The sequence below is a fragment of the Podarcis liolepis genome, assembly GCF_965112155.1.
Source record: "Podarcis liolepis genome assembly, chromosome: 7".
Classification (NCBI taxonomy): Eukaryota; Metazoa; Chordata; class Lepidosauria; order Squamata; family Lacertidae; genus Podarcis; species Podarcis liolepis.
In genome coordinates this window covers 43,028,444-43,145,293 of record NC_139561.1, presented here as the reverse complement: position 1 = coordinate 43,145,293, position 116,850 = coordinate 43,028,444, and the positions used below count along the sequence as shown (strand labels likewise).

The 116,850-nt window shown below is 46.2% G+C and overlaps 1 protein-coding gene and 1 long non-coding RNA gene across 6 annotated transcripts; one reads left to right on the top strand and one right to left on the bottom strand.

Moving 5' to 3' along the window:
• Positions 1-54,010: 54,010 nt before the first annotated feature.
• ACSF3 (acyl-CoA synthetase family member 3) lies at positions 54,011-115,754 on the top strand. 5 transcript variants are annotated; one of them, XM_083513674.1, is made up of 10 exons: positions 54,203-54,415; positions 57,855-58,583; positions 59,776-59,931; positions 70,766-70,920; positions 73,027-73,172; positions 78,333-78,445; positions 90,358-90,484; positions 110,249-110,383; positions 111,134-111,245; positions 115,394-115,754. In XM_083513674.1, exons 2-10 carry the CDS (start codon positions 57,885-57,887, stop codon positions 115,509-115,511), a joined length of 1,761 nt encoding a protein of 586 aa, XP_083369800.1. In that variant the 5' UTR covers positions 54,203-54,415; positions 57,855-57,884; the 3' UTR covers positions 115,512-115,754. The 5 variants fall into 5 exon arrangements, 4 of the variants coding, with proteins under 4 accessions (XP_083369803.1, XP_083369802.1, XP_083369800.1 ...); XM_083513675.1 differs by having other exon boundaries at positions 54,410-54,642; XM_083513676.1 differs by lacking the exon at positions 57,855-58,583 and having other exon boundaries at positions 54,017-54,415.
• Positions 115,755-115,762: 8 nt separating this feature from the next.
• On the bottom strand, positions 115,763-115,977 carry LOC310711705. The gene is made up of 2 exons (XR_014528606.1): positions 115,920-115,977; positions 115,763-115,884 (listed from the first exon to the last, which is right to left on the bottom strand). It is a non-coding gene; the product is annotated as an uncharacterized lncRNA (long non-coding RNA).
• Positions 115,978-116,850: the final 873 nt, after the last annotated feature.

The window sequence follows — 116,850 nt, the reverse complement described above, 5'->3', positions numbered from 1 at the left end:
TTGTGGCACAAGCTTTCATGGACAACCTGATGGAGTAGATTCCAGTCTGCAAAAACTTATGCTGCAATGAATGCTCATTTTTAGGGTGCAACTTGTTTGTTTTGTTATTTTTCTTTATCAGGAGTCCCTCGGTGGGCAGAGAGTTGAATGCCTGTGGTTTCAAATATGAAAGCTGCCCCTGTTCCCTAAACAGCACTCTTAGAGATGCACCCAATTTCTCCATGCTGCAAATTTGCTGGCACAAAAGCTCAAATCTTCTGATATTCAGCAGCAATTTTTTTTTGGGGGGGGTATTTCCTGATCCCTCTGACTGCGCAGCTCTTCCGCAACCCACCTCTGCTCAGAAGAGCCTCCTCAGGCCTATGCCTGCTTCTCCCACCAGCCATTAACAACCCTAATGATTTCCCTCCGCTGAACTGAGCTGCTTAAATAGCAGCTTTAATTGCCCCCTTTGATGTATCTCTCCCATCCAGGCTTTACTTTATAAGAAAGACGTACAGTCATTAAGAGAAGCTCTTAGCAGAATCAACTATTAATGAACCAACCAGGCCAAGGCGTGACGATTCCCCAATTCTCTCGCCTGCTGGAATAACGTGAGACTCCCTAAGGATGCTGCCTTGCCATATCCAAGGGAGCTGCTGCCTCTCCCACCAGAGAAACTGCAGAGAATGGCACCAGATTGATTACAGGCTGGCAGCCTTGAATGCCATCAGCAGCCTATGTGCTAACTCCAGTGTCATGGGGCAGCAATGGCTCTGAATGCCAGTTTCTGGGAATTGCAAGTGGGGAGAGCACTCTTGTGCTTTTGATGCTCCTTATGGGCATCCTAGAGGCGTCTGGCTGACCACTGTCAGAACAGGAGGCTGGGCCATATGCCCTGCCGGATTGGCCCACTGTGGGTCCATTGGATCTAGCATCTTGTTTCCCAAATCACTGTGGATAAAGCTATGGTCTATCTCTGAATGCCAGCTGCTGGGAATGACAGCTGGGGAGGCTAGTGTTGCATTTAGGTCCTGCTTGTGGTCTCCCTCATTCCCTGAAGCATCCAAAAGAACCCTATCTAGATACCGGAGGCTGGCAGGAAATCCCACAACTGTGTCTCTCTTGTCGTGGTGGTAAAAAGACAGTAATGATGAATTAAATCAGGGATGATGTCAGGGAGTCAGCCCGCAATAAATCACATGGAGTACATGACATTAGCAGAAACCAGGCCAGCTCAATGGAGTTAGGTGTAATGAGCACAGCAACTCTTCTTGGTAGGTCTTGCCCCTATGAGGCAGTTGTGGAGGCTGAAGATCCCTGCCTTCCTACAGCTGCCTAAATCTCATCCTCCCCCAAGTCTTTGCCAAGCAATCTGAGATTCCTGCCTCTGCTTCCCCCTCTTCATACCTCTTCTGGTCCTCAGAGACTAGGGGTCAGAGGAGCTTGTCGCAGTAGGATAAGTTTGTCTTCACCAGCCTGACTCATCTCTGCCTCTTGGCCTGCCTCCTCTTGCTTCAGTTTCTGACTCTGATTCTGGACTTTCCTCTTCCACAGACTCTCCCTGCTCACTAAACCCTGTTACCTCTTCAGCTTCTGACACCTCCTCCTCCCAGGCTTCTCCCTCTGACCACTCATTGTCATCCCACCACCAATCGCCAGATTGTGAGCCTTCTTCCCTTAGGGGTTCCCCAGCTGGTGCCTCCCACCATTCCTCTGTGTCCAGCCAGTCCATGACTAGGGTTGCCATATTTCAAAAAGTAAAAACCAGGACACTCCAAAAGTGTTTTTTTTTTTTTTAGGAAGAGCCCAAAATTGTTGAGCTTTTTAAAAGAAAACCACCAAAATTGATTCGATTGACTTGCCTAAGATCCAGGTCAAAGTGCCGTCTTTCAGAAATTCCTCCTGGACATCACGTCAATTCTGCCTTTGAAATTCCAGTGATGTCTGGGAAAATCTGGATGTATGGCAACCCTATCCATGACAAATGAGAAACATTAGGACCTACAAGGCTCTCTTTGGCCCCAGGCCAACCACCTCCCCAGACTCATGTACCTTCCTTAATTGTTTTTGCCTGGCTGGAAAGCGTCCTTGATCTCTGATAACGCCTCTTGTTTCCCTGGGTGGAGGAAAGAAAAGGATGAGGGTGTGTGTAGGAACTAACTTACTGTACAAAAGAAAAATTTACATTTATTGCTCCACCCACTTTTGCTTCAGGCCCCGCCCATCACTGGCCTATGCCTCCTTCCAAAGGGAACGTGGTCCTCAGGCCACAAAAGGTTCTTCACACCTGAATGAAATCGTGCCCTTTCATGATACACAGAAACTGCTACCTGAGATGGCCAACTTGTTTTGCCCAATAGCAGGGCCCGCCCTAGCTAGGCTCAATGAGCAGGAGAGAATGGTGAGCTTTGGGGCCAGTGAGGGAGAAGAGGTCTGTGTGAGCGAGGCAGGCAAGGGGAACCCCAGAAATGGGGGAGAAAGCCCTCTTGGGAGCTCCAAGGAGTGAGGGAAGGTACCAACAAAATGTATGGAGGACAGAGGGGGAGGGTGCATGAGCGAGCAGAAAAAGGTGAGGATCTGAATGAGCTGTTCTCATTAGACATCTATTACTCATCACAAGCTTCTGTTACCTGCCATCTGCTCCTCACTGCAAAGGCAGGCAGGCATCACCAGCAGAATATTGAGGCTCAGAGTCGCCCTGCTCTTGCCAGCATATGTGGGTTGCTCTGGAGTGAGCAGTGGTGAAAGCTCTGGGCCTTTTCCAGCCCAGGGTCACATTCCCTTCTGGGCAGACATCCAAGGCCCACATGCCAGTGGTGGGTGGGGCCAGAGGCAAAAATGGACAGAGCAGAGTTTCCCGTCATTAGAGCAAGGTTCGCTGGAATGGAGAAATGAGCTGGTCAGGGCTTGGATTTGCTGGCCAGCCCTGTGGTGTCTTTAGGATAAGGTCATGCAAAGTTCACCCCGAGAACACCCAGCCAGCACTGAGCCTTTAAAACTCAGCCTATTCTAGTGACCAGGAGCCCATTCCCTTTCCCCCATCACTGATAAGAAGACACTTCTCACAATATACCTTACAAGTACAGACATAAGATGAGACTGCTGGATCAGACTATTGGGTCAAGGTAGACAGCCCTTGAACATGGAGGAGGTCCCATATAGCTGGCATGACAGATAGCTATCGATGCTTGTAATATCCCTTTTTTCCAGCACAGGAAGCCCCATTGCTGATGACCTTTTGCAACAGCTGGGTGATCTTAATGATACCCCACAATGTGTAATTCTACCTGGAAAGGAATTAAAAACCACAGGAAATATAAAAGGGCAGCACATTAGCTGGGGATGCTCAATTCCTGTTTGAACCAAACAGGTGAGCCCATGGATCTCAGTAATAGGCTTGGATCCACACATCAATGGGCCGGGGGTGAGCCCATCTCTTTCCTTGCACTGCACTGGTGTGGGCCAATTCACAGGTTGCCGAAGAGAAACTTGTTTCCACTTGGGGCAGATGGCAGGAAAGTAACTTCTGACTTCTGATGAGGCTACCTGCTGTGAATTCAGAGAGCCGTCCTCTTGGACGAGAGAGAGTGAATTGGATGGTCTCAGCCTAGTCCCTAGTGGAGATCTGGCCAAATGACAGGATGGACACGTTTCACAGGCACCTGTGGTGAGTAGCGAGGGAGGAGGAATTTAATTCAGTTTTCTTTTAACCTAATTCACGCTTTCTGAAACAAGAAGTAAACTGAAGCACAGCCAAGATTCAAAATTCACACTTCTCTGAATTTTGCAATGTAGTTCTCCAGTCAAGTAAATGCACAGAGGAGAGTAAAATATGCATATATTTGTGTAAGTGGCATACAAAAATGCATTGTATTAGGGGAATTTGCTTTGCAAAAAATGTGTATATAGAGGATAATATAAATGGGTTTATTAGGAGAAATTCATACTCCAATACTGATGAATCTTCATGACATTTTTTTTAAAAAAGAAACTAAAAATAAATGAAACACAAACTGATGTGGATATGCAGATAACTGAACTTAAGACCACTAATAATGAAACATGTTGTAGATATTTTCCCACATTTATTATGCTATTTTTGTGATATACAAATGACATGAAAAAACTTGGTATACTTGTTTGTATAACATTATTCTTGTTTATAAAACCCAATAAAAAATTAAAATTATCAGAAAGTGAGAGCACCTGAACTTGAGTGATTCACCTATCCACAGTGAAGAGACAAGCCTATAGTTGGGGATATGGGCTGGGTAGGAAGGGAAATGAGTCATAGTGATGTGAAGAAGGATGGGGCAGTTGTAGCTGCTGGTCAGTTGTGTCAGCTGTTCATGCTGGGGATGGGATAGTGGGAGGCCCATGAACCAAATTATTAGGGACATCACACAAAAGCCACCTTTCTTATGTGTTTGAAATGTCCCAGGCTACTCTCTCCCAAGGGCAAACTGGGTTAGGGCGTCACAGTCACTACAAGTGGGACTTGCAAATAAATAAATAATAATAATTGTGGGGTGCTCCTATTCACTGTTCTTAGCGGACATAAGGCAGACCTCAAGGTGAATGGGCAGGGGTATACAAAGCAAGGCATTCCCAGAGGTAACAATAGCCCCAAGTTTGAGGAAGGGCCATAGCTTAGTGGTAGAGCATCTGCTTTTCCTGGAAGGCCTATGGTATCTCCAAGAAGGCTTAGAGATGACCCCTGTCTACAAACCTTGTTAGCCAATGCCAGTCAGTGTAAACCAGGGGTCAGCAACCTTTTTCAGCAGGGGGCCGGTCCACCATCCCTCAGACCATGTGGTGGGCTGGGCTATATTTGGGGGGGGGGGTGAACGAATTCCTATGCCCCACAAATAACCCAGAGTTGCATTTTAAATAAAAGGACACATTCTACTCATGTAAAAACACACTGATTCCCGGACCATCTGTGGGCCAGATTGAGAAGGCGATTGGGCCACATCCGGCCCATGGGCCTTAGGTTGCCTACCCCTGGTGTAGATAATACTGGGCCAGGTGGCCCAATAGTCTGACTCAGTACAAGGCAGCTTCCCTTGTTCCCACAAGCAAGGCTTTATGTGCCTCTTACTAGACCTGAAACCTGGCCTGTCTTATTTCACCACAGGTGTCAAAGCACTGTCAAAAGGACACCCCCTTCAATTGCTTTGCTGCAGCATTCTGCACTAGCTGCAACATCTGGATTAAATTTATGGGAAGGCCCATATACAATGCATTGCAGTCATCCAATATGAAGATTACCAATACCTGGGTAATCTGTTCAGGAACAGCTGTAGCTGCCATCCCAAAGTGGCAGAAAGTGTTTCTAAGTGACTCAAGGCACTTGGGCCTCCAGTGAGAAAGATGGATCCAGGAGCTCCTCCAGGCTATGTACCTGCTCCTTCAGAGGGAGTGCAACCCCATCCAGGGCAGGCAACTGACTGTTATACCTCCCCAGGCATGCCATCTCTTGGACCACTAATGCCACAGAAAAGCCTTGCTGGCAGGAAGACCATCCAGCTCAAGTCATCATGTATCTTTGGTAATGTGGACTCTGGAATTGGCCCTTAGAAAAGGAGTTAAGGCAAAAAAAAAAAAAGGAAATAAAAGCAACACAGTGCAGCAGGCCTTTCATGGAAGGAGCTTAGGCACAATCGCCCCACACTTGCTCTCCTAGATATACAGTGGTAACTCTGGTTGTGAACGGGATCCATTCCAGAGGCCTGTTTGCAACATGAAAAGCCCGCAACCTGAAGCGCCGTATCTGCGCAGGTGCACGACACAATTTGGTGCTTGTGCGCATGCGCGAAGCACGATTTAGCGCTGCTGCGCATGCGCGAGTGGCGAAACCTGGAAGTAACCATTTGGGTACTTCTGGGTTGCTGCGGAACGCAACCTGAAAAAAACGTACTATGAAGCAAACATAACATGAGGTATGACTGTATTACCCAAAGCCTTCAAACCCGCTATGGACTTTCCATAGCAGACCATAACCATACACAGGCCCCATTGTTGTCTGCTGCCCATTAGGACTGGTGGGGCAGAATGTAGGGAGTCCAACAGGAGCTAGATCCAGAGCCAAAGACAGGCAGAGCCAACTCATTTTAGTTTTGTCCCCCAACTCCTCCCTCCTGAGTCCTGCAAGGGCAAAACTAAGACTAAGGAGGAGGAACCTGACAGCCAGTGTCTCTCCCCCCCAACCGACTGGTTGTATAAGTAAGAAGGCAGGAAGGTGGGGTTTTTTTGGGGGGGTAGTGCTGACTGACAGCAGACTGAGGCTGGTGCATCTGTACCCCACTGTACCCTAATGGGCCAACTACCACTAAGCAGGCCCATTCATCTCTGGGCAGAATAAGGTTTGCTTATTTGGGTCTCTCTCTCTCTCTCTCTCTCTCTCTCTCTCTCTCTCTCTCTCTCTCTCTGTGTGTGTGTGTGTGTGTGTGTTTCTAAAAGAGAAAGCTCTTCTCTTGGTGATAATTATTGGAAAGTTCAGAGCAGAGAGAAAGAGAAGGGGGGAGGGAGGGAGGGAGAGAGGGAGAGAGGGAGGGGGAGAGAGAAGGAACCCAGGGAAAGCGAGTTATTAAAATGCATGCACACAGCTTGCCTTTGCAGCAGATGTTGGCATAATTAGAGAGGAAAAAATTATGAAATTAATTTGTGGTTCAATGTAAATTTCAGCAATGGGGGGAAAAGCGTGGCTCCAATCACCTCTTGCGCATAGATAGCAGCATGTGCCCACACTCACACACGCACACACAAAACAGCACACACCAGCTGCCGGGGAAGTGGTAATTGTCAGAAGGTATCCAGGGGGAGAGACGGGCATGAAAAACAAGGAGAGGAGAGGAAATGGGAGAAATAATTCATCCTCTTAAAGGTGCAGGGACTCTTTTTGGAGGGTGGGGGGTAGAGAGAAAGTAAAGCTGGATTGCCAAAACAAAGGGGGAGGAACTGAAAGTGGACTCAGTTCTCTCTATGAGAGGAAGAAGAGGAGTATAGGAGGTAGGAGTTTCAGAAATGTGTGTGTTGAGGAACATAACAATTTTGGTTGAGATGGTCAAATAGAACTGGAAAAATCCAAACAACTGTCTACTACAACACATACTGAGCAAGAACAAGTCAAGACAACCTCATTAACAAGGCAATTTTAAAATAAATTGGCCGGTTCCTTCACCCTCCCTTCCTCTCATACCATTATCAACCCATGGGGAACGACAGTGATGGGGAAGTGGTGGAGATTTGACCACTCTGCCACCTAAAATGGCATACAGCAGCATAAGAACATAAGGAGAGCCTGCTGGATCCGGCCAAAGGCCCATCTATCCCAGCATCCTGTTATCACAGTGGCCAACCAGATGGCTCTGGGCACAAGAGCACTCTCCCTTCCTGCGGGTTCTGACGACTGATATTCAGAATCATTGCTGCCTCTGACCATCCATAGAGGCAGAGCAAAGGTATCATGGTTAGTAGCCATGGGTAGCCTAATCCTCCACGAATTCGCCTAATCGTCTTTTAAAGCCATATAAGCTGGTGGCTGCCACTGCTTCCCGTGGGAGTCAGCCCCATAATTTAACTATGTGCTACATGGAGAAGAGCTTTCTTTTATTTCCCCCAGAATATTCCAACATTCATCTCTGTTGGGTGTCCCCAAGGTCTAGTGTTAGGGGAAAGGGAGAAACTTTTTCTCTCTAGCTACTTTCTGCATGCCATGCACAAATTTCTAAACGTCCACTGTGTTGCCTCTTACTTACCTTTTATTTAAACTAAAAAGTCCCAAATGCTGCAACCTTTCCTCATAGGGCAGTCACTCCATCCCCTCAGTCATTTTGGTTTTCCTTTTCTTAGCAGTGCAGTGTTGGGGAATTCAGACTTCTCCCTCAACTTCTGTGGAGAGCAGTCACATGGTTTGGGATGGCTCTTAGACATCCACCCCCAAAGCCTTGCTTTAACATGTGCATGGATTCCAGCCCATATCCAGCACCTTTGCCCCCTCTTGCTGCCTCCACTTGTCCCCTTGAGCCCATTTCAATCAGCAGTGATGGAAAGCATGGTCACTTAAATATGTTTATGTGTTAAAAAATGCCCTGTGGTGTGAATGCAAAACCTGCATTGGATAGAAAAGGACATTTGATCCGAGAGTGGTGATCTTTCCACATTCCATCCCACATTCAATTCATTTCCACATTCCATCCCTCAGTTTAATAGCAGGTGAAAATTTTATGTTTAAAAACTGCAAGTTCCTGGAGGGACTCTGAGAAGCTGTAAGATGAGGAGCTGTCCATAGAGCCCTGGTGCTGAACTCCAGAGGGAAAGCTATAAACTGACATTATAATCAGCTGTAGCAGCTGTCTAAAGATGCCAGAACTTTGATTTTTTGTTGTTATTGAAATTGATTAAATCAGTATTAAAGACAAGGAAGCCATGGGCTTGGGACATTGGTTGTTAATCATGTGGATGTTTTTATTATAAAAATGCAGCTCTTAGATTTAGGCACACTGAGCAGAGCTAGTCCACTTTTGTAAAATGATGGCGCTTGAATTATTTTATTTATTTACTTTATATTCTACATGTCCTTCTGAAGGCTGGGAAACAGATAAACCATTTAAACAAAGGCAAAAACATTCAAACCAGTGCAAACATTCTAAAAACAAGCATTACAGTTAAAAACACTCAAGAACCATTACTTTTGAAAACAAACTTCAGACACAAACATGCACAAGCATCACCTCGTAATCCTGCTGTACTTGTGCCGGGCTGTCATTTTTGTGTCAGCACCACAGAAGAGAGCTGTTACAGGCTGCCATTTTTTCCTGCTACACCTATTCGGGCATCACTCACTCGGAGATTGAAGATGTCTACCTTGGTTCACCTGCTTGAACGTAATGTTTGGGGCAAGTTGGTGTTCTGCCTATGCTTCTGCATCAGGTTGAAGGCAGGAATAATGTTGATAGAAGAGGTAATAAAATGAAGTACCCTCAGCACCATTTTTCAGGACCTTGAATTTGGTCTTCTAGTGCACAATCTGGCATGTGGCAACAAAATCATCTCTATGCCTAGAGATCTTATTTCCCTGCTATTGTAGTAGCTCTAGAACTTATTGCAGAATCAAAGTTGGGCCATCTGAAAGTCATTCTTTAATGGATTACTAAAAAGGGCTGTGTGTCTTCCTTGGAAGAATGGAAGGGGCTGCCTGACCTCAGATTTGTTGAAGATCACAAGGAGTTTTTTCTTTGAGGCAGCCATTATGTTGAAGGTTTTCTTCTTAGTTACACTGAATTAAGGCTGTGTTTCCAAATAAATGATCACACTTGCCTTTCTTTGTTAGCCTTTTGGGGGCCCTTTTGATACCTAGATAATTTTCAAATGTTGAATGGTGACTCCCAAACTATCCTTTTCCTTTATATTTCCCATTCCCTCCCTTTATTCTGATGTTTAAGAGGTGTAGTAGACTCTTTCTTTAGTCCCATATTCCCAGGAGGTTTCTCTGAGACTTTGAACAGATATCCACGTTAATGGGGTCTCTCGTGTCCATGGTGACTGCCTGTATCCTTTGATTAAATTTGCTTCTTACCTGTGATGCACAATGATTTTTTTTTAAAAAAAAACCACAAAAACCCTAACCATCATTTCCTCACTTCTCAGTTTGCTAACTAATGTGTCCAATCCTTTTGCCCAGACACTGAATGAAATTATCTTAAGAGTTAGGAGAAGTGCTGGTTTGCATGGGGCAATGTGTAGTTGCTCTGCAAATTCCAGGAGGTGGAAAAGCTCCCCAACATCTGAACCACAATTGCACCGGTGGGAATTGTCTGCAGATGCCAAACCTTAAATTACCCCTTCTCTGAGCAGACTTTCTATTTGCTTGTGACTATCCAGAGCAATTTTCCCATCTTGATTAATAAAGTGAACATGAGGAGATAGAGTCTTATTACTTGATGGATCAACATCGTCAGTATTTAACAGTGCCGCAATGTGTATAATTAAAACAGAGCTATATGTTGCCCTGAAGGCTTATTGCACCCTCACCGTGACCTCATCGTGGTTTGCATTTGAGGCTGCCAGACTAGAGCTGAATTGAACATGTAAAGCACAGTCAGACTTTGACAGATATTATGCATCGACCCCACATCAGGCTAAAACCTCTGTACTATTATATTTGAGGACCTTCCACAATGCTTAGAGCTCTTAGTTTGATGTCTATCAGCTCTTGGGAACCTTAATTCTGTGAGTACCTTGTTTTAGTTTTTTCATCTTCCACATCTGAGAAGCTGATTCTATGTTGCTGTAGGGCAGGAGTGGGGAACCACTGACCTGGAGGTGGCCCTCAGGCCCTCTCTATCCAGACTTCAAGGCTTTCTGCAGGCCACACCCACTTTCCCTAAGGCCACACCTACCAGTGCCCTGCTCTGCAGCCTCTGCAATTGCTTTTGCTTTGCTAGAATGTATCTTTGAATGATGATTATGGTTCCTGTTTGCACAGATAAGGATAGGGTTTGGGTGATTCACCTCATCCAGGTGTGGGTGGGTGTGGGTGGGTGTAAGGTAAGCCTCTGTTTTGTGTGTGGCTGGAATGCAGCCTAGTGTACAAAGGTAAGAGTCACATCCGTTGCCTCATTGCATCTGGCCCCACTCACTTTTCCCATGGCCCCCATATGTTTGTGACCAGAGCAGTGACCAGGGGAGGAATGGCTGCTAGGAGGAGCACAGAGAGAAGAAATGCCGTAGTGCACCTGCAGCACCACAACCAGACGCCTTCATCTGCCCCAGCTGCAGCAAAACATGTCTCTTCCATATTGGTCCCTACAGCCACAGCAGGCACTATAACCTTCCAACAGTTTGACTTCACCCTCAAAGGCACCCCTCCATTGTCTCCCGAGACAGATGGATACCAACCATCAACCACACGTTTGTCCAGAAGGGAATGAGGCCCTTGGACTGAACACAGTTTCCCCACTCTGCTCTGGAACATGTGGCAAGCAAAGGGTTTCTTGCAGGGCAAACATACTGTATGCTTTCCCAATTGTATCAGAGCTGACAATTTGCCCATCCATTTCAAATGGGGGCAAGCATAGACAAAGCTTCTCCTACATAGGACTGCCCTTGAAGACTGCTCAGAAACTTCAATTGCTCCATATAAGCTCTGTTTTAAAACAGCTGCACTGGCTACCAGTTCATTTCCAGACCCCCTTTTAGGTACTCATGCTGCTGTTTAAAGCCCTAAATGACCTAGGCCCCAAATATCTGAAAGACCACCTCATGCCCTTCATATCCTCTTGGGTATTAAGATCAGCAGAGGGGAACCCTCTTAGTAGCCCTGAGAAGCTAGGGGTGGTGGTTACCCAGGAGGGGCTATTCTCTCTCCCTAAGTTGTGAAACTTTCTCCTTACAGAGGTGCATTTGGCACCTTCATTAGGCAGTTTTCCTGTTGAAGACACACCCCTTTGCCCTTGAGATATGTATTCTTAGGAGCCACCCTATTTCTCTAATTTTAAGTTGTTTTAAACTGGTTTGAATGCTGCATTTTAAATTGTTGTAACCCGACCTGGGACCTCAGGGTGAAGGGCAGAAAATGAAGGAGGAGGAGGAGGAATGCAATTGCATGCCAACTAGTAATTTTAACAAGCACCGGCAGACATTCCAACCAGGGTTTACATTGCACTCCTAATGTGTAAAAAGCTTTGCTGTCTTAATCATTTTTCCTCTTGACACTTCTGATTTGAACTTGACTCTTCCTTGTCAACATGCAGCTTCCTACTCAGTGCATCACCCTGCTTCTTAGAGACATTCTCCAAGTAGTCACGCCATGCATGTTAAGAGCATCATGTGGCTTGATGTCATCAAAGAATGCCATTTTGATGGCCTCGGCTTGATAAGCTTTCATCTTCCCACCAGCAGGCCTCATATTTATATTCAAATGTGTGTCAGAAGAATTGCTGGTGTTATAGACCACCTGATCTGGGCCCTGCAGCGTCACTAAACCTTCTCCGTGGCTTCAGAACGGCTCTTCTCTCCACAGGACAGGATTACCCAGCTGTTATCGGAGGTAGCACAAGGGCCTCCTTAGTTTGGAAAGGTTCCCTTCCAGAGGATTATGGATAATGCATCTGGAATACCATTCACTCATCCTGCCGTGCGATTTATCTGGAAATCAAATTCCAGTAATCTTGCCTGCCATCTGGTTTCGTGTCTGCGGCACTCAGACAGGAGCACACTTGCATACAGAAGGGCATGGGCACAAGCAGGCGTGAGCACACACTCGCATGCATGTGCGTGCACACACACGCACACAAACACAGAAAGACAGATACAGTTGTTTCAGTGGGAATGTCATGGGACATTTTCTGCCTAGTGAATAGCAAAAGTGGCTGAGAGTCCCCAGAAAAGTGACGGCATTTGGGGCTTTCAGGTTTGGGGAAAAGGGTAATAAGGGAAGCAGGAGAGGTGTATAAAATTATGCATGTGTGGTGAAAGTAGACCAAGAGAATGTTTTCTTCTTTTTTATTTATTGAATACCAGAACCTGATGGGGTCATTCAATGAAGTGGTGGAAGATTCTGGACAGTCAAAAAGAGGCACTTCTTCACACAGTACGTAGTTAAACTATGATATTTGGTCCCACAAGATGTTTGATTAAAAGAGCAATAGACAAATTCAGGGGAAGATACCAATGGCTATGACCTGGACCTCCCCTTTCAGAGGCAGTATGCCTCTGACACCAGTGAGTAATAACACTCAAGAGTCAATGGAAGCTTCTGCCTTAATATGTGTGTTCATGGTGCTGTAAAAAGCAAAAACAAAAGCTTATTTTGTTATTCATTCCAGTTATATCACATGTTCTTGCCCTTTGGGGAAATCTGAGAATGCCTTATAAGACTGAGAGAAGTTACAACTAAAGCCTACAACTAAACTATCAGCAACTAAAGGGCAGTTGTGCATAAAAGGCAAAGCAACAGGCCCCCACTAGCAGCTGAAGGCATCCCTCTCTGCGACAGATTCAGTCTTCCAGTCTGAACAGGGAGGTGAGGAGAATGAGGTGGCCACAGCCCTCAACCCACTCTCTGCTCTCTGCTTCTTCACAGGCCGCGCTTATTTATACTCCACCTTTTCATTCTTACAGGGACTCAATGTCTGTGTTGGTAACGAAAGCATGTTTAATAAATAAATACATTGAATGTATTACTTGTGTATTTAATTATATATATTCAATTAAATCTATATTAACCGTGTGTGTTAAGTAATATTAGCTATATTGGGAACACTTTAATTTGTGATATGGAAGTTTTGTTCAGTGCAGCTCGTGGGTTCCTCTTGTGGCCCACTTGGTCTGAAATGTTGGACCGCTCTGGTGTAGAGACAATACTGAGCTTGATGGACCAAGGCAGGTCCCCGTGTTCCTGTTGCAGCTTCCTGTGACTACCTTCTTCTGTTGCTGCCAGAGGATGGTACAGTGGAAAGGGATTGTTCTTGTTTTCACTGGCCTTCCAGTGAAGGCTGAAGGAGTCCCCAGTGGAAAGGTCTAGTAGCCAGCTGCCTCTCGATGTCTCTGCCTTCCCCTGCCTCCCCTTACCTCCCTGGAACCATTCCTTCAAATCAGCGGGGAGATTTTCTGTGGGTGAGCAGAGAGACATGTGCTGAAATTATGCTCAGAGCTTGGGGATAAATTCCTGCAGGAGGCAGGCACATATGTTCGTGTAATAACACTTCTTCTTTCGCTGCCCTGCAGAAGATTCCTATAAAACCCCACGACAGCAGAATGCAAGAGAAGAAAGTTACTAGGCTGGCTGCACACAACCCCTCCACCCCCTGCTACACTCAGCTGTTCCCCAACTTTACAATGTGGGGATTAAAAAAAATGGGGGGAGAGGTAGGGAGATTACCTCCCACCCCCTTAAAAACAGCTTGTATCCCTGCCTCCTTCTGCTTCCCAAACTCATCACGGCTCCCCCATTATTCTGACATTTGTGCGCGTCACGTACCGGGAAGAAGTAATTTACTTAGAAGAAATTAAAAGTTCATTTTAATTGAGCGCACACTGCAGTATGCAAATGAGCAGTGCATTATGTACACTGATGCAGAGACAAAGGCAGTAATCACTGGTTAACCCTTGGTAGGCCAAGGCCCTCTAAACAGGGCGGGCAGCCGGGACGCTTTTGCCGGCATAGAAGAAGCCGTGGGTGGTGTCTGGCAGGCAAGCCTGCGATGGAGCAAAGGGCCACTGAGAAAGGGGCTAATGAAGCCACGGAAGGGCTTGTTGCTTGTCAGCTGCAATGGTAGGATGGACTGATGCAACAATGTCTCCTTAGCAACAGCGGACAGCTGTATCCTTAGCAACAGGGTAGAAGAGGGGATTCTGGTAGGTGCAGCTTGCTGTGTCGTAGCGCTGCGGTTGTGGGAAAAGCTGCACCTTCCAAAATTCACTCTCCTGATCAGCTCTTGAAGGACTAGGAGCCTGGTCTTCTACTGTGCTGGGTTAATTTCTGTAGAAGTTATGTGGTGCCTCAGGGTGGGCCTGTGGCTCAGTGGCAGCCCACCTGCTTTGCAGGCAGGAAGGCCTGGGTTCAGATCCTGTCCCCTCTAGTGAAAAGGATCAGATGGCAGGTGGTGGCAGTGGTTTTATCTATATAGCACACTCACCTAGGGATGGGTAAATCTGTCCATTTCAGTTTTTCTCCATTTCTCATTTCCCCAACCTTAAGTTTGGTCCTCTGCATTTCCACATCAGTTTGCAATTGGGGGGAAAAAACCTCTTGAAAATTCACCAGCATTTTAATGCAAATTTCTCCAGATAGACACATCTTTGTGTGCAATTTTCCCCTATGCAAAGCAGTTTCCCTTTTGTCTGTGATTTTCACTAATGCATGCATTATTATGCACACATTACCCTGTTAAACGCATTTTTGTACATGTTTTTGGTAGGACAGCTGCATTGCAAAATCTGAAAAAGTGAAAAATTTGAACTGTGTTTCAGTTCACACATTGCTTTAGAACATGCAGATTAAGTGGGTTTGCCTTAAAATGCGAGAAGCTGCTACTGATTGATTGCCCCTCCCTAGTTGCATCAAAAGTGAGAGCAGCCCCTTCCCAAACACGGTGGTCGCCCCCTATGCCCTATGTCAGGTGCTTTCCATAGCCAGTTTGTATCCACCATGCTTTTTATGTGACAAGATGGTGTGCGCCTTATGCACCACCCCAGCTATGCTTGACTTTCTGTTGGGACTCAGCTCCTGTGGGAGGACTGAATTCCCAGAGCAGCCTTGTGCCTGCAGAACCATCCCAGGGAAATCAAGAGCAGCCTGGGTAAAGCTGCTCTCCTCCTCCCTGCATATGTTTGGTGATTAATATTATTTGTATTTTCTGCTTTCTGGCCAAAAGCATCCCCTGCAAAGCGACACTGTAAAAATAGAAGCTTATATGACAACTCTGTTTAAGCCAAACAATTAAACAAAACAGGAGAAAACAACACTAAACTGGAGCAGCTGTCAGTTTTTAAAGCAGTGTGGCACAAATATCCAAACCAGGGGTTTTAAGTCAGCAGGGTGGTGCAGAAGGAGAGTCTTCCTCGTTTAAGGATGTCCTTGGAAGGAACAAGGAGACCCTCCCTTGCAGCTTCCCCCAACCTGATGCCTTCCATATGCTGTTGGACTACAATATGCCATCATGGACTACAACTGACCATGTTGGATGGGACTGATGGGAGTTGTACTCCAATTTTGCAGCAGCAGCAGCAGCAGCAGCAGCAGCAGCAGCAGCAGCAGCAGCATATGAAGAGCCTTCTGGATCAGGCCATGAGCCCATCTAGGCCAGCATCCTGTTCTCTAGGAAGAAGACCCAAGCGCAAGTGCACTCTCCCTTCCTGTAGTTCCTAGCAAACTGATTCCCGGTGAGTGCCCCCCCCTCCCACTCAAGCAACATCTGGAAGGCCACAGGTTACCCACCCCTGGCCTATATCTTTGAAGGACAGCTACCTGAACCACCTCCTCCATTGCTAAAGGCTCTCCTAACTGCATCCATTTATTCTGCAGCACTCTGTCCTACAATGGTTCCACTGCTGAGTCCCAAGACTTATTCCCAAGAAAGCATAGGATCTCTGCCTGATTTGTGCCTACATCGTCCAGAGAGGTCCTGAATCTCTGCTGCTCTCTAGTGGCAGCTCCTGCCCCTCTTTTCTTCTCTTTTCCATGTTTCTGGTTTGCCCATGCCTGCTCAGTACCTGTCAAAGTCTCCAGCATCCCCATGAGCGGAACCTGCCTCAGTTTCTGGTCCCTCTGCCATCTAGGCCTGCTCTGAAGCCCTGTCAACCAACGCTCCTCAATCCTTGCCTTGAGATCTCTCCTGGCTCTTCCTTTGCTTCGCTTGGGAAGTGGAGGAAGCTGAAGCTTTTTCTTTTTCTTTCTTTTTTTAAACTACCTGTCAAACCTGGCGTACGTATTGCTGGGTGGTGGGTTTTCTTTTTTTCTTTTTCTTTTTTAATGACGGTGCAAATGAAACCGGTTCACAGATGTGAAATGACAGCCAGCTGCAGGAGACAGACAAATTATTGCCAAGCCCAGTTTGAGACGCCCACAGATTCCAAACAAAGGGAGCCATCTCGGCTCACTCGGATGAGCAAGAGACAGCGGGGAGCCTGGGAGACAAGCTGCTGTGCTCCCTCCCTGCTTGCAGCTCCCTCAAACCAGCTCCATGCTGTGTAGCAGGCTCTGCTCTCTCTCTCCCCCTCCCTACCCTCTCCATCACATGCAGCTCAAAACAGCCCCAGACTGTAAGCAGTGCCTTATCTTCTGCAATGAGCCACGGGGCCTTTTCTGCACCACCACCCCTCTAACAGAAAGTGCCTGGCCAAATGCACAGTGAGCATTTGCACAGGAAGCTGCCTTATACTGAGTCAGACCTCTGGTTCATCTAGCTCTGTATTTTCTATATTGACTGGCAGGAGCTCTCTGGGATTTTTCAGACAGAGGATGCTGGGACCTTAACCTGGGCCTCCTGCACACAAATCAGATGCTATGTCATTGAGCTATGGCCCTTTCCCCAAATCATTTGTTCTGCTTTGGTCAGACTGCATATGGTGTCCTGTGTTCCATTCTGGGCACCACAGTTAAAGGAGGATATGGACAAGTTGGAAGGTGTGGAAAGGAGGGTGACCAAGATGATAAAGAGAGTGGAAATTAAGCCTTATGATGGGAGCCGGTATGTTTGGTATGGAGAAGAGAAGAAATGGCAAGTGTGGTTCAATGTAAATGCAATGTGATACAATCTGGGGCAATAATAATAATAATAATAATAATAATAATAACAACAACAACAACAACAACAACAACAACAACAACAACAACAACTTCACAGGCATGCTGAACGGTGGTGGTTAATCTGGCAAGAGATTTGGGGGCAAAAATGAAAATGTCGACCCAATGTGCAGCAGTGGTGAAAGGCAAATAACATGCTCGTGATAGCTAGGAAATAGGTTAAAAGTAAAACAACCCATATCATAATGCTTTTCTGCAAATCCATGGTGCAACCAGATTTGTCATGCTGTGTCTGGGTGTGGTTACCATACCACAGGGCAAACAAAGGATATTGTAGAGCTGCAAGAGTTTTTGAAAAAAACAACCAAAATTATCAAAGGTTAAAACACCTTCTGTATGAGGAACGTTTGAGATTTGTTTCATCTGCGGTGAGGGAAAATGAAAGGAGAAGCAGAAGGAAGTCATTCACACAAAACAATCAATTTTGGAAATTTGCTGCCTCAAGATGTGAAGATTGCCATTAGTGCTTCTGACAGTAGCTGAAATCCCTTAATCCAAAGATCACCTAGCAAAACATACATACATACATACATACATACATACATACATACACCAAAGTTTTTGTTAGCCAAAATATCTAAAATACAGACATCAGCTTCATTCTGCAGGTAAAAAAAATAAAATAAAGGAAAAAATAAGAACTTTTCCAGACATTTTTGGGTTGGCATCATAGTTAAGAATCTCTGCATTATTATTTTTTTGTGATGCCATGCTTTACCTGGGACTTCCACCCTGAAAAAAGTATATTTGCTAGTCTGGTTTGCTTTCCTCTATTTCCCTTTTTTAGCCAGCACATGAACATCCGAAGCTGCCTTATACTGAGTCAGATCATTGGTCCATCTATCTCAGTATTGCTGACACTCACTAGTAGTGGCTTTCCAAGGATTCAGGCAGAAGTCCTTCCTAGTGTACCTGGAGATGCTGGGGATTTAGCCTGGCACTTTTTGTATACAAAGGATGTGCCCTTTATCAATGAGTCATGGCCCATCACCAAGACGGCATACAATCTTGATGTCCACAGACTAATAGAATCAGAAAATTGTGGTGTTGGAAGATACCTCAAGCATCTTCTAGTGCAACCTCCTGCAATGCAGGAACCACAGCTAAAGAATCCCTGATTATATTATCCCATATTAAATACCTCCAATGAAGGAGAGTCCACCACCTTCCAAGGTAGTCCATTCCACTGATGTACCGTTCTTACCACTAGAATGTTCTTCCTAATGTTAAGTTGGAGTCTTCCTTCTGGTCATTTAAATCCATTGGTTCGGGTCCTACTCTCCAGAGCAGCAGAAAACAAGTTTGCTCTATCTTCCATGTGACAGCCCTTCAGTTATTTGAATATAGCTATCATATCACCTCTGGTTCCTAAAATTTGTTTAACTCTGTTATATCCTTTTGGAGAGGAAGCCATTAGAATTGTGACTAGATTAGAAGTCTGGGTGGTGATTGATCTGTGTCGCTTGTGCCTGAAACTAGGTAGTCTTCCTTGTTATTTGGATACTGACATGTGAATCCTTTTGGTTCATTGGGTGGACCCAAGTCTCTGAACTGCAATATGAATAAATCCAAATTAATTCATTTTGCTCTTCAAAGGTAAGTTGTAGTGCAGAAGCTACTGGATGTCCATCTGTTTTATTCTGATACTGTTTCACTGCTTCTGTAGAAAAAGTGTTTCCCCAGTATTGGTATAACAACATCCAAGCAAAAGTCAGGCATCTCCACTAAATGAAGCTATTTGGTGAAATTCAGGACCCTGGAAAGCACTGGCAGTCTCAGAGCTTTTCAGAACCATTTTAGAGACGCAAAAGTTATCACTACAGAGGACTGAGCAAGTGTCTGTCCAGGTTAACAAGGGGTGTTTTTGTTGTTATTTAACTTTGCTAACCATGCTTCCCTCTAAGATCCCAGGAAGGGTTGCAACAGTTGAAAATGTAATTAAAACAGCATGAAACAAACCACATTCACAAGAAACATACACCTCAAAGGCATCAAAGGACAAGGTAAAGAGTTGTGTCTCCAGCATGCGATGGAAGCAACACAATGACAGTGCCAGATGCATCTCTGGGGGGAGGTGAATTCCACAGCTGAGGGGCTGCCACAGAGAATGTCCTCTCCTGTGCCACCATCCCCTGAACTTTCGAGGGTGATGGAACGATTCTATCTCCTCTGGGCTGTGAGAATTCCAGAAAACATGTGAACGGAGTCCAAGAGCTCCATTAAGAACAAGATGTTAACAGCACAGCATTTTTAGCTGGGTGTGAAAAGGTTTCTCTCCCTGTGGAAAGTAAAGTAATGAGCTGTTTGTAAGGCCTGTTTGTAAGGCTTGATGATAGAGCATAGTTATTGTCATTGTTTTGCTGTTTTGTTTTAATCATTTACTTGTTTTTAATCCTGTATTTTATTCTGTGAACTGCCCTGAGATCTTATAATGAAGGGCAGTATATAAATCTAATTTGAAAATAACAATAATAAATAGTGATGGCCACTTCCTTGGATGGCTTTAAAAGTGGATGAGACAGATGCACAGAGGAGGAGGAGGAGGGTGTCAATGAATAGGGATAACTTTTTCTCCCACTCTCTTAACACTAGAACTCAGGGACATCCATTGAATCTGAATGCCAGAAGATTCAGGGCAGTCAAAGGAAAGTACTTCCTGCCACAGCACATAATTGCAATTAGGAAATGTGCCCCCACAAGAGGTAGTGAAGGCCACCAACTTAGAAGGCTTTAATAGAGGATTAGACCTATTCATGGAAGATAAATCAGGCTTTCCAGTGGCTACTAGCCACAAGGGCTGTGTGATGCCTCCAATGTCAGAGGCGCCATGCTGCTGAATGCCAGTGGCTTCAAATCGCAAATGGGGAGAGCACTGTTGTACTGAGATCCTGCTTGCAGACTTCCTGCAGGCATCTGGTTGGCCACACTGAGCAACTGCATGCTGGTCTACAGGGGCCCTGATCCAGCTGGGCTATTCTTACATTATGCAGGCAGAAGGTCCAAGTTCACTCTGCAGCATCACCTGTCAAAAGGATCAGCTAGTAGGTTGAGGCAGAAAGTTTTTCTCTTCCTGAAACCCTGGAGAGCCACTGATGGGCAAAGCAGGCCATGCTGAGCTAGACGGACAAAAAATGATCTAACTCTGTATATAACATATTCATGTGTTGGTAACTTGCCTTTATTCAGATTCCCTGGAAGTCTGGGCTTGCAGCTGGGAGAGCTAACTTTGCTTCCAGAGGTGTACAGGCCGCGTCATAAATATAATGGGTGCTTAGGGTGCTTCCAGACTCACTATTTTCAGGTGGGATTTATTCAAATTCAGAGGTGGTACAGTTATAGTTGATTGATAGATCTTGCACTACCAACTGGCTGCCTCCAAAGATCGGGCTTTTTGCAATAAGTGATGGGGAAATGCAATGGGAAGTGTGGGATAACATTTACTTTGATGCGACATTATCTTCCTGCAAACAGACCAGAGTGAGTGCTCATTAAATAACCAATGTCATCTAGCTTCCCTGCAAGCTCAATAAAACCAGTTGTTAGGAAGTGCCCTTAGTGTCTGGCTTGTCTGGATCCCCAATCCCTGCTTCAGTCTCCTATCCTTTCCCCCATGAAACTCCCCAAATGGTCCCTCATATCTGCTTCTTCAGATCACATTATACTACCATTCACTGTGCATCTTTTTCAGCCCACCAGACTCATGCTCCCTGTGCATCTGGTGTTCTAAAGAGGTTCGGTCCCCCTGCACTGCACCCCCTTGAAGTCTTGCTTTACTAGATTGCCTTAAACACTTCAAAGCAGAAGAGCTTTAATGCTCTTTGTTTTCAGAGAAGACAAATCATGTAGCAAACGCCTTTGTCTGCAGCATTAACTGTTCCTGACCTGGATTCCCTGGTGTGCACGGGAATGAAGCATTCCCTCCCTTCATTCCCCCCACCACCACCATCCACACCCAGTTTTCCTCCTATGTGCCATCAATTATACTTTCTCTGCAGGCTGCATTTGCATGGGCTCCTGGCAGCTTGGAATTGGTCTCTTCCCTGGGAAGTCCATAAGGTAAAACTGGGCTCTGGAGAGGAGCAAAAGCCTGAGGGTCAGCAGTGTGAGGGACAGATCCCACATGGAGCACACAGATTCCTCACTGTGGGCTTCTCTGTTCCACCTCCAGCATGCTATGCAACGGATTTTTTAAAAAAACCCTATTGTGTTGGTTACTACATTTTAAAGCTGCTGTTCTCTTTTCCCTCCATAAGTTCCTGGCTGGGCTTGCATGAAATATTTTGAAATCCCAGATAACCCCTGAGCCTCGCTGCACGGGCTGTTTCCAGGCAGCACCCAGCGCGACAGCTCCAGATGGCGCCCGTGAAAGAGTTAAGTCCTCTGTGATCAACACCGAGAAGCAAGTGGTAAACAATTTTTTTCCTCCCTCTGCTAAATTAATATGCAAATTCCAAGGCCCATTCCCCCCCCTCCTGCTTCCACTCTCCTCCTGCTTCAAAATTAGCGAGGTAGAAGACTTGGGCTAATTATGCACTCAAACGAGCAGGCTTCGTTAATGTGGCACTAAGAGGAGGCTGGAGCTGATTGTGAGGCGATGAAATTGAAATTCAAGCATGGTGCTCTCTGTGCATCTGGAATCGCTCTTGCATGTCCCAGTACATGGAACCAGACAGGGACTGCCAGGAAGCACACTTTGCGCACACCCACATCCGCACACAAGCACACACACACACCCCTTTGGCCTATGGCATATCCAGGCAGCCACAGAAATGCCCTTTGCACTTTTGTGTACAATAGCACACCTGCACACATAGCACCAACCTACCTCTTCAGGAACAAGGTATAAGGACATTTGATTCCATGACTATCTGTGTGTCTCTGAGGAATTTTCTTTTTTTTATTATTCACTTACTGGTGAAGTATATTTTACATCATCTGTTGTTGTGTGAGGCTTGAGCACTGTACTTTCTACTGTACTTACTAATGTACTCCATTATCGACACTTCTATGGAGAGAATCCCTTTTCAACATTCTGTTGTGGACTGAAACCCCTGATACACTTATGACAACACTCTTTAAATAACCGTCATTGTGAGCACTTTTCTTGTTTCAAGATGGGGGGGAAATGGCATCTTAGCTACACCTTTGTCCCAAGGCAAGGTTTCCCAAAATTGCCAGAAGAAACTTTAAGAACAGCCAAATTCACTGGTGTTGAAAAACCACCAGCAGATGCTTTTCTTAGGATGGTAGTGCCTCCGTTTCCATGAGCTCTGAGCACTCAAATTTTGCTCGAGTGACCATGACATTCAACCATAGCAAAACAAAGGGGGAAGGTAGGCAAGAAGGAGTCTCTCTCTCTCTCTCTCTCTCTCTCTCTCTCTCTCTCTCTCTCTCGGTAAGAGAGAGATTGTTGTTCCCACATTGTCTAATAATAGAATTCAGATATAACATGCTTTCTCTACTTCCAGCTGGTAAGATCCAAGATAATTCTAATCCTCCAAAGGTCGTTGAGAGGCCTTGGACTCTCCTTAGTAAAGTTTCACTTGCAGGGTCTGCCACCCAGTCACCCACTCCTCCTGCTTGAACAACCCATTCTGTTTCTTAATTTCAATTATTGTTAAAACATCCACATGGAAGTCCTGAATGGCATCTATAAGAAGTACACCTAATGTATGCTTAAGAGCCCATGGTGTGTGGATATAGGGTATGCTCAGCTGAAGACATTTGCAACAATGCCTCTGATCCAATAAGGTTGTGGTTAATTAGCAACTGGATGACACACTCTCAGAGCATTGTCAAGAGCACTCTGTTGCTTCTGGTTCAAAGGATGCGTTTCTGATACAGAAACCAAAACACAAAAACCATTGGATTACTGGCTCAATCTTGAGTGGTCATTGGCTTCCCAAATCCACATTTTTGCTCATGTTCTTAGAATAAGATACGGTGTTGTACAGCAAACATTTGAGCTGCTTTGAACTGCATGTTCACTACTGAGGTCATTTATGTTGGACCTGGAAGGTGTGGGTTGCATGTATTATAGAAAGCTAGCTCCCACAGCATTATACCAGGGCACTGATTATTAAAATGAAATTCCATAACTCCTGCCCACTTTTATGACTGGGCCAAGCTCTCTAGTGCTGTCCAGCCCTCTTGATGTCCTCATATTCCAAGCAACATAGATCTTCCAGTGTGGTGTAGTGGTTAGGAGCGGTAGTCTCGTAATCTGGGGAACTGGGTTCGCGTCTCCGCTCCTCCACATGCAGCTGCTGGGTGACCTTGGGCCAGTCACACTTCTTTGAAGTCTCTCAGCCCCACTCACCTCACAGAGTGTTTGTTGTGGGGGAGGAAGGGAAAGGAGAATGTTAGCCGCTTTGAGACTCCTTAAAGGGAGTGAAAGGCGGGATATCAAATCGAAACTCTTCTTCTTTGATCACCATGCATTGCTGCTTGTTTCCTCCCCACAAATCCTCCCCCACCAAGTTCTCAAAAGGGTTCCTTCATCCCTTTCTTCTTTAGAGGGTGCCAAGAACTAGTGAACTTTATTTTGCTTTTATGGACCAAACGTTGAGCCTGTTTGTAACAGTTCCTTCTCAGAGCTCTACTCTTTGCCTGATTTTCCCTTCTGTGTGCCTTTGGGAATGCAAGCACTACTTAGGAAACCCAAGCTTTGGAAGTAGTTCGGGATCATGCAAGCCACACAGCGATAGCTGAAGATGCTCGTTAGATATCTCATTTGTAAGAAATTGCCATCTTCATGGAAGAGGTAGAAGTGGACAAACAAGAGGTGGTGTGCCCTGCGGCTGGGGTTTTGGAAACATCTTGCGAATCCTTGAAATGAGGGCCAAATGAGTCTTTGGTTTGAAACACCAAAGCAGTTCTGAAGTTCCTCCTTAGGTAGCTTGGACACAACTCCAGTCATGAATGACAAGAAGTCTTCTGGGATCCAATGGAAGAGGAGTACCTGCAGGGGATATCAAAACAATGGCATTTAGATATGAGCAATATAGACTTAAGGCGGGTCCACGTATTGCATGGGCACAGTCCATCCCTTGATGACTGCAGTGTCATCAAGTGATGACTTCTCATGCATGAATGGGCCTCAGATGAGGTTCCTATCATATCAGACACTCTGCTTTGGGGTGGAGAGAGAGTGCACATTTGGCTGCAAATCAAGGGCTGAGCAATCAAGTAAAGGGCACAAACCAGTCCTATGATACCTTGACATAGAATCCTAGAGTTCCAAAGGACCCCAAATGCCACCTAGTCTAACCCACTCCCATTGCAAGAAGCCCCACACTACAACATCGCTGATAAATCTCTAATGAAAGAGAGTCTACTGCCTTCTGAGGCAGCCTGTTCTACTGTTGAAGAGCTCATACCATGAAGAAATTCTTCCTAACGTTTCATTCTAAACTCCCCCCTGCCCCACAGTCCAAATGACAATTGCTGAGGATCTCGGGAGCCCACTTAATGATTTTTCCTGCCTCTTGTAGCAATTGCAGTGCGCTGTGCTAGATGCTGCAGAATTCAAATTGTCATACAATGAAAGTATTTTAAAAAAGCCATAACAACAGAATTAAAAGTTCATATGAATATTTGATGCCTCTTGTCTTCAACCACATATCTGCAGACACACTGCAGACCACAGTTTGGGAACTCCAGGTCTAAATCCCTTTACTTGTAATTTGAACCCATTGGTTGAATTCCTGCCTTCTGGAGCAAGAGAAAACAAAGTTGCTGCACTATCTATAGAGTAGCCCTTCAGATATTTGAAGATGGCTCTCCTATATCATCACTCAATCACTTGCCCATCTTTTTTAACCTGTTGAGGCCTTCCCTTCTCCACCTTCCTTGGGTCTGCTTTAGACCTATATGCCCAGAGGGAGGGTAGAAGCCAGGAAGTCCAAGCCAGGGAGCACAGACCTTCAGCACCTGGGAATATTTTGTACCATTGGTTTGGGTTAAGACTTTAAATTTATAAACTGCCTTGGGTGCCAGGGCAGAAAAGGAAGTGTGTGAATGCATAAATAAACAGGCAACGTTTTCCTCCTAGGACCTGCTCCCCAGGCCATGATCCAGGACAGAAGCATCCTCTTGTGTTTCCAGTACCCAGGATCCACAAAACTAAGGCTACATGTACACATTAGCGGCTTAAAACACAGCAAGGTCGTCATTCTCCCTTGCCCCCTTTTCCAAGTCAGATTTGCACACTGCTGTACACAACAGAGAGTGGGCGGGGAGGGGGGGATGTCTTCACCTGATGTACACTACCTGTTTTACTTCCTACCCTTGCAAACCCTCCAAACTCTTATTCAGTGAAGCTGTCCTCTGCGCATGCTCAATGGCTGTTTTCAAATGTACACACCTCATCTTCACTGTTAAGTGCATGTGGCTTAAGCGTTCCTTCTGGGTTGAAGCTGGTTTGAGGGGAAATGCATCAAAGCAGCCGTGTTCCTCAGGAACCTAGAGGATGGCTGTGCATCGTGTGTAATGTCATGCGTGCACAGATTCAAAAGCAGGTTGGGGGGGGGGGTGCATTGAAGCCAGAGTCCATGGTTGATGTGTGCCCAGCCTAAGGCATCCCAGACAGGACTGCTGTACAAATGCGTATCTGGTGCCTGTGGAAAGACAACCCATGTGCCTTTGCTCTCTTTAAATAGTGTAATATCTTGTTCATTTCAGTGCGGCTTGCACAGGAGAACTTCCTGGAGGATCGTGCTCCCGCTCCCGCTCCCGCTCCCCTCCCTCCTTCAGCTGGTATTTCTCCCTCTGACTATGATGCATGGTAGAGCTAATTTGGCGTACTGCCATTAATTCCAGCACAGCTGCTGCGCCCTCCCTCCTTCCCTCCCTCAAGGCACCTTGCTAATACGCGGCTTCGGAGCCTCTCAGCAAATTAACATCATTTGTTCTCCAGAACATGTTTTTATTTCTACACGACATGCATAGCTGATTACCATCCGGCCGGCTTGGGGGAGCCTGGCCGTTGGGGTGCCTATTCCAGGGCTTGGCTATCAAATCCATCTCGCCCGCCCACCTTCTTTGTCCCTTCCTCAATCTGGCCTGTGGAGAAAGGACAGGCGAGCAAACGTCGGCCTCCTCCATCACTACCATTGCCATCCCTGTATGGCAGCCTTTGCGCTCAGGGCCTTTTGCAAATCAGAACTTCAGCCATTTTCTCTCCCTGTGTGATCCTGTCTGTTTGAAAATGGAAGGAGGGGAGTTGGTGGCTGCTGGTATAGAAGCTGCAGGGCTGTCAATATTCAGAGGTTGCCGTTCCCCAAGAGTTACTCTCTGGTAACACACACACCCTTCACAGAAGAAAGAATTGCAAGGCTCTGGCCCTAAATGGGCTGCAGTCACACATAGACTAATTGCCATCTTGCCATTAGAGGGTATGCATATGAGTGGGGGGAGAGATGTGTATTCAATTTCAGATGCGCTATAAAATTTGCATCTCATCCGGAGAAAAAGCAGAAGAGAGAAAAAGAACACCCTTATTTAGATTAGGAAGGACTTTTGTCACACAGCACGTGGCTAAAGGATGGAATCTGCAGCCACACCATGCAGTGAGGACCATGAACTTGGATGGTTTTAAAATGGGATTTGACAAATTTGTGGAGGGTAAGGCTATCAATAGCTACTAGCTGCAACAGCCATGCTCTACCTCCACTAGGATGGGACAGCTGTCCTAGGAGGAAAGGTTCCTGCATTTGGGGCGTTTTAGCTTAGAAAAAAGGTAAGCAGTGACATGTTAGAAGTTTATTAAAATAAGCAGTGCAAAGAGAAAGCAGATAAAGGAAGTCTCTCTCTCTCTCTCTCTCTCTCACACACACACACACACACACACACACACACACACTATAAATTGTAGATAATTCAGTAAAGCTTAATGTTGGAAGGTTCAGGACAGAAAACAAAGTTAAACTATCACCTCCCACAGGAGGCAGTGATGGCCACCAATTTGGATGGTGGACTGGAAAAATTCATGGAGGTGGAGAAGGCTATCAATAGCTACTAGCCATGTTGGCTATGCTCTGTCTCCACGTCAGAGACATCCTTCTGCCTACCAGTTGCTGGAAGCCGCAGGAGAGAAGACTGCTCTTTTGCTCAGCTCCTGCTTACCTGAGTCCCACAGGCACCTGGCTGATCGCTGTGAGAACAGCATACTAGACTGGATGGGCCTTTGGCCTGATCGAGCAGGCCCTTGTTATGTTCCCTTGCAGAGACAGTGAGCTACTTGCTGGGATTTACAAGTGTGGAGAACGCTACTGTTGCATTCAGGTCACACTTGTGGGCTCCCCAGAGGCACCTGGTTGGCCACTGTGAAAACAGGGTGCTGGGCTAGATGGCCCTTTTGGTGCTGGGGGCACATGTGGAGTCTAGGAAATTGTTACAGACCCCACTTCAGTGACAAAACTCTCACAGATACCCATTTCACAGAAGGAAACTGATGATACACAGATCTCTCTGCTTAAAAAAAGAGCCGGGCAAAACACACACACACACACACACACACACACACACACACACACACTAAAACAAACAAAACATAGACAAAATGCAGGCCACCCCTCTCCCCACAATCAGGCAACCCTCCCACCAAAGAAAAAGACACAACACCCCTTTGCTTCTACAATTAAAAACTGAGAGGGACATGGAGCCTAGGTGGGCACCAAGGGCACCATGATGGAGACCCCGGATTTAGCTCAGTCGTGGACCTTCCGTTCTCTTGGCTTAGCTTTGTGACCCTCTAGGCCAGCACTCTATATGAAGCAGGCACCAGCCAGTGGATTGCCTTGATCCTGGCTGGGCAGCTTGCCTTGGCATCCACGCTGGGGCTCTTCACAGGCCTGCTGCTATGCTAATTTCCCTTTCACACCGCCAGCAAGTTGCGGAGCCTCTCCCAGCAATATGGCATATGCTTTGATTAGCCAGCCACTCCTCAGAGCCAGCCAATTCCCTCAGGTCTGGCTCTGGTTTTTTTGTTTGTTTCAGGGGTGATGGTGGGAGGAATATTATTTTGAGGAGGTGGGTTCAAAACAGCCCCTGCTTATAAGATGGTTAGTGGGTCCCTGGAGGCTGACCTGGCATGCATCCTCATGGACTCAGTGCAGGAATCCAACCGGCAGGCCCCCCCCCCCCGCCTTGGATGGAGTGGCAGGCAGGAATTCAGCTGGTTGTCTGGGGCAAAGATCTACTTTTTAAAAGGAAAACTAGGAAACCTAGAGAAAGCAGGAAAGACTGAAAAGCAATGGGCTAGATTGGGCAATGAGACAAAAGGGGTTTGGGGTGTGGTGTAAGGAGGAAGGATTGCAGCTCCTGTCTTTGCATGCATAAAGTCTCACAATCAGTTTGCACATCTCCAGTTAAAAGGGGTCAGGGAGCAGCAGGCAAAAGAGAAAGGACCTCTCTCTTTCCGAGAGCTGCCTGATGCAAGGTCACAGCAGACAACACTGGGCTACCAGTGCAGTCTGTGGTTTGGAGCAAAGGAAACTTCCTTATACTGAGTGGTCCATCTTGCTTGGCATTCATTTTTATTTTTATTGCATTTATACCCCACCTTCTTCTCCAAGGAGCTCAAGGTGGCACCGACAGCAGCTGCTGCGCACTCCTTGGAGGCCAGATCTGGCACTCCTTGGCAGCCCCTGCCCCAATGCTGCCTTTGCAGTGGGCTTTTGGTGACTAGGAGGCCCTGCTGGTCTCCTCCCACCCCCTGCTCCCAATGTTGACCATTATTCCCTCCTGTTGTTCCTGATGTAGCTCTTCACTCTCCTCCTCTTCCCTGGCAAGAGGGTGGTTCACCTGAGGTGCCAAAATGTCTTGGGGCAGCCCTGCCTGTTGAAATTAATGGACCTAAATTAGCCATTTCAAGAGGCCTGACTGGAACTTAGGTGATACAGTCAACAGTGACTGGCAGTGGCTCTCCAAGGTTTCAAATGAGCGTCTCTCCTGCTTGGAGATGCCAAGGACTGGACCTTCTGTGTACAAAGCAGCTGCTATATGTACCACTGAGCTATGAACCTTGCCTGTGAACTATCGACCTCTTCTCAGAAGGCAGCCCAACTGAGTTCGGTGGGATTTATTACCAGGTAAGTAGGTAAAGGAAGGACAGTCTCGATGGAGCAATAATCTCACCTGATATAAAAGTGGAGGAGAAAAAAGCTTGAGGAACTGTCACCACCAAGTGGTCCTTCCCTCCCCGCAATTGTAATCACAGGCATGTCTGGAGGCCCATCTTGGGCTGAGGGGGGGGGGCTCAGAAGAAGGAGTAATCGCTTTTTTCTAAACATATCACTTGCATTTCCCATTATTTTGCAACTTTCGTTTAAAATGATGTGTGTTGGTGTAATAATATTATGCTTCATGAGATCCACCTGAAAAGTGGCATATAAAGAACGTAAATAGATAAACAAGATAGCTTTCTCTTCCCCTCCTTGCTTCTTCTTAGCATGCCTTCAAGACAGAGGCTATGACCTGAAGCCTGCAAGAAATGCCACATGTTACAGAGGGTGATGGTGGTTAACTCTCTCTCCCCCCCCCCCGGCACCATTTTCTTGATCTATATTATCCCTTGAAGTGACTACTAGCATGGTGGATGGGAAATTGGTATTTTCACACACGCCTTGAGTGAGACTTGTAGTTGCTTTGCTGGGGGGTGGGCAATTTGGATCAGGAAAATAGTGAAAAGGAGAAAGGATTTAAAATGCACGTGCACGTGCACACACACACACAAACACACACACACACACACACTGCTTCTGCACTGGAGCCCATCAAGGCATCTTTTAAGTAAGCAATCCCATATTGGATCTTCTATGTCAACACAGAGCTTAGTCTGTAACACAGTTACTATCAGCTCATGTTGGTCAAGGCTTTGAGTTGCCCAAGGGGAGAAAACAAGTTGAAAAACAGAAGTTGCCTGCTACTGTAATAAAATCAGGGATAGCTCGTAAGTGGGCATTATTATCTTGGAAGGTGTTTAGTAGGGCCAGTTCTGGATTATTTGCTTTTTCTGAACCTTTCCCAGCTCTGATCATAGAATTGTATGATCCCAAGGATCACCCAGTCCAACTCCCTGCAATGAAGGAATATGCAGCAGGCCTGTACCGGGATTGGACCTGCAACCTTGCTGTTACCAGCATCATGCTCTAACCAACTGAGCGACTAGAAGCCTATCCAAGTCTCCTTTTTTGAGTTGAGGTGACTAGAATGGCACACAGTATTTTAAGCAAGGTCTAGCCACAGATTTGCAGAATAGCAATATGATATTGACAATTTTATTATCAGTCCCTTTCCTAACGATCCTTAACGTGGCATTTGCTGGGTCGACATCTTCATCAAGCAATCGACTACCAGGAGCCAGTACTGATGTCTCACTTGCTCTTCGTTTTGTGGCTAGGGATGAGTGAATAAGTCAATTTAGGTTTCTCCCAGTTTCTCATTTTTTCCAGACTTAATTTCAGTTCCCCAACATTTCCACATCAGTTTGCAGGGAGGGAGAAAATATCAAATTCTCATGGAAATTCATCCTACAATATGCATTTGTATGTGCAATTTTGCCCAATACACTAATTTTTGGAAAGCACCCCCCCCTAATATAATGTATATTTGTAGGTCCAACCCCCCCCCCATATGCACTACTATTCACACTTTATCCTAGCATATGTATTTTTGTACACATTACTTAGCTGGAGAACTATACTGCAAAATTCAAGTAAATGCGAATTTCAAAGGTTGGCTACGTTCCAATCTGCACATTGTTTCACAATGTGCAAATTAGGTAAGTTCGCCTTTTGATGTGAACTGAATCTAATGTTTCCCCTGCTGTTCCTTTTCATGGGCCAGACACAACCTATAAGAACTTGGATTGATACATCTGCCCGTTAGCAAAGCACAAAACGTCTAACCAGGCCACCAAACCCAAAGTTAGCAGCCTATCTGCATGTGCCAAGTGCCACAGGGCAAGCTGGTATATGGTAGAACTGACTGACAAGCTGTTCACCCAGAGGTAATGGCTGCCTGCCCTGGGATGGTGTGTGGCTGGCTGGTGCCAAGGTCAGAACGGGGGGAGGCAGTGGAGGGAAGGAGGCCCTCCGTGCCAAAGCAGTCGGCAGCACCAGCCTGCATGGGCTTGTGGTCTGCTCCCTGCTAAAAAACCAGGAGCTGGTGGCAGCAGCATTGGAAGAAGCATTTGGGACCTGCACCTTTATCGGAATGCAGCCTGCGCAGGGCCGGTCTCCATCGTTTGGGAAGCTGCAGAAGGCTTTCATGTCAAAAGGCAGCAAGGCTCTATGAATATTTCATTAGCGAAGCAATGTGCTGCTCTGCAGAGAACATCTGGCTGGGGTCTCTGGAGACCTCCAGGCTTTATGCAGGAAGCAGGGACTGTGAAATATGGAAAGGGAAGGGAGAGAGAGGGGGGGGTTAGAAAAGAAGAGGAAGGAGAAATGGGGCAGGGGGAGAGAACCCAGCCTGCATAGCTCTACACGCCTGTCCTGATGTCCTTGCTTCCCCACAGTAGGGACCACGCCATGGGGATTGGGACTGGGCTGGCTGCATGGTTGAATTCCCCCATTTGCATTTTCAATAGACACACAGAGAGAGATAATGCTGGAAGGGCGAGAGTTGCCACAATGCCACAGTCTTCTCGCCAGCCTGGTTTTCTGAATTTCACTGTATTTGTGATCATTGCACCATCCAAGTCTTTCGCTCCAGTGGACCTTCTGTGACATGGCAAAAGGTTAATACCTTGTCTCATTTGTGGCTCCTGAAAGTATTGTGTACGCCACTCCCAAGAAACCACTTTAGATGGCTTCTACCCAGTTGGACCAGCCAGGGAGGAGCTGCTTCAGAGCACAGGATGTGTTTCGAGTAGCACAGAAGGGATCTGGTGGGCCATTCTATGCACTGAGACAGGGCTGAGCTCTACCAATAAAGCATCAGCTTTATACTCATGTAACAGACATGATTTCCCTCAAAGAATCCAGGGAAATGTAGGTTTGCTGGGGGTACAAATACTTTTTTGTTCCTACAAGCCTAACCCAATACCCCTCTCAGAAATACAGTTCTCAAGGTGCCCTGGGGAAAGACAACTGTTAGATTATGAAATCCATGTATAAGGGGAAAGTGCATATAAAATGCATATATAATGAAAATAACATACAAAAATGCATGATACTATGAGAAATGATTTGCAAAAAAAAAAATGTGTATATTAGGAGAAATTCAAACTAAAATACTGGTGATTTTTTTTATGAGGGCTTCTTTTTTTATTGCAAACTGATAGAAAAACGTAGATAAATAAGAAACTGAGAGGGCTGAACGTGACAAATTTGCCCATCCCTATCAGCTGCCTTGCTTTTCCTTGGAAACCTCCAAGGGTTGCAATTCTGTAACAACTCATAGGTTTGTAAAACAAATACCCAGTATGTGTAAGGGAGTCCATTAAAAACCAGCTCTCTCACTCCTTCTCTTTCCCCCTGTGTATCCATTATCTTTCAGCTTGGTTATGTGCTCTAAGGTCAATGCTGCTGAACTCAAGCTAATTTTCACACAAAGCCACCCATTCACTACCAGACACCTTGGTTAATCACTGCTGATAATTCAATTTGGGTGCATGGGTGGGAGCTGTTTATGACAACACACAACTGCAGCTGCCTCCTGATCTCAGAGATATCTCAAGATCCTCTATATTCTCCCAAAAACACACACACACACACACACACACACTCACTTCATCAAGGTATAATACTGATAAGTATTAAATACCAGGAAATTGTGAGCAAGGAAAAGAGAGACCATGTTGAAATGCAAAGCCATGGAGCATGGAAAAAGAGGTAGCTCCTTCTCTCTAGAGCTGGCAAGCTGGAACTGGGTACAAAGATTAGCTGTGAATTTATTCTGATTTTAGGTGATTTTTTTGCTGCCTTTTTCAGAGATCCCCCACCCTCCCACCTCAGCTTTTTAAAGATGATGCAACCGATCCTGAGTTCTAGGAAATACTAGAGATCGATCCAAATACATTACGAAATGACACCAGTTCTGCAACTCACTGGTTTTCAAGCAAAAGTCCATAAGGAAATTGCATGACCCATTCTTAGGTCATTAGGCCAATCAAAAGTTCACTAGAACTCCTCATCAGCTGGCTTTTGGGATTCCACAGGTGGGAAATCCACAATTCTTATGTCTTCTTCTTCTTAGAATCATAGAATCATAGAGTTGGAAGAGACCACAAGGGCCATCGAGTCCAACCCCCTGCCGCCTTCTTCTTCTTCTTCTTCTTCTTCTTCTTCTTCTTCTTCTTCTTCTTCTTCTTCACAGTAGGCCTTTCTGCAACATAACCTCATACCTGCACAGACATCTAAAACAGCCTCATTGTACAGTAATGTGCATTTCCTCCTCTCACAGCCTGCCTTGAAGACTTTCAGCAGATGCAGACCACCAGCCAAATCTCTCCCCACCCATTCCTCCTGCTCTGTCCTCCACCTAGCCTGATTCTGGATAATCTTTGGGTTGACCTACCAAATAAAGATATTGCCCTAATATGGTGCTTAGAACCAGTCAGAGAGAAACTGGTGGTCCTTAGAGATATCAGTGGTTGCTGTGCTACACCCAATTCTCACCCAGCGCCAGTGCACTGGTTATTCTTTTGGCATCTCTCCAGCATGTGATCAGCATGTGGGATGGGGGGAAAGGCAGCTCTACAACTTTATAATAGTCTGGGTTCATTCCAGAGCTGGGTTACCCAATAGGCAAATTAATAATGTGTTTAGGACACCAGCAAAGCAGAGACATAAAATAATAATAATGAGATTATTGTTATTTTTGAAATAATTTGACATTGAATTTTTTTTAAAGCATTGAAGCAGTCATCATGGGAAGAACCAGAACTTTACACTCCACTATACAGTCTTTCTTCATTTTTCTGTTTTTTAAAAAATTCTCTTCCTTACCTAATCCAAGAGGCATCCTGCTAACCTAGATGAAAATAACGCAAGGGAATCAGATCCTGTCATGTGTTGCAATAAATGTTTTGTTTGTTTTAAATTTCTATTGTGCCATTCATTATTGTTTTTATCTTGTATTACCTATGGTGGGCATCAAAACCTTTTTGGTGCCTGGGGCCTCTAAAGGTCTTAATCCAGCCCTGTTTCCTCCCACTGTTCCCTGCTGAGCCTGAAGTGCCAGAGATAAGTCTTTCCCCAAAGTCAGACCCCAAAGTCAGTCTTCTGTGGGCCATTTCCACCTGGCCTGATCTGCAACATCACGGCAGACTTGAGACGACTAACACAGAGCTAGGCCAAGCCAGGATAATCCATTAGGCAGGGATTTTATTGTTATTATTTTTTACAATTGCTGAACCTGCATTGAAGCAACCCTGTTTCAGTGCCCTCTCTCTCACAGTGAGAAAATCTCAGGGAAAGCAGTTATTTTTTTCCTAATAGGCCTATGCCTACCATAGCTGCCCCGATTTCAATTGCTTCGCTGTCCTACGTTATTTGAGGGCATTTCCCTGATATGTGTGGGAAGAAAAGCTGGAATGTGTGTGTGTGTGTGTGTGTGTGTGTGTGTGAGAGAGAGAGAGAGAGAGAGAGAGAGAGAGAGAGAGAATTCTCAAGCAAAATTCAACCATCTCAAATTTGCCTGCAAATTTGACATTTCTGTTACCCTGAGCTGAAATGGCTTTCGGCATCCCCAGCTACAAATTCTGTAGCAATTAGGCATTTTAGGCAAAACAAATATTGAGTTTGGCCAACGAATGTTGTTTCTGTAATCCGCCAGGTTTCAGAGGTTGGGGTTGCTGGGGAAGTATCAATGTTGAATTTCCAAAGTGAAATTTCAATGTTTGGAATTTTGTCCCATCTTTGCACTTGTACAGCATTGCATTTTGGCTGAAGGCAGGAAGCAAATTCTTACACCTTTGGCTGTGAGTGCTGTTGGGATTTCCATGGGATGCCACATTTGCATAATCTATTGTGGAAGGCCCAGAGTGGATACAGGAGGTCCCAGGTTCAATCCCTGGTGCCTCATGCTTGAAATCTTGAGCTGTTGCCAGTTATAGTATACAATACTGAGATAGATGGACCAAGGCAGATTCTTATGTTCCTCTGCTCAACATGCAAGGCTTTCAGTCACTGGTGTGTCCCACCTTTACCTTATCTTTATGGATGCCAGCCCCCAATTCCACCCCACACTGAGCAGGCCAGTCCAACTCCATACACTGCTGGAGAGTGGATTAGTCCACCTCCATTCACTGAGCTTGTTCCAAGAGCAAGACTAATGGACTGGATTTGGGGCTGCGCCATCAAAAGGTCTGTTCAGCCTTGCTGAGGCCCAAACTGGGGTGGGGGGGACCACAAAATCCAGCCCCCTTCCCAGACTGAGACAAAGGCTTCCACTGCCAGGGGAAATGGATGGGCGCTGAAGACAAACCTAGGCAAGGTTAGACTTGTAGGCACAGACAACACAAGCAAGAGAGGTAGAAAGCCCAGGCAATATCACAGGCTGCAAGATGTGGCTTCTTCCATGGGAGCAATGCCCAGCAGCCCAAGCTCTCTTCTGCTAGAAAGGCATAACCATGCACAAAGGCACACCGGTGTGTCACTGCACACTCGCACACTGCTGGCAGGCAAACAGCCATGCACACAGATGGACACACAAACACAGGCACACAAACGGTCTTTTTTTTCCTTGGGATAAAAAAAGAAGAAGGAAGGCAAATACCTTTTTCTCGTTCCTCCTCCGGATTCACTGCCTGCTCGCTACCTGCCATGCCTTTCCAGATTCCCTGCTTCTTCCTTCCTTCCTTTCTTCCTTTCTCTCTCTCTTTTCCTTCTCTTTCGCCTGGGCTGCCGCGTCTCGGCAACCCATCCTCCATGGCACCTCTGCCAACTCAGCTGCCACCTGCTTCGCAGTGGGCTGCCAGCTTCTCAGCCTCGTATGTTCCTTTTGGCCCCATGCTGCCTTCTGGCATCCTGGCAGAGAACACCGCTCTGTCGATGGCATGGGTCCATTTTTTTTCTCCCCCTCCTTTTGCGATCCAGCCTCCCCGGCTTCTTCCTTTGGTTGCCACCGGAGCTGCCTGCAGTGCCAGCTTGAGCTCTTAGAGAAATTGGCAGGGAACAAACCCAGAGTACTGTGATCCTTTCAGCAGCTGATTGTGTAGCCACATATTTTTGGAGGAGGGGGAAGAAAGAAGGAGAAGGAGAGGAAGAAGAAGAAGAGGAGCCCACGAACATCCCTTCTGTTTGGAGCAAATGCCGAATCCAAGCTGGCTGGGGGGCACAGGGGGCTGTGGTGGGCTTGGCAGACGTATTCCAGGAAGAAGCACACCAGCTCCGCTTTTCCCTGCTCATGCCAAAAACGAAAGGCGGGGAGGGAGAAAAAAAAGGAATGTTGATCAATTTCGCATCCCAGATTTTCAACAAAAGGCCGGCGTCCTTCTTGGCACGTTCCAGCAAATCCTACCCTCCTATCCTTCTCTTGGTATGGAGGTCACCAGAGACCTGTCGGGCTTCTGAGCAGAATATTTGCCCCCATTGCTTTAATCTCCATCCCTCTCTTGCTGCGCAGAAAGAGGTGTGTATGTAGGGGAAAATTAGGCTCCAGTAACACAGCAGCCCAATCCCTGGCTACTTTCACAAACAAACATCAGTCCTCCTGATGCATTGCAACAGGAACTGCCGAAGACACACCCCTTACCCATCGTTCCTCTGTGCCTCAGGTTTGCAGAGACCTTGGCGCTGAGAAGAGTCTTTGCACTGAAGGTTTGGGGAGGCAGCTAGTTTTAGCCCAGGCCAGGGCACAGGAATGTCCCCCAGGGAGGCTGGACACATGACCCACTGGAAGGGATCAGCTGATGTGCCTCTGGCAGCCAATCCCTGTGAATATTAAGAGACACACTCACACTTCCACAATGCCACTAGAAGCAAGTCTGAGTTTGTAGACAAGAGGTGGCAATACATTTCTTACCTCAGGGACAAGGTTGCCAACTGCACAAGAACCCCAAACAAGGCCTCCTGTATGTTTAGGACATTGCAGGGTGGTGGGCAGGCAACAGGTGTTATCAAGTCAGCAACAAGGGCCCATCCACCCCTCTGTTAACTCAGTTTGAGATTTCAGTCAACCATCTGAAGACTGGGTAGACCAGCAAACTAAGTTGGTCCCTCAAATTGGCAAAGGCTGCACTCTGCCATGAAGCTGCAGTGCCTGCAATGCAGGAGCATATGAGAAGGGATCTTTCGATAAAGACTTGAACATGTACAAAAAGCTATTTGTATCTGCGTTCTTGGGGATGTGCATCATGGCAACAGCCCAGTTTTTGCAGACAAGGATCGTGAATGAATCAATGAGCAGTAGACGGCTATTCAGTTAAGCCATACATCCTAAGCATCCTTCCCAACCTGGTGCCTTTCGGATGTTAGATAGATAGGAAGCTGCCTTGTGCCAAGTCAGACTATTGGTCCATCTAGCTCAGTTGTGTCTATGCTTACTAGCCGCAGCTTTCCAGGGTTTCAGGCAGTTAACATCCCCAGACCTACTTTGGAATGCCTGGGACCTTTTGCACGCAGGGCAGACGCTGCTGCACTGAGCTACTCACCTGCCCCATGCAGCCAGGGGGTGATGGAAGGGCAAGAGGTTAAAGAAGGCTGTCCTAAATGGAGCCGGGGGCAGGGGCCTGCTCCATACTTCCAAGTCCATTTTAATGTTGCCTTTGAAATTAAATGAGTTGCAACTGGCTTTGAGGGTTTGGTTCGCTGCTTTCCCAACAGTCTTTCGCTTAATGGTTGTGTGCCTTTTATCGTATTATAATTGTAAACTTCATTTATATTTTTTCATGAAATTGCAGCATACAGATATTATGAAACTTTATGAAATCTGTAAATAAATAAGTATAAGCCAGGGTGGCAGGAGATCCAGCAGCAGCAATAGCCAGAACAATAAATAAATGCATGCACACACGCCCCCGGAGTTGTTCTTCACTTGCTATGGCTTTGACACCTCTTGATGACAGTTCTGGACACCTTGGGTTGTTTGGCTGCTTAGCCCTCTGAATCTCAGACATATTCCCAGGGAGAAAAGTCTTCCTCTGGGCTTCTCTCCCTGACCAAGTCCTGCATCAAGAAGCTCCTTGATGGCTTGATGGCATCTTACATGTGGCTGCAGTTCGCAGCTGAGATCCAAGCATCACCAAAAGTATTCGCCTAATTTCTGTGAACAAGGAACTAATCTCCATCCATCATCATTTGATACAATTATGGTAATGGGGCAATTTTGCACTTCTTCCTCCTTCTAAGTGATGTGGCAGCCACTTGGTGCAAGCACTTTACACTGAGGTGCTCTGGTCTCCCAGGACTTCATGCTGATAGCTACATCTCTCCAGTCTTCGGGAGGGGACTGGCATTTACAAGGACTGGTAGAAGATAAGGTTGTGTCTCATCATGGCCCAGGACTCAGATTCCCTGCTCTCAAAGGAAGGGCTTGATGACACAGACAATGGGGAAGATTGGGGGCAACAACCTTAGAAGTAACTCCCACTCCTAAAAACAACAACCTCTTAATGGGGAGGGAGAACCGGGTAAGTTCTGACTTCACTTGCACGGCTTGTGGAGGTCAACCTGCCTCTTCCTTGGATTGTTAAGAGCATAAGAAAAGCCAGATTCCCATCTAGTCCAGCATTCTGTTTTCACAACAGGCAACAAGATGCCCCAATGGGAAACTTGAATTCAGCAGCACTGTCCTCACTCCTGATTCCTGGCAACTGTTATTCAGGAGCACACTGCCTTTGACAGTGGAGGAAGAATGTATCCATCAGAGTTAGTTGCCACCGATACCTTTATCCTCAATGGATTTGCCTAATCTTCTTTGAAAGCCTTCCAAGTTGGTGGCCATCAGTACCTCTTGGGGAAGCTTTCTTTTGCCTTCCCTGAATCTTATGACATTCGGCTTCATTGGATGTCCCCAAGCGGTAGTGTTATGAGAGTGGGAAAAGAACTCCTGTCCACTTGCTCCATGCCATGTATACTTTTATACACATGTCGCAGCTTACTTGCCTTTTCTGAAAACTAAGCAAACCCAAATGTTGTAACCTCTTCTCATAGGGAAGTTGCTCCAGTCCCTTGTTTATTCTTTTTCTGCCCTTTTCTGAACCTTTGCCAACACAGAAAGGGGCAACCAGAGTAATGATGAGGATCACCTTCCCCAGAACTCTCTCCATCTCCCTCGGAGGCAGGGCTTGAGGAATAGGGCATAGCACCTTTAATACCCCCACTGACCAAAATGGCTAGCGTTTGGGACACCAACCTGACAGCAGGACTACTCAATTGGGACCAGGCCTTTGCTGGAGCAGCATTCCAAGCCTGATGCTTATGAATGTCTTGTGTCCAGCCTGAGGCAAAGAGCTGACCATGGTCCTGAAACTTCTAGGAACTAAGCTGAACGCTTGCCAGAGTTTACCTCCTGGAGGTCCCAGACTAGAACAGGATGCCACCATCACCATTTTGGTATTCCTTCAAGGAGTGCAGAGGGACACATGGGTTTTCCTTACTCTATTTTCTCCTAAGAACAACTCTGTGAGGCTTAGGAATAGGGGACTACCTCAGTGCCACCAAATCAGCTTCATGAGGATTTAAAATTGGTTCTGCATTGCTCCTAGTCCAGCACTCTAACCTCTGCACCATACTGGTTCTTAATATTAGGGGACCTTCCTCATCTGCATTCTCAAATGTATAAGAGAACGGAAACAGCTTTTACTTCTAATGCAAGCCCTGAGTTGGATTCACCATCTCTGAAAAACCCATGAAATGGGTGGCTCCTCCATATAAACAAATCTTAGAAGATTAGCCATGTTCATCAGTTGTGCAAAAACAACCCAAAGTCCTGTGATGTGTGAAATCTAACAGATTTAATTGTGGTATAAGCTTTTGTGGGCTAGAGCTGATGCCAAAAATGCATAATTTGACTGGGAAATGTATTTGCAGAGGTCTAGCTATGCATTATGTTAATAAAATGACTGGCTGGGAGTTAGTTTGTGATTTCCCTGCAATGTCTTAAAAAGAGAGAGCCCTAAGTGTAGGGGAAGGTAACAAACCTTCCAACCATAGGGAGGAGGCAGGTGTGTCTGTGTGTGTGTGTGTGTGCAGGAAACCAGGGTGGAATTCTAACTCAAGAAGAAGGCAACGCCCCACCCCCGATTACATGTGGTGCCCGACACATTGTGCCAAATTGTCCTGGCACTCACTGCCAGATAAAGAACTAGAATTCACAGTCCAGTTTCTGTCAAAGCCTTTAATGGATAAATCAGACCAGTGCATAGGCAAGGCATAGATTACAAGGTGCAGCAGGTAAATAAGAGGTACAGATGTACGGCTAAGCATGAGCTAAGACTTTGATACAACAAGCAAAACACCCCCTGCATCTTCCTTTTGAAGAGCAGGGCAGGCACAGCCTTAGCACAGCCAGAGTCCCGGGAGTGGGCAAGCAAATGGGTACTCCTGAGGTGGGGGTGTTTTCAAAGTCTGTGTTACCATCCTATCCTTAGAGATGGAGTTAGTGTTGGCACTGGGCTCAGCATCCATTTTACTCTCAGCTGCCTCTCAAAAGGGAGTGGCTTCGCAGCAGGAAGTATTGGCATGGAGGTCACAAGGGCTGAACACTCCTTTGCCAACCCTCTTGGTTGCTCCCCTGGACCCAACTTTTCTCCCACTTGGCTACTGGCCCCCTTCCCAGGCTTAGACACTTCTTGAGGCCCCAATTTTACCTCTCCCATCTTTCTAGGACCCTCCCTAGGGTCCAGTGGCGTCGCAAGGTGGGGGCAGGGGGGCAGTTCACCCTGGGTTCCATGTCTGGGGGGGTGACAAGAAGGAACCCCACGGGGTGCTTGCCTTGCTGCCTCGGCCCGGACGCAGCCTCTATAACACAAATTGTGAGTCCTGGGCCATGATTCTGCTTTAAGCTCCGGGGCCAAACAGCAAGAGCTGAGCATACACAGAACAGGCATATCTTCCACTCCTATCCATCGCCATTGTGCCTCATCAGCCAAGCCGTTTAAGCTTGGGAGGGATTGCAAAGCGGGAGAGTCTTGATCTTCCTTGTAAAGCTGACAGGCATCCTGTGCATTCCTGCCCAGGCTTCAAAGCAGAAGCCGTTTCCCTTAGCAGGACTCACATTGTTATGGCTTCAGCTAATAATTAGAGATGAACTCAAACAATCCCAGGGAGCCAGGCTGCCTTCAGATTTAACTCATTCAAATTGAGCTATAAAATTTCCTCCTAGTTGTTGTCCACCCCACCCCCCATGCATTGCAACAAGCCAAGTTTCCGAAAGGGGCATTCCCTAAACAAACCAACCTGGGCTTTCTTGGCACCTGTGCCTCAGCACCGAGCTTTGCTTTTTCTGCACCAGCCCCTTGCTTATTTCACAGGCTCTTCCCAAGCCGATTCATCTTCCTCTTATACTAGCGACTTTTGCTCGTCTCCTCTCTAGTCTGCAACACTTTACAATTATCCTTGCTGAATTTCATTTTACAGCTATCAGTCTCTCAGCCCTGCAGTTTATTCATTTTGAATTTCTAGCTTTTTCCTCCCGGGTCGGGCTCTGTTTAATATCTTTGATAAAGCAGCAAACGGTACACTTATCAATTTCACAGATGATGCTATGCCAGGAGGGATTTCAAAGCCTGCATTTATTTGTTTACCTTTTGTATCCCATCCAAGCACAATTGCTTTCTGGAAGGGGAAGCAGCAGCATCAGGCCCTCAGACTGGAAACACTGGTCCTAATCCCCAGTGGGTGGCAGCTGGCTGTTGTTTCCCAGGGCTCCGTGTGTGCCAGGGGTTGTGTCCCAAGCACCTTTCATGCAAAACCAGAGGGCCAACCCTATCGTTAGGCAATTGTCAAGACCCACAGCGATGCCCAACACCAAGGCTGTGCCTCTTGCTTGTCTGGATGGGGGATAGAGATGGGTGTGTGAGTGTGTGCAGAAACTAGCCTACTTTACAAAGGTAAAATGTGCATTTGTTGCTCTGCCTACCTTCGCCTTTTGCCCCACCTGCCTCTGGCATATGGCCCTGGAAGTGGCGCTTGGGCCAAAAGAAGGTTTTCCATAGGGATTCATATCCACACAATGTTATCTAGCTTAGATCCTACCATGGAGAGAAACAGAGCAAGGCTCACTCCCCACACAGGCCAAAGGGTTAAATCCCACTTGCTTGAGCTCTGGAAGATATGAGGAAGGCAGGCTCTGCAATGGTAAATTAATGAATTGGGTTTCTCCTGACTCAGAGCATATGGCTGCCTGACCCTCCTGCCCAGCCACCCCCCAGCTGCAGCCTGACACTGACTTTTGCCCTTTTCCTCGGCCCTCCACCTACTCTGATTAAATCACTACTGTGCGCCCAGGGGAAAAGGGAGGGTGGGGGAGGAGACAGCTCTTTGGACCCCAGATATCAACTGGGTGGGGGTCCCTTCTGTGGAACAGATTAGGACAGGATTAAAGATTAGAACCCCTGGCAGATGGAGGCAGGGAGGAGGGAGACAGGGAATATTTTACACTGCGGTGTTTATTGCAAACACCATAAGGAATTCAGCTGTCGGAGCTGTTGGACATAGGAAAACGTCTTTGTGTTTGTGTTTGGGGCGTGGGATGGGGGGGGGGGAGAGAAGAAATGACCCTGCTTGCTATAGTGTTCTTCTGTTGCAGCGACAGAGTATTTAATGGTTAGAGTTGCGGACGATGTGGTGTAACATTACACCAGTGTGGTGTCATGGTTAAAGTGTCGGACTATGACTGGACAGACCAGGGTTCAAATCCCCAATCAGCCACGAGGCTCACTGGGTGACCTTGTCACTGTCTCTTAGACTAAAGGGGGAGGGGAGAATTATGTACCTTTGGAGGAAAAGGTGGCATATATATATGAATATAAATAAATAAATATCCACACTTCCCAAATAGATGAATGGCATTATTAGTAATAATATCACGCTTCCCTTCAAAGGAGCTCCTGGAGGCATACATGGTCCCTCTCTTCCCTGTTATCCTCACAGAAACCCCGTGTGGTAGGTCAGGTTGAGAGCTGGTGATTGGCAAGTTTCATGGCTGAGTGGGAATCTGAACCCAGGTCTGCCCTGCTCTAGTCCAAAACTCCAACCCAGCCTTCCCCAACCTGGAGCTCTCCAAATCCACTTCCCATCAGTCCCAGCTAGCATGGGCAATTGTCAAGGATGATGGGAATTGTAGTCCAGCAATATGTGGCAGGCAAGAAACTGGCCACCCCTGGCCTAGACTGGGTCTGGAGTGCAAGTTTTAAAGTGAGGAGTTGAGGCTCATTGGCTGCCAGCTGGTCATCATCTCCTTCCAGGGCTCCGGCATTAGAAACCCACCTTGGTTCTGCTTCCAGGGCAACTGGAATGGTCTGCTTCACAGAATCTCAGTACGGTATCTCTGTCAAAGCTCAGTGGCAGAGCATCTGCTTTGCAGCCAGAAGGTCCTGGGTTCAATCCCCAGCAGCATCTCCAGATAGAGCTGGGGAAAAGACTCCCTGCCTGAAACCCTTGAAAGCCACTGCTGGTCAGTGCAGACACTTCTGAGCTAGATGGACCGATGGTCTGATTTGGGATATAGCAACTTCCTGTATCCCTGCAGAGCCCAAGACATTTTCCTACTGTAGGCAAAATGCCCTGGCGACATCCCTGCCTCTCTAGCAATACCCCCTCGGATCCAGACTCACTCCCTCCCCCCCCATCACACCTGTGCTGCCACCAGCCTCATCACCACCACCACTGCACTTTGCCTGAGCCTCTACTGCCACCAAAACCCAGCAGCAGTGAGGGCACAGTGGGTGCAGTGGCAAGGGTGCAGTGGCAGTTGCGAGGATGTTGGTGCTGCAGCAGTGGCAAGGCGAAGTCCCTGCAGGGCTGGCAGCAGTGCAGCGGCAGGAGCAGTGGTCAGATCTGCCACCCGAAGCCAATGGCTTCGCCTTGCTTCATGGAAGGGCCACCCCTGGCAATTACAGGAGGCACGGGGGACCTTTGGCCTGCCAAATGTCAATGTACTGCAACTCCCACCATCCCTGCTCATTGGCCATACTTGCTGGGGCTGATGGGAGTTGTAGTTCAGCAGAATCTGGAGGTCTAAAGGTTCCCTGTTCCTAGTTTAGAGGAGAAAGGAGGAGCCTTGTGCCTCGGAGGTGGGAGAGGCACACTGTTCTGATGGCAGGAGGCATTCTGGGCTGACCCCCGGGTCTCAGAGCAGGACATCAGAGCAGACAGGCCAGTTTCTTGGCACAATAAGAACCAACATTCTCTGATTAATTGGATTAAACTGCCCTCCATCTGTCTCTTAGGAGCTGGCCTCTATGGTTGTTCAGGGTGGTGATAGACCCCAGGCTGTGTTATTAAAGGGACAGATTGTATCCCTTGGCCCATGGATAGTTGGTTGCCAGACAGAGAGACATTTGTGCAGCCTGGAAAATCCCATCCACCCCACCCATGCACCTGTTGCATGAGCTTGGTCCATCTGGAGTCCCCTGTATGTTCCTCCAGATGGGTCTGTTCCCCATCTTTTCCCCACTCCATGCAGCCAGAAGGAGTAGATTGCTGACAGGGCCTGGAAAAGGGGCCTTTCTGTCTATCTCTGAAAGAAAGAGGGGTGCACTCAAGACTCCCTAAGTGCTTTCTCTTAATTGCTTGTTTCTGGATGTGCCTATGACTTGCCAAATCTATTAGGAGCAGAGATAGGGGAGAAATTCAGTTCAGGTCACATTTAAAAGGAAAAGCTCCCTAATGTGCACTTTCCAGAACGATACAGCAACTGAAACAAAACCATCCTCCAGAATTCACACCTCTCTGAATTTTGCAATGCAGTTCTGCCCAGTTCCTTGGGGAATTATGGTGTTCTGGATAAATTCCAGAAAAGGAGGCCAGTGTACTAGGAAGGAAGTCTGGCTGGTGGCTGAAACTTTAAAACTAAGTAATGAAATGAAATGAAAGCAGGAGTTTCTTTCATTAGGCTACAGCCTAATGCATGACAATGTGATGTGAAAAGCAGGTCACAGGTCCTGAAGAGGGAGACTCCTGCCTATGAAAGCTCATGTCACAAAAGAATTACCATATTTTTTGCTCTATAAGACTCAATTTTTCCCTCCTAAAAAGTAAGGGGAAGTGTGTGTGCATCTTATGGAGCGAATGCAGGCTGCGCAGCTATCCCAGAAGCCAGAACAGCAAGAGGGATCGCTGCTTTCGCTGCGCAGTGATCCCTCTTGCTGTTCTGGCTTCTGGGATTCAGAATATTTTTTTTCTTGCTTTCCTCCTCCAAAAACTAGGTGCGTCTTATAAAGTGAAAAATACGGTATTTGTTGCAAGACCATCCTCTATATTATTGCTTTGACAGTGCCTTGTTTTAGGAGCAAGCAATTATGTGGTATGGGTGAGGAAGGTGTGATGTGTGACTAGTGGGGTGCCACAGGGTTCTGTCTTGGGCCCGGTCTTATTCAACATCTTTATCAACGACTTGGATGATGGACTCAAGGGCATCCTGATCAAATTTGCAGATGACACCAAACTGGGGGGTGGGGGTGGCTAACACCCCAGAGGACAGGATCACACTTCAAAACGACCTTGACAGATTAGAGAACTGAGCCAAAACAAACAAGATGAACTTTAACAGGGAGAAATGTAAAGTATTGCACTTGGGCAAAAAAAATGAGAGGCACAAATACAAGATGGGGGACACCTGGCTTGAGAGCAGTACATGTGAAAAGGATCTAGGAGTCTTGGTTGACCACAAACTTGACATGAGCCAACAGTGTGACGTGGCAGCTAAAAAAGCCAATGCAATTCTGGGCTGCATCAATAGGAGTATAGCATCTAGATCAAGGGAAGTAATAGTGCCACTGTATTCTGCTCTGGTCAGACCTCACCTGGAGTACTGTGTCCAGTTCTGGGCACCACAGTTCAAGAAGGACACTGACAAACTGGAACGTGTCCAGAGGAGGGCAACCAAAATGGTCAAAGGCCTGGAAACGATACCTTATGAGGAACGGCTAAGGGAGCTGGGCATGTTTAGCCTGGAGAAGAGGAGGTTAAGGGGTGATATGATAGCCATGTTCAAATATATAAAAGGATGTCATATAGAGGAGGGAGAAAGGTTGTTTTCTGCTGCTCCAGAGAAGCGGACACGGAGCAATGGATCCAAACTACAAGAAAGAAGATTCCACCTAAACATTAGGAAGAACTTCCTGACAGTAAGAGCTGTTTGACAGTGGAATTTGCTGCCAAGGAGTGTGGTGGAGTCTCCTTCTTTGGAGGTCTTTAAGCAGAGGCTTGACAACCATATGTCAGGAGTGCTCTGATGGTGTTTCCTGCTTGGCAGGGGGTTGGACTCGATGGCCCTTGTGGTCTATTCCAACTCTATGATTCTATTCTATGATTCTATAAGGGCCATAGTTCAGCGATAAAGCACCTTCTTTCCATGCAGAAGGTCCCGGTTCAATCTCTGGCAGCATCTCCAGGCAGGGCTGGGAGTATTCCTAACCTGAAACCCAGGAGAGCTGCTGCCAGCCAGTGTTGCTAATATTGTGCTAGCTGCACAAATGGCCTGACTCAGTATAGGGGGTTTCCTATGATCCCGTGCACCTGATTAGCCTCACTGTTATTTTGTTCTTGGGGGTTTTGTTTGTTTGTTTTTGTGCAAAAACCTAATCCCTCATGCTCCCCACCTCCCCGTTTTTTGCCTCACTGATATTTGTGGCCTCCTTCCCCACATGCCTCCAGTGGTGCTTTACGCTTATCCTGAGTCCTGCTTTCTCCCTGTTCCTTCCTCTCTTTCCCCTACATTAAGCAGCTCCTTGATTAATTATAGATTGAAGCAGAAGCTTTTATTGCACAGAAGTTTACTTGCGACAGTGTCCCTATTTATTTTTTAAAAGTCATTACAAACGTGGCATAAAAACCGCTGCTTTATATTGGAGGCTAAATATGCAATGGGGTCAGAAGTGTCATATTAGTGTCGATGAGGGAGTCCCAAGAATGAGCTTCGAAAGCTGGCCGAGGGCCTGGGAGGTGGGCCTATCTTCTGCCCAGCAGAGAGCTCTGCATTTGGGGGAGAGTGAGTTGGGAAAGCAAAGCTGTTTGCCTGGTTTCCCTGACCCATGCAAAGGAAAGCAGCGTTTTCCTATGTAGGGTCTCCTACTGCCCCTTTCCACTTTGTTTTCCTTCTGCGTTGCCTTTTCTTGGTACGTCACATTCTCACTTTGCACCCGGCAAAGGTTGAGGGAATTCAGGGCTACAAAAACTGCTCATTCCCCCAGCACCACCCGCTCCCTTTGGTCTCCTGGGCAGTTTGTGCAGAAGTGAATTCCTGACTTTTGCAAGAGTTTGGGATCCTTGTCGAGTCTGGAAGAAGAGCAGAGGCATGGCATGGCACAGCATGGCACTTGTTAATATTCCACCCTAAGCCATGCAGAAGGGGAGCTTGGCATTTTCAGCATTCCCCACTGACAATGGCAGCTCCTGATTGAAATGTTTTGTCTCCCACTTGACAAACGCATTATTGCCAGTTCACAGGCTCCTTCCTTTTCAAGGCCTGTGGGATAATGTTACCTTTGTATTGAAATATGTGTGCATGGAAGAGGCCAGGGAGGAGGTATACGGATGCGCAGTGTGCCTGTGACCCTGCAAGGTCATTGCAAAGGAACACAGAAAACTCCCTTATAAGAAGCCAGTCCATTGGTCCATCTTGCTCAGCAGTGTCTACACAGACTGGCAGCAGCTTTCCAGGGCTTCAGACCAGTGTGTATGTGTCCCCTTTCACAGCCCCACTTGGAGATGCTAGGGACTGAACCTGGGACCTTCTGCATGCAAAACAAGTATTCTTATCAGTGCGCTATAGATAGAGAACATAGCAAGCTGCCTTATACTGAGTCAGATCCTTGAGCATAAGAAGTGCCTGCTGGATCAGGCCAATGGTCCATTTGACCCAGCATCCTGTTCTCAGTGGTCAACCCATTACCTGTGGAAAGCCTGCAAACAGGTTTTGAGCACAAGAGCGCCCTCCCCTCCAGTGTTTTCCAGCAGCTAGCATCCAGAAGCATTACTTCCTCCAATGACAGGGGCAGAACACAGCCATCATCAATAGGAGCCATTGAAAGTCCTCTCCTCCGTCTAGCTCAGTCCTGTCTACCATGACTGACAGTGACTCTCTGGGGTTTCAGGCAGTGTTCTCTCCCAGCCCTGCCTGGAGATGCCAGGATTGAGTCTGGGATCTTCTCCAGGAACTTGATAAGACTCCCTGAATTGCTCTGCGTTGTCCTGGAGCCCTAGCAGAGAAGGAGAGGGAGACCTCCCTCATTACCCACCATGGCAGAGGATGCCACTTTGTCCAAATTTAAGAAAAGGGGGCAGGTGAGACCCCCCTCCCAAGTAATCACTATGCCTAAAAAGAAGAAGAGTAGGAGGGAGAAACCCCAAGATCACCTGAGCCCATTGTTCCAGAATGGAAGCAGGCAACATGGGAGTGTCATTGGAGTAAGAGTTGCTCCTGGCTTGCCCCATTCTAAAACTGAGGAGCAGATTTCAATCTATGCTGTTCTGCAGCTTACAAATTATGCTAATCCTTTTAAGGCTTCTCTGATCAGACCTCATTTGCACAGGAGCAAAATGCTTGCTTTTGTTCTAAAGCTTGCTTTCGTAGGGTCCTATAGGTTGCATCTGTGCCATACATATAAAGCACATTTAAAGTTCATGACTTATCCCCCAAGAATCCTGGGAGCTGTAGTTTACCCCCTCACAGAGCCACAATTCACAGCACCCACATCAAAGTACAGTGCCCATGGTTCTTTGTGACCACATATGAAAAGCTAACCTGTCACCAGTACAAAAAAAACCAACAGGAAGTTTTCAGACATGTGGATTGAAAACATTTGCATGACTGCTGGAGTAGTCTGGGCCATCAGTTGCACCACCCCTCTCCTTCTTTGCCACAACTGGGTAACACAGAAAGCATTTTGTTTCATTATTTTTATTGTGTCTTTTTTTGCTGTGATTTCCTTTCTTTCCTCTGCTTTAGGCACTTCTGCTTTAGTGCAAAAGCTCCGAACCAAGAGCTACCCTACAAACCCACTTTGTAAATCGTATTTCCTTTCCCCCATATTTATTTGCAGAAGAGCTGGACTCTTTCAGTATCCTGCCTTGGCTTTCACCCACAATATCATTGCAAAACTTTGCTTATACCTTTCTAATGGAAGTTGAGCAAAATATTTTGTTGCCACTGCTGGGAACAGACAGGGACAAGCAGGATAGTTCCATTGGCCAACTCTTTGGCTAGTTTTTAGAGGCTGTCTCAACCTCTCCACCAGACAGCCCCTAAAAACCAGCCAAAGAGTTGGCCAATGCAACTATCCTCACAACCCACAGAACCCAGCCATGTGCTGGGAATTGTCACTGAACACCACTGCCCTCTGCTGGATGGAAGGGTTATCCTTTAATGTGCTTAGCCAGCCTCAGACATCCAGGTAGAATTGCCCATTTGATGCTGCCTCCTTGTTTGAAGGGGCTTCTCTTACTGCTGTCAAAAGCACTCTTTGCTTCCACAGCTTCCTTTTGTTTCTCTAGCCTGAACCAAGCTCCCTCCTTGCCTGCTTAGGGGCAATGCACTTCTGGTTCCCACTGACACCTGACTCACTGAGGGGCTTTGAAAAGGGCCTGCTCAGCCAGAAACATGCTTGTCTTGCTTGAATGTGAGGAGGCTTAAAATCCTGCTTTATTTTTGGTTAACTTTGTGTACCCATAAAGCACATTGCCCCCTTCCCTTCCTGGGAACAGTAGTGTTGAATTTTAAGAACATTATAACGCAAGAGTCTCGTATGCTGGCTTAGACCGAAGGTCCATCTAGGTCAGCATCCTGTTTGCATAGTGGACAACCAGAAACTCCAAAGGGAATCCCATAAGCAGAACCTTCCCACTTGCATACCCCCCCCAACATTTCTCCGATGAAAATGGGGAATGCCTAAGGAAAAGTGGGACATTATTGAATCAAATCAGAAACTGGGACAGCTTCTATAAATCCTGGATGGTCCCTGGGAAATAGAGAAACCTGGAGGGTCTGAAGTCACTTGTGATTCCCAACAGCAGGTATTTCGGAGCATTAATGCATCCAGCACTCTTGGCTAGATTTATTTAAAACCATTTATAAACCACTTAATAGTTTGAAAATCTCTAAGCGGTGTACTATATACACATTCTCTCTCTTTTAAAAACAACCATCATTAAAATAAAAAAATTCCTTCCAGTAGCACCTTAAAGACCAACTAAGTTAGTTCTTGGTATGAGCTTTCGTGTGCAAGCACACTTCTTCAGATACATTAAAATGTCTTTGTAAACCGTTGAGGTACTTGTTTCTAAACAATCAAGTGGGGCATAGATTTTATGAAATAAATAATACAGCATAAAATCAATAAAAGGGCAACAAAAAAGCATTAAAAAATGTAATTGAGTGATTCAAACAAATAAAACAGGGTCTAATCTTACGGTTCCAGGAAAGGCTGGTGCAAACAGATGAGTCTTTACAAGATGTCTGAAGCAACTGATGGTTACTGCTTCACATATGGCAGAGGGAAAGGCAATGACAGGTTGCTGGAGAATGATGAAGCATTGTTGAATTATTTAACCGGAATCTGCCACCCCGGTATCGTCAGCCAAAAAGTGGGATTTAAAAACAAGCCAGCGAATAAACAGAACGAGTGGAAAAGGCACGCTCCGAAAGCATGTGCCACTATTTGGAAACAAATCCGTTTTGCAGCTGCCTGGTGCTACAGCCGCAGCCACAGGTAGCTGACAAAGTGTTACACTGCCTGATTTCCCTCAACCAGAGTGGCAGAGTGGAGGCAAAGAGGCAAGCCCCCTTTGCAGCTGCTTTTGGAACTGGCAGATGCGCCCAACGTTCTGCCATGTGTCTGAAAGCAGAGCCAGAGTCTCAAAAGCACAGGGCTGTGCCAAGGCCGCTCACGTCTGCCACACAACGCACATGCTCTGGTGCAGCAGGAATCCCCTCATAGCTTCTGCACAGTCCAAAAAGCTTTCTCCATGCCAGGCTGGCCAGCACACTTGCAGTGGTGCAGGGCCTCAGCTGCCTCTGCCCTGACTTGAGGACCTATCTCCAATCCCAGGTGTTGGGAAGCTGCCTCTGGCTCTGTGTGCAGAAGCAGTATACCTCCAAATGTCAGAAGCTGGGGGAAATAACCAAGGAAGTCTAGCATCTTCCTGCCCCACTTAAGGGATCATCTAGATGGCCACTCTTGGGAAGAGAATGCAGGACTAGAAGGTACCGTAAATATTTTCTGCCCTCTGGTGTCATTCTGAATTTGAAGAGTGGCTTGCAGATCTGGGGGAAAAAAGGAAGAGAACGAAGTATCCATAAAATGCAATATAATTTTAAAGTCAAGCTAAGTCTACACATGTGTGGAATGATGAGAATGAGGTGTGATCTAAAAACAGCAGCAGATTAACCTAAGTGCAAAGGAGGAACCGCAACAGTACAAAAATATCCCAGGGTAAGGTCTGAATTCACAGAGCCCACTGCCTTGCTGACACTAAGCAGGTCTGAGTCTGCTGATGGGAAACCACTTGGGAACCATTTATATACCATCTTGCATCCCAGAAATGTAGGATACGAATGTAAGAATTTTTTAAAAAATGAAAGCAGAAAAAATAGAGAATTAAAAAGATCAGGGTAGATAAAAAATATCTTTATTTGGTACTGAAAAGGCAGTAGGCTTGGTGCCTGACATGCCTCCCAAGGAAGAGAAACCATAGGCTGGGTGTCACCACTGAAAAAGCCCTCATCCCCATTCATCACCCACCTCATCTCAAGTGGCAAGGGTTGAGATGTTCCTTTGAAGATGCTCTATAAATAATGTTTAAAAGGTAGAAAGCACCAGTGGAAAAAAGGACTGTACCGCTTAAGGATGCAGGTGAATTGCTCTCTCATGTCTGTTTTTTTAAAAAACAAATAACCTCCCTGCAAATAGAGAGCTAGCACATCAGGGAGAAAGGTTCTAGGAAGGCCCTTTTGTGGCTGTGCTGTTGTATGTGTAATTTTTATGAATTCACATCAAGTTTTTAAATATAAGGGAGCATTTAAATATGAGACCTCCCATCTTTAGTCTGCTGACACTGTCCATTTTCCCACCTCAGGATTCTAACACCTCGTACTTGAAGTGTGCGTAGACTAAGCTTGACGTAAAGGGCCCTAACAAGTGTACAGTATTTCACAGATGTGTGAAGGGGCAACAAGGGTTTGGCAGTCCCAAAGGATGATCAATTATACATCACACCTCCAGGAAGAAGAAAAAAATCATGACATTGACTTAAAGATCACAAGGCCTTTATACCAGAATACTCTAGGGGCCTGCTTAATTGGCGTTTTCGTTTCTGAGCCTTTAGGGTCTCTGTTCCAGTCAGGTTTGCAAGCTGCTCTGTGCATTTGTGATGGGCTTGACATAGGCCTTGTTTAAATGAAAGCTGAGATACAAAAAACAGGGAGATTTAAGATGAAACTGTGCTCTGGAAGACTTCTGTAGGAAATAATTCAGGGAAGGCTCTGGATGAAACCCTTTTCTGTCCTCTCTTTTTGACAAGTACTCTTAAACCATTGAGTGGTGGGTTACTAAAATAGTAATATTTAAATAAATGAATAAAACACACCTACCTCTAAATTTGTGAGCAACACTAAAAATATATATTGCTGCAGCACCTCATGCATTGCTGATGCACTAAAATTTTGTACCTATCAATATTTGAAAGAGAAAACTACGTATAACAAAGCACAAAAGTGAAAATCTTCATTCAGCTTGAATGTATTTTTAAAACAATAAGTTCAGAATACAAATAGTTCCACAACTCTGAAAGACTCTCTTAATATTTAGACATCATTAATTCATAGATTTTTTTATTATCCCGTTATTATCATCTCACTCCAGAAACATAAACAGGACCACAATCCAGAGTTTACATAAAATTCAAATTTTAATGAACATAAGCAAATTCTGTGTTTCAAGTGTCACGTCAGAGAGGCACTGGGGCTGATCTCTTTTATATCCTTGGAACAAAGCAATGTCATTTCAAAATAGTGTACAAAGATGCATAAACTTTGCATATATGCAAATTTAGTAATAATTGCTATAATTTAAATAGAAATACAACATATATCCCTCCAATGGGCACAACTACAACCAGGTGATCTGTGTGCCTGCTCATTCCCCTGCCAGGTGCTAACTGTGGATTCAAGGTGCCTGGCCACATATTTATATTTAAATGAGACTTGGACCAGAAAGTCCTTCAAACCCAGCGGCCCTTCAAATACAGTGGTACCTCAGGTTAAGTACTTAATTCGTTCCGGAGGTCCATACTTAACCTGAAACTGTTCTTAACCTGAAGCACCACTTTAGCTAATGGGGCCTCCTGATGCCGCCACGCCGCCGGAGCCCGATTTCTGTTCTTATCCTGAAGCAAAGTTCTTAACCTGAAGCACTATTTCTAAGTTAGCGGAGTGTGTAACCTGAAGCGTATGTAACCCAAGGTACCACTGTAGCTGACTGTGCACAGGTCACATGGTCAGCACTTACGAGTCTATAGTATAGCTGTGCCAACTAAACTGTAAAAGATGGCAAGTAAATTCTAATATTAGGCACAGGTCCGATGACGTGGGGAGGGGGGCAGCAAAACAATATATGATGAGACAACTATGAGGGTGCTGAGTGATTATTATGCTTATTATGGTGCGTTCGTTTTCTCTGCAAACCAAACTCTGCATGTTGAGAACTCCCGAATTGTGATCCTGATCCTCTTGGCTCAACACATAAGAGGTCATAGGCAATGTTGCCAAAAAACGTCATCACAGGACGCCAATGACATCAGATCGGACTCCTCCACCCTAACATCCAGTGACGACGTCAGGGCTCTGCAGCGACGTCAGGTACGCGGGAGCTGCCCTCCTTCCCCGACACCTTCGCCGTCCCACGCATGCCTCGGAACTCGCGTGGCCGCTCCTCGTTTGCACGGGGGACGTCGTTGGCGGACGGACCGGCAGGCCGAAGCACGAACGCCGTCCGTCCGTCTTGATTTGCGGGTGAGAACAAAAGCGGGGGTGGAAGCGGAGGCTGACCCGGAGAAGGGAAGGGGCTTCCGTCTTCTTCTCTGCTGGGGAGTGGAAATAATGACCGGCGGCGGGTGAGAGGAAGGTGTCACTGCTCTTTCCTTCCCCTCTCTGGTCCCTGAAAGTGAAGCGGGGACCTTTCATCTCCACCTCCACGCGCTCCCTCCCCAGCCCAGGCGATGCACCTCCTGTCTCTTCAGGTGCATTAGTTAGTTGAAGCCCTGGGCTCCTTCGGGAATATAAATGGAATAAATAAATATTACCCCCTCTACACATAGGGCGTGGGGGCGGTGAGGTAGTAGGGTTTTCCTTTCCCTCACCCTCCATCTTCCAGCACCTTCACTGCTCTTGCCTGACCACATTTTGCAGCTAAAGTCCCCCTCCCTCCACCATTTCTCTCTCCGTTCCAGGAAAAGCTTCATTTGCTTAACCCTTGCAGTTAAATTGCACAGGAACAGGGCTTATTTATTTTCTAAACCACATTTTCCTCCAAGGAGCTCAAGATGGCATGCACGCCCCCCCCCCAAAAAAATAATCCTCACAACAACCCTATGAAGCAGGCTAGGTTTAGAGACAGTGACTGGCTTGAGGTCACTCAAAATGAGCTTCATGGCTAAGCTGGGATTTGGACCCTGTTCTCCCAGGTCCTTTTTCAACCCTCTTAAGTGCTACACTGCACTTGGTTGTGGTAGAGGGAAGTGGCAACCTACAGCCTATCCCTCTGTGTAGGAACTATTTATTTGTCTCTATGGGGGATATCTATTCTGATGGCAGTGCTATCTTTTGTGCTGTGCTTTTGTTTCTATGAAAATGGTAGACCAACAGCAGGGGTACCCCCACTTTCTTGCCTGTTGACCCTCCTTGGGGGTCACATTACTTTTTTACAGCATCATGATCACTGTTTACAATGCAGGTCTTGCCAGTTGCTTATAAAGTCGGATGTACATTTAAAGCACAGCATGGGTAAACTGGAAGAGGAAACTGAATTCCCTTTTCCTGAAGCTTTTGAGACTCCAGTACTGGCAAACTCCCGCAAGAAGTAGTGACAACCACTAACAGGAATGGCTTTAAAAGAAAGCAAGGCAAATATTGTCACAGGGATTGTCCAGATGTAATTAGTTTGGAAAATTGATAGAGAATAGGGCTATCAATGACTGCTAGCTGTGATAGCTATGTTCTATCTCCGGTGTCGAAAACAGTAATGCCTCAGAATACCAGTTGCTGGGAATCGCAAGTTGAGAGGGTCATGTTTCCCTCAAGTCCTGCTTTCCCCAGAAACAACTGGACATCGTGAGAGCAAGATGCTGAAGTAGATGAGCCTTTGGGAGAGATAAAGTTGCGACCACACTTGGAATGCAGTTCTGGTCTGAAAAGAAGTATCATAGAGCTGGAAAAGATGCAGAAAGGGGCAACCAATAGCTTGAACAACTTGTGTTGAAGAAAAGGTTACAAAATTTGGGTTTTTTTAAATAGTTTAGACTGAAGGTGAATATGGGGGCACATGACAGAGGTATGTACAATTATGCATGAAGTGGACACAGAGAAGGCTATGTCCCTTCTCATATTACTAGAACCCAAAGGGGTCATCCAGTGAAGTTGAATGTTGGGAGATTCGGGACAGACAAAAAGAAAGATTTTGTCGCACAGTCAAATTATGGAATTTGCTGCACATTCATGGAAGATAAGGCTGTTAATGGCTACTAACCATGATGACTATGTATTGTCCAGTATGAGAGGTGGTATGCCCCTGAGTACCAGTTGCTCAGGAATATGAAGGGAGAATGCAGTTGTACTCATTTTCTGAGTTAGGGCATTTTATTCACCACTGTGAGAACTAGATGGGTCTACATCTGATCTAGTAGAGCTGTTCTATTCTTATTAAAAGGGTGGGAAATTAGCATCATTTCACAACTCTGCTTGTGAGAACAGAAGGTTAATATGTATAAAAGGGTATCTAATATATGCCAGATTTCCTGAATTTGTGCTGTTTGTGTATATACACAGAAAATCCTTTGATAATTCCATTCCAGTGTAGCAACTCGCACCACAGTATTTTCTGCTGAGAATATGTGTCCTATTATGGATTGGTTCCATGCATGTGGAAGATATATAAGATATACACATTCCCAATTAGCACCCTTGTTAACAGCTCTCTCACACACCTTCAGCAGCAAGAATTTGTCTTGGGGAGGGGGCTTTAAAGTTATAAAGAAGGTGATTTGGTTTTTGCTAACGAACCTCATTGTTAGGTACACACACACACACCTTTTTAAAGTTGTGCTGCTAGGCTAGGAAGGAATGTGTGAAATGGAAAGAGGGTAAGCTGCTGTCATTGGATGTGTTTTTCCTTCTCCACTGTTGCGTGACACATTTGGTTAAAAGCCCTTCCCACGCAAAATCAGCAGCTTCTTTCAGAGTGGTTTAAAACGTGGAGAATGTTGAAGCCAAAAAGTTTATGGCTTTTAGCTTAGAGGAAATTAAGGCGGGTGGAGAGAATTAAGCTTGTTGTCAGCGGTTGTGCACATCAGTGCGCACAACTTGGCCAAGCTGGGCTTCATATTAAAACCACACCTTGTTCATTAATGCATTGAATCTTGGAAAGTTTTTCCCTTTGAGCTTTTAAATTTAATTGTGAGGTGGCTATAAACAGTCCTATAAATTGCTTCAGTTCCTGTGAGCAGCCCCCCAACATGCCATCTTACACTCTTCCCTTCCACTTGGTTCCTGCTTAAACTTTCAGCTTTATTACATCCTCTGACTTAGTGTTCCTTACGTGAATGGCCTGGATGCATGAAAACACCTCACATTTTTGCTGTTTTGTGCCAACATTTTCCTCTGGGTTACATCACTACCACAGTACTGCTGAGCCATAATTACCTCCTACCCCAGGGTTTCCCATTCTTAATGTTCAAGATGAAACACATCTCTAGATCCGGCAAGGTCACTTCTCTTGTTGGACCGATGTCTGTTAAACTGAAAACACAGTATACTTCATGGCCCATCTTGTATCCTGAAGGGCCAAGTCAGCTTTGAGACCAGAGCACTGGGGTGCATGATATTTTCCTGGCAGCACTTCTGTGATGAGAAATTATTATTCAGTCCTGCAGAATGCTGCATGTTTTTTCTTTACAATAAAGTTGCCATTGGCGGTCTTTGATCTGAAAGGAAACATGTCTTGCAGGGTGATACCATTGCCCTTCTTGTGTGTCTTAAAAATATAAGAAGAGCCTGCTGGATCAGGCCAGTGGCCCATCTATTCCAGCACCCTGTTTTCACAGTGTCCAACTGGATATCCAATGGAAGCCCACAGGCAGGACTGAAGCGCAGCAGCTTTCTCCCTTCCTATGGTCTTTGAGCTGATCTTTTGGTCATGCTCTGCATATTGACTGAGTTTTTTTGTTTCCTTCTCCAGCACCACAGCTAGCCAGGAGGCACCAGAGAAATGTTAGGCTCCTTGTTAATTTCAAATAGGAGCTATCTGGCCAAATGTCTAGTTCGTGTCTTATGCCTTCGAGGCTGGGACTCCTCTGGCCTAAGGGCTGCTTGCTGCATCTTTAAAGGCCTGCATACTAGCAGGACACCTTGTCGTGGACAGGTTGCTCCTGTCTTCACCAGAGCACTGGCCTTTGGAGATAAAATTGCCATTGTTGACCAACATGGAGAACACTCCTACAAAGACCTGTACGCTCGAAGCCTCCATCTATCCCAGATGATCTGCAAGACTCTCGGGAACTCAGGCGGAGACTTGAAGGGTGAACGGATTTCATTTTTGTGCCCCAATGATGCTTCCTATGTAACTGCACAGTGGGCTTCATGGATGAGTGGAGGCACAGCTGTTCCTCTTTACAGAAAACACCCTGTGTCGGAATTGGAGTATTTCATCAAGGACTCTCAAAGTGCTCTCCTTGTTGTAGAGGAAGAGTATGTGGAGAAGATCACCCCTACTGCTGGGAAACTTGGGGTTCCTGTGCTTTCGCTTCCCAAATCTGGGAGATGTGGTTCAAAAGTGGATGCATCCCTTTTTGAAGCCAGTTGCCCCATTTCAGAGTGGAAGGGCAGGGGTGCCATGATCATTTACACAAGTGGCACAACTGGGAGACCCAAAGGTGTCCTCAGCACCCACCAGAATGTCCAAGCTGTGGTGAGTTTATTCTTCACCTACTCAATAGCAGCTCACTTAGGAACCTGTTTTGTTGTGGATGGGCTCAACTGGGGAACATTAGTAGTAGTAGGAAAAGAGAGGGGTGCCTCTGAGTCTTTGTGGGGTGATGTTTGTTTGTTTGTTTGTTTGTTTGTTTGTTTGTTTGTTTGTTTCGTATAATTTATATACTGTTTGATTGTAAAAAAAACAAAAACCTCTGTTAATCACAGCCATCATCCCTGTGTTTAGGATCAGGAGCAGAGCTCTAGGACAGGTTTAAACACCATCACTCTAATTTTTAAGACACTTCCCAGTACTCTGCTGTATTTCTTCCCCTGCAGAGCAGAGGTGACAGTTCCAGCTTGGAGCAGTTTCTTCTCTTACCCATTTGCATTGCTACAGGATGACTACAAAGGCATCTTGAAAAGTCTGTTTACTCTTTAGCTGTATATCCCCAAGGCAGAAAAAATCCATTAGCTCCCTGAGCACAAAAAAAAGTTAGAAGTTTGGAGTCTTGCTGACTGCCATGGCAGCACAAGGTCTCTGCCTGCAGTGGATAAAATTGTACCTTTAGGGAGGCAGAAACACACAGACCTTGTGGCTTGAGCAAATCAAAGAGCTTGGAGCTCTTTGCTCCATACATGCTCCACAGTCTGTGGGTTTCTGTTGTTTACAGATCATGGTTAAGAAACATGCTTCTTTTCTTTCTCAGCAGTAATAATAATAATAATAATAACAACAACAAAAACAATAGCAACTAAATTCTAACAGGGTTTTTTTTAAAAAAGCACCAATCACATGCCTGCTTTTTCTGTGGCTCATGGTAAAATGGGCTGTTGGCCCTCCTGACAACGACCTGAACAAAGACCTGCTGTAGAACAGGGCTCAAAGCAGACACACCAGCTGCAGTCTAAATCTTGCCAATTTTTAGTCTAAAGCTCTGTTCAGAGGGGATGGCAAAGAGGTAGCGGGTTGATGCAGAAGGAGATGCCGTAGATGCCCTCTAAACATGTCGGGCTGGATAAACTGTATTTCTAACACACCTTAAAGGTTTCCTCTTCTGTTCTTTTTATGTCTCCCACTGACATTAGTTTAAGCTCTGGGGCCTCACTTTTGAAACAAATGGTGTGCATACTTGTTTGCAGCCTCTACTCCTAATGCTGCTTGTTTGTTTGTTTAAATATCCTTGCAGATAACTGGGCTGATTAACAAATGGGAGTGGACAAAGGATGACATTATTCTCCATGTTCTGCCTTTGCATCATGTCCACGGGGTGGTCAACAAGCTGCTATGTCCCCTCTGGGTTGGCGCAACATGCATCATGCTTCCTGAGTTCAACGCAAAGGCGGTAAGTTTCCCAGGGTTGCTGGGCGGGGGGCTGCCACCTGTCTGCTAACCTTTCAGATGAAATGTGGCAAGAGACTGTATATTAGAGTGAGGTTGGGGTGTGTGGGGGTAGGCTTGCTGTAAATAGGGTCTCACAGCAGGTAACAATCTCTTCCAGATGAGCAAAATGGGAAGCCTTTGTAAATTAAAATAAACAAGAATGGGATCTTTTCTTTCAGACTGGAAGTGTGCAATGAATGATAAATATAAGAATTTTGTGGGAGGCTAAAGAAAGTCTTAGTGGTCCAGTATCTTTTGTGTCATGACCTCAAAGGTGCACAGATTGTGGTTCATTGGCCCAAATGTGTTTTGAGTCCATTGTCTCTCTTCATTGGAGTAACTACAGTAATTTGGCTTTTCCAACAAATGACCAAAAACATCTTCCCATCACATACTCATCACCTGAGCACCTTTTGAGGTTTCCTTTCTTCATCCCTTCATTTGCTGCCCTCCCATCTTTCCTTTACTGGTAGTTTTTGTGGTCTTCCTTCAGAATGATGTTGTTATTTCATGCTCTGATCGGTTTGGGCCATGTGTCATGTGGTGAGTCCTAAAGACTTCAGAGTTCTTGCTGCCCTAGGTAAGATTGGCTGGTTGTCTCTGGTACTTTGTGCTTTCTGCCTCTGAGGTGTTCTGCAAATGTTGATTCATTCATCCATGCTAAGACTAAGCAGTAGATTTTTTCCTTTGCTCCTAATAGCTTAGCCTTGCCTCACATATACCAGCCCAATTATTATATTTGACTGGAACGGCACAGCTAAGGGTGGCCCATTATATATGCCTAGCTTCTTTAAGATACAGAGGATATGTAGTGCATCTGTGCCTCCGTTGTGGATCTTCTTGCCTGCTACTATCAAGCAAGCACCAGCAGTGCTTAGTTTTCAACACCTGCCCAAGACCATTCTGTTTACACAACCCATTTCTGATGTGCAACTCTGGCATCAGTTATTGTGTATCACTGTCCAGATGTTGATAAAGCTTTTTTTTTTAATGGTGCTTTACGGATGTGTTACATTCACTGCCAATGTGCTTTTTTCCACTGTGTGGTATATAAGCCAATAAATAAATAAGCAAATAGGGGAGAGGTTTAGCAAAATGGAGACGCCCTTGGAATTTCAAAAGAATAAAGGGCTGCAAAGTCAAGCTGCCCTTGCCAGCTCAGGAGCAAGGAAGTTCAGCTAGCATCACTTCTGTGCCTGTGTTTTGCTTCCCTCTGGCTGGAAGTGCAGATATTGCAGCAATTCCACAAAGGGTAGTTGTTCTTTTAACGGTATGGTATAGTTTATTTATCTACTGCTTTGGGGCCCAAAGGCTCCCCAGAGCTATGAACAGCATTAATAAACATTATGAAAGAAATACACACTAGAAATGTATATTTCTCAGAGAGAGAGAGACAAACAAGTCTGGCTGATCTTCTGCTGGCATGGCCTTCCCTATGCTTTTGATAATTTTCGAGGGAAGAAGTGAGTCCCACCATGTGCTCTTTCTAGCCAGTTCAGTGCCTTGTGGTGATGTGGGGGAGGGGCATTAACAGGAAGGACACCCTGTACTGGTTGGCCTCTTTTGCACCCAGAGACGGTTGTCCCTTTGTCACCCATTGCTGTGATGATGGAAACTCTGTGCCAGATGTTGAGATCATGGCTCTGCAAGAGGAGACAGCTTTGATGCGCGCTCTCCATCCCTGGAGACAGCGCCACAGTGGAGCAGATGAAAAGCACGGCAGCAGCCCCTTCATCAGCGCTTGTGATGTGAGATGGTACTGAAGGAGGTGAAGAGGCCTGAGCATTTGGCGACGGCATTTACACCAAGGAGCCAAACCCGCTTGGATTATTTAGGAGAGGAAAGGGGTTGTTTTCTTAAAATGATCTGTCTGTCAGGTAGGAATCCAGGTGCTTCTAGGAACAGTGAAAATTTCATTCCTGTTTTCTGAATTCCCAGCCAGAGCTACTGTTGTTCGGAAGAAGGGCATATGAACACCATTCTTAAAGTTATTAGCCAGCCCTCCTCAACCTGATGCCTTCTAAATGTTCTGCTTTGGGTGCCAGGAGGTTGATAAATTTGACAGGCTTCAAAGGAGAGTTGCAAGGGTAGTAAAATGTATGGGACCAAATCCTTTTTAAGGATTGATTGGAGAACTTGGCAATATTAGGCTGATAACCAGCAAGTGTAATCTGCCAGTGTCAGGACTGACGATCTGTGGGAGGTTCAGCTGGCGACCAGGCTAGGAAATAAATTAATAGCCAGGCCAAGCTGGACCCAGGAAATACTATCCTAGCCCAGGCAAAGTCCTACACTGAACTGGAAGCTTGTATAGCCCTTCCTGTTGAGGAAAGCCAATGGCCAGCCTGGGTGGCAGACAACCCCCTGGACCAAGCCAACGAGATTTCTAGCCTATAGCCCTGGTGGTTCACCACATGATGTAGCTGTGTACAGAGCTGTGGGTTCCCCCTTCTAATCACAGGAGCATCAGCTCCTCTGGGTGAGCCCCACTGAAATGTAATCTGCCTCCTTCTAACATGCAAAACAGTTTTAGCAAATGCTGCCTGCCTGCAGTATATTGCACAGACACTTGTTCTAGAACAGGTATGTGTGGGCAGGGGTCCAAGGAGAACATCGGGTGCCATTCAACCATAGGCCTGCGCAGAACAGACCCATTGAAGTTAATGGACATGACTAACTTAGGTTCATTCCCTTACACACTTGAGTTTTTCTGCATCTCCTTCCCAACATCTGCATGTTGCAGCCTGTGTTCTGGTGGGTGGGGAGAGGGAGTCCAAACTGATGTGTGCTGACCGGAGAGCTCAGTGGAGTCTGACAAGCAAGGGCAAGAGAGGGCACCAACTCGAGATGGTTAAGCGATGCCCTCACTTGCCCTGCCTTGGCCCAAGAATGGCTGGCCAGGGATCAGCTGCCTGGCCTGTTCTCTTCCACAAGCTCTCTAGTGCAGTAAAGGCCTTGGGAGGACTTTATGTGCCTTTTTATTTTTGTTTACTTTCCCCCCTGTTTCTCTATCCTTTTTGTGAGCGCCTCCCGAGGGAGCAGGAAAGTGGTTTGATTGACATGACAAAGGAGGTGCAGGAGGGTAAATCGGGCTTTCTTGTGGAGTTTAACACAAGCCGACTTTGAGTTCCAGTCTATTTTCACCAGCTGTTTACAAAGTGCCCTTTTGCTACCGAAATCGGCTCTCGGGAAAGCAGCACAGTTTCAGCGGCGGATTTCGCAGAAGGAGCCTGAGCTTTTCCTTCCGCCTTTTGTATTTCTGTTTCTTTGCACCTCGAGAGAGCAGTCAATTACAGGGTGATATAAAGAAACCCGAATGGCAGCTCAAACACTCGACACGCCGATCAAAACAAAGCCGGGAACCTTTCCTCCAAAGCTACTGCTGCCTCCAGAATCAGCTTTGAGTAATACTGGCAAGGGTTCAGGAAAAACCGCAGCAGTGTGCCCAACCTTTCTAATCACTAACACTTCATTATGCGCAATAAATACTTTATTATTACAGTGTTTATTAGATTACTTAATTCACGACGTGCCTTTACAGTTACACGTACATGTGGCAGCCTGGTTCGGTTGGTCTTTGTGACAATAGGCTCCTCGTAGGGTCAGCGCAGTGGTGCCCTTAGGTCACGAGTCATTGTAGCATCTTTCCCTGTGGCCAGTCTGTGCATCCAAGGGAAACAGTGAGAACAACCCAAGAGACGCTTGTACAGTGGTGCCCCGCAAGACAAATGCCTCGCAAGACGAAAAACTCGCTAGACGAAGGGGTTTTTCAGTTTTTGCGTTGCTTCGCTAGACGAATTTCCCTATGGGCTTGCTTCGCAAGATGAAAACGTCTTGCGAGTTTGTTCGCTTTTTTCTTAAAGCCGCTTGAAGAGGCGCAGTTGTGACGGACCGTGCTTCGCAAGACGAAAAACATCGCAAGACGAAAAGACTCGTGGAACGAATTAATTTCGTCTTGCGAGGCACCACTGTAGTGGCTGCTTTCCTCCTCTTCTTTCAGAGAATTTGGCATTAGTGTTTGGTGGGATCCCAGTGGAACTATGCCCTTGTGAGCAGAATATCAGAAATGCTCAAAATCTCCTCCGGCTGGGGTGCTGCACATCTCTTCTAAGCAAAAGTTTATTTGAAGTCAAATAGAAGCAGCAACAGCGACAAACTGCAAGGCCAGAAGGGACCCTGGAAAGCAGGATATCTTGTATATGGGGAACCTTCACAATATGATCATTCAGGCTCCTCTTGAAAGCTTCCAAGGAAGTACATCGGAACATAAGAAGAGGCTGCTGGAGCCTTTCAAATTCAGCATCCTCTTCTCGCAGTGGCCAGCCAGATGCCTATGGGAAGCCAGCAAGCAGAACCTGAGCACAACAGCAATCTCTGCACCTGGTATCCAGAGGTTTACTTCCTCCAACAGAATAAATCTGGTGCTAATGCATTATTATTGTGTCAATAATATGTTGCAGAATACACCTGTGGTAAAACACCAGACTGGAGGGGTCCTCCTCCTGGGATTGGACCCTCCGGGTGTGAACACTGCCGGCTGGTTGGTTGGGGCTTGCCTCTTCCTTTCTGCACTTGTTCTAACAGCTTCCTTTGGGTGCTCCAGTTCCTGTTCCTGAATCTCACCTCCCGAGTCCCTTGCAGGAGCCTTGCAGGAACCTTGGTACAATGGTGGGATATGCCTGTGGGAAAGGCGGCAATCCCTACCATCCTTCACATGCTCTCCCCACCCTCAGGGACTGCCCTACAGTCACTACAGGGAACCAGGTGTGCAAATTACTTAGCTCCTGCCTGTCTTCTATGGCTGAGGAAGGACCAGTTTGGGTTTCGAATGCACCAGCTGTATGGACTGGATAATGGGTAAATGGAATCCCAGGGCATATTTCATGGCATATTACTGGGGCAAAAACCCTGGCTCTGGGAAACAAGTCTCTTTTATGAAGGAGGGGGTTTCCCAATCCTATATTTCCTGGAGAAAGGTGGTGGTGGTTTCATCCCTTCACTTTCTTTAAATCTCATTCTCTACCCTCCACCCCCCCTACCCCATCTGAAAGGGGACACTGGCAAGAGCATAGAAGGGGCACACCAGCATTGAACAGTTTATACTGGATCCTTTTTCACAATCCTCAGCTTGGGGAACGGGTGAAAGAAAAAGTTATATCTTTTTTTTCCTTCTTGCCAGATCTGCCATTTGTCCTCAGCATCTGTTGCAGAGTAATGCCTTTTGAAGTGTGAGGGGGGGGAGAGGCGGGAGGGAGGGAGATGATGAGAAGAAGAAGAAGAAAGGAAACTGGAGCCTGTCATATTTTGTTAGATTCCTGGGTCCTGGGGAAAGTGTTTGCTCCTTTCAGCATGCCCGCAGCGTAGCGAGGGTTTAAAAGCTGTAGCCTGGGATGCTCAGGGAACAGCAGAGCCTGCAGATGAATAAGTGATTAAAACAGAATCATGCAGAGCACACAAACAGTTGGAGGGTATCACAAACAGCAAGAGCTCAGGCCGCTTTTGGAAGAAGGAGGTTTTTGCTTCCCCCTATGTGCTGAAAACCTCTTGCCTTAGCCGAGGAGTCAGTGGAGACTCAATGGGCAGGGGTGGTGAAAGAATTGGTAGGTTGCACCAGATCCTTGGTCTACCTGTCTCAGCATTCTGCCTTCACAACAGCAGCCAGGTAGATTCCTGCAGGAAGCTCCCAAGCCAGCCATAGCAGGGTGGTATCCCTGCCCTGTCATTTGTACCTGGTATACAGTAGCAACATGTCGGGATTTGATCAACCAGGTGGGGGGAGTCTGAACAGAAGTTGGCAGCGACTGAACAGGCAGATGCAGTCTTGTCACCTAGAACTTAGCAATGCCTTTGTGGATGGGAGCAGAGCCATCCACCCCAATGGAGCAATCTCATATTCCCACAAGGCAAGAGAGCATTGCGAGTGAGCATGCCATGCCTCGTCTTTAAAAGCTTGGTGTTGCCCCCGTCCGTTTCAGAACTCCTTTTCCTGCTCCTGAAATCCTGAATCATGACTCCTGGGACCTGTATCTGCTGCTGAGCTTGTACCGTTACTTTCCTGAATAAAGATCTCTTACTTAGATGCGGGTGGCGCTGTGGTCTAAACCACTGAGCCTAGGGCTTGCTGATTGGAAGGTCGGCAGTTCAAATCCCTGCGATGGGGTAAGCTCCTGTTGTTCGGTCCCAGCTCCTGCCCACCTAGCAGTTCGAAAGCACGTCAGGTGCAAGTAGATAAATAGGTACCACTCCGGCAGGAAGGTAAACAGCATTTCTGTGCACTGTTCTGGTTCGCCAGAACAGCTTAGTCATGCTGACCACATGACTTGGAAGTTGTCTGTGGACAAACACCGGCTCCCTCGGCCTATAGAGCGACTGGACCTAACGGTCAGGGGTACCTTTACCTTTTCCTTTACTTACAAGTAAGAGCCTCTGTCTGCGTGTGTTAGGCAAGAGCCAGGGCACCTGCCTCTGAGCCCAGCAGCTGTGTGTTTGGCTGTTATGACAAGAGAGAGATGGGGAACATCTGGCCCTCCAGACAACACTGGACTACAACTCCCATCAGCCCCAGCCAGCATAGCCAATGGTCAGTGATTATGGGAGTTGCAGAAGAAAAATATCCACAGGTTCCCCATATCTGAATTAAAGTGAACTTTGCTCTCCATGTATTCCCCAAAACCAGAGGTTGGGAACCTGCGACCCTCCAGATGTTGGACTCCAACTACAGTGCTCTCTGGCCATTTGCTGTGTTGTCTTGGGTGGGTATATGAAAGTCCAACAATGCCTAGAGGGCAACAGGTTTCCCCACCCCTTATCTGAACCCTTTTAAAACCATTTGGGGTTAACTTCTCTTCTAACGCCATGTTGCAGTGAGTTCCATAAGTTAACTATACATTGGGGTTAGAAGGGCCAAACGCCGAATCCAACTTCAAGGCTGGATTCTTGAGGCATCTCTCCCCACCAAAATCCATTAGCAGAGAATGGCAATAAAGTGTTTGCGTAGCAGTGGGATAAAGACAGCATTAGGTGACTCAAGGGTAGGGATGGGCAAATATGTCACTTTTAGTTACTTGTTTCTCAATTTTAAGTTCAGTTCTTCACGTTTCTCCATTGGTCATGAAAATTCAGTTTTGGGCAAGTTTTTTCTTTCTTGTCTGAACACGTTAGGTGCAATTTTTCCCAATATATACATATTTGCAAAGCAGTTTCCCCTACTGAATCTGTGTGTGTTATTTTCACCAATAAGTGCATTTATACACAAACTTTACTGTGGCGTGTGCACTTTTATACGCATTACTTGGGTGGAGAGCTCCATTGCAGAATTTGGAAAAGTGCAAATTTCAAAGGATAAAATGTGAATTTTTAGATGCGAACTGAATCAGATTTCTCCCCCCATTCTTGCTCAAGGGAACCAAGTTCAAAAAGCAAGTCTCTGCACAAGTTTTTATCCCACAAAGCAGAACACACCAAGTAGCACTATTCAGTTGGACATATTTTGTCATGAAGATGCTCAGCTATCTGGATCAGACTGAAAGCTTTAGAGAAGCTGGGGGTGGGTTGGGGTGTGGAGAGAAGCCTGGCAGCATTTTATTTCTTTCTTTGCAGGCGATGTAACCAGCACCCTGTCAGTCAAGACTGAAACACAAAGCTGCCTTGGAGATCAAAAGAAAAGTAAAGGGATGATTTAACATGCATTAGAAGATTGTTACTTGTGAAAAGGCCCCTTTTCCCTTTTCTTGGTAACAACATGAATTGATACGCCAATTTGCATTTGGTTCACCAAAGAGGCCCTTGTGGATTGCAGATAGATACAGTTATCTGTTTAGGGCAGGGAGGTTGGGGTTCCATCTTTGGTTTTTGTTTTTATTTAATTGGAAATCTGATTTGAGAATTAGAAACACTCCAAAGGGAAAACTGGGCAGGGGGGCTGTTTAGATGAGAGAGCATGAGAGAAAAGGTTGAATGGAAACCATGATATATTTCTCAGGAATTTCTGTATTAACTTGTGCTATTGTGCACCTTTGTGTGTTTGTACCAGGGGTCAAATCTTTTTAAAAAAATATTTATATTTTATTAAGGTGATTTCAGTTAAAAGAAATAAAGTGATACAGAAAAAAAGAAGGGAAAGTTAGAAGGAAGGAAAGCAACAAAAACGATATGTATAAAAGTGAAAATATGCACACACAAAAAGCAATATACGATATTCCCATACATTCATGTATAAATTGGTATAGTGTTATTGTCCTAGTGCTTATGTAAATGTTAATAGCCTACTACATTTAGTATAAACTCATTCCGAACGTTATAGTCTTTATCTATACAGAGTCTTCACCTGTAATCAGTCTGTTCATAAATTGCCAGTGATGTCATATCATCAATCCATTGATTGAAGGGTATCATATCTTTATTTTTCCAATTCCTCAATTTCAATCTCTTGGCCACCATTAGGGCACGGGAAATCCGTTTCCGTTTTCCTGTTGATAATTTCCATACTGCAGGTATATAGTTCAATAAAATATTCTCTGATGAAAGGTTTAACTTTTTCTGCACAGTCATAGTTACACAATCCAGCACTTTCTCACAAAACCTGTTAAGTAAAGAACACTGTACAAGTATGTGTTTCAGAGAGGCATTGTCTAAGCCACATCTCCAACACAGATTTCTTAGCTAACCCTTTTTTATACAACCGTAAAGGAGTCCAATAAACTCTGAATATTATTTTCTGTTGTATTAGTCTTAATTTTAAATCTAATGACACCTTAGGTATTGAAGCTAATACATTTTCCCACTGTCTGGGTAATAATGAAAGTTCCAATTCTTTATTCCAATCATCTCTTGCAGTCTGCATATTGAACTTGTGTATTGTTAATAGATAACTATAGAAAGTAATTTGCTGGCTTTTTATTTTTGAATTGAGTTGTCCAATTGCTCCAATCTCTCAGGTATCTCGGAAGCTGAAAGAGCTGGTGGCCCAAACACACTTGTAGATGTTGTAATTGAAGATATTGCCATTGGGCTGCATCTGATAGATGACATTTTTGTCTTAAAATAGCAGAAGCATAAAATTCATCTTCCCCATCTATCAGTTGGTCCAATGTCGATACACCTGCTTCCATCCATTTTTTTCATATCACCATCTTTTTTGCAATTCTTAGTATGGGGTTTCCCCACAAAGTAAGTTTAGCATGTGAAAATGGATCAAATTTGTTTTTATTAATCAATATATTCCGTTTTTCTAAGTGATTTAATTGTTTCCAGAGTCACCTGGGATTTCATATATTTTGATCCTCGTATTGTTCAACCAACTAAAGGTGCTATGTACATATATTCTAGGGTTGCGCACATCGGAAAATTAGAGCCAACAGTGGGATTCCAATATAGCTTCCTGTAGCCAATCAGAAGCCGTGCTTTGGTTTTTGACCTTTTGGCAGTCAAACGGACTTCTGGAACGGGTTCGACTTCCAGAACCCCTGTGGTTCTCAGAAGGGGTGGTGAGCCTCATGGACCTGCAGCTAGTTTCTTCATGGCCACTTCCTCCCAGGCATCGTAAGGAAGGTCTCCCTCCACAGATGCCTCTGAATGCCAGTTGCTGGGAGCCACAAGTGGGAAGAGAGCCGTAGCGCTCGGGTCCTCCTTTCAGACTTACCGTAAGCATATGGTTGGCCACTGTGAGAACAGGGTGATGGACTAGATGGGCCGTTGACCTGACCCAGAAGGCTCTTCTTTTGTTCAGAGCACCCTCTAGATGTGGGAGTCATCTTTCTTGGATGTACTAGAAGGCATTTCTGTGGCTCAAAGAGCTGATGGACAGAGCTGGCGTCAGAAGAAGGGAATTTCGTTTAGGAAAGAGAGTGGCTTGGTCACCTTCAGTCATATCATGCCTTCCTTCCCTGTTGTATGCACCTCTTTGTGCCTGAGCATGCTGAGCTGGCGGGGGGGGGGGGCGGGGAGGGAAGCACCATGGTGTCATGAATTGTTAGAGAATACATTTGTCAGCAATGGGGCAGGAGCCGGGAAGAAGGGGAGGAGGAGGAAGGTTACCATAACAGAACAGGCAAGGGCCGTCTCGTTATTTATTTATGGGGTTTCTCCCTCTTCCTTGGCAGCACTGAGGGAGACGAGCAACAGCATTGGGGGCACACTAGCCAAGGTTAAATATTCATTTCACGACTTGGTCTCCCGATGCTCTCGAGGCTGGCTGCTCAGTCAAGCCCAAAGACCCCAGAGTCAGCTTAGCCAGATGTGGGAGTCTGACCCACTTTGTGCCTGTTGTGGGGCACTGCGGGTGAGCAAGATGTTTCTTTCCCCCTTTTTGGATGTGAAGTGGCTATTTGTCATTCTCTGAGTTTGATCCCAAAAGAGCTTAGGTAGGGCTGATCAGGTTCTCCTCTCAGTGCAACTCACTCTGCTTCTGCCTGGTCCTTTTGAGTCCTCTTCTCAGCTACAGGGGGATGGAAAAAGCTTTCCTAACAGGCTGATACCCTATGGTGCCAGTGCTTCGCATGTGCCCTGGCTTCTGGTGCCTTTCCAGACCCAATCCAAAATGCCAATTTTATTTTTTAAAAAATATTTTATTAGATTTTCTTCCAACCATTAAAAAGTGAAAATCACCATAACAGAAACAATAACAAACACACACACAAAACTATATGCCAGTTTTAACCTTGAAAGCTCCAAATGACCTGGGGCAGGATTCCCACACATTCAACCGGGATAAAGGAGACATAGAGACCCTTGCAGGAAGCATTGTTTAGCTTTGTTGGGTTGCCTTTACAATTGGCTTTTCTGTGTCCTTGTTCCAGGTCTGGGAGGCATTTCTGAAACCCCAAGCTCCCCGGGTGAATGTCTTCATGGCAGTGCCCACCATTTATGCTAAGCTGATGGAGCACTATGACAAGCATTTCCGACAGCCTCACGTCCAAGATTTCATTCATGCTGTCTGCCGGGAAAATATCAGGTAGGTGGTCCTACCTGAGCCAAAGCCACAGCCATGTTTCCTCTCCCTCTTCCCCTGACTTGAATTTAGTTGCATAATGGTAACTTTTTATCCCTTCCTAGGTACCCACCCTATCCCAGAAATTGGCTAATTTATTCTATATTGAGAGGCTGGTACTGGTTTGTTGCAGTTGAAAGGAAGGCTCTCTGCATGTGCTTAAGGTCACCTCCAGCCCCTCTGAATGCACAGAGGACAATCAGCATCAACACATGCTCAAATCCCAGATTTGACGCTGATGGGTTCTGCCTTGAATTAAGCATGTAGGCCGTTCCTTCAGTTTAGCAAAGGCACACTACCATGGGCAAGGGGTCAGTTCCAACAGCAGGCAGATCACCTTGATTTCAAGTTGGAAAAGAGGGTGAAATCATGGGAGGAGATGTGCCGATTAGCAGACTCCTTTCTTCATCTCATTTTTTCCAATCTTAAATTCAGTTCTCCACATCTTTTTCAGTTTGTGATTTTTAAAAAAAATGTAGCATCATGAACATTCATCAGTGTTTTAGTAAGAATTTCTCATAATGTACACATTTCTATGCAATGCACATTTCTGCAGTGCTGTTTTCCCAAAATAATGCTATTTCCACTAATATATGGGGGGTTTTATCGACACTTTACCCCAGTATATACACTTTTGTACACATTACATGGCTGGAGAACTGCATTGCAAAATGCGGAAAAATGCAGATGTTTCAGTTCTCACGTACTGTTTAGGAAAGTGTGTATTAGGTAGATTTGCCTTTAAATGTGAACTAATTAAAATTCTTCCATGGCCCCTGCCAGGCACTTTCTGAGAGCTGTGGGAAAGGGTAGTCCAGGGACCCATGGAGCTGCTGTGCCAATTGCAGAATCTGATTTCCTAGATTCCAATGGGCACTTCTTTTGGCCCCCACTCTGAAGCTCCCCAAGGAGGTTTGCAATTGTGCAGTGAATTAAACTTCCCAACACAGATGATTTCCTTCTTTCGGAAGGAGGCTTTCAGAAGGCTGAACCAGGCACCTGGCAGGGGATACTTCATGGACAGGATATTCTGCTTCTGGGGCGGATGTTGAGCTACATGGTCGCCTTCCAATCTGGTGGCGCTGAGCCTATGATTCCGTACAGCTTGCCCTCCGAGAGACAAGAGCCAGGGATCCAGCTTATTCTCCAGGCTAACCTCCTACTATCTTGTTAAAAACCATCTGTCATGTCTCTGCTCTCGGTTTGGGTTCCAAGATGTAGATGCAAAGCCCTTTTTCTGTTCTGGCAGGTGCCCAACCCTCATCGTGCTGTCACCACTTTGCAGCAGCAAATGCCGCCCTGTTTTCTTCTCTGCTTGTGGGGCGATTGCCAGGGAACATCTTGCTCCAGGGCAAGACTGACCCTAGAGAGTAGCCTGTCCAGTACATTTTGCTTTCCTGGTGGCTGTCTCATGTAGGTGTTTTTTCTCAGTTACATTTTGTCCAGAGGCTGTTCCTGTGCTCACGGGGGACCAGCACTTCTTGCAACCTGTATTGCATTTGCAGGAAACCAGGTCCATTACTTAGTTACGCAGAAGTTTTGGGGGAAGGGCCCAAAGAGGCAAACATGGATATTCTAAACTGTAGGCCGAGATTCACATTTAAAACGTTAATATCACAGAATGCAAGCCAACTGATTTCCCATCCTGATCACCGCAGATCAATTCTTCAATTAACCAGCAGCCCACCACAGATCACTCCAGATCAGTTTCTCTTCATTTACCCCAACTTAATTTCCCAACAGATCCTGCTCCAAATCAATTCAATTCCTTTTCAATTACCCCCATTCATTATCTCTACCAAAGTCATCTTAAATTGTTTTTTTCTCACCACCCCCAGTTAATATCCTGCTCAGTTACCCACCCAGACATGTCCATCCTGCCTGAATCCATCCTAAGGTGTAAGGGAGTGGCAGCATGATGCTGAGTTCCCCTTTTCTAGGTAGTGCTGCTGAAAGCAGAATCCGGCAGGCCCTTGCACTTGGTTCTAAATAGATATTGAATGGCTGTGGCAATAATCCTGCTCTGCAGTTGTCAAGCATCTTAACTCTCGCTGGCATCCCTCCTTGCAGACTGATGGTGTCAGGGTCTGCAGCCCTCCCAGTCCCTATCCTGGAGAGGTGGAAGAGCATCACTGGGCACACGCTGTTGGAGAGATATGGGATGACGGAGGTTGGGATGGCGCTTTCAAACCCACTCCATGGCCCTCGTATCCCAGGTAAGAATCTAGCGAGGGCTGCAAGCTGTCCTACGATGATTAAAGTGCTTTAGGTGCTGTATGTTTGGAGAAAAAGGGGGAGGTGCTTTCAGATCAGGACTGTAAGAGTCTGTTTTGGGAGGTAAACCCTCGTCCCTTTAAATCCACAATTAAGGCTGCTACTCCTGTTTAAATGTGTATCTCAGGACTGGGAAAGCCTGTGGCTCACCTGATATTGTTGGACTCCAGCTCACATAATCCCTGACATATGAGCTGTGCTGTCTGGAGCCAACAGGAGTTGGAGTTCAACAGCATTGGAGGACCATAGGTTTCCCATCCTTGCAGTAGATGAACAGGCAAGAGACTGAGACTAAGCGACTTCTCCAAGGCCACACTGTGAGTCTGAGGCAGAGGTATGACCTCCCAGGTGCTCATTCAGCTCTCTCCCCATTGCATCTATCTGTCTATCTGTCTGTCTATATATCTATCTATCTATCTATCTATCTATCTATCTATCTATCATCTATTTTATTTACTTCTGGAGGCCCAGTTTAGATGGTGTGGAGGCCACAAACTTATAGGATAGCCCAGCCTCTCTCCCACAACCTGGTGTCCCGCCAGCTGTCTTGGAGTAAAACTCCATCAACGCCTGCCATCACAGCTGATCTGGCTGGTTCTGATGGGAGCTGTCGAAAGCACTAGTGGGCCACAAGGTTGGGGAAGGCTGGCCTGGCCTCTTGTATTGCTTATTCCCAGCTGGAGCAGAACTCTGTTGCCCCTTTAGACATAAGAACATAAGAAGAGCCCTGCTGATCTGGCTAATGACCCACAAGTGGGACCCAAGCTCAATAGCACTCCCCACCCCAGTGGTTTCAGCAAGTGGTATTCAGAAGCATACTACCTCCACCATGGAGGCAGAGCATAGCCGTCAGGGCTAGTAGCCATTGGCAGATTTCATGAATTTGTCAGATGGCTTTAAAAGAGGATTCAACAAATTTGGTAGCCATCACTGCCTCATTTGGGAGTGCATTCCGTAGTTTAACTATGTGCTGAGCTCTTTGGTTTTCCCGGAAAATTCAGCTTCATTGGATGTCCACAGGTTCTAGTGCTATGAGAGAAGGACAAAAACTTTTCTCTATCTGCTTTCTCCATGCCATGTATAATTTTTATATGCTTCTATAAGTTTTCCTCCTGCTCTTCTGTGAACTGAAAAACCTCAAATGCTGCAGCCCAGGCCAGCAAAACTCTCATCCTCAAACACATCTTCAGCTTATGTGTGCGGATATTGCTCCCCGGAGACTCTTTCAGCCACCGTGTCGTAGCAGACCCAAAGAACAGGGTTTCTTTAGAACTGCCCAGCGGAGGTGGCGAAAGGCAGCATCCTGGGCCCTGTGATTGCAGCTTTTCAGGCTTAAGGTGTTAAGCAGCAGTGGCACAATCAAAGTGCTCCAGCGCCATGACGCTCTTCCAGCGCTGTGTTCGGTAGCAGGATGCATGCCAAGAATCTCCCTAGAGACAAAGATGAAAAAGGAGCGAGATGCTGAGGTTGACACAACACAGACAAAAGAGAATAATTAGAACAACCAAAAGCTTCAGGACTGGACAGCTGGCACTGCGGGGTATGGAGTCGTCAGGCAGCATGAGAAAACGTATTGCCAAGTCAGTTCCCAGGGAGCCTCACCATGGGGGAAAATCTGCACAAGGCCGGACTTCTGAACTCCATACTAAAAGAACAACTCCAGTGAGTCTCTGTTTGGAAGGAGCATGAGCAGATAGAGGAGGCGCTCAAGGAAACCTGTGGCCTGTGCCCTTGAATAACCTCTCTCAGGAACCTGGCTGGCAACTGGGTGCCCAGATGTGTACAGGGTGTCTCATTCATTCCAAAGGCAGGTATACAGCTCTGCACATGCAAAGGAATGTTCCCCACAGATCTGCTTTCTCTGTTGGAATGACAGGGGAAGCTGTTGTGTGCAGGCAGATCTGCCTGTGTCTTCTGCTGCCAGGACTCATACCCCTGCCCAGTTTTTCACATGTAACATACATGTGCAATATATTTTTCATCCCAAGTTTATTTTAGAGTGCTGGCAAAATTGGGGGGTGGGTTTCCCCTCTCCTCCTGCCGCCTTTGCAATTTGCAGAGGCATTTACGCCCCAGCCTCCCTCTCCACTGCCTCCCAGTTGTCTCCGTTCCACCCTCCACCCCTAGCTCCAGGGACCATGTCCTGTCATCTGCAGAGCCCTGACACTTCTGTTCTCAAGGTGCTGAGATCTAAAAGTATAGGAGAGGTTCTGTCCAAAAGAAGAGGAGATGAAAGATTTGGAGATAAGCGCTTTGCTCGTACATGGTTAAAACCCTGCTTAAAATGCTTCTGTTTTCTGCAGTGTGCACACACTCTTTCTCTCTCTCCTCCTCTCTCTCTCTTATCCCCCCGGTGTTGTTACTGTGAAGGGAGATGAATAATTCATGGCCAGCGAATGCCTCACTGGGCCTAATCACCACTTTAATTGGAGGTTTAGATCAGAGGCGGCTAATAGCTCCTACAGCGGGGACTCCATAGATTGTTGACAGGGAGAGTGCTGAGAGCCTTATCGTTGGCCTGTTTCAATTCTCCGAGGACACCACCACACATAACAGCATCCAGGTCCCCTGATACCAAAGGACACAGACCGCAGGGCCAATTAAATTTATCAGGGAAGAACTGACAACTAACTTAAACAGGGGTGGGGGGAGAACTGGTGGAGGGCTAATAGGGTTGCTCCCTTCTCTGACGGCTGCCTGTCTTGGGTTGCCGGGGCTGATGCTTAGCTTGGCAGGCAGCTTGCCAAAAGTCCAGGAGCTCACAAACTAAAAGGGGACAGGCGCAGAGACCTCTCCCCTGGTTATATGGTGAGATTCCGGGCAAGAATCAGAAGAGGCCAAGGCTGCTTAAAAAACAACAACAACCAAAACATCTCTCCATCTGCATAGGATTGAATCTTCCTTTTTCTTCTTCCACTCCCACCCCCTGGCCATCTTTGCCTGGCATCACCGGGGAGCCGAATTGGACCCTCTGTTACCCATACAGACTTAATTTTTATATGTCACTCGGCCCCGAGGAGCGCGAGTCATTGTCTTTGCACGAAGACTTTAATTGCACTGTCGTGCTGGTATCGCTATAATTAACGTTGTCAGCGTTTCCCAGCCTTTTATAGACCTCTGCTTTCAAAGGTTTGTCATTTTGGGTTGGGAGGGGAGAAAAAACATAGACCCTTTCTGGAAAGAGTGCGATAAGTCAGCTCTCAGCGGGTAGCTTTTTCCTTTTAAAATATATCTATACATTGAGTTTATTTTGGCAATATAGGGACTGAATTAAAGTATGAGAGACTTGCGGTTGGTTTTCCTCTGCACGAGAGGGGGGATTGTTGCAGAGTCTGAGTACAGAGACCTCCCTATCTTTGCAATAATTAAATTGCTGTCATGTCTTCAGAATGCATGCAGTGGTTGTGAATCAGGCACACATGTACAGCTCACTCAGGAAGATGCACCATCCATTGTTTCCATCTTTTGTAAATTGGTGTTGGAGGAATCTCTGTCAAAACACTGCAGTGCCTTCATGTCCTGGGTGCGGGTGGCTGGAGTTCTTTCATTTCTGATTGATGTAGCAGCTTCAAAGCCAATTGTCAATAGGTTAGTCAAAGGGCAAGTTTGAAATGGTTGTTCTCTTCAGAGGCAGCCACAAAAAAAGCTGCTGTTGGGCCAGCACTCTCCACTCCAGTCTTCTGGATGCAACTGGTGACACCCCAATAGGGATGTTGGAGCTCACATTCTACCAGTTAGTTTCCGGGCTCAATACAGAGTGCTGGTTTGGGCCTTTAAAGTAGGGCTGCCATATGTCTGGACCTTCCCTGACATTACCGGGATTTCAAAGGTGGAATGGACTTTTGGGTGGGTGGGGGGATTTCTGAAAGGCGGCACTTTGTCCTGGATCTTAGGCAAGTTAATAGAAATATCACTCAACAATTTTGGGTTTTTAAAAAAAGATGGCAGCCCTATTTAAAGCCCTATGCAGCTCAGAATACAGTACCTCAAGGACTGCCTCTCCACATATGAACACCCTTCATTAGAGGGGCCCCCTTCGTGTGCCCCCCTCAAGGGAGGTACGAAGGATGGCCACCGGAACAGACCTTTTCAGTAGTACGTCCCCTCTCCTCCCTCTGTAGAATGCTTTCCCTAAGAAGACACACCTGACACCATCCCTGCCAGTCTTTTGACACCAAGCTAAAACCTTTTGGTATACTCAGGCCTTTGTCTGCTATGCTGGTGGTCATTTTTTAGTGAGGTGGGTAGGACTTGTCCTTATTATTATGTTACTGGATCGGAATTTGATTTTTTTGGTGTTTTGTTGATCATTTTAAATTTTTCAGATTTTTAAATTGCTTTTGTGTGTTGCCTTTTATCTTCTCAAGTTGCTTTGAGACTTTTTCTTTTGTATAAGGCAACTGATAAATGTTGGAATAATAATTCTGCTGGGCCCCTGCTAGTATGCAGTACCCTTGGTCCTTAGCTGCCTCTGCCTCTTGCTTGGTGCTCTCCCCTGTCACATCAGGGCTTTTGTGTCCCCACTGCATCCTCCCTCATGGTGTTGATGCAAGCTGGCATACTACTCTCCTCCGGCATCAGGGCTATCCTGCCTCTTCTCTGCATTGCATGACTTACAGGTGAAATGAGAAGTGTGTGGCCTTTCTCCTGCTGCTGTGCCTCTTGACTTTCCCAGCTCCAGCAGGGTTTCTCTGCACAGTTTGGGGCCCTCTGCAGCTTGCCTGCCCCTTTGTAACTGGACCTGTGCCCTGGACCCAGGGCTATGCTGCTGTACTACTTCCCAAATTCTGTGCCAAGAGAGCTACGCTGTGCCATCTGATTCAAATTAAAAAACCAAACTGGGCAAAAGCTGTTCAATATTTCTTTAATAGTAAACACTTAGGATGTTTTTTTTGTGTGTGTGTGTGTGAGCTTTTATGGAAAGCCACAGTTGAGAGAACTTTGAAAATGGATTTCCACTGGAACAAGGAAATGTTCTGCAAATGCCCTGATCTAAATAGCTCACATTTTGACCCATTGCTGTTAGCGGTTGGTGCTGGGCTTGGTGTCTGTCCAATTGCTCCACCCACCAGCTTTCAACTTCCTCTTTCTTTTCCCTCTAGGGTCGGTGGGGCTTCCACTGCCCGGAGTGCAAGTGCGCATAGCCTCAGAAAGCTCGCAAAAGGAAGGCCCTGCCTACACCATCCATGCTGAAGGCGATGAGAATGGCACAAAGGTATTAACAAACTTGTGCAGAGGACAGGAAGGGCAAAGAGGTTAGGAAAGGGTTATTTTCTCCTGTCCACTTTGGTCCCCTTGCCAGGAGGAGTGCCATATCACTGGTGCTACTTTGGGGGCAGTTGGTGTTTTCTTCTTTTTGTTAGGTGGAGAGGCAAACTCAACTTATGTTTCTGAGTAGGCCTAGGCCCCCTGAATGCATGTTGTGAATACAGGAAAGGGGCCATAGCTGAAAGCCAGAGCACCTGCTTTGCATGCAGAAAGCCTCCACTTCAGTTCTTGGTATCTCCAGTTAAAAAGTGGGTCAAGCAGGAGGTGATGGGAAAGGTTTATCTGCCTGAAACCCTAGAGAGCCACAGCCAGTCGGAGCTGACAGTACTCTGCTAGAAGGCGGCTTCCTCTGTTCCTATTATAATACTGATTCAAATGGTGAACCTCCAAAATGTGGTTTCTTGGTTCAACCCAACCTGGACAAATGCCAGCACATTCAGAAGACCAGCTGAGCACTCTAGAATCTACCAGGAAAGTTAACTCAGAGGAGCTTGGCCATGAAAGAAATGGTTGCATAAATCACTTATTTAGTCTTTGGCCTGGCATCCTCATCTATCATCTATCTATCTATCTAATACAAATAAAAACATTTTTCTAGTAAAGAAAGCCATACATGGCAGAACAAATTTCTACAAATTTAGCCAATGATTTTAATCTTTTATCTCTTTTGCAAGAAGGCAGTTTGGTCAATCATGCATTTCTCCAGGTCCACTTGTGCTGGAGGTTGTGCTGTGGGTGATTTCCAGACAGAAGCAGTGCTCATTCTAGCTGACATTAACAGGCTGCCCATTCCTCGCTTCGCTGCTGCTCCCCTCCCTAAACCTATCGATTGATTTTTTTTGCATTTTCTTTTTAAAGGCTGGAACCAAAATAAGTTATGCAAAGTGATGAAAATGTTTCTCTTTGAAAAAGTTGGGGTTCCTAGTTGTGGAATTCTCACTCTCTCCCCTTTCATTCTGCCCCTGTCAGCCACATCCATAAGAGGGCATTATCACTAACGCAACAACTTTATAATAGCAAGAGAAATCTTATTGCTATGCTACTGCTTGCCCAAAGCACAAGAAAATAACAGGTTTGGGGTTTGGTGCATTACAGAAAAGTAGGCACCTGGCAAATATATCTGCAAAGGAAAGTTCAAATTTGGATCAGAAGAAGCTGCCTTAGACCTGGTCAGACTCTGAAGGGTCCATCTAGTTCAGCACCATCAACTCTGACCAGCAGTGGCATTACAGTGTTTCAAACAGGGAGTCTGTCCCAACCCTACCTGGAGATGCCAGGGATTGAACCTGGGACCTCCTGCATGAAAAGCAGGTGCTCTGCTACTTCCCATGGCTCTTTCTCATAATTGGGACACCTGCAGAGAAATGGTCCAGTCCCTATTTGCTGCCTGAGGAGTGAAGGAACACCTGGAGCAGCATCCCAGATGATGATTTGAAATAGTGGATGGGCTCATGTGGTAGAAGGTGGTCCTTCAAAAATGTTATGAATAACCAGTTGTTGCTTAGAATACTTCCTTCCTCCACCTGAGGTTTTTTCTTTAGAACTCCAATGTTTGGACGTGGTCTAACTTACTTGAGCATTTGCTTCTGTAATTCCTGCCTCCAGTTTATGAGATCCCTAATTAAACCTGCCTCTCGAAAGAGAGATAGAGATAGAAAGTTTAACCCACAGGATTAAATTCCATGGACAAGATTCTTACAGTCATGTTAGAAAGTCGCACTTGGAAGTCCGAGAGCCGTGCAATAGTGTGCCAAAAGAGCTGATGTCATTTGCAAAGCTAGTTTCTGGCGCAGCCCAAAGATCAATAAGCTACTTAGCGGGAAGTTTGCTGGCGCTGCCTCTCTCTCCTTTCTCCCACTTTGCTTCATTAGAGAAACCTCACTCTGAACCTCGGCACCATCCACAGTTTCCGATTTGGCTTCAGCGGTTCTTTGGCTTCAGTGACTATTAACCTCCATCCCATACTTTTGCCCTTGATATACGCTTGAAGGAGGGCAAGGATCAGCATCAAGCCCCACTGCGCTGTTGCTAATAGTTCCTTTTAAAAGTATATTTTATGCGATATTATATATGATTGCGATTTAGTGCCTTTATAATACAAGTAAGAAAACTATAATGCACAAATTTCCAGAGCGGTAGCTGCATTAGTGTCTTGTAGCAAAAACACTCAGAGCTTTGTGGCACCTTTAAGATGACTATCTTTAACTCTTGAGAATGGTTCCCTGCCTCACTGAAGGTGTTAATATAATCATTTCAGCAATTATCACTGCTGTTGTAAAAGGTTACAAGTGTGCCTGTTTAACAGATATTTAAGCTTTAATTATCACTGGCTGTAATTTTTGCATCTCATTGCCATTCAGCTCCGGCCCTACCGTTTTCTCCTTTGTATACCTGCCAACTAAGATGTCATTTCATGTCTCCGACAAAGTGGTCTTGAGTCCACAAAACCTTATGCGGTAATAAATTTGTCAGCTTTTAAGGTGCCCAAGACTCTCTTGATTATAATACAGAAGCAGTGGGTGATAACTATTAGCCTGGAACCTGGTTTTTCCTCACACACATATATTTATATAAAGCATGGTTATTCAAAATGGTTTTATTCTATATATTAATGATGCCTGAACTGGTGGTGACTAGCCAGGGAAAGAGCTCTTGGAGTCATGGGAGATACGAAAATGTTGGCTCTGTGTACTGCAATTAAAAGTAGAAAAGGGCAACCAAAATGCTCAAGGGGATGGAGCAGCTCCCCTATGAGGAACATTTGGGACTTCTTAGATTAGAGAAAAGGTGAGTAGGAGGAAATTCCGCTGGGCATGGAGAAAGTGGACAGAGAAAACTTTTTCACCCTCTCTCAGTAAAATCCATAGACACCCAGCGAAGCAAAATGTTGGAAGATTCAGGACAGACAAAAGAAAGTACTTCATGCAATATATAGTCGAACTATGGAACTCACTCCTGCAGGAGGCAGTGATTGCCGCCAACTTGGATGGCTTTAAAAGAGGATTTGACACACTTCCATGGAAGATAAGCCCATGATAGGGCTGTGCTCTGCCTCCTATCACAGAGGCAGTACAGTCAAACCCCGCCCCCCATTTATACACGTTCAGTATGTGTGTGACTGCACACACGGACATCACACCGAACCCAGAAGTGATCTGAAAAGTCACATAAAGGGATGGAATAGAGCTGGGGCAGAACGGTGTGTTTGCAGGCCTCTTCAGTGGTGTTTCAAATATAAGTGATTTCACTGGCACGTGCGGTGCCTCTGAACATAGTAGTAGTAGTAATAATAATAATAATAATAATAATAATAATAATAATAATAATAATATTTATCCCTTCCCATCTGGCTGGGCTGCCCCAGCCACTCTGGGCGGCTTCCAACACATATAAACACGTAATAAAACATAACCCAGAACATTTGTGGTATGAAAAAGTACAGGATTTCAGCAGGTAATCACTAGTCATTCCCCAATTGGAAATGAAGTGGCATGACTGCTATGGAACTTTTGCAAACGGCATGACATATAACTGCCCTGGCCCCAGTACGATCGTGAGTGCAAATCATCGTGAACGCAAAATCACAATAAAAAGGACATCTGGAGGGGATCTCTAATTTTATCAGCATTGAGGGGCAGGAAAGGGTTACCCCCCCTTTCTTCTTTGTTGCTTAGCTCTGGATATTTCATCTTGCTTTGTTCACTGGGATGCATATTTCATAGGCTGTAGCTTCCCAGCTGGCAGGAGCTTGCAAACTCTTGGAGCATAGCGGGTATTGTCTGTCTGTTTGTTTGTTTATTTTTAAAGCCGCCCCCCCCAACTCCGCCACCACTCTCCCCCTCCCCTTAAAAAGGGGGAAAGAAAAGAAGCGCTTGCTTAGATCCAAGAGCCGAACTCTGAGCCTTGGCAGTGGGGCGCTGTCAGCAGATAAAACGGGCTCTGCAGCTGCATAGAAATGCCACGTCTCCTAACTGGGATATTTTTGAGAGTGAGCAGTTTTGTTGCTACAGGGGCTTCAGGAAGAGAGGAAGCAACATGTGACTAGATGAGTGGCGGAGCACACTCTTCCTGACTTTAATTCACGCCATCTCCCATTTTCAAAAAGAAGAAGAAGAAAGGGCCATGGAGCAGGTGACACCAAAGGCCTCTCTCTACCTGAGCCCCCGGAGAGCTGCTGTCAGTCAGAACAGACTGCACTGGCTTTGATCAGGGCTCGGGAACCCGTGGCCATCCAGATGTTGCAGGAACATAACTCTCATCATCCCTCACGACTAGCTGTGGAAGTTGGAGTCCATGTGGGGCGCAGGACCACACGTTATTCCCCGCCCCAACTGAGATGCACAAATAGTCTGACCTTACTTCCTACGTAGTTGGAGATGCTAGGATTGAACCAGTGGGGTGTAGTGGTTAGAGTATTGGACTGTTTTTAGGCTAGAACAGGGAAGGGGGAAAACAGTGCATGCCCCCTTGAACTTCTGGTGGAAAAGTTGGGATATACAGTGGTACCTCGGGTTACATACGCTTCAGGTTACATATACTTCAGGTTACAGACTCCGCTAACCCAGAAATAGTGCTTCAGGTTAAGAACTTTGCTTCAGGATGAGAACAGAAATCGTGCTCCGGCGGCGCGACAGCAGCAGGAGGCCCCATTAGCTAAAGTGGTGCTTCAGGTTAAGAACAGTTTCAAGTTACGAACGGACCTCCGGAACGAATTAAGTACTTAACCTGAGGTACCACTGTAATTGTAATATTAAATAAATAAAATCTGGGGCCTTTTGCATGCAAGGCAGGTGCTCCAGCTGTGGTCCCTCTGGGAAACTATGCCCTTCCAAGGAGCCCAGGTCTGCCACACCTCATATTGGACTCCATTGTTTTTTTTCAAGGCCAGTGCAAATGGATGCACCAAGATGCATCTTGAAGAGCTGCGCTGGAGCTGGATTAAATATTTAGCAAATTGTGAGTGCAGGGAATGTTTCCTTTCCAGTGGTGAGCTGGTTAGAAAGATTAGCAAAGTGGATTCCCCCCCCCCCCAATGAAAGGCTGCTGCGTTCTGCATTACTCAGCAGATGGCATTTCCCTTCAGGGGTGGATGGAGGAGAGAGTAGCAGCAGGCTGGTCCAGAGCCAAAACTTGGCCTTGTGCCCTCTGGGAGAGCCCATTTTCTGTGGGACTGGTGGTTTTGTGGATGCTAAGAAGGAGGCACCACAAATGATGCAGAAGGGTATTGTCTTTTTGATTGGCATAGGCCATTAGTTTTTCCAGTGTGTTTTTAGTGTATGATTTCATTCTGCTAACCTGCTCTGCTGTTTTTTGGGGGTGTTGCTGTATTTGGGATTTGTTTTTGTATGTTCATTTATGGCAGGGATTTTGAATCATAAGAAGCAGAAAGTGCATTTGCGGTCGCCTGATCCAACCCCCTGCTCAGTGCAGGATCTGCTACACAGGGTGCAACTATATAACTATATAACTATATAACTCCTGACAGGTAGCTTGTCCATCCTCTGCTTTAAGTTTTTCCTGTAAAGGAGAACTTAAAACCTCCTGAGGCAGGCAGTTCCACGGTCAGCTTTAAAAAAAACAAAACCCTAATGTTTAGCTCTGCTTCCTCTACAATTTTCCACTCAGCTGCTCTTGTTCTCTGGAGCAACAGGGCACAGGCCTGCTTCATCGTCTGCCCTTCAGATATTTGAAGATGGCTGTTTGTAATCTCTTCTCTTCTCTTCTTCCTAGGACCATTTGCTGTGTTGGGTTGCCTGTTTTTACCTTTTATAAGCCACTTGGTGATTGTGTGTGTGTGTTTTAAGCAGAAAAGTAGAGTATAAATAAATAAAGGATAGACTGGCATAAGAATAGGCAGGCTTTTGAATTCCCAGTATGACAGTTCCTCTTCTGATCTCTCTCATCTCTGAGGCATGCCTGTGAATTAAAATTAATCACCTCTTTAAAACAGAATAGACAATGATTTAAACCATGCATGGGAATTTCTGGGTCATTCCAACTGCCTCCAATTCCCCACTTGTGAGCACTGAATGTCTTGAGGAATGCAAATTGGTTCAGTTCCATGAGCAAAAAATTGGGTTTTGGACTCTCTGCTTTTAGATGTATATGTGTGTGCGTGTGCGTGTGTGTGTGTGCCTGCGCGCGCACACACACACACACAAACATACATACAAAAACTAGATCACTTGGCTATTGCATTACAGATTCTTTACCCATGGAAATAAAATCATTATTGATGATTTACAGATTGAGCCAAGTATTTAGGATCTCTCTCCCGTATGCTTGCTCTCCTTTCTCCTCCTCCTCTTCTCATTTCGTTTTCTCCCTTCATTTTTTAAAAATGTGAAACCTCCCAAAATGAAAAGCGAATTGATTGCATTATTCTAACCCTCCTTTATGAAAAGTTACCGTTGCAAAGCCAGATGTGAAATGTGGCTGTTGCAGATTACAGTCTGGGCTCTGGGTGACTTTTTTCTTCCCTCTTCTTCTCATCCTCGGTGTTGTCTCCCCAAGGAGCTGAAATCTGCCTTCTCTCCAGCAGGAGGGAAATGGCGCTGCCTTGCAATTGCCTCCTGTAGCCTCTGCTGCAGGACACGCAGCTCGTAGCAGAGATAATGCCGCTTGTGCGGAAAGGGGGCTTATGGGGGAATTTTTAATTACAAATGGGTATGAGGGACCAGGTTGCCTAGGAGATGGGTAATGTGCTGCTGAGCGTTTTACTACTAGCAAATCTGCCAGAATAGACGATTAAAAGTTTATTGCTTTATCTGATGCCTGGATTGGTGGCCTTGTGAAAAATAAGCCCCTTTGCTCTTAGCTCACCCCTTGCAGAGCCACGGCAGCAGGCAGGATGCCGCTGGCCAAGTGGCGCTTGTGCCCCAGGGCACAGGTGAGGTGTGTTTATTGCAAAAGGCAAAAAGAGGCTCACTGCCTCTGCCTTCCTCTGCTACTACTTTTCCCTGTGGGGAGCTGGCAAGCGAGGGTCCCGTTTCTGCCAGCTTGTATAGTATGACTGGTCTCCCCATCATTCTGTTGAGTCTTGGAGGCTGTGTGGCACGGCAAAGGCAGGTTAAAGGCAAAGTGTCCTGAATTAACAGGGAAGCTATCCAGCAAGAAGTCATGTTGGAATGCAGGTGGCTGGGCAGAAGAAGGTGTCACACCAGCAACAGCCCGGCAGCAATTTCTTGGCAATTTCTTCACCTGCTCAGTCACACCCATCCTGTTGTGGAATAACAGCAGTATTGTGATCCAGATTACGCATTGATTGGTGGTTGCTTCGTTCTTCTGCATAGGCCTGATGCCGACAGATGAGGTGGGCATGAACAGGTCCTGACGCAAGCAAATGGTTCTCCTTTTGTACAAAAGGTTGAACTGAATGACTTCTGTGGACAGCATCCTCTGGACGACAACTCTTGTTCAAGGCACACACAAGAATATAAGAAGAGTCCTGCTGGGTCAGGACTGAATGCCCATATAGTCCAGTGTCTTGCTTCCCACAGGGACCAACTCGATTGCTCTGGGGAGTCTCCCAGCAGGGCATGAAGGCACTGTGGCAACTGGTATTAAGGGGAACTTGGAAGTTCCACACAGCCATCCCTCTCCCTCACAGCAGACTCAGGTGGTGAGTGCCAACAAAATGGGGCCAACTAGAATCCAAAATGAATCCAAAATGGGGCCAACTAGAAGGAGGTGCCAACTTGCTTGGGAGAACTCTTGAAGTTTGCAGAAGTACAAAAATTATTTTTTAAAAAAACAAACCATTTTTAGGCTCCCCCCCCAAAAAAAAAACCCGTCCAAGAAGGACTGAGCCAAGGAATGTTGAGTGTTTATTTACAAAGAAAGACATCCTAGAAGAGGCCATGGCTGGCTGGCACCTAGAAGGAGAGCACTGCTGTTAGTCATGAGAGGTGAGGAACTGCAAACCAAATATTGCAGCGTATCTTCCTCCCATTAATAAGACTTGCTGCCCATGAATTTGTCTAAACCATCTGACCTTGTGGAAGCCATAACACTTTGTGCCCGTGAATTCCATAAATAGATCACACACAGTTTTGAGAATGTGGACATTTGCAGTGGTGGTGGTGCTTTGTGGTTTGCCATTGGTGAGCCCTTGGCTAATGTGGATTTAACCTCTCTCCTCTGGTCAATTCCACCCCCCATCCTTGGCATCAATAGCATATACCAAATGTTATGCTCCCAACTCCCTGTGCCTGTTCCACAGCATGGCAGATGCTGTATGGCCAGTGTCACGTGGCCGTGTCAAACCAGGAGGGGGGCGCCGACTAAGAGCTCCCTACTGTTTTTTTCGCTCTGATTAGAAATTGTTTATTCATATTTCTGATTTTTGTTAAGCAAATGGATTAATAAAATGACTCATTTATGCAGACGGCACAAGCAGAAATGATTTTCTCCTGCTTAACTCCCCACCCCCACCCCCGCCAAGAAGAAACTTCCTAGTATTCCTTAAGTACTTTGATTCAGGTAATCATTTAATTGCAAATATAAACCAGCAGTGCAAACCCTTTGCATTTTTAACCAGTGCCAGGCGGTGATGATGGTGGGAGTGGGAATATGCCATTCTGGAAGTGCTTCTTTAAAATTTAAATTTTATTGCTTTTTCTGCGTGCCGCCGCCGGTGATCTTGGAGAGCACAGCTGGTGCGTTTACAACCACGTCCCACTAGGAAGATTAGCATTTTAAAAAAAAACTTTTTGCTGCCTTTGCTTGCTCTTTGCAGGGAATGCTGGTGCCCATGCATGGTGCCTAAGCTTGACTCTCCTCTAGAGCAAGGGCACAATCCGATAGGGAGCATCTCCTGTGTAAGCAAATGGCATAAGTTCCCATGGTGCCATGAATTTTCAAGGGACTCTTGTGGATTTCATAGGGACTTGCACAGGAGATGTGCCCAACATGTTACATCCAAGGACAGTAAGTGATCTTGGCTATCTAAATTTCATGATATGCACCTCAGCACAGGGCTTTTTACCTGGCAACTGACAGCATCTCCCAACCAGAGGAGTTCCCAGAGGCCATGGTCTGCTGAACATACAAATTTCCTTGGTGGTGGATCTGACAGTCTCCTCTAGCATTCTCTCCAGTAACGGTCAGCGTGAAGCAGGACACAAGGGGCTTCCCTTTGGTTTGTCTCCATCTTTTGTTGCCCAGAGGAGGTATGCTTCAGTCTTTAATGAGAACTGCCTGACATAATGTTAGAAGAGCCCTTCTGGATGAGGCTGAAGGTCTCAGGTAGTCGAGCATCCTCTTTCACACAGTGGACAAACAGGTGCCTCCAGGAGGCGCACAAGCAGGACACAAGAGCAATAGCCCTCTCCTGCTGTCAGCCCACACTGTTGGATGTACATCAGAGTGCCATATAGGTATCACAGCTAATAGTTATTTGATTTGATGACATTTATATCTCACCTTTTCCTCTAAGGAGCTTGACTAGTTGCTTCTGATATCTGGAATCCCAAGGTGTACTTCCTCGGTGCAGGGAATTTCCATTTAATTATTGCAGCTGATGGATACAGCAGTGTCAGCACGCAAATGCAGAGCATCTAGGTGAATGGGTGTGTTAGCCAAGGCCTCAGGCAAAGGGCCATAGCTCAGTGGTAGAGCATCTGCTTGAGAACCCGGATTGAATTCCTGGAGAGCCTCTGCCAGTAAGCTAGATAGACCAATGAAATGACTTGGCATAAGTTCACCTGTTCCTTGAGCAGCATGAATAATAGAATCGTAGAGTTGGAAGGGACCTGAAGAGTCATATGGTCCAACCCACCTGCCATGCAGGATCTCCACTAAAGCAGCCCCAACAGATGCCCTTCCAACCTCTGCTTATAAACATCCAATGAAGGAGAGTCTACCACTTTCCAATGGAGTCTGTTCCGCTGTAACTTACAAGAATATTGGGCTTATGCAAGTGTTACATTTAGACATAGACATCCTGTAAAACAAGTGAAGACCATTTACAGATAGGTAGCCGTGTTGGTCTAATTATACTTGACTAAGCCATTTCTCACCTTCTCACCCCTTGCCTTCTCCTGTAAGACCTATTGCAGTCGTTAAGAGTCGTCAACAGGCTCATCTCAGCTATCTGCCAATCACCCATTCCCACCACCCTTCTGAGTAATACCCCTCCCCACCTTCTCACTATATAGAAGGATCTGGCAACTTCTGTTTCAGTGTATCTGAAGAAGTGTGCATGCACACGAAACTCATACCAAGAACTAACTTAGTTGGTCTTTAAGGTGCTACTGGAAGGAATTTTTTTATTTTAAGTGAAGACCATAACATTGCTGGGCCAGAGCAAAGGTTGTCTAGCCAAGTCCTTTGCCTCCAGTTCCTCTGCTGCAGTTTTTTCAGGGCAGCAGGCTTTAGGGCTATCCTGGAACTCACCCATAAACAACTGAGCCTTGCCTGGGGAAAGTATCAGAGAAAAGCTCTCACCTCTCTACTAGCCACCTTGGCTGCCTGCTAATAGAGAGGTAAAATTGAAGCATTGAAAATATGCATTTTATAATCACCCGGATTTATTCCTTCAGAGAGTTTATTACAACCTTTTTATTTTCATGCGTGGCAAATGTAATCTTATCTGGCGCGCCGGCTGGCCTAGCTCAGCTTGCTGAATCCGTTTTGTGGCGGAAAGCTATCAAACGCCAGTCTTCCAGGGCACACCGTGTCTGCATGTTAAAGTTGCTTGAACGCATTAAAGCAGCTGAAACGTGCATTAAAATATGGCACTTGGAGAATAGGATATCTATGCAATTAGCCATCTGATGCTTTCAACAGCTGCTTGTAAGTTAGATCCGGTGTATCAACAAAAGGGTACCTTGGAGATTTTGAAGAAGAAAGGAAAGCAAGCTTACTGGCTGCAGAAGAAGCCCTCCATTGGGAACTTTAAGGGGTTGTTGTTGTTGTTGTTGTTTTGAAGGGATGTCAAGTTTGTGGATGTGCCATAGATGCACAAGCATCTTGAACCTCCATTTTAACACACACACACCGGTCTTTCTGCCTCTCCCCCACCCCACCCCCTGCCACCTCCTGTAGTGTTCAGGCATTGCAAGCTGATAGTGCCAAACTGGTCCACATGTTCCCAGGCACTGGGGAGCACAGCTACGAACCCTGCAAGTTCAAGAAGCAAAATCCTATTAAGATAATGTCACGGGTTTTCTGTTTTACTGTTTGCAAGCCAGCTGTAGTATCGCAAAATGGCACAACAGGGAGGTGCCTGCTGCCAAGGAGCCGTGCTGTAGATAAGATGGGGGGGAGCATTGAACCTCTGCTAGAATCCAAGTTCAGGTGATAAGGAATTTGGAACCCATCCAGCTTTTTGATTCAGACAAGCAGGGGTGCACAAACTCCGCTGAAACTCCCTTTTGCCCACCTGGCTGGGCAATTGTGCTGCTGCTACCACTATCCCCACACCATATTCCCAGGGCATAGGACATGCTGCATTTAAAAATAAAAATAAAAGGGTCAGCTTGTTCTGCTCACTGCAGTGCAAGGTGACACATTATGTAGGTCAGCAACACTTGGGTCGTTGTAGTTCCTGAAACTCCAGGAGAGCTGGGGAAGGCAGGATCTGAAGCCTGGTCATCTTCTGCCCACATCAGCCCTGTCATGAAGAGTCAGCAGTCTGGGACTTGGCTATCCACATCCGGACGCTGACCTGCCATCTTTGCTCTAGGACCGGTATTGTGAATCAGGATAGGTCTGAGAAGGCTGCAGTTGCTCCGTCATGCAGTTGCCTTGGGAGGGTCAGGCTCCCCTTGCTTCATTGCTAGAGTGCAGCTGTTTTGGGTTGATGGGTGCAAGCAACTTGTGCTAGCAGTGGAGTACATGGCATCTCTGTTTCCCCAGGTGACCCCAGGTTTGGACGACAAAGAAGGGGAGCTCTTTGTGAAGGGGCCTACGGTATTTCTGGAATACTGGAACAGACCTAAGGAGACCAGGGATGCCTTCACTCCTGACGGCTGGTTTAAAACAGGTACCTTGATTGGGGAGGTGCTGGAGCGCCTCACTTTGCATGCAGAAGATTCAATCCCTGGCAGCACCTCCAGGTAAAAAGGTCAGGTAGTCAGTGGTAGGACAGTCCCTTCTGTAACAGGCCTTGGAGAGCCACTGCCAGCCAGAGAGAGGAGATGAGATGGACAGAGTAACTGACCTGACCTAAGACTACTAACTACATTTTTTATAGGCCCCCAAGTGAGAGAGTCTTAGTGCGGTGTGCCCCATGGCAAGACCCCTCTATATTGGTTCATGGCACAAGACTATGGGAAAGATCTTCAGCCCTGGTTTGTTTGGCTGGGAACCAGGAGCTGATGTAGCACTTGCGCCTGGCTGCTTCTCGGGCAAAGTTACTGGACTAGTGTTAGTAATATTGCTATATTAATACAGGAGTAAACCTTGTGGTGTCCTCCATCCCCAGCAGCCCCAGCCAGGGTCACTAATGCTCAGGGATGATGGGAGTTGTGATTCAGCAACATCTGCAGGGCACTGTGTTAGCTAAGCATAAATGAATATATCATTTATATCTCTTGTATGCAAATAACTCTGGACTTGCCTAACTCAATTTGCCCTTGTAACAAGTCAAGAGTAGCATAGTTCCCATTCGGTGTCCACTTACCTTTCCTGTTCCACTTTGAGCAGGGATTTGAACCCAAGCCCTGCTGGGACCTCCTTGTGTTCTGTCTGCAGCAGTAATATGGTTAAGTGGTGTTTTGCTCATAGGGTTCAGACAAGGATTCTCCGCTGATCATATGAACCCTTGGCTGAGTTGAGTCTCGGGAACGAAATATCCCCATCCCTGATGGGGACGCCATACAGTTGTGCCCTAAAAATGGAATGGTTCCTTCTGCTAGCTCCATCCCTCTCCATCCCTCAGCAGAGTCTTGGAATGTAGGGGGGCCTGTTAAGAGTTACATTTTGGCCTCTTAAGTCTCTTGACCCAAAGCCATCTTGTTTTTGACTCTTTCCTATCCCTCTTACTAGCGACAGTGTAAGTGTGTACACATGGGACATTTGTTCTCTCTTCGTTCAGCCCTGGTTGTCATTAATCTTGTAGGCTGCAGAAAGCTTGGGTGTCTGGTTAATTTCATTCCTGTCACTCAGTCTATTCCCACCCCTGCCCAGGTCTTTGTTTGCACACAGGGGGCACTTCCTTTCTGTATCGCTGCTTGTTTAATGTAATTTGGGCTGAGGAGGAATGTGAGAGGAAGACAACTATCATGCAGCATGGCACCAAATAAAATGAGCTGCAAACCAACAATGTCCCCAGTTCAAATCTCATCGCTGTGATAGTTTGCTGCGTGTCCTAGATCAAGTGGCTGTCAGCGTCTCATCTGCAGTATCAGAATAATATGCTGGCCTACCATGCAGGCCTGTTGTATGGATTACAGCAGGATAACATATGCGAAGCACTTTGAACAGTAAAATGCTATATAATAATAACATTAATAACCAACTTAAGTGCTTCAACCTGACTTTCTGGTGCCTTCTCTGTGGCTTTACTGTGTGTGTGTTCTATTCATTTTGTGGTTGGGTGGTTGCTTTTGTGACTTAAATGAGAGCTGCAGTTTGGCAAGTTTTGCTCATGCCGCAGTCCTCCTGTGAGCAGCGAGATTTTGCGGCTTGATGTTAGTGGGCAATGCAGCATTGTGGGGCAATCCGTTAAAAAAAAAAAGAACGAAAGGATTTTTAAAAAGTTGACCCTCCTGATGAATATTTCAGATGCAAACGAATGGCATGCATTAATTATTGTAAAGAGATGTCTTTAGGAGAAAATGATTTTGAAATTCAGTTTAATTTCATTGTAATGCATTGCAAACAGGAAGGGAGTATGTGTGTTTAATTGGCTCTCGGGGGTATGGCCTGGAAGATGCCATGCCTTTGTCACAGACCATTAGCGATACAGACTGCATAATGAGAAACTACAATCAGCTCACAGCTGCTGGCTCCTACGGGGAGAGAATGATATTAAATGGAAATCAGTATAAATTAAACTTAACCCTTTCGCTGGGCAAATTTTAACTTCCAAGCAAGAAATGCTGGCAGCGGGATGGTGGTGGGAGAAAATGACAGCTCTTCTGAATTAGAGGCAAGTTGGAGAAGCCTCAGAAGCCACTCTCCGTCCTACCACTGTTAATCTCATTTGACACAGAGTGATGGCATTTTGATTGTTTCCCTCTGGTTGCACCCCACCTTCCCCTCCCCCCAATTTTCCTCCTGTCCCCTTTTGGATTCTTTGAAAAAATATATATGGTAGGCAACATATTTCCAGAGCTGACATCTCTTGATCCACAGTGAGATGCAGGTTTGCAGGTGAGACTGCCTTGTTAGCTATTCAGAAAACTATGTATTTTGTATGGAGGCATAGAAAGGAATATAGGGAAGCTGTCTTTTAACTGAGCCAGGCCATTGGTCCATTAAGCTCAGTATTGTTTACACAGGCTGGCAGCCAATCTCCTGGATTTCAGGCAGGAGCTTTCCTCAGCCCTACCTGGAGATGCCAGGGATTTACCCTGGGGCCTTTTCCATGTAAAGCATGCATCACAGTCCTTCGGTACACAAATGCTTCACTGAGAAAAGACCGGCTCTTCAAACTGAAAGTCGTCCTGAGCTCCCCACTTGTATTCTGGGGTTTTAGTAGATACTGTCCTTGTGTCTTGAAACTTGATCCCCATAGCAATGAGGTCTACAAACTTTTTTAAAAAGAAATTGAGCAAATACTGAGATACTCAAAAGGTTGAATTCTGCTGTTGTGCTATGGGTGCACAGAACATACCCAGCCATACACAAAAGACTGAGGAGCAGCATGCTCTTCCTCTTCTATCATTATGAATCCCAGAGAGGTACCTACTCCAAAGCATTTTGTAGCAGCAGCAAAATGAGTTCTAGAAGAAGCATTTGAATGAGTTAAACAGAGTTAATTACTGCCATGTTGTTCCAAAGAATGCAAATGAAGCAGATTATAAATGCAACAGGGGCATTTACTGACACAGCTCTCTCATGGCTTGGGAAAAATACCTTAAAATCCTACTTGCCAGCATTAGAGTCTTAACTGCTTGTGCAACCAGGCACTCAGGATTTTTCCAGTCCTAGTCACATAAAGAGAAAAGATAAAGGCAGCAGTGAACAAGGGAAGGAACTATACTCTTACCCACCCCCGAGCACAATCAAAAGGCAACCTGAGGCCCCAGACCCAGTTCCCACCTTAGGTCTGAATACGGCCACTTATGTCCCCCCTTCCCATCCTGGGCATGGGGCCCAATGTGGCAAAGCTGCTGATGAGGCATTCTTCAAGGGCATGTGGAAGTTGGCCCTCAGTTGGGGTGGGAGCACAACTGGAGCAAAGTAAACCTGGCGACGGTGCGCTGCTCTGCCTCTAATAACTTCTGAGCCATAATTGAGCATTTTGCTTATTGCTAATGACAATCCTAGAAACCAGCAGGTCAGCAAATGAAGAATAATCGCTAGCAGAGGAAGCACATGCAGATTCTAACACGCTGCACTTGGTGATGGATTGAGCCACATTAAAATGGAGCTCCAAAGTTCTAGGCAGATAGGGTAGCTAAAGTCTGTCAGGGTCAGAAAGAGAGCTAGAGGTGGGAACAAATGCCCCATGGATATAATGGAGGGCTGTTAATGATGTGTATCTGTGTATGAAAGGAAATAATGTAGCTGGCCTTGGCTCACCTTGCAACTGTTCAGGCTCTTATATAAAGAAGCATCTTCTGCGTCTTGACATGCCAGTAAACAACCCCACATATGATGGGCTAAAACCTTATGGTTGCCTAGCTGTGTGTGAACAACACTCTGCCTGTCATTGGCTGAGCTTCTGTGGTGTCATGAAATGTTCACTAACACTCTGACTTATCCATGGAATGATGACAAACTGCGTGTTCCTGTGAGGGATGTGAAAGGTCACTTTGGTTCAGATAGACCTTTATACATGAGCCCCATAAAATGCAATAAATGCATTCCACATCACGAAGACCACTGTTCTCCACAAGAAGAAGTGACCCAGGTGAATTCAATGTAAGTAGTCACAAAATCACTCAAGCAGTTACAGGCAGCATTCTGAAGCTCACGAAGAGTACGGTACTTCCTAAATTGCAAAGTGCTACGAAATGGTGGGGCGAAAAGCAGCACTCCTTGCGCATTAGCATCATGTCCACGGTTTCATAAATCCAGCTGTTGCTTTTGTGTTCTCCCAGTACCTTGAAATACGGACATAGTCCGCCAGGAGCTTTTCCTGCTGTAACTCTGTGGAAGTGAATATAAGAGCGCAGAGTGGCTACAGTTTGGTTGAAAGATGGGCTTTCATCTTGAGTGTCTATGTGCATCCCCCTCCCGCTGTGCAAAGGATTTCTCCCAAAGGAAAAGCACGCTGTGCAGCATGAGTGGCAGGGAGAGGCAAGATCATAGAGCTATGTTCTCCCCGAGGATAGGCTCGCTCCATTCACATTTGCCCACACGTCTAGGAAAGTAGAACCTGGGAGTATTTGGTGAGATTTATTTTCAATTACAGGTTGAGGCAGAGACATGAAATAGTGCCGACTTTGAAAGTGGTGCATAAATCCTGCAAGCAAATCCATGTATATCAGCTCCATATAATAAGACTTTATTGATTGCTATATTGTATCTGTCAGAATAAAACTCCCTTAATGCCTGCATCAGGGCCAGTAAGATAGAGGCCTTGGCTGGTAACGGAATCTGATTCAAGAATCAATGCAGTTTGATTAATATGTCGTTAAGAAAGTAAGAGTTATTTAACTTGTTTGATGCGGGCTTTAAACCGATGACTCATTTCTATTACGCTCCCCTGCTTTTGAGCTGTGCAGAAAACATAAATGCAATCAATGTTGCTCTTTTGCATGTAACCAAATCCTGTGTTTTAGTATTCAGAGTTTATATTACAGTTCCTTTTACGGAAGTCCCTGTCTCTACCTCTCAAATGCATTTCTTATAGGTCCAAAATAAATATTCGCATACCCTAAGCTTCCAGGGCTGGCCCAAGACATCTTGCAGCCTGAGGCAAAGGATAAGATGGTGCATGCACACACAGGGGAGTTGACTGGACTAGTGGTTGAATCTTGCCTGAACACAGGTGATGGGACAACATTGTCCATGATACCTGAGGGTAGCAAGCTAGTTTAAGGGGCCCAAGACAGGTTGTATAACACACAGTGATCTGTCTTCCAGTCAGGGGGATACATTTCTGCTGCCCAGCTTCTGCAGCCTGCAGCAGTTACCTCTCTCTTCCTAATAGTGGGGCTGCCTGGCAGGTTTCTGCAAATGCATTGTGCACCACACACAACAGACTGCTTGATTTCACCATTCTGAGAATCTTAATTGTTGTTTCTAAGTAGCGAAGGCACCCAGAGGATGTGAGAATTTCTTCCCTGCTATTTCTGCAGTTTTCTGCTTTTCTACCCAACAGTCTCAGACATTTTACAGAGCACCTTGAATATCATTGCTTTTAGGGATCGCAGCTGTAAATCAGACACATTTTGGAGTGTGGGTTGCAGTGTGGATGGTTCCATTGTTTAGGTAGGATGCAGGTTCTGTCTGTTGCTTTTCACATTTCCCCAAATTTGGATGCTGCCTGCTGCTGGTGGACTGTGAGCACAATTGAGAGAATACCAAAAAAGGGGGCAGCGGGGGGTTTTCAAATCATGAACATGGCACTAATGTGCAATGATAGTTATTTTTAAATCTAACATTTCTTAACACTTTGCAGTTCAGGAACTACTAAAGCAAACAGCTGTCACTGTATTCCTCATGAGCCTCAGAATATATTTTCACAGCAGATAATTCCCCCTTCACCTAAGGAAAGTAAATCTGGTAGAGTCCACATAATCATCTGCACCTGTGGAACTACTTGGCAGTATCCACTTCAGTCATTGATGGATTTCCTTCTGGCAGGTCAAGTTTAAAAATGTTTGGACCCTTGAAGGCAACTGACCAGGACTTATGGCGGTCCAAGGGCAGAATGCCAGTGCTCTGCTAAACTCCTGGCCCTCCCCCAATGGCTCATAGAAGAAGGATAAATTATGCAAGATTTGCAGATGTGCCTGATTTGCAGAATCCATTCAGGTGTAGAATAGATGTCATATTGGCACAGAATTTCAATCTGTTCTGTGGTTAGCCCTGAAGGTTCTGTTCATTCCCCTGTGAGTCCTTTTGCCCTTCAGCCCTAAGAGGATAGAAGACCAAAAAAACAAAACAAAAACACCCCTTCGCTTGAGCTTGGCTGGTCTTGTTCTGTTCCCTTCAATGCCAGCTAGCACAGAGAAGGTTAAGCAGATGGCACGCCGCAATACTACACTGAGTTGGCAGTGGCTTTTTCTGGCTCCTTCCAATCCCCAGAGAGAAGCAGGTGTTCCCCACTCTGGGGTGGGCATTTGTTTCCATTCATGGGCGTTCACACCTGAGATAGAAATCACTTGCGCCTGTTCGGCACAAGCTATAAATAGGAACATGTCTAATTAAAATCCTAGCATGCAATATTTTCCCCATGTTTGTTTACATTGTCTCTCCCAGTCATAAATTCGATTAATACTATTTTTTTGTTTTAAATTATTGCTTAATTATGAGCTCCTGCAAATGTTGCATATGACTTATCAGCAGGGTAAGCCCGCTGCATGAAATACACACGCCCAAGGCTGGGAAGAGGGAGAGCTTTCTAGTAGCCAGAGGTTGAGATCCAGAGAGTGGCCTGGTGGGATGATGTGATTAACTCAGATGGACTGGGAAGATCTGCTTAGCCTTGACCTCTAGGATTATGTCTCTTTTGACATATCCTTGCCTATGGATGGTCCCCTAACTTAATTAGCTCCAGCAGCAAGGAACTGTACTCTAGCTTTGCCCAGGGATGGGAACATCTGGCTTAGGGGTCACGTGCAGACCTCAACTTAAGTTCCTGTTGGTTGTGGGGGAGGGACAGGAACGGGGGGGGCTTACCCACCACTGGCTCTGCCCCTGTCCATCACTGGCACACAGTCCCCAATAGATTTCTTGCAAGGGAATATGATAGAAGCGAATGAGGAATACCATTACTGGGCCAATAACACTACCAGGCTTCCTCAGTTCCACAGGAAGGACATCACTGACTTGGAAGCCATTTCTAAATGCCCAAATATATATACATATATACATAAATACATAATATACATATATACACAAATACATAAGAGGCCACCAGTCTGGGTTCCATCCTTGGCATTTCTGAGTAGGGCTGGGAATGTCTCCTGCCTGAGACCCTGGAGAGCTGCTGCCAGTCAGTGTATACAGTATGCACTGAGATGGATCAATGGTCTCACTGAATATAAGGCAGCTCCCTGCATTCCTAAATAGGACATTAAAGATGGACATTCCCTGGGCAAATCTGTATTTGGCCTTATAGCTGCTGTTTCAAAAGAAACCCTGAGACCATTGAAATGAGCAGCTGCAAAATTGGAATTCATTGAATAATATTATCCAGTCTCTCAGGATAGTATGGGTAGTTACTGCACAAAGAAAATGCAATTGTCCCTCATTTACTGTTCAAGCTTTGATGCACTAGCAAGCACAAATTTATGTTTAGATTGTGCATTATATTTACGTTTTCAAAAGCCAGCTATCAGAATATATGATCTTCTCTCCCCAACTTAGGTTTTAACCAGCTATGCCATAACTTCAGCTGTTCTTTTCCAAGCAATGGCCACAGCAGCATGGGGGTTCTGACCCAAGCAGGAGTTCAGGGTCAGGCAGGGCAAAGTTCTTGTTTCAACAAGGCAGGGTCAAAGAAGACAAGTTTACTTTTCCCAGGTTCTAGTAATAATAGAAGCCAGGTATGTTCACATAATAAGGGACACGGGTGGCGCTGTGGGTTAAACCACAGAGCCTAGGACTTGCCAATCAGAAGGTCAGCAGTTCGAATCCCCGTGACGGGGTGAGCTCCCGTTGCTCGGTCCCTGCCAACCTAGCAGTTCGAAAACACCTCAAAGTGCAAGTAGATAAATAGGTACCGCTCCAGCGGGAAGGTAAACGGCGTTTCCATATGCTGCTCTGGTTCGCCAGAAGCGACTTAGTCATGCTAGCCACATGACCCGGAAGCTGTACGCTGGCTCCCTCGGCCAATAAAGCAAGATGAGCGCCGCAACCCCAGAGTCAGTCACGACTGGACCTAATGGTCAGGGGTCCCTTTACCTTTATGTTCACATATATTTGGTGTGGGGGACCTTTGGCATTTGAGAACTACAACTCCCATCACCCCTTGCCATTGGCCATTCATGCTGGAACTAATGGGAGTTGTACTTTTGAAAGGTACTCCACATTAGAAGGAAATCAGCAAGATGCCGATAGCACTTTGGACAGCTCCACTGAGAGCTTGGGACTAGGTAGCTGACATATAGAAGCAAGACTCAAATTTTGCTTCAGTAACAGGGAACCCCAAAAGAAACATTAAACACAGCTCCAGCTCCAGCCGTGCCTTTGGTGAGAGGAGTCTCTTCAGTTAAAGGGACCTAGCTTGCTTTAATGCCTGTTGACTCCAGCCACACAGAGGTGACCATGATTCCACTGAGGCCACTGGCCTGGAGTCAGAGAAAGGCAATGGAATCTCCTCAAGCCAGAAAGGCACTGGTGCAATGGGCTGCTTTTGTGCCAGCATTTCTAGGGTAGTAGAAGGTGATAGTTCAGGGGCTGGCTCTGAAGGTGTTTCACTCTTCCATGCAGAAACTTCCTCTGAATCCATAGTATTCTGGAGTCATGACACAGCCGTACACGTAGAGTTCCATTCATACATCTGATAAAGGTTTTCTTTCTTTTTTCATTTTCTGTTATTTCATGTAGCACACTCACATCTTCAAGACTTGGCAGGTTGGTTGGCAAGGGCCCACTGTGGCTCAGAGGTAGAGGTGGGAATGTCCCCAGTCTGAGACTCTTGGAAAGCACTCTAAAGAATATTGAGCCAACTCTGTAGCAGGCAACATCCTATGATCTTCCTCTTCCTTGCATGTAAGGAAAAACAGCATCCCAAAATGGAGGTGGGGGTGGAATCTGATAAGAAATAATATCACAGTATCCAGGGCTTTGTTTTCTCAGTTTTTAAAGCTTTCATCCGCTCTCCCCCCTCCTCCCCACGCTGCCTTCTGTCACCCTAGTGTCTGGAAGCAGTGGCTTTGTTTGCAACCTCCCCAGTTCAAGGCCAAATGCCTTGTAAGCAGTTAGCCTTTTATTTAGCTCGGTGTTTTGCCCAGCCAGCTGATAAGGACATGTGAAAGAAGAAGAAGAAGAAGCCTCTGACTTCTAAGGGCTTCCAATTCCTTCCCACTCTGTAATCCTGGGCAGATAACATCATTGGGAGTGATAGCCCCAGGCTCTTTGCTTTCAACAGAAGCCTCCCTGTGGGCTTCACTCAAGACAATTGAGAACATATTTACTCAGAACTAATGGCATTGTGATGGAAGCAGAAATGGGGAGGAGGAGGGAGGGTGGCTGCAGCGCTTTGCTTACAGTGGTTGGTGACGGAAGCTTCTCTATTTTTAAATAAAAGGGCTACTTGGACACCTTTTGCAGGGAATCCTCTGCACCACTGCCACTATGCCCACCCGCTGCTACCTTGGTGGACTATTTAACAATCCTGCTCATTCACGAGAGACAACGGGAAGGTCACTGCATGGGCATAGCGGGGAGAGAGTTATTGCTTGCTTTAGCTGGACGTGTAATTGATCCCGGAGCTGTTCTGCAAAGGGCAGGAGCGGAGCAAAGGGGTTTTAACTCCAGCATCTTGGTTATTGCAATTACTTTTTGCCAAGCTTCAGCCTCTCAAGCTGCTGAGTGGCGTGGCAGACTCTCTTTTTTTTCCTTTTCACCATCTGCAGGGATGCCTATAAGTACTTAAATGCTAATGTGAGAGAAAGTAGAAAAAGGGAAGGAAGGAAGGAAGGAAGGAAGGAAGGAAGGAAGGAAGGAAGGAAGGAAGGAAGTTTCCTATTTATGGTGACCTGTTTTTTTCTCTAGAAACTCTCCACAGCACCACCTTGACGGAAGTTGACAGGGAGGCGCATTTTTATTTCATAATACAAGAACTCAGGGTCAATGAAATCAGATGGCTTGAGCTTCAGGACTGCCCAAAATAATCTGCATCCCAGAGTACATTGCATAATTAACTTATGAAACTCACTGCCACAAAATGTAGTCTTGTCCACTGGCTTAGGTGGCTCTGAAGGGAATTAGACAAATTAATAGAGGATGGATCTCTTGGTGGCTGTTAGTCACCATAAGGGGGACATGCAACAGAATGTTGCAGTGCAAAGTACTCATTTTCAGCATGCTAGCCAGCCAGCCATGTCTTCTTTCAGAATAGTCCACTCCATACCACCTCTTTGCTTGTTTTCAGTCTTCCTTTCCTTCAGTTCTAAAAGTCAGCCAGCATTCCATGGCCTCTATGTATGTTCAGGCCTAGGCTGTTTTGGGTCTCCTACCCACCTCTCCTTAGAGACCCCCACTGCCCAAAAAAATGTACTTCTGTAAATCTTTTTGTGCTTGTATGGTGCTATCATGACTCCATAAGGGTCTGCTTTCAGAGAATGAGTTTGCCATGTGGAACCATGTTTAGAGGCAGTATGCTGCTGGGGAGCAACAGCTAGTCTGAAGAGAGGGCTATGTGCCTCTATGGATGGATATGGCTTAATGGGGGGGTGGAGAGATGGATTGTAAAATATTTTGCCCTACAGCTAAGAGACAAATCACCATGTGGCATTCCTAGGAGGGTTGGGTAGTTGGCAGTTCAGTCAGCTCTCGCTTAAGAATAAAAATAATAATTTTACTATTTATACCCCACCCCTTTGGCTGGGTTTCCTCAAGTGCTCTTGGTGGTTCCCAGCAAAATAGTAAAAAAACCGTAAACATTAAAAACTTCCCTAAACAGGGCTGCCTTCAGGTGTCTTCTAAAAGTCAGATAGTTGCTTATATGTAGGGAGGGTGTTCCACAGGGAGGGTGCCACTACCGAGAAAGCCCTCTGCCTGGTTCCCTGTAACTTCACTTCTCACAGTGAGAGAACCCACAGAAGACCCTTGGAGGAGGACCTCAGTGTCCGAGCTGAACAATGGGGGTGCATTAAACACCCAGTTCAGGTACAGCCCTTTGGAGACCCATCCTTTTAGGATACCAGATCTGCACCTGATCTGATTTTAAAGCCTGCAATCTACACACACCCCAGAGATTTCTGCACATTCCAGTGACTGATCTGTCCTTTCTGCCTGCAGGGAGAGGTGACAACAGGGCCAGTACATTCTGCACAACAAGGAATCAAGGCTCTGGCACATTATAAAAAACCACCTGTGCTTCAAGGCAGGCACTTCCTGCTTTGCCCACTTCCTCAATTACCAGCTTGACTTTTGTGTTCCCAAACCCTATTGCACAGGGAGCTTGCCATGCAGATCCCTCAACAGCACTATTAGTGGTTAGTAGCCAAATGGAGATGTAGGAGTGAGTGGCTTGGCATTCGTCAATGGAAGGCTACCTTTGCCGAGGCTCCTGCCTCCTAGGTACCTGAAGCAGGTGTGTGACAGAGAGCTCCTCTGCAGCCTCTCCCAGAACTGTTGGGTTGCCTCCATCCTGCCTCTTGTTGAGGAAGAGCTTATTAGCAGAGTTCTCTGCAAAAAAAAAAAAAAGCCCTTGAGTGGGTTTCCTTTTCTGTCTTTCTGTTGTTCTTTTTTAAAGGTGTAAATGCCGGGGGAGGCTCTACCAGCGCCTCACATTCTTTCATCTCGGCAGGGCTTTGCCCTTTCTCGCAGCATGACTCCGACAGCAGGCTCTGTGCTGCTGTGCACAGAATACAAACAAACTCACGGAGTTCGGAGCATGACAAGAATTCCATTGCAGGCAGGCAGGATGCTGCGTGCTCCAGGGCCCTCCATTGCGAGAGCTTCTGAGATCCGCTTCCCTGGTTAACTCCTTCTCTCCTGGCCACGGAGTGCTGACATCCAGGAAGGGCAGCAGAGCACAGCTTCTCCTCATGGAGAGTGAAAGAAATGGAAGGAAAAACAGGGCACTCATAAATATATGCGGTTGGCATAGAAGAGGTGGACACCAGCCTTTGGGTTTAAAATACAGTCACAGCTTTATTGATTAGATAGAGTTCATAAATGAAAAACTGGGACAGTACATATGTCAGAGGTGTCTCTTTTTTCTCTCCAAAAACATCTGAAAGGTTGCAGGTTCCCCATCTTTGGCCTCGAGATTTTTATTATGTTAAGCAGTATAAACTTTTTTAAAATAAATACATAATAAACCTACAGGCCTTACTGTTCCACCTGCCAATTGTGATTGGTATTCAATATCTCATAGCCTATAGAAAGGTGACATGCACCCCCACACCGCAAGGAAAGGAAAAAAAATACGCCCACTCCTAGCTGATAATCCTACCTGGTTCCTCTAGCCTAAAACCTGGGGGAACCTGTTGTTACTGTGATTGGCTGTGTCTTCTGTGCAGCCTGCTGGCCACAAATGAGTCTCAGCAGGGTGAAACCTAGATACTACAAGAGGATGGACGACTACAATTATATTGATAGATAATAAGCAGATGGCAAGGTTCTGAGGAAGGTTTGGACTGTCCTTTTGTGCTGTCTCCTTTCCCCACAGAAGCCTTTGATGCTTTATTAGTCATTGCAGCAGTAGGAATCCAGAAGACACCAAGTGTCTATAGGAAGAGATGCAGAGGGAATCTCTACCAGCCACCTCAAGCCAAACTTTCCTTACAGTGTGTTATGTTTCAGGCAGCAGTGCCTGCTGCTCAGGTGGGATGCAGCTAGGAGACAAATCCACCCACAGTCTGGTGATCAGAGTCTGGTCAGGCCAGGGTCAAAGTCCAGCAAGGCTGGTTAGCAGACAGGAGTCAGATTCTGACATATGTGTTTAGACAAACTGGAAAGTCAGGTTTAAGACAGGGTTTCCCGCCATACCCCCCAACAATGGACCACTTGAAAATTGCTGAGGATCTGTGTGGATTTTCATGCCTGTTGTAGTCATTGTATTGCATGGTGCTAGATGCTGTGTGGGTTTTATTTGTGTGTATACAGACTACCCTCATGGACACCTCGGCAGACCACAGCTGGGAACCCCTTGTCTAAGATATGCAGAACAGGGAGACGGTCAGCACCATGGAGAGTTCCAAGTGGAGTTTGGACTAGAAGCTAGTCAAGCTATATTTGAATGTTGCTCCAGCAACTAGTCTCCTCTGACTGAGCCTTGAGTAGGGTTTTGGCTTCTTTCAGGGTGTTGGCTCTATTGCCACAATGAATGAGGCTTTCACTTTTAAAGGGACTTTGTTTGCTCTGGAAGTCTTTGACTGTGGCGTGGTGGTGAATTTGGAGCAGGAATCTGAGGACAGAATGCAGGCCAAAATGGGGCTGGCCTCATGGTCCTTCCTGGTGACGAGAGTTCAGAGGAGAATAGGGGTATCAGGAATTATTTGGAAAGTCAAATCCTCTCCTGGGAGTTTCTCTTTTTCTCCTCAAGGAGGAAGGAATCAGACCCCCAGTTGGTAACACTGGCTGTTTTCTCAGAGTGGTGTTCCTGAAAATGAGCTGCATTCCTTGGGGCATGTAGGAATCTTTCTGCCTCCATACAGTAATCTCAGAGTTAATTTTATTAAAGAAGGACTAGGATATTGGTTGCGAAGAAGAAGAAGAAGAAGAAGAAGAAGAAGAAGAAGAAGAAGTTCAAATTCTTAAGAAACTGACTTCTGCATCTCTCGTACTCCCAGTTCAGTTACACCCCTCTCCCTGAAGACTTGCTTGCCTAGCTAAGCCTTTCCTGAATGTTTTTTTTTTATCTCCTTCCCTGCCAACTCACTTCTCTCTTCCCTGCAATGTCCAGCAATATAGGTTGCAAGCACTCCAAGCAGATACCATACTGGTTCTTTGTCTTCTACAGCAAACATTTGGCCCTGCATAAATGAAATATAAACTGTGTCATCCACCCAGAGCCAGGAATTATGATGGGGATCCATAGTTAGACATATTAGGGGTAGAGGTGAACTGTGAACAGGAGTGGGAGTAAGTTATTTAATCTTAAAGGAAATGTACATTAAGCAATTAGAAGGAAGATCTGAACCACCAGGGGAGTGAAAATCTGCCCCAGAGATAGTCAGGGGACAGCAAAGAAGTCTGATTAGTATTAAAATGGATCTTGGTGAATTTATGAGTGGTGTATAATTTCTTAGTCTGAGGCATTGTGTCACCTGCAGAGGTCTGGAGCTTTGCAAATTGATGAGTGATATAATTTCTTATTCTGAGGCATAGTCGTCACCTGCAGAGATCTGTCAGTTTTTCTCTTCCCTCTTCCTCTTCACTTATTTTGGATTTTAACTCGGGACTTGGATGCACACGAACAGGAGATGCAACATCACATGGTCCCCTGCATTTGACACAGTGAACATTGGTTTCATTTTTGGCTTGCTGGGTCTTATTTTGAGTTACAGTTCAACTGGGGTACTGGAGGAGGGCAAAAGAGGACATAGGCAAAAACATCACATGGATACTCAAGAGGGTTGTGGATCAGAAGCAGCTGGTGGAAGACTTATTCACAAAGCACATAGGTAAAATATGGAACACGCTCCTGTGAGATATAGTGTTGCATCTCACATCCTGCTTGCAGGCTTCTCGTGGGCATCTGGGTGGCCACTTGGAGAACAGAGTAATTGAGTCTTTGGCTGACCCAGTAGGGCCCTACATATTTACTTATGGCTGTTCCCATTGTCCACCGATAAATAAGATGTTCCTTTCTGAACCCTAAGGAGATTAAATGCAAGGAGGAACCTCCCTGCTATAGGAACAATTTCATTTCAAATTATTGTTACAGAATTTGCCAGGCTTTTATTTGATGGAAAAGTTGACCAGACATCTGTTGGACTGGGAGAGGGAAAGTCCACTGGATTCTCCCTCCCTCCCCAATTCTTTTCCATATTGTCTCTTAGCACGAGGCGACAGCCTCTTGACAGGTCAGGGGGGTGTCCGGTGTGCCCCACAATTTAATTAACATGACACTAGAGAAAACCAGGCTGATGCAATCATTCACGAGTGCCTGGGAGACTCGGCCCCTGATGGATGCTGCACTTTCTCCTGTAGCTGCGTGGCCCACGTACCATTGAGGGGAGCTTCATCTTGTCCAGGCTGCTTGCGTGCTCTCGGTGCCCTCCCTTTCCCCCAGTGTGCTATAAATACATTCCCTCAGTCCATCCCAGCACACTGTATCAATCTTGTTTAATAGACTGGAAAGCTTAATGCGCGGTGGCGGGTCGCGGGGAGCATCGGGGTGATGGATTGTGCCTTCCCGGAGTCGAGCACCATTGATGTATAATGAAATATTTATGATTTATTCCGGCTAATAAACTGGAATGAAGTGTGTGATATATGTGAGCAGATGGGGAACTATTGATGCAGCTTTCATTTGGGGAGTGTGGGGAGGTTTATGTCCGTAACACACACGTACACACATCACAGACCCTTGCATGCCATAAACTCTGCACCTCGCATGGCTGTTGTGGGGACAACCGATTCCCATCCCGTCATTAATCTCTTACTCCTTCCCTCTAATTGTTTGTCATTCTGCATCCCCTCCCGCACCTGTTCTCCACAAGCCTCCTTTTGTACAGAATGCCTTTTATCCAAGCGCTTTGCTGCTCTCTCTGTGTTATATGTGAGCCCTGAGACTCTGCCCCTGCACTGGAATTTTCAGAGTGTGGCATTAACACCTCCTGGGGCAGTTTTCAGCCGTGGCTGTTGTCAAGTCCAGCAGGAGGCTGGCATAACCCCTGCGAAGGATTCCTTTTGGAGCACTTTCTTGCTGTCCATGGTTTGCTCTTCACTGGAGGCTGATCCATTTGGATGAATGGTCACTGCCCCTTTGACCTCAACCTGCCCCACCTGCCTGCCTTCTTTCTTTCTTCCAACCAGTCCAGGGGATGGCAGTGCCCATCAACTTCCTCCTCCTCAGTCTCAGTATTGCCCTTTTTTAGAATTCCACAAGGAAGAGGAGGAGGAGAAAACTAGAATTAATCGTTGCAGCCTCTTTGGTTCCTCTGACTGTTGGTTTCCCTGTCTTCTGCCCTACCAGTCCCAGTGGGCACTAGCCACCATTGCCCCCAAGCAGGTGCTTGAGGTGGCAAAGACAAAAGGAACAACCCTTTCTCCTCCCCCACCTCCACCAGCCAACAGAACCAGAAAGTTTCTCCAGTTCAAAGCATCTTGCACACCGCTGGATGCCCTTCACTTGGTGCCATGAAAGACTTGAGGAGTCTGTTCTCCACCCATCACATCCTCCACGAGCTGCCCCTCCAGCTATTCCCCTCTCAGACTAATTAGTTGCATTTGCGGGATAATTTCAATATCTCTCTGATGAAAGCCACCAGAGGAGCACAGAGATCTGCTTCTGCGTCTGACTGCTTCAGAGGAGACCTTCCCCAAAGGGGGTGGGGGTGGGAAGGGAGATGTCTCTGTGCTGAAACGCCCAGCCCTATCCTGTCAACATGCTAGTTCAGAGAGCAAGGGAGCTCTCCAAGTAGCAGGCCTCTGCAAAGGAATCCAGCAGGGAAGATGCCTCATTCTGTCTGTACCTGCTCAAAGTGAATGATCTCTGCGCTACTGAAAGAGTCTGGCAGCTGGGAATTTCCTGGGAGAGTCTGTCAAGCGAAGGAAGACATTCTCAGAAGTCGAAGAGGGACCTGGAATTCTCGCTTCCAGGGAAGCTCCTACCGCCCAACACTTTGGAGCCTAGAGTGGAAGGTGCAAAGAAGCAGAGAGGGGAGCCCTTTTCAAAGCAGTCGCTGTTTCTAAAGGAAGGAAGTTGCAACAGCAGATCACATCTGCTTTCAATGATATCACAGGCCTGCACTGGAATCTTTGTGACTTCTCCCGTTGCACAGCTTGTTGCAGCTTGGTACATCTAGGAATGTATTTGACAGAATATAGCAGGTGTATGTGGAGTGCACCTAGTCAAGGAACTAGGTAAAAAAAGAGGGGATTCCTTAGGCACTATTGAGCCTTTTACTATGATCATGTAGAAGCCATCAGCCCTTTCCCTCTCTTGTTTTGATTTTAAAGAAAAACAACCCACAAATTTTCAGGTGTAAAAAGTTCAAAGAGGCATGTCACCAGTGTAATGACAAGAGGCCAGTGAAATGTAGCAGCAGCATGGGGGGAGAATGAAGAGGTGCAGGGGTACATCTGTACAGCTATGCTCAGTCCAGTAATAAGGTCAAAGCAATTAACTGAATGCTGCAGTTCAATAGGAGGATTGAACTAAATATCCCCCAGTACCTTCACTACACAACCTCGCTGTAGAAGCTTCTGTTCTGGGAGGCCTTCATAAAAATAGATTTCTACAATTGCTTGGCAATTGTGCAGTTGTAATTGTCTAAGGCCTCGCATAGAAAGATGTTGGAAAGTACTCTAGCCCACCTCCCCAGCCCTTCCTTGGAAGAAGATTTCGCTTGCCATCTCTACACCTCTCCTTCACAAAGCTACACTACTTGACACCTCTGCATCTTCATATGCAAATTCCATCTCAGGCACTCTTAATAATACCTGCAAGAATTTTAAAACAGCCACTTTGGAAACACTGCTGCATCCACAGCTTCCTTCCCCTTAAGATAATGAGGGGGAGATGAGCACAATCCAATCCCTTTTTGTCCTGCACATCAATTACATGGCAGGTCCTTTCCCCCACCCAGGGAGAAGGAGGCCAGCAGTGAGCGCTCTGAGTGAGCTGCCACAGGAGCACCAGCAGAGAGAAATGCAGCTATGTGCTCTGGGAGCTTTTCCTGATAGCCGGTTTAGTTCCAGAGGAAGCAGTGGAAGGCAGGGAAGGAATTCTGCCTGAGACTCTGGAATGCCCCTGCCAGTCAAACAATACTGAGTGAAATGAACCAGTGATACAACTCAGTATAAGACAATTTAGAGTTTTAGACCACATCCACACCATACATTTGAAGCATTATGATACAGTGGTACCTCGGCTTACAGACGCTTCAGGTTACAGACACCACTAACCCAGAAATAGTACCTCGGGTTAAGAACTTTGCTTCAGGATGAGGACAGAAATCGTGCTCCGGCGGCAGCGGGAGGCCCCATTAGCTAAAGTTAAAAACAGTTTCAGGTTAAGAACGGACCTCCGGAACGAATTAAGTACTTAACCCGAGGTACCACTGTACTACCTTAAACAGCTATGGCTTCCCCAAAAGAATTCTGGGAGCCGTGGTTTGTTGAGGGTGCAGAGAATTGTAAGGAAACCCCTGTTCCCCTTCAAGAGCTACAGTTCCCAGAGTTCCCTATGAAGAGAGATTGATTGTTAAACCACTCTGGGAATTGTAGCTGGGGAAGGGGTGGCAGGGGCCCCTAACAGCACCCGTAACAAAGCACACCTCCTGGAATTCTTGAGGGGATCCCATGACTGTTTGAAATGGTGACATTTCATGGTGATGCTTGAACTGATGCAGATTTGGCCCTAGTGAGTTCATCCCATTTCTCTCTGCTACCTCATACCTCGAATGCCAGCAAGCTGTAGCCAGTTGTGGGCTGAGGCAAGAGGACCATTATGACCAGTCCGCAGAGGGCAGACCCTCCATATCTATGTTGGGCTGATGTTTCAGAGAACAGCCTTGTGTTCAGCTGACATTTCAGAATGGCAGTGGATGGCACAAGCAAGAGAGAGGCTTGTGCTTCTCTTGCCTAGGAGGCTGCAGCTTCCCAGAGCCCTGGAGGATGTGAGGGAGGGTAAGTGAGAGAGAGGGCAGAAGAATCTGGGAGACAAGCCACAAAAGGAAACCTGGTCATGGCCAGGGTGGACTCCCTCATGGTGGAAAGGACAATGGTAAGCCTTTGGTCAGGCTCATCTAATCTAATCTAACCAATCCGTTTTAGATGAGACCCTTAAGATCCATCTAGTCCAGCATCTTGTTTGCCACAGCAGCCAACCAGATTCTTCCAAGAAGCCCAACAGGCAAGCCATGAAAGTGCTCAGTGGCATATTGAAAGTGCTCAGTGGCATATTGTCTGTGAACATGGAGGTCCCATGTGTCACACTGGTTCTGAAGCTGCTGCACTGGCATTGAGCTACCAACCCAGTTCAAGGTGCTAGTTCTAGTGTGTAAAGTCCTGTGGCTTGAGACCCAAGTACCTAAAGAGCACATTTCCCCAATGCGACCATCTCAGGCCCTAGAGTTGGCAAGTGATGTCTTCCTTGGTGATGGTGCTGGCATCCTGCTGGTATGGATCAGCAGCTGCTATAAAAAAAAAAGTTTCCAAATTAGGACAGCCAGGTGTCCACAAACTGCTAGGTATGGCTCATAATCTGTCATAAAATAAGAGAATGAAAACAAATGGAACCAATAAGTTAGCAATGCTTACCATAGCCAAATATCTTTCACTCGAGGTCTCCCTCATTGGTCAGAACAAATAACTATAGTACAGCAAATAGTAAGTCAAATATTGTATGTGCATTGTCATGGACGTGCATTGTTTTTAATTGGTATTAAAATGCTTTTCATATAATAGAGGCACAACATCAATTCGTTCTTATTTTTGTCCCTCCTTTTTTCATCCTATTAGCTGCCCTCACTAGCCATTGCCTCTTGTCTTTGCCTTCTCTGCCATCACTGCCACACCTCTTCCTCTTTCCTCTTCTAGATGTCAATCTCCAGTCTGCTGTTCCGCCCCTAGAAATGTCACCTACCTCGTCTTACCAGCTCCTTTCTTTTTCCAGGTGACACCGCTGTGTATAAGGAGGGCACCTACTGGATCAGAGGACGGACCTCAGTTGACATCATCAAAAGCGGCGGCTACAAAATCAGTGCCCTGGAAGTCGAGCGCCACCTGCTGGCCCACCCCAGCATTGCTGGTAAAGCCTAGCCCCGCCCTGCAGCTATTTATTGATTTGCTAACATAGTTCAGTTCATGGACTTAGTGCTTTACAAAGCGCAGCAAGGTCTGACAGGTCCCCCAGTGGCATTCCACATCCCAGGTAAACCCACCCACCCTCCTTCACTTGCACGCACACACACACACACACACACACACACACACTCAATCTCTCTCTCTCCCACCATCTCAAACTAAACTGCCCTGTATACTGAGAAAGACAGTTTGGAGGATTGTAAACAGTATCTGGCAGTGGCTCTCTGTGGTTTTAGGTGGTCCTTCCCAGCCCTACCTGAAGACATCAGGACCTGAACCTGAGACATATTCTCCCATAAATGGCACTCAGGGCAGCTAACGAGCTGTAGTTAAGGCAAAATATAAAACAATTGCAGAGCGTTTAAAGAACGAGAGAGAAAATAGTACAGCTATTGCAAATAAGTAATTTTAATATGTTTTAAAGTAGGATTGTAAATCTTCCTTGATTTGTTACTATCAAATGGTATATAAATTTTATGAAATAAATAATAGCATAATGAATAAATTAAATAAGTCATCTCAAGTTAAAACAGTTTTAGCAGCCTGCCCACCAAACTGAAACAGGCACCAAGTTTAACACAGAGACCAAATAATAAGCTTGGACAAAGTAAAGGCAGAGCCAGGTGAATTTCTTGTAGGAGGGAGTTCCTCCCACCTTCCCTGTGTGACTCTTTCACATTTTCCCCCTCTCCAGATGTGGCTGTGATTGGTGCCCCAGACATGACGTGGGGTCAGAAGATCAGCGCTGTGGTCAGGCTGCATGAGGGCCAGGCACTGTCTCTCACGGACCTGAAGGAATGGGCAAGGTAACATGGCAGCACCCACTGGGTATGGGGTGTCATGGGAAGGTATAGGGCAGGCCATTGTCTATTCCAGTTGAATACTTACTTGGGAGAAAGGCGGGGTATAAATATATTAAATAAGTAAAATGAATAAATGCAGGATGAACAGTAGCCAAACCAGTGGGTACAAACTAAGGTTATTTACAAGCTGGTTTCCAAACTTCCCAACATTTATGATATTTTCCCTACGGTAAGAATGAAAATATATTCAGCAGGTAAATGAAAAAGTAAATATCCTGGTAGAATGCCATTCATTTCTCTACTTTACTCCAATATGAATTTCCTACTTCAGTCTTCTCCAACCTGGTGACCGCTGGATATCTTGTACTATAATTCCCATCAGCTCCAGCCAGCAAGACCATGACTCTGCTGGCTGAAGCTAATAGGAGTTGTAGTCCAGAACATCAGACTTTCATCTGGTTGTAGAAGTCTGTGTTTCGATTACCTAGCCAAGAGGGGACAGTTGTCCTCTGTTGCAGTTTAATGCCATCACTGACCAGAGGGTGGCACTGCAGCTATCAGTGTTTAGTAGAGGGGGTCAGGTGACACCACAAGCCAATAGGGGTCCACTTGGTTCTATAAAGCTGCTGGTTGCATCCTAGCTATTTAGTCTGTATATGTTATTCACGTATAGGCTGGGCTGCTGTTGGACTATCTATTGCTACTTCCCTCTAGGCCAATGGGTCTGGAACAACACAGTTAATTCCTTCTGACTCATGAGGCTACAAACATGGCTCTAGATTTTTTTGTGCAATGGTATTCCTATGTGCTTTCTTGCCCTCCCCTGCTACCAAGCTGGGCCTAAATTAGAGAGCTAGGCTCCAAGGTGTGCTGAAATGATAGAAGCAGAATACACATACATACACACACACACACAATTTTTCATCAGTTCAACTAATACAAATTGAATAAGGGTTCCCTTGTCCCAGGTGGCTGCTCCACCCCCCACTCCCCAAAACATATTGGATGCTTTTTTAGAGGGTATGTGAAACTGGTGCTATTCACAAACCACAGGCATTCTTGTTTCATCCAGGGCTGCACAGCTGCCCAATTAAACAGTCCCCAGGATTTGCAAAAATCACAGTGGGAGGTTTGCAATTTAGCAAATGTGAGGAATACTCTTGCTAGCCTCTGTTGCTCTGAATAAACAGCAAAGAAAACTCACAAAGAAATCCAGAGGTGTGGAGGCCTTGAGCCCTGGCCTCTCACTCCCCTGCCTGCATGCCAGCTTCCTCGCATAACACTTGAGAGGCTAGCTGGGCACTTTTGCACAGCACCCATACATTTTTTTTTTTACATAACAAAATAGAAAGACCCCTAAAGGGTCATACTAAAAGCCCATCTAGTTTAGCCTTCTGCTTCCCTAGGGAAGGACCGTAGCTCAGTGGCAGAGCATGTGCTTTGTATGCAGAAGGACATCTTCTCTATGAAACGCTAGAGACCCATAAGTGTAGACAGTGCTGAGCCAGACGAACAATGTAAATGAGGTTCCTACATTCCCATAGTTACGCTGCAACCCACCTGGGGTGCTCACTACACCATGCCCATGTTAGCATTCTCCTAGGAACTGGTATATGTGGCATCTGAAAGTGTGGCCCTGGAAACTGGTTGAGCTGATTATGAGCCCAGCAGTGTTGGTTATTGGTCATTTCCTGCTTCTTGTGCTATGGAGGTGGGTTCCCCATCACCACCAAACACGTACAGCCCCACTTCCTCCTCCCAGGCAAAGATTATCCATGTTTATCCCAAGCTCCTCAATAGAAAGAACAGCCCAGTGATGGCCAGAAGAGGGAATGGTATACCAGTGTTACAAAAGCTTCTTCGGCAGGCTGCGCAGGGAGAATAAGGTGTGTTGCATAAAGGCTGTAAGAGGGCGCGAAAGCCAAAAACCAGCCGCGTCAATCGCAGAGGGCCCAGCATAGCTGTTATCAAGCCTTTAACATCCTTCACTTCCATCACTTCTCAAGCTGTTAGGGTGGTGGCAGCAGGGGAACAAGTGCTATCCCCTTTCACATCTCCCCTCTTTGCCCTTGTGCCTCAGTTTCCTGCCTGTCTCCTCACAGCCAAGATTGCAGGGCAGGCTGCGAGAGGAGAAATCCAGCCTGAATGCGATGCGTCTCTCTGGAGCAACAGCATTTGAGCACCTCGGGAAGGGTCCTTGGCCCGCTCTCTCCGCACGCTGCCTCCCGGGTCTCACACCCCTGCCGGCTTCTTTCACTGCCGCTCGTCCTGTCTCTCCTCTTTATCTTCCACGCCACTTGCCTCCCTTCGTCCCCCCGCCCCCCGCCACATTCTCTGGCAGGAGACACATGTCCCTCTTCAGAGTGATTCATTTTGTGGCTTTCGCCTCCAATCTGCTCCCGGTGACAAGCGGGTCCTGAGTTTGAGGCCTCCTCCGCATGGCAGAAAGGCATCGATAGTTTGAAAGCAGCGGAGGCACTGAGGGAGGAGAAGAGCCCTGACATGCCGGGCGGGCTTGGCATGTCACTCCAGACTCTGTGCCCACGAGGTACCCGTCAGAGCAGGGCATGCCCTGCAGCCAGCGGTCTAGTGAGGGAAAGCATCCCACATGCTTTGCACACTTTGCAGTGGGCAAGGTGACTTTCTTTCGTGCTCAGACAATCCCCTGGTGGGGCTTTAATAAGATGCTGAACTTGCTTGGCATCCTCCCCATCATGCATGCCTGTGATCAAGAGGAATGGGGGGGGGGGGTTGCACATGGGAGGGGGGCTTGTGTGGAGGGCCGGGAGTTTGCAAGGCTCCTTAGCGCTTATGTTGACAATTTGTCATTTGCTCTTCCTGCCATATCTAATTGCAAGGATTGATGAGAACCCATTAAAAGTGATCCATTCTGCTTCTTGGAGGTGCTTTGTCTGGGCACTTTCTTTCTCTCTCTCTCTCTCTCTCTCTCTCTCTCTCTCTCTCTCTCTCTCACACACACACACACACACACACACACTGTGGTATGTTGTTACTCAGCCTTAAGTATCCATGTGCATGGGTGGGTGACCCAGAGTAATATGTGGGTACAGAACACCCTCCAAGCAGCTGCTCCTCCTGTGCCACCCTTGATCTAAACCCCCTGGTTGAAGGACAGCGTTCCATCAGAATAGGCACAACCGATTGCATAGGAGCCTAACATGGGCTGTGCTGGATGAGGCCAAATCAGCTTCTAGTCCAGCATTCTGCTTCCTACAGTGGTCAGCTAGATGTCCTCCCCTAGAAGCTCACAAGCATGAGATAAAAAAGCAGCCCTTGATCTTCCTCAACAGTGGTACACTGCCTCTGAACATGGAAATTCTTATTTGCCATGATGGCTGAGAGCTGCTGAAAGACTTCCTCCTCCTCCTCCTTGACCTTCTCTAATCCCCTTTTAAAGCTATAAAAGGTCTTGCAGCACCTTGAAGGCTCACATGTTTATTATAGGAGACTCTTTGCTTTGTCCATCTATGCCAGTGGCCATTAGGACAGAAGTGGAATTTGCACTGTACAAAGAAGTGCATTCTTTTCATCTGCCCCACTTCTTGTTTTGATTCCAGATTGAACACTTCTGTCCTTGCTTGTTCTGGTCAGGGGGCCATAGGCCTTATGACACAGTGAACTGTATGCTAGTATATATGGAATATTTGTAGGGAGGGAAGTGGAAACATGAGCACTTCACCTGGCCCAAGTTGAGCAGGGCAGTGTCTCACTGCTCTAATGACTGGAAGCCTTCACTGGTTTATTTCCAGGCTCAAATGTTTGCATAGTTTATATCTGTTGACTCTTCTACCGAGGGGTGCACAGTCCTTTCCTTGAGAGTATTTTGGAGAAGGGATGTAGCTCACTGGGAAAGGTACTGCTTTGCATGCAGGAGGTCCCATGCTCAATCCTCAGCATCTCCAGGTAGCACTGGGAGAGATTCACCACTGAAACACTGGGTAACCATTGCCAGTAAATAACACTGAGCTAGATGGATCAAGGGTCTGACTTGTTGTTAGGCAGCTTCCAGTGTCCCTGTCCAGCTCTGTATCACAAGGGAAGCCATGATTCAGCGCTAGGGCAGGAGTAGAGAGGAGATGGACATTTGCGGAAGCAGTCTCTTAACCAGAACATGTGCTTGTGTGTCCCAGAGAGTTCATGGCACCTTACACCATCCCCTCTGAACTGCTGGTGGTGGAGGAGATCCCGCGAAACCAAATGGGCAAAGTGGACAAGAAGCAGCTTCTCAAGCATTTCTACTCCGCCTAGCGATGGGCGCCTGGCGGGAGTCACGCAGGACGGGGAGGCTTCGTGACAACACCCTGGCATGGAAATGTGGGGCAGCGTGGTGAGGTTTTTCCAAAAGTGACTGAGTGCTCTGTTTTCCAACTCCCCGGTGCCACCCTTGCATTTTGACAAGTCCTTATCTCATGATGAGTAAGGTTGGGCAGGATCTGCGATTTATTTTCTTAACTTGTGAATCAATGTCTCATAAAATCTGGCTTTCTTCTTGCTCAGTCTGTTTTTTGTTTTTGGCTGGCAATATGTTCTTCCTGCAGCGAGTTCAGGGTTTGGCAGTGGTGTAATTTTGAGCTCCATGTCAGTCAGGATTGCTGGCTTTACCTTCGAGGGCCTGGGGGAACTCAAGGCGTTTTGAACAGAAGCCCCGGGCCCCACCCAAGAGCACACACCCCTACCCACAGAAGGCTTCTAGTTTCATCAGTTGAACAATTACCGTATTTTTCGCTCTATAACACGCACCCGACCATAACACGCACATAGTTTTTAGAGGAGGAAAATCCATAGGCATGCCACCCGTAGGCATTTCCTCCATAACATGCACAGACATTTCCCCTTACTTTTTAGGAGGAAAAAAGTGAGTGTTATGGTGCAAAAATACGGTACATGTACAAGCAAACTGATTGTCTGTTCTGCAAACATGGACTTGCTTAGACTCTAAAAAACAAACCAGTGGCTCCTGTCATCATCCACCCCCATCTTTAGGTGTTCTTTGTATACTTTTGGGTTCCTAAAGAGGGAATGACAATGAAAATTGTTGCTATCCCCTCCCTCCCTCCTACATGCGTGCACACACACATCCTGAAGTCCAGAAGAGGATATATTCCATCAACCCCTTCCCTCCTTCTCAGCAATCACACCTGTGGGGCTGAGCATCCACCCAAGCCCCCAATGTATAATGCAGGCAGCATTTGTGCTATAACAGCCACCAGAAAGTGTTGGCTTGTATGGCACATTTGGAAGAGATTAACAATGCAACCCTGTCCATATTTACTCAGAAGTAAATATATTAGGGGTGGACACATCTGACAATAATTTCCGTTTCTCTCAGTTTTTCGTTTTCTCTGTCTTAAGTTCACTTTGCCCTATTTCTGCATCATTTTGAGGTTTTTATTTTAAAAGTCTGCATGAACATGTGTACATGCTCATGCACATTTCTAATATACACATTTTTGCCAAATATGCACACTTTTTTAAAAACAGTTTTTCCTAATATGCATTTTTGTGCATTGTTTTCACTGCTATAAACAATTTTCTCTTGCACATTTCCCACTAAATATATGCTTTTTATGTTTGCGTTTATTTACGT

Excerpts from the sequence above, each read along its gene's own strand:
- ACSF3 (XM_083513674.1), top strand. The coding sequence starts at position 57,885 with ATGTTAGGCTCCTTGTTAATTTCAAATAGGAGCTATCTGGCCAAATGT. Across the intron at positions 59,932-70,765 it reads CTGAGTTCAACGCAAAGGCG|GTCTGGGAGGCATTTCTGAA; the intron begins GTAAGTTTCCCA and ends TCCTTGTTCCAG. Across the intron at positions 70,921-73,026 it reads GTCTGCCGGGAAAATATCAG|ACTGATGGTGTCAGGGTCTG; the intron begins GTAGGTGGTCCT and ends CCCTCCTTGCAG.